We start from the raw sequence: 144,179 nt of genomic DNA, 5'->3' as shown, positions 1-144,179 counted from the left end.
CGAGATATCTGTACAGCACGGGGAGCTGTGCAGACCACACCCGTGCATTGATCTATAACCCCGGACTAGATATCTGTCCAGCCCCGGGGGAAGTGCAGACTACAGTAATGCATTGATCTATAACCCCGAACTAGATATCTGTTCAGCACGGGGAGCTGTGCAGAACACAGCAGTGCATTGACCTATAAACACGGACTAGATATCTGTCCAGCACTGAGAGCTGTGTGCAGACCACAGCAGTGCATTGATCTATAACCCCGATTAGATATTTGTCCAGCACGTAGAGCTGTGCAGACCACAACAGGACATTATCTATGAACCTCAACCAGATAGTCTGACCAGCACAGCGACCTGTGCAGACATCACCCGTGAACTAATCTGTAAACCAGGAGCAGTTACCCTCCCAACATGTAGGACTGTGTACCCCACCCCAGTGCATTGATCTGTAAACCAGGAGCAGTTACCCTCCCAGCATGTAGGACTGTGTACCCCACCCCAGTGCATTGATCTGTAACCCAGGAGCAGTTACCCTTCCAGCATGTAGGACTGTGTACCCCACCCCAGTGCATTGATCTGTAACCCAGGAGCAGTTACCCTCTCCGCATGTAGGACTGTGTACCCCACTCCAGTGCATTGATCAGTAACACTGTGTGAGATCACTGCCCAGTGAGGGGAAACTAGCAGCCCATGCTGGAAGTGACAGGATGTGCAGCTCCCACCCATTTACAGCTCCATATCTCCGTTGTGCCATGACAAGAGGTTGCTGTGGATGTGAACATAACTGCCACAGAGATACAGTGATGGAGGGGGAATCAGTTTGAACAATAACAAATGGGAGGGGTATGGGAAATAGACAGAGAGGGGGAGACTGAGAGACAGTGTTATGGAAGGATGTGTTCCCAGGTTTCAGAATGCAGAAATGAAAACATTTTAACAGCATCCTGTAACATAAGTGTCTCCAGGAATGGTAGGTGAACAGGATATTGGCGGGAGCACAGATGATGCGGAGTATTTGATGAGCATTTGTTCTGCAACTTTGTATCTGGGTGTAGGGTCAGCAGAGTCTTTGACTCATTGAGCTAAATCTAACAATAATTTCTCTCAGTGCCATTTCCATTCACTGTGACAGAGGGATCATCTACACTAGGCCGAGTTAGTTTCCTGGTGCTATCTTATTGAACTCACATCATTAACTACCAACCCCACCCCATGGTGTCGCTCTCATTCAATACCAGCCCGATTCTCCCACCCAATATGGCTGGAGGTACTCACCATCGCCCGGATGCCTCTGGGTATTCCATGATCCATGACACTGGCGCCATCTTTAAGAGGCCATTGGGCACACGGTTGAGCTTTCTCAGTTTGGAGCTGTCCTGCACAGTTTACCCCGAGCATGGCAGATAAGTGGTAATTAAACCACGGTTTGTCGACAGGAGCACGGAGTTCCTGGTGAATGGATTAGTACAGAGGGGGACCATTCTCTTCCCAGAAGAGGCCACACCACCAGACCCACCGAGCATGGTCTGAGCTCCCGCCCCAGCTCAGTGCAGTATCTGCGGTCTGAAGAAATGCCCAGCAATACAGGACAAGCATCAGTAACCTTCCTCGCTGTCAGGATAAGGTTCACTGTATTCTCTCTGCTCCCTCACACACACTGTATATCTGTTATAGCACCGACCCCCCAATAAGGCTCATGGTCCACCACTCTCACTACTGCATGCAGCACCTTCTCTCTCTGTCTCTGTCTCGGTCTCTCTCTGTCTCTGTCTGTCTCTCTTTTTCTCTCTCTCTCTCTCCCTCCACTTTACCACACCGCCTCCCCCCCCCCCCCCCCCCCACATTAATAACACTGCATGGATACAACACTGTAGACTGACTCCCTCCGGACACCTCACCATGACACCCTCCCCACCTATACTAAAACTAACAGCAGGGCCACCCACTCCCACCCTACCTCTCTCCCTCCCTTTCACCCATTCCAAGAGAAACAGCTCGGAATAGGACAGAAAGGGCCAAGCCGGGCGGTAGAGTGCCCGATATCCGTTCCCTCACCCCCCCTCTACCCGCCACGTGGCGCGGGGTGCGAAACTGGTCGGAGTCGGAGAGGACCGGGACGCCTCGTGTGGAGATTCTGAAACATCCACGTCCCACAGACCGAGTAAGGAGCAATGTTCGGTGAAGGGCAATTTTCACTTTAAACCCACTGGCAGCTCCGTTTCCCCCCGGCACAATTTAGAAGCTGTGGCCCTGATACCATCTCTCTTTTGTGTTGATCTGGTACAAATTGAATCCCCACGGTCTCGGTGGGCAGGAGGGTGGGCTCACAACACATCGTCACCACCACCTCCCAGGAAGGGAGCACGCAGACTCCCTCCTACATCTCCCTCTGTAAACAGCTCAGATACTGAAACTAATCTGTGATAGTTCCTGCTCTCCCCACTTGTCCTGACATCTTCAACAATCTGTGCTCATATACACGCAGCGCTCTCTGCTCCTGTACCCCGTTCATAATGGCACAGCCTGCTTTAAACTGTCTTTCATTGTCGTTCCTACCAAAGTGTATCACCTCACACAGCTCTGCACTGATCCCCATCTGCCATAAACCTGAACACTACACCAACATGTCATTGTCTTGTTACAGTTCCACACTGTCCTCCATAAACTTCAGAGTTCTTCCAGGTTCGGTGCCATCTACAAAGATTGAGATTGTCATAGCCTCACAGTCCCCATGAAACAACTGAAATCCTGCCCCCCGCACACGAGTGCGAGCAAGTGAAATACTGCTATATTCCCACAGACAGAGTCGACATGCTGTCAATGAGCTTCAAAAATCCTGACATATACGAGACAGAGTAGATGAAATATTGACAAACCACAGAGCAAAAGAAATCCGGATAGGTCCCACTTATCGAAATTCATCAGGGTATAATATGATGAAGTTGAAAGCGTGTACTGTACCTTTAAGAGAGGGTGAATGCCTTTTTGACCTGAGAACTTACAAGCATCTGTGTATATGAGAGGATGGCAGACCAAAAAACAGAATATTGCTGTAGAGCTGGAGTCGGGTAATAAGCAGTTAAGAGAAAGGGGTTGGGGGGAGGGGGGGGGGGGGGGTCCCAGAGTTGTGCACAGTTGGTGTCAAATGTTCACTTTCAGAGTGAAAAACTAAATTGATGTTTTTATTTAAACAGTGGAATTTGGCAGATCTGTCCCTCATATTTTAACAGATTACGAGGCGAATTGAGCATTTCTTTATGTTTCATTTAAGTTACCAGATGAGCTTCACGCCGTGTCCTCACCGTCCCCGCGTGTGTATCTGTGTGTCTCTGTGTGGGGCAGGTCTGGCAGTCTCTTGGTGCTTAAAGTGATGCAATGCCACCCTCTGCTGGCCTCCACACGCCACTGCATAGGCATTGGCAGACGGTGAAAACCAACAGGGATTCATTCAGAGAGGGGGATGGAGAGGGCAGCTGCTCACAGCACCATTCAAACTGATGTCTTATCCATGGACTGATCTAAATGTCCTTTAAACATCGTAACTGTCCCTGTTTTCACCACTTCCTCTGGAAGTTCATTCCACACACAAGCCAGATTCTGTCTAAAATAATTACCTCTCATGACCTTCGTAAATCTTTTTTCCTTGCACCTTAAAAATCCCTCAGTTTTGAATCCTCAACTCTAGAGAAAAGACATCAGCCCTTCAGCTTCTCTGTAACCCTCATTATTTTATAAACCTCTGTAAAGTTACTGCTTAATCTCATATTCTTCAGTGAAAAAAGTCCCAGCTGACCCAGCCTCTCCTTATAGCTCACTCCCTCCATTCCCAGCAACATCCAGGTTAATCTCATCTCAATACTCTCCAGCTTAATAATATCAACGTCAGTAATATCAAAGTGAATAGGCAAGGTATTTTCTAAGGGTATGGGGAGTCCAAACCTAGAGGACATAGGCTTAAGGTGAGAGGGGAAACATTTAAAAGTGACCTAAAGGACAGCTTTTTCACCCAGAGGGTGGTGTGCCTTTGGAATGAGTGGGCAGGGTGACCAGACTGGACACAGTATTCCAGAAGAGGTCTCACCAATGTCCTGTACAACCACAACATGACATCCCAATTCCGATACTCAAAGGTCTGTCCTATCAAGACATGTGTGTTAAACACCTTCTTAACCACACTATCTGTATGAGATGCAAATTTTAAAGAATTAAACCTAATAACCGAGGTTTCTGTACTGCAGCACTGCCAAAGGCTCTACTTTTAATTGTTTTGGTCCTGCTGTTGTTTGATTTCAAAACCCAATACCTCGCATTAATCAAAACTAAAATCCATCAGCCACCCCTCAGCCCAGTGAGTGATATTATTGTCACCTCACCCTCCCCCTTCAATTTTAAAATGCCCATCCGTCTCCAGGATGCCTGCACACTCCGGCCTTGATTTTCACAAAGACCCTGAGCTTGGTATGCCTTGTATGGTTAGTGGGAGGAGGGACAGATTGCAGACACAGTCAGTGGGGAGGAGAGGCTGGACAGTAATCAGCGGCCATGGTTTTAGGAAAAGGGGAGTCGCACGTGAGAGTTGTGTAAGAGTGATCGGTGTTTTGGGATCAGAAATTAAGCTCTTCCTTCGTCTCTGGTGTTCAGTAATAAATATCTATTTGATTCCCTTCATTGGGCAGAGTGTGTCTGCAGGATTTTTTTCCTTAATATTGCAGTCTACAGATAATAGCAATTAAAGATGTTTATAGCTAATGTCGATGGGACAGCACGTACACTCAATATCCTACAGTTGAGACAAATATTTTGCATTTGTTTAATAATACAAAATGTTGTTTGTATTTCAGTAATGGTAACCTGATAATAATAAATCACACCAAGCTGAAAATGGGCACTAAATATGATTAAAAATCTGGGTATGGTAGTGTGGTGGTAGTGTCGCTGTCTCTGAGCCAGAGCTCTGGATTTAATTCCAATTCCTGAACTTGTGTGGTAGTGTTCCTAGCTCTGGGCTAGAAGGCCTGCATTCAAGTCCTGCCTGTTGCAGAGGTATGTCTGATGAACAAACACACAGGAGAATACTGTTACAGCTTTATGGATATTGCCCAATGATGCTAGTGTCCCTACCTCCGGGCACAAAGGTCCAGGCGTAAAGCCCACCGGTGTGTCTCAGGATACATCTGAACAAACTGATTAAAATGGATCTAGAATTGTGACTTGCTGGAGAAGGAAGAGTTGTCAGTATTGCATTTCAGAATTTAGGCCCAGGATGACTGCAAGTACAGCCATTCGTGTTGATTGGGGTAACATTTTGCAGCAGTAAAGGTTTATAAAATCAAAATGGCCATGGATAGGGTGAGTAGTCAGTATTTTGTCCACAGGTTCGGGGCGTCCAAAACTAGACAGCATTGGTGGAAAGTGAGAGGGGAAAGGTTTTGATGAGGCCTAAAGGGCACCTTTTCACACAGAGGGTGGTGTGCTTCTGGAATGAGCTGCCAGAGGAAGTGGTGGAGGCTGGTACACCTACAGCATCTGGGTACTGAGAGACCTGGCGAGCTTTTCCAGCAATTTCTGTATTTCTTTAAAAAATCATTCAGTTTAACACAGGTATTCTGAATAAATTAAACATTTTTATTTTTTAATGATGCAGGGACATATAAACATATCTTCAAATTGACTGAGAACATTTTATGCGAAGGGTATGGCTCTGTGTATGACAGCAGCAATGATGCACCTACATGGAGCAGGGAATGTGATGGAGACATAGTTTGGACAATGTACAAGGAGACCTCACATGGTCCAGTTTGGGAGAGGATGACATTACTGTGTGATTCAACTCAGAGAGGGAGAAAATGTAATCTGCCTGAGAAGGAATGGCCTATTGCACTCTCTCTTCTTCATTTTTCCTCATCACAGCAATGTGTGCGAGCTAAAAAAAACTCTACAGTTATCGTTACCTTTCTTATTTTTGTGGAATCCCTGCAGTGTTGAAACAGGCCCTTCGACCCAACAAGTCCATACCAACCTTCCCAATCCATTTCCCTATATTTGCCCCTGAAAATTGCGCATAACCTAGAAATCCCTGAACACCACGGACAATTTAGCATGACCAATCCACCGAACCTACATAGTTTGTGGTAGGAAACTGGATCACCCATTAGAAGCTCACACAGACAAGAGGAGAATGTGCAAACTCCACACAAACAGCCACCCAAGGCTGGAATCGACCCCAAGTCCTTGGCGCTGTGAGGTAGCAGTGCTAACCATCGTGCTATCCTTTGGATGATCCCTAACCAAAATTCACTGGAATCTACTCACTGCCTAAAGCAAAGGGAATTCAGCCAAATCCAAACTCTCCCAGGATGAAATCCCATTGCTAGCAGCTTGTGTGAATACAATATCTTCAGAAGCAGAATAACGTTTTGGACAATCTCACAATTTTTCCTTTGTCATGAGTTCCAATAATATTTGGACCAAGTTCTTTCAAGTTAAAATTGCAGAGATTTTGTGTGTGTGTGCCAGCATTTTTAGAAAGGGAAATATTGATTATATAATTGCAATACCCAAACAGTTTGCCATTCATCTTTCCATCATAGTTTGAGTAACATTGCTCTATATCATAAACACGTTTTAGCAGATTAAAGAAACTAGCCTGACTTGTTCCTAAAACTGACCCTGACCCAGTCTGAGACCCATTTGATCAGCCACATCACCAAACTGGTTACATTTAACATTTGTTGTGAGCAGTGGAGAAGTGGGACTAGAAAAGGAAACAGTGACCCCAAAAAGCCAGGGAACTATAGACCGGTGAGCCTGATGTCAGTGGTGGGTAAGTTGTTGGAGGAGATTCTGAGGGATAGCATTTCCATACATTTGGGAAGGCAAGGGCTGATCGGAGTAGACATACGTAGCTTTCTGCATGGGAAGTCATGTCTCATTAATTTGGTTGAGTTTTTTGAAGAGGTGACAAAGAAGAAAAGATGAAGGCAGTTTGGTAGACATTGTCTATATGGACTTCAGTAAGGTGTTCTTTTAAAGAACAAAGACCAAAGAAAATTTACAGCCCAGGAACAGGCCTTTCGCCCGCAAGCCTGAACCAATCCAAATATACTGTCTAAATCTGTCGGTCAATTCCTAAGCATCTGTATCCCTCTGCTCCCCACCTACTCATGCATCTGTCCAGACGCATCTTAAATGAATCGACCGTGCCTGCCTCTACCACCTCTGCTAGCAACGCGTTCCAAATACCCACTACCCTCTGTGTGAAGTACTTACCGCGTGTATCCCCATTAAACTTTCCACCTCTCACTTTGAAAGCACGACCTCTCGTTATTGAATCCTTCTCCCTGGTAAAAAGCTTGTCTCTATGCACCCTGGCTATACCCTTCATTATTTTGCAAACCTTAATCAGTCCCCCCTCAATCTCCTTTTATCTAGTGAAAATAAACCTAACCTACTCAGCCTGTCTTCATAGCCTGTGTTTCATTCTGATTGGTAGACAGATTAGTAAGTTTGTCACATAAGATACAGAAGAAGCTTGTCACAAATGGCTTGAAGGAAGAGGGATATTTTTCAGCCTGCAGGCTTGTGGGCAGCAGTGTGCTGTAAGAATCAGTACTGAGTTCACTGCATTTCATCATTTATGTAAAGGATTTAGATGTGAATATCGGGGCCATAATTAGTAAGTATACAGTTTACATCAGAAAGGGGGTGTAGTAGATTATCTCAGAGTACAACAAGACCGCAATTAGATGGGACAAAGAGGCAAGGAGTAACAGATCAAGTTTAATTTAGATAAATATGAAGATTTGCATTTTGGGAAGGCAAATCAGGGCAGAATTTATATACTTCATGGTCAGGTCCTGGGGCATGTTGTGAAACAAAGGAGCATAGGGCTGCAGGTGCATTGTTCCTGTTCCACAGGATTTTGGTAAGGCCGCACTTGGAGTATTGTGTTCATTTTTGTCAACTTGTTATAAGGAGGATATAATGAAATTAGAAAGAGTGCAGAAGAAATTTACAAGGACATTGCCAGGACCCAATGGTCTGAGTTATAGGGAGAGGTTAGACAAGCTAGGACATTTTCTTTAGAGTGTAGGAGACTGAGGGGGGAGCTTATAGAGCTGTATAAGATCATGTGGGATATGGATAGGGTGAATGCTCTCAGTCTTTTCCAAAGTTTAGAGAATCGAGGACGAGAGGGGATCAGTTTAAGGTTAAAGGGGAAGGAATAAAAGGGAACCTGAGGGGCCACTTATTTATATAAATGGCTGGTACGTGGATGAGGTGCCAGAAGATGTGGCTGAGAGGGGTGTATTAACAACATTTCAAAAGCATTTGGATAAATGTGTGGATAGGAAAGGACTAGAAGGATATGGGCCAACTGCAGGGAAATGGCGTTAGTGTGAATGGACATTTACAAGGTGGAGTCGAACCCCTTTGTTAATTAAAACCAAACACTCAGAAAAGCCCGCCTCACATCGTAATCTGTTAACATATGATTGACACAGATCTCCTACATTCCACTATTTAAACAAAAAATAGCAAGTTAATTTCTTTATTTAATAGTGAACACTAAACAAAAACTATTCGCAAATACAAGCCCCTCTTTTCTTTGCTACTTACTATCTGACTCCAATTCTGTAAAAAATATACTGTTCCAACAACCCACATAATAAACGTACAATCTCAAGACCACACAGTTTCTATTTTCCCCGCTGTGTTCACTCTTTCAGCTGCTGATCTCCCTGGGTCATGTTTTTTTTAATGCAAGTATGTTTTACATGAACATGTGTCTTTGATAGAGAGTGTTTGAGATGGCCAGTTAGCACCCCTGCTCGACAGCAGTTAATCTGTTGTTGGATGGCAGTGGCTCTCCCTCTATTTTCAAAATGCTGGGTTTATTTACTTCCTATGATACAATAATTCTCATAATTTGATTGATTTCCAGGTGTACGAACAACAATATTCAAATTCAATTGGCTTCTGATATTCTGAGCATTATTTAAAGTCTTTGATTGCATTTGTATTGCTGTCAAAACAGAAACCATAACTCAGTCTTCCATTTCCCAGCTAATTGTTACATTTGGAACAGTGTGACCTTTAGCTGGCATCTGTGGCTGTACTTTAGATTCAGCAAAATCCGTCCTATCTTAAAGTGAACAGACATTGATTAGATTCCAAGCAGTAACACACCCCGGGCTATCTGTTATTCTGTATACTAACCTCCTTGAACCCCTCGATTAGATTCCAGGCCGTAACTCACTCTGGGCTATCTGTTATTCTGTATCTTACCCACCCTGAACACCTCGTTTCGATTCCAGGCTGTAACTCACTCCGGGGTATCCGTTATTCTGTATATTATCAACCCTGAACCCCTCGATTACATTCCAGGCTGTAACTCAGTCCGGGGTATCTGTTATTCTGCATCTAAATCACCCTGAACCCCTCAATTAGATTCCAGGCTGTAACACACCCCAGAATATCTGTTATTCTGTATATAAACCACCCTGAACCCCTCGATTGGATAGCAGGCTGTAACTCACTCCGGGGTGTCTGCTGTTCTGTATATAAACCACTCTGAACCCCACGATTAGATTCCACGCTGTAACTCACTGCGGGCTATCTGTTATTCTGTATATAAACCACCCTGAACCCCTCGATTCGATTCCAGGCTGTAACCCACTCCGGGCTATCTGTTATTCTGTATTTTACCCACCCTGAACACCTCGATTCGATTCCAGGCTGTAACTCAATGCCTGCTATCTGTTATTCTGTAAATAAACCACGCTGAACCCCGTGATTAGATTCCAGGCTGTAACTTCCTGTCAGGGTTGAAAGGGAAGGCTGGTAGTTATAGGGAATGCTGGCTGACTAAAGAAATTGAGGGTTTCGTTCAGAAAAGGAAGGAAGCATATGTCAGGTATAGACAGGATAGACCGACTGAATCCTTAGAAGAGAATAAAGGAAGTTGGAGAACACTCAAGAGGGAAATCAGGAAGACAAAACGCAGACATGAGATAGACTATTTGCTTTGGCAAATAGAATTAAGGAGAATCCAACGTGCTTTTACAAATATATTAAGGACAAAGGGTAACTAGGGAGAGAATAGCGCCCCTCAAATATCAGCAAGGCGGCCTTTGTGTGGAGCCACAGAAAATGGGGGAGATATTAATTGAATATTTTGCATCAGTATTTACTGTGGAAAAGGATATGGAAGATATAGACTGCAGGGAAATCGATGGTGACATCTTGCAAAATGTCCAGATATACAGAGGAGGAAGTGCTGGATGTCTTGAAATGGTTAAAGGTGGATAAATCCCCAGGACCTGATCAGGTGTACCTGAGAACTCTGTGGGAAGCTAGAGAAGTGATTGCTGGGCCTCTTGCTGAGATATTTGTATCATCGATAGACACAGGTGAGATGCTGGAAGACTGGAGGTTGGCAAACGTGGTGCCAATGTTTAAAAAGGGCGGTAAAGACAAGCCAGGGAACTATAGAGCGGTGAGCTTGACCTCGGCGGTGGGCAGTTTGTTGGAGGGAATCCTGAGGGACAGGGTGTACATGAAGTTGGAAAGGCAAGGACTGATTCAGGATAGTCAACATGGCTTTGTGCGTGGGAAATCATGTCTCACAAACTTGATTGAGTTTTTTGAAGAAGTAGCAAAAAAGATTGATGAGGACAGAGCAGTAGATGTGATCCATATGAACTTCAGTCAGACGTTCGACAAGGTCCCCCATGGGAGACTGGTTAGCAAGGTTAGATCTCATGGAATACAGGGGAAAGTAGCCATTTGGACACAGAACTGGCTCAAAAGTATAAGACAGAGGGTGGTGTTGGAGGGTAGTTTTTCAGACTGGAGGCCTGTGACCAGTGGAGTGCCACAAGGATCAGTGTTGGGCCCTTTACTTTTTGCCAGTTATATAAATGATTTGGATGCGAGCATAAGAGGTACAGTTAGTAAGTTTGCAGATGACGCCAACATTGCAGGTGTAGTGGACAGCGAAGAGGATATCCTCAGATTACAACAGGATCTGGACCAGATGGGCCAATGGGTTGAGAAGTGGCAGATGGAGTTTAATTCAAATAAACGCAAGGTGCTGCATTTTGGGAAAGCAAATCTTAGCAGGACTTCTACATTTAATGGTAATGTACTAGGGTGTGTTGCTGAACAAAGAGACCTTGGAGCGCAGGTTCATAGTTCCTTGAAAGTGGAGTCGCGGGTAGATAGGATAGTGAAGAAGGCGTTTGGTATGCTTTCCTTTATTGGTCAGAGTACCGAGTACAGGAGTTGGGAGGTCATGTTGCGGCTATACAGGACATGGGTTAGGTCACTCTTGGAATATTGCATGCAATTCCGGTCTCCTTCCTACTGGAAAGATGTTGTGAAACTTGAAAGGGTTCAGAAAAGATTTACAAGGATGTTACCAGGGGGCTTGGAGGATTTGAGCTACAGGGAGAGGCTGAACACTCTGGGGCCGTTTTCCCTGGAGTGTCGGAGGCTGAGGGGTGAACTTATCGAGGTTTACCCTGGGGTAAGGGAGTCCAGGACTAGAGGGCATAGGTTTAGTTTGAGAGGGGAAAGATATGAACGAGATCGAAGGGATAACTTTTTCACGCAGTAGGAGGTACGTGTATGGAGTGAGCTGCCAGAGGAAGTGGTGCAGGCTGGTACAATTGCAATATTTAAGAAGAATTTGGATGAGTATATGAATAGGAAGGGTGTGGAAGGACATGGGCCAGGTGCTGGCAGGTGGAACTAGATTGGATTGGGATATCTGGTCGGCATTGACAGGTTGGACCGAAGGGTCTATTTCCATGCTTTACATCTCTGTGATTCTATGACTCGATAACTCACTCCGGGCTACCTGTTATTCTGCATAAAAAAACCTCCCTGAAACCCTCAATTAGATTCCAGTCCGTAACTCACTCTGGGATATCTGTTATTGCACACATAATCGTTCCGAATCCCATTGATAACATTCCAATCTGTAACTTACTTCCAATTTTAACGGACTCTGTACATTAGCCACTTCAATCGTTTGATTAGATTCCAGTCTGTATCACACTCCTGGGTATCTGTTCGTCTGTATATTAACTATTCAATCCAAACCCTGTTAAAATTGCCCACAGTGTTCAGGGATGTCTATGTGATGTGCATTGGTCAGGGGTAAATGTGGGGAAATGGGTCTGGATGGGTTATTCTTCTGACGGTCAGTGTGGTCTTGTTGGGCTGAAGGGCTTGTTTCCTCACTGTCAGGATTATATAAATCACCCGGAACCCTCTCGATTACATTCCAACGTGTAACTCACTTCCATGTATGTGTGACTGGCATGTTTCAAAAACACCCCAAAACCTTCAATTGTATTCCACTTCGATAAACACGAGGCGCTGCATTTTGGGAAAGCAAATTTGAGCAGGACTAATACCTTAATGGCCAGGTCCGAGAGAGAGTTGCTGAACAAAGAGACTTTGAAGTGCAGGTTCGTAGCTCCTTGAAAGTAGAGTGGCAGGTGGATAAGGTAAGGAAGGCAGCGTTTGGTATGCTTTCCTTTATTGGTCAGAGTTTTGAGAAAAGGCATTGACAGGTCATGTTGTGGCTGGACTGGACGTGGGTTAGGCCACTGTTGGAATATGGCATGCAATTCTGGTCTCCTTCCTATCGGAAGGATGTTGTGAAACTTGGAACGGTTCAGAAAAGATTTACAAGGAAGATGCCAGGGTTAGAGGATTTGAGCTATAGGGAGAGTCTGAATAGGCTGGGGTTGTTTTCCGTGGAGCATCAGAGTCTGAGGGGTGACCTTATCGAGGTTTATAAAATCATGGCTGGCATGGATAGGATAAATAGACAAAGTCTTTTCCTTGGGGTGGGGAGTCCAGAACTAGAGGGCATAGGTTTAGTGTGAGAGGGGAAAGATATGAAAGAGACCGAAGGGGCAACTTGTTCACTCAGAGGGTGGTACATGAATGGAATGAACTGTCAGAGGAAGTGGTGGAGGCTGGTACAATTGCAACATTTAAAATGCAGCTCAATGGGTATATGTGAATGGGAAGGTTTGGAGGGAGATGGGCCAAGTTCTTGAAAAAGAGACGAGAGTAGGTTAAGGTATCTGGTCGGCATGGACGGGTTGGACCAAAGGGTCTGTTTCCATCTGTACATCTGTATGACTGTATGACTCCGCGATTTTGTGATTCACTACTTGTTATCTGTTATTCTGTATGCAAACCACCTCAAACCTCTCGATTAGATTCCACTCTGTCCCTCACTCCTGGGTATCTCTAATGCTGTATGTAAACCCTAAACCCCTCAATTAGATTCCAGTCTGGAACACACTCCTGGGGATCTGTTATTGGATCTGTGAATTGATCCTTGTTGGATGTTAGACTGAAGACAAGATAAACTACATGGTCAAATGTTACAATGGGAGCAGGAACACAGAAAGCTGCTGGTTCATTTCTGTTCTGTTACATATCTCCAAGTTTCAGATTGGGGCTGAATTTCTGTCACAATGGGGAAAGTCTCAAAAGCTGTTTACTGTCCTGCATGAATGCATCATCATAACATGAATTCCCTTGCAAGATAGGAAATGGAGACAGCTCCTAGAAGGTATCTGTATATCTTTGTCTGTGATTCCGTGTGTCTGTGTATGTCTGTTTGTGTGTGATTCTGTGTGCATGTTCAATGTTTTATATATTTTCATACTGTATTGATGTTGCCAGTCACTTTTGCTTTTCCTTATTTATAAACTCAATGCCATCGTTTTATTGATATAAAATGGTGTGTGTGGACAAATCTAAAATGTCTGCCTGATTGATTTGTGTCAGGAATACTTTCAGCAAGGGAGGGGGGGGGCAATGTGTCAAAAGCCATTTTCATTCATTGATGCTAGCAGAGATAGGGAATGGAGACAGCTCTTTGAAGGTGCTTAAAATACAAATCACAGAACCTGTTTACAGTGAATGCGGAGAGACAATGTGACATTCCAATAAGGTCTGCCTTACTTTCCAAGCTCCTAATATATGAGAGAAACATAATAGACAAAACCTGATGGAGCTCAGCCACTGAATTGTAGATTTGCAGCGTTGGATCAGAATCCTGCCTGGCTAGGCCTCATCCCAAATTGAAGGGTTTCTCAAATCCCACACTGAACTTCTGTGGTATCAAATTGTGTGTTGTCTACAAATAAAAGAAAATAATGCACCTGCAGTTGAACAAAACTCTTTCTGGAACTTTGTGCATCTGTTGGTTTAAGTATCTTTCAACAGAATTGAAGATAAATGAGTCAGTGAGAAATAGGCAGCACTGTAACCAGAATGGCAGTGCAGTATAAAAGCTATATTAATACTTTCAGTGAAAGGGGAAAACTAGGAAAGTTGGGAGTCAGTAAAGTTGTGTAGTTTGTGACTGCATTATGTTTATGTGAGTCAAGATTTGAAACCAATTGGCCAATAGTACACATTGTGACTCACTCCCAGTTACAAGTTATTTCACATAAAAAGGTTAACATATCCCTCGATTAGGTTCCAGGCTGTAACTCACTCGGGGCTGTTATTCTGTATATAAACCACTCTGAACTCCTCGATTAGATTCCAGTCTGGAACCCACTCCGGGCTATCTGTTATTTTGTATCTAAAACTCCCTGAACCCCTCGATTAGATTCCAAGTTGTAACTCACTCCAGGGTATCTGTTATTTTGTACACAAACCATCATAAATCCCTCGATTGGTTTCCAATCTGTAACACACTCCAGGCTATCTGTTATTCTGTATATAAACCACCCTGAAGTCCTCGATTAGATTCCAGACTGTAAATCACTCTGGGCTATCTGTTATTCTGTATATAAACCACCCTGAAACTCTCGACTAGATTCCAGGCTGTAACTCACTTTGGGCTATCTGTTATTCTGTATATAAACCACCCTGAACCCTGCAATTAGATTCCAGGCTGTAACTCACTCCGGGGTATCTGTTATTCCTATGTAAACCACCCTGAATCCCTTGATTAGATTCCAGATTGTAACTCACTCCGGGGTATCTGATATTCTGTATATTAACCACCCGAACCCCTCAATTAGATTCCAGTCTGTAACTCACTCCGGGCTATCTGTTATTTTGTATATTAACCACCCTGAACCCATTGATTTGATTTCACTTCCTGACATGTAAAGCTCATGATCCCAACACAATCTAATTTCAATAATGTTCAATGTATCACTGGTCTTCCAATCTGCTGAAACTACCATCATGTTAACTTTCTGATGTTTACGTACATGATTAAATGTAGCAGTGAGTCGCAGGTCGACAGAGTGGTGCTGAACACATTTGGCACATTTGCCTTAATCAGTCAGAGCATTGAGTATAGGAGTTGTGGTGGCATGTTGCATCTGAACAGAATGTTGGTGAGGCCACTTTAAGAATACTACGTACAACTCGGTTTTCTGCAGAAATGACTTACATGTATGTTCCAGGACTGGAGGCTTGAGCTAGAGGGAGAGGCTGATTACGTTGAGGTGTTTCCCCCTGGAGTGTCAGAGGTAGCGGGGTAACATTATAGAGGTTTATAAAATCATCAGGGGCAAGGATATTCTGAACAGCCATGTTCTGTTCCCCAGGTTAGGGGAGTCAAGAATAAGAGGGCATCGGTTGAAGGGGAGAGGGCGAATGATTTAGAAGGGACCTGAAGGTAAGTATTTCACACAGAGAGTGGTGTGTGTCCAGAAAGTGCAGTCAGAGGAAGTGGTCAAGTCGGGTACAATCACAGGAGGAATATTGGCCAAATGCTGGCAAATGGGACTAAATCAGATTTGATATCTGATCGGAGAGAACAGATTGGACTAATGGGTCTGTTTCCGTTCTGCATGACTCTCTGATTCTAAAAGAGGGATGACGAATAATTCTGAAAGGATCTTTCAAGTCGGAATTCTCTTCAGTGGAAAGTTATCGTGACTCTAAGTTCACATTGATTGAAAGCTTCGTTAATTAAATATTTGACAAAGAAGTAAGTCATGCAGTATGGGACGTAGACAGGAAAGTGGGGCTGAGACCACAACCTGATCAGCTACAATTTTAGTACCTGGTGGAGTAGGCTCAAAGTATCTAGTGACCCACTCCTGGTCCTCAGTCCCATGTTCCTGTGTTCCATTCAGCCCCTCAAACCTGCTAGACAGGAGCAGTTGGAGGCTACTCACTCCTATAACCTGTTGCACAGAAACACAGGAGACCATTCAGCCCCTGAAGGCTGTCCCACATGGTTTGAGGTGAATTGGGAAATGTAATTGTAAAACCCAGGCTGGGTACGAAAGAGGCCCCTCATCTCTCTTCACAGAGCTTCCCCTCTCTGCAACTTGTGCTTCATTTGTTGGTCATGTTGTAGACCCAGATTCAGTGCGAATACAGCCCCCATACCTCACTGGGGGATGGCTCACAAAATCCTCTAGGTTCCCTGTCTGCAACATTCAATAACAGAACACTCATAAAAATTACACCCACGAACTTTCCAATAACAGAATGTGAGAACATCAGAAACAGGGGCATGTTGTTCACCCCCATGTCTGCCTTGCCCTTCTTTAAGATCATGACTGATCTGCTCTTCGTCTCAAATGCTCTTTCATATCCAATTCCTCAGAGCCCTCAACTCTCTGACAGGTCACTTTCCATCTACCTCCTCTTCCAATACGTTCAGTCATCGAGCTCCCCAAACACCCTTGAGGAGAGAAATCCTGACATTCAATGTACCTGTTTGAAGAAAACACTTGCTGCTCCAATATCATTGGCCTATTGATATGAACAAAAGAGGTTGTCACAAGGGTTCAGGTAAAAATGACTGGCCCCGATATCAAGGCAGTGGTTGACTTCTGTTGACATAAAGGAGCTTAACAAAACTGAACTTAATGGGTAACAGAATAGACTCTCCAGTGTTTGGAGTCAAACATGGCACAAAGGAAGATGGGTCACCTCTGTGCGAGATCCTCAGTGTAGCTTCCCCTTCACAAACATCTTCACATGCTTCATCAATGTTTCCCCGCCCCCACTCTCCCCACCAGAAGATCAGAAGTGGGGATGGTCGCTGAAGATTCCACAATGTCCCCAGTCAGCTCCTGAACTGGTCTGTGTCCGTGTGTAGCAGGATCCAGACTCCATTGAGACTTATGCTGTTAACGTGTCTGGAACATTCATGTAACAGCACAGCCGGACACTGCACATTGTCAAAGTTAAACAAGAGTTCATTCAGCATTTCATGCTGTTTTCACAGTAATATGAGGAAGTCGTTCAGCCCATTGACACTATTGGAGAAGAAAAGGGATAGCCCATTCAGTGCCTCCAAACTATTACTCATGAAGAGAAGCAGTCTAGTGTGATGGGCCACACCAGAGCCCCTCGAAAATATTTAAAGGCGGTAGCCTAGACTCTAATTTTTTTTAAAAAATTTTAAAGCAAATGTAAAGTGCCTGTTCCAGATGCAATGTAACTGGTCAAACTAGTCTCTGTGAAGCAAAACATCATTTATTTAAACACGAAAGAGAAAATGAAACCAAAGAAAGAGGAATTTAGAATAACATAATTCTATTGGACAAGTTAACAGAATAATAGATCTAGGAACTATTGCTAATGAACTGTTCCAATATAGGGAAATCCCATAAACACAGCCCCTGGCAAAAAGAAATATTTAGACACAGATTGTCACAAGCATTTCTCCAAACCAGGAATTAAAAACAGCATCAAGAGAAATTTCAGAGAGGGAGGCAGCCAGGAAACATTCACTGAAGCTTCCAACTCTGTGGAGACCCCAATAGTTTCTGATGTTGCCGAGAAACCAAAACACAGCGATCCTAATCTGTGAGAGCTGGCCACACCCATTCAGGCTGCATTAAAATAATCACAAGGCCTCCCTAGCTATTACTCAAGTGGTCTTAACTAGCCAGCTTGGTAACGATCGTTCAATCTCTCTCTTAAAATAAACCAGGACAAAATAACCTCTTACAGTTGCAGCACCATCACACTAGTCAGTACAATGAGCTGTCAAACAGGAACCAGGGGTAACCAGTCAGGCCCTTGGCCCTGGCCAATTTGACGAGGTTGAAGCCAATCACTCCCTTGAGACACTTATACAGGAACAGAAGGAGGCCATTCCCACCTCAATGTACTTACACGGGGGCAGAATGAGATAATTTATGCTGATTCCTGATGAATGTCTTATGCCCAAAACGTCGATTCTCCTGCTTCAAGGATGCTGCTTGATCCGCTGTGCTTTTCCAGCAATTGACGATCTACTCTGATCTCCAGCGTCGGCAGTCTTAAGTGCCTCCAGATTGATGCTCTAACATGCTGAACAAAAGGGACAGAGTCTGCACAGAAAGACTGCTCCACGTTGTTCCTCTTGGCTCCGTTGCTGATGATACACATATGGGACTTTAACATGGTTTTCTAGTGGTGAGCAGGGAAGCCATGCGTTTAGTGTGAAGTCTCAAGAAGGCATCTTTCATCTCTGAGAAGACAGCCTGGTGTTCTCTATGTAGGGTGGAAGCTGGTGGGAATGGCTATCTGTTTCAGATGGAAGGTATTTGGCTGCTGCTGTGGATTGTGAGCAACCTGACATTCAGTATGGGTGCACACGTCGACTGCACAATAACGTGAGGAGAGTTAATTTAGGCATATCAACTATTAGGAAACTCACGTTAGACTAATGAATGGACTCTCTAAGTTCAAATAATGGTGATCTTGTTCATGTTGATCTTGTCTAGTGCATGTCCTGTTCAGTGTATCCTGTATGCCTTACTCTATCCAAGTCTATTTCCACCCTATGATCTGTCTGGCCATGCTTACTATGATCTGTCTCCACTGCTCATAAATAAAGTCATGATTTGGAGATGCTGGTGTTGGACTGGGGTGTATAAAGTTAAAAATAACCTGGTGTTGTGTGATTTTTAACATAAATAAAGTGTTTTCCTTTACTGACGTACACGTGACAGTAAATGAAACTAATCAATCCTGGGTAAAGTATGGAATTTCTCTCCCTGTCAATGTCTGTTTTGGAAATGAAAGATCGCTGCCATTTCTCGTGTTTCAGCATCACCATTTCTTCGTCTCTCACAGTTCTACAGATTAAACACTCAGCTTATTCACTCTATGTTTGTGAGAAGATTTGTAGCACAGGTGCTCGTTGCTGTGGTTCTGTTCGCCGAGCTGGAAGTTTTTGTTGCAAACGTTTCGTCCCCTGTGATTGGGAGCCTCCTGTGAAGCGCTTCTGTGGTGTTTTCTCCGGCATTTATAGTGGCCTGTCCCTGCCGCTTCCGGTTGTCAGTTTCAGCGGTCCGCTGTAGTGGCCGATATATTGGGTCCAGGTCGATGTGTTTGTTGACTCTATCCTCATGTTACCATCACCGGTGTCTGTGGTAAGGGAATCATTCCTTACAAAGGACATCAAATCTGTACAGAGTGTCCCAAATGCTCTCTCAGCAAGGTTCTACAAAAGCCGGAAGATGGCTTTACTTATGTACTCGAATCATCTTACAATGAAGGACAGTCTACCATTGACTGCACACATTACGTACACAGGGTTTGATTCGGAACAGTCAGCATAGACTTGTCATTGGGAGATCATGCTTCCCAAATTTCATAGAGACCTTTGATGAAGTTACCAGGACGTTTGATGAGGTTTGATAAGGTTCCATATGGAAGGCTGCTCAGGAAGGTTACATCACGTAGAATGCGTGGGAACTGGCCAGTTGGATACACAGTTGGCTTGATGGTAGGAAGCAGAGGGTTGAGTGGAAGGATGTTTGTCAGACCGGAGGCTTATCCCATTGCTGTTTGTTATCTATGATTTGGTTGAGAATGTACAAGGCATGATTAGTAAGTTTGCAGATGACACTAAAGTAAGTGGGAGCATGATCAGTGAGGAAGTTTATCAGAAATTGCAGCAGGACCTTAATCAGGTGGGAAATGGGCGGAGAAATGGCAAATGGAATTTAATATAGAAGTGTGGGGGCTTGCATTTTGGAAACTCAAATCAAGGTAGGAGTTTCATGGTGAATGGGAGGGTCTTAAGGGGTGCAGTGGGCAGAGAGACCTTGGCGTTCAGGTGCACGGTTCTCTAAGAGTGGAATCACAGGTAGACAAGTTAGTGAAGATGGCGTTTGGCACATTGGCCTTCATCAGGCAGGATGTTGAGTATAGTAGCTGGGAATTTATGCTGCAGTTACACAGTACTTTGGTAAGGCCACACCTGGGGTATTGTGTTCAGTTTTGTCACCTTGTTATGGGGAGGATGTTATTAAATTAGAAAGAGTGCAGAAGAAATTTACAAAGACGTTCCCAGGACCCAATGGTCTGAGTGATAGGGAGAGGTTGGACAAGCTAGGACATTTTCTTTAGCATGTAGGAGACTGAGGGAGTCCTTCTCGAACTGTATAAAATCACGAGGGGTAGGGATAGGGTTAATGCTCTCAGTCTTTTTCCAAGGTGTAGGGAATCGAGGATTAGAGGGGATCAGTTTAAGGATAGAGGGGAAGGAATAAAAGGGAACCTGACAGGCCACTTCTTTACACAGAAGGCTGGTACATGGATGAGCTGCCAGCAGATGTGATTGAGGGGGGGTTCATTAACAACATTTCAAAAGCATTCGGATAAATATGTGGATAGGAATGGACTGGAAGGATATGGGCCTACTGCAGGGAATTGGGGTTAGCGTGGATGGACATTTACAAGGTGGAGGTGAACCATTCTGTTAATTAAAACCAAACACCCAGAAAAGCTCATCTCACCTCGTAATCTGTTAAAATATGAGTGACACAGGTCTCCTACATTCCACTATTTAAACAAATATTAACAAGTTAGTTTCTTAACCTTAATAGTGAACACTAAACAACAACTATTCACAAATACAAGCCCCTGTTTTCTTCAGTTACTTACTATCTGACTCCAACTCTGTAAAAATATGTTCCAACAAGCAACATATTAAACATTATAATCTCAAGACCATACAGTCTCTATCTTCCCCGCTGTGTTCACTCTTTCAGCTGCTGATCTCCCTGGGTAATTTTTTAATTGCAAATAGGTTTGCATGAACATGTGTCTTTGATAGAGAGTGTTTGATATGGCTAGTTAGCACTCATGCTCTTCAGCAGTTGCTCGACTGTTGGATGGTAGTAGCTCTCCCTGCAGTGTTCAAACTGCTGGGTTTATATACTCCCCATGATTTAATAATTCTCATAATTTGCTTGCTGTCCAGGTGTTCAAACAATAATATTCAAATTCTGTTGGCTTCTGTTATCCTGAGCGTTATTTAAACTCTTTAGTTGCATTTGAATAGCTGTCAAAACAGCAACCAAAACACAGGAATCCATTTCTCAGCTATTGGTAACATGTGGAACAGTGTGACCTTAAGCTGGCATCTGTGGCTTTAATTTCTATTCAGCAAAACTCCATCTGTCTTAAAGTGTCCGTACATGTTTTTGTCTTCATGACATCTCCCCGCTTCAGAAAATCAAATGAACCAGCAGAATGAAAAGATGGGTACATTTCATTTCCTCTAATTCCTAATCCTAATTATATGAAATACAAAGGTATTAATCTCAGTTATATCATGCATATTAATTCTGAACACCAATACAACACTGGAATAAGTCAAATCTTATCTACACTGTTTTCCTTTAAATCCGCGAAAACACATCTGCTATCACATTGTAGGAGCCACAGCATGTACATTTTGTGAGTTTAAGATCGGAAAGGTAAGACTCCAATTAAATAATCTCATATTCTGGTCTTTAAATATTCCAAAAACTGCGAGATATTTGTCATTGTCCACAACCATCTCCGATAATTTGTTTGTCACATACACATTAAAATATTGTCAGGCCAGTGTGAAACTTAATCATTCTTGTTCAATAATGGAGATTTTGTATTTGTTTCTGGTGGATATTGAGTTTTTTCGACAAGTAGCCAATTAGCCATTCAGAAATTCCATCATCCTCTTTCTGTATCAATGCATCTCCGAGCCCGAAATCCCGAGCATCAAACACAATTTTCAAAGGTTTCAAAACATTTATTGTAGCTAAAACTTATGTGGTGATTAATCCTGCTTTCAAATTCTCAAATGCCTCCTGGCATTGTTCTGTCCACCACAATTCTGTGTTCTTCTTCAGTAGATCCATCAGTGGTGCCAAGACGCTGCAGAAGTTTGCAACAAACTTTCAATAGAATCCACTCAGTTCCAAAAATCGAAGCACCTCTTTCTTCGAGAATGGTAGTGGAAATTCCTCAAAGCCCTTCGTTTTTGAGTTCCATGGGGTCAACCTTCCATGGCCAATGTAATGCCCCAAGAACATCACCTCTGCCTTCGCAAATTCTGTTTTCTTTAAGTTTATTACCAAGTTTGCTTCTTGTAATCGTTCAACATGCTCTGGAAACTGTAACATGTGAGCTTTCAATCACTTGCTAAAGATCAGATACAGATAAGCTGCACAATTTGTTCATATGGCCACACCTCTGTTCTTGAGTCTTAAATGTGGCTGGTGCATTATTCATCCATATGAAATACTCGATAACGTTTTTTGTCATCTTCGGTATCTTTACCAGATAGTTTAACATTTTTTTTAATTTGAGAGGGGCCACTAAACCTGGCTTTGAAGGGATTTCTTACCACTGGTGGTAATACTAATACGTCATTCCCACGGGAAATCGTCAAAGTTTCAGAGTTTGTATCTGCCACCTGCATCACTCTATGCTGTGCCCTCTTCAGGTGCTGTTTAGCTAACTCACCTACTCCATCTACTCTCTCACTCACCTCAGATACAAGTGTGAGATCTCCGACTTCGGTCCTGTCAATTTATATTTAATTAATTTCAAAGGAGCTCTCACTTCATGTACGGATATTAACTCAATGGAAGTAAAGTGAGTAGATTTATTTGGGGCATCTCCACTGGCAAAAAAATTAATGGGGCACCTTTATCCCAATCATTTGGTTAACCCTGATAGTACGCTGTTAACATAGTCTTCAGCGTCTGATGCTAACTTTCCAAGGCTCCCTGGGATTCAGGATGGGACGCCCTTGATTTGAAGTGCTGTATGCCTAAGCCACCCATGATTTACTTAAACAGCTGAGCGGTAAATTGAGACCTTTGGTCTAATTGAATCTCTCTGGGCAGTCCACAGTGAGTAAAGAAAGCTACCAACTCCTCCACCTCCCTTTTTGCCTTGACACTCCAATAATGGAATTGATTCTGGAAATCTGGTAGATGCATCCATTACGGTCAGCAAATATTGGTTTCCAATTTTACTTCAGCAAGGGGAGCTACACAATTAATCATAACCCACGTGCAAGGTTCTTCGAATGCAGGAATTGGCAAGAAAGGTGCTGGTTTTATTACTGCCTGTAACGTACCTACCATTTGGTATGTATGTCATGTACAACAAAAATTAACAGCGTCCTTGTGCATTCCAGGCCACTAGAAATGCTTCTGTACCTTAGCCTGTGTCTTCTGTACACCTACGTGACCGCCTGCAGTTAGTTTATGAGCTACCAGTAACACTGTACGTTACTGCTAACACAATCTGGTGCACTTCGACCCATTTCCTTTCTACAGAAACCTATCGGGGTCTCCATTTTAATTTTATGATTCTATCTTTAAGTTAATAACGTTCAACAATATATTCTGATTCCTTTTCTGTGTGTGTGCATGTGTATGCGTGTGTGAATGTGTTTGTATATATCTGTTGTAAGTCCATTAGCCTTTCTGGACTAAACACCTCTGCCTGATCCTCTGCCTGTTCAGGTTTTTCCTGCACCGTTCCATCAAACAGGGTGTCAGTTCACTGAGCATCAACCCATTTGTCTTTTTCCTTTGTTTTTTTCCTTCCTGCTGTAATTTATGACAGTGGGATCTTGTTACTATATAGTCTGGAAAAATTCCTGGGTAATTTTCTTTTAACTCACCAATTCCCTAGTCTTCCTTTGGTATCTCCACCACAACGGGTGTCTCTCCCACCTCGTCTCCTGCTAACTCGTTCCCAAGAACAAACTGTATTCCTGGAACTGACACTCTGTTACTCACTGTCACTGTTACTTCCCTAATCTTGATTTGGCATTCCACCCTGATGTTACACAAGGGAATGCTTAATTTCTGTCCCCATTCCACAAATTATCACGCTTTTGATTAACATGCCAGAAAGAGTGAAACAAACTTTCATCTCTTACTATTAGAGGGTGAGAGAAAGTGAGGGCTGCAGATGGTGGAGATGAGAGTTGAAAAGTGTGGGGCTGGAAAAGCACAGCATGTCGGCAGCATCCGAGGGGCAAGAGCGTTGACGTTTCAGGCATAAATGCTTCATCAGAAAAGTGGGAGGTAAGTGAGGGGGAAGGAGGTTAAGAAATAAATGGGAGGGTGGGGTGGAGCTGGGTGGAAGGGAGCTCGGAAGGCGATAGGTAGATGCAAGTGGGGTGTGTTGGTGATAGGTCGGAGAGGAGGGTGATAGGACTCCTATCGGTGGTAGGACAGCTGGAACCCTCAAACTGTATAGCATCAACGTTGACTTCACCAAATTCCAAATTTCCCCTCCACCAACCTCTCCCAGATCCAACCGTTCAACCTAGCACTGTCCTCTTGGACTTCCCTAACTAGCCATTTTCCTTTCCACCTATCGACCCCACCCTCACTTCCGACATATCACTATAACTCCCACCTACATCTTCTTATTGCCTTCCGAGTGACCCTCCCACCAGCTGAGCTACTACCTTCGTATTTATCTTCCAGGCCCCTTGTTCCCTCACCATGTTCCTGATGATGGGTTTCAGCCTGATATTCGATTGTCCTGCTGTTTGGATGCTGCCTGATCTGTTGTGCTTTTCCGGCGCCTCACTTCTCAACTATTAGAGACTGAACGGATCTCGTATCTCACAAAATTATAACTTCTTGTCCTTCTCCCCCTGTTCTTTCTGAGTAAACTTTATCTACAGAAGTGAATTCTTTAGAGAGATCAGGCACTGCCTCCATACCCAGCCCTTGCCTAGGCTGTGCAATTTCCTGCAGCTCCTTGGCTCCACTTGGGGTCTCCTTTACCAGTTTCACTAATGCCACTGGGCTTAGCCTCTTCTACCGCATCTTTCCCCAACGTGTCTTCCTTTAACGCCCAGCATGGTGTGTCCCAGCTTTCTGCAGTGAAAACAACTTTTTTCCCTGCGCCCTTCTTAAACCACCAGCACTGTAATTTTATGTGTTCCACTCCCTTATAGTGAGAGCACCTGAGGCCTTTCACCACCTTTCAACCCCCTTCGGCTTCTTTCTTCACCTGTGGTAAATTATTGTGAGCTACTTTTCGCTTTGTAATGTGTGATCGTCCATTCTCCAAATGTCTATCCCTCACAGGATGAAATTCCTGCCAGAAGCTAAATTTCATCACATGCCACAATGCATATTTACCTGCCATTTCTGCCGTGCTTCTCACTTCTTGAACTTTCTATTCATTCACATAAATTCTTACTATCTCTGGAAGTAAGTCTTTTAACTTCTCCAGCGGATTAATCTCCCTTCAAGCCTCACAGGTCTTATCAATTTTTAAGGCCAGCACCAACCTGTCAAAATAACTGTGGTTAATTCTTTCAAACTGACCTGGTTCCGTCTCTAATTTTCTGAACTTCTGTCTATATGCTTCTAGTACCAATTCATACCAATCAAAATAGCCAATTTGACATCTTGATAATCTCTTGATCCCTCATCTGACAGTGCTGCATATACCTCACCTGCTGTGCCCACCAGCTTAGTCTGAACTAGCATTACCCGCAAGTTCACTGGACACGTCATCTGCCTAGCCATTTTTTCAAATGAAATAAAAAAGATTTTGACATTTTTCTCACCAAATATGGCAAGTTACTGACCTAGTTGTATACATAACTACATTCTCCCTTCATATCCATCCTGTTATTTAACTTTCTTGTCTAATTTCCAACTTATGAGTTTCAAATCCCCTCTCTCTTTCTTTTTCCTCTCTTTCTCTCTCGTCTCTCTCTGTTTCCGTCCCTTTATTTATCTTCTAATTCCAGTTGCCACATTTGCAATTTAAGTTTTTATAACTCTACTGCAGTTGCCTATTTCTCTGATACATCAAAGTGCTTGACCATCTCCATTACAATTTCAACTTCTCTTTTATCCCTGGTTAAACTCAATTCCAACCTATTTGCTCTTCTAAAAAATGTCCTCCTTCTGTCTTTCGAAACTTCCTTGGAAAATTTGGGAACCTCTTTAGTAATGTTAAAAGCCATTTACCTCACTTTTCATTTAACCAACCACAAGTAACAAAATTAAACGAATTATCCCACTGGTTTTATTTGAAGATCAAAGTCACTAATTGCAATGAGTTGGAATTTGCTGGGACCTGTTATATCTCAAATCTATTCAGGTCGGTCCAAGTGCCACACTGCAAGGCCCCAAACTGTTATGACATCAATGTCGAACCCCTCTGTTAATGAAAACCACACACCTAGAAAAGCTCACCTCACATCATAATCTGTCAAAACGTGAGCGACAGAGAACTCCTAAATTCCATGAATAAACAAAAAATAACAATTTATATGTATGCAAGTTAGCTCACTGAGCTTGAAGGTATGTTTTCAGAAGTACCATGACTAGGTGACATCATCAGTGAGAGTATCTGCTGAAGTGCTGGTGGTATGTCCCGCCTCTCTGTTTATAGGTCTTGGTTTCTTAAAGTGGGTGATGTCATTTCCGGTTATTTTAACAAGAGAATGTCGACAGGATCTAAACTGATGCGTTTATTGATGGACTTCTGGTTAGAATGCCATTCCTCTGAGAAGGTCCTTGCGTGTCTGAGTGTGTGTGTGTGTGTGCTTTGTCTCAGTCAAAGTAATGCCCTTCTTTGTCTGTATGTATGGAACATAGTGATAGTGCGTCATGTCTTTTGGTGGCGAGTTGGTGTTCATGTATCCTCGTAACACGGCAACAGGACAGTTTCAATGGTGGAAAAATGATTTTATATACACTGTTTAATCAATGTGTGTGTGTGCAGATAAGTCGCATTTTTCATATGTGCACAACACAATGTAAATGAACAACAGAGACACAGTTAACGAAAAATGATGCTTATGATGTATAAAATTGATAAAACATTAAAAAAATGATTTGATCCTCTCAACTTTCCCTCCTTTTCTGGGATTCCCAACTCTAATCTCTCATTCTTACCAGGATGTGTGCTCCCAATTCTTGATTCTGGTGTCCCAACTTATTTCAGTTAATCCCCTTTCTACTGGGACTTCAATATGTTGGGCTGGTGGGTTTTTTTCCAAAGCTAGTTTCTGTCATATTATTGGAGATAAATATTCTGGCATCAGACTCAGCTTTTGAACATATTACTCTGTTGTACATGCACTGTACAAAGAACCACAGCACACAGGAATTGCCAAAAACATTGGGGTTCGTTCATCTACCTCTTTCGATAATGTAGTTTTCTCATTTTCCACATCTCCATATCTATTTTCTCTCTCTCGTTCTCCTTTTGTATCTAGTTAAGAAATCCACCAATTGTTCTTCGTGTCCCATCTCCCAAAACTCCTTCTTTCAGTTTATATCTAAACCTCTCCTCATAATGTGATGTGGTTATAATTAAGCAATGTAACCTCAAAGACATGCGGGCGTTGCTGGCCAGCGTTAATTGGAAGGGGAGATGAGCAGGAAAGACCATGGAGCATCAATGGGAGGAGGTTCTGGGGATAATTCGGAAGATAATACCAGAAATGCAACCCCAAGAACGTGAAATATACTCATGGCAGAACAAGGCAGCCACGAGTGATAAGGCATCAAACCAAAAGAGAAAATATACAATGTGGTGAAGATGATTAGGAATCCAGAGAATTCATTGGCTCTGCAACTACATAACGCTGGCATAACTTACACTTAATCATGGTCAGGGAAAGAAACAGAGGAAAAACATTTACTTTAAACACAGAGGATGGTATTTCTCAAGGAAAAAGATTCAGGTGAATTAAACATTTGAATTAAGATCAGTTAAATGCTTTTGCGGAATGTGTCAGATTGGAAGCAATACCCGGGGAGACAGACCCTCAGCAGAATGAGAGTATGAAAATGAAAGTATTTCCACATCAGAAACCAGGTTAGGTCGCTGAGTGCAGGGCTGATGGCTGAATGGATCTCAGTGAGATTTGGGGAACAGACAACAGAATTGCATTGCAGGTGTTGCAGCTGGAAACTGCGTATTAATATAGTGCTGTAGACCACAGCAGCAGGAGATGCAGAACACCATTCAACCACAACCTGAAACTTTTTGCCAGGATGGCACCTCAGTCTGTCATTACCATCAACACCATCTATGGCTCAGTGATGAGTGTGGGTGAACATGTCAGAATCAGAATCACATGAACTTTAACCTGATGCGAACTCATTAAAGCTACCAGACTTGACCAACAGATCTGATCGAAGCCCTGCAGTCCTGTCATATTCAGTCATAAATGATGATGGACGATGAAACAAATGACTGGAGGAGAGGGCTCCACAAACATTCCCATCCTAAATAATGGAACAGACCTGCACATCAGTGTAAAAGAGAAGGATGTTTTATCTGCACCATCTTCTGCCAGAAGTGTTAAGTCGATGATACACCTCACCCTCATCATGATGCCCACAGGATCACAGATGCCAGTCTTCCACCAATTTGATTCGCTGCACGTGACAGGAAGAAACAGCTGAACACAGTAGATACGACACTGACAATGGGTCCTGACCCCATTCCTGCAATAGGACTGAAGACTGGTGCTGCATAACAAGCCGTGTCCCTGGGGGAGCATTTTCATTTCAGCTCCAACGCTGACAACTCCCTGGCAATGTGGAAAATTACTCAGCTAAGTCCCGTCCCCTAAGACGGGAATAATAACAATCTGATCTTTTACCACCCCCTCAGTCCCATCACGACAGTCAAATTGGTGGGAGTTCTTTTTGACAGAGCTGTCAAGCAGCACAGAAATAACCTGCTCAGTGTGGCTTTTGACAGGTCCCCATGTGGAGATGGTGCTGTTGTGGAAATGTCACTGGATTACTAATTCAGACCAGGCTAATGATCTGGCAGCGGGTGGAAGTTAAAGACAATTAATAAAATATCGAGATCTAAAATCTGGGATCACTAACAGTGACCTTGAAGCCTATATGGATTGTAAACGGAATTTCCTTCGCCAATGTACTTTTCGGAAGTGAATCTCCCGTGATTTCCTGGGCTGGCCTAGAAGTGACTCCAAAGACCCTGACATGTGATAATCATTTCAATGGTCTCTGAAACGGCCAGCAAGGCACTCATTTGTATCAAACTACTCCGGGGTCTGAAAGGATGAAACCGGACAGAACATCCGGCCTCAGCATCAGTATCGGAAAAGGGAATGGGAACACAATCCTGTCGACCCTGCAGAGACCCCCTTCCTAATATCTGAGAGCTTGTGACAGCATTTACCGAGCTTTCCCACAGACTGCACAGAAACAGTGGGAAGGGAGTGGGTCATACAACACATTGAGCCTCCCCATTCTAGTTCATGGAAAAAATCTCCTCAATGCACTTACCCACATGATGTACATATCTGTTAATGTGAGTAACCTTGGGAAGCTATAAAATAGGAAGTGCAGTAGTACGTTTGGTCCATCGAGTTTGCTACCCAATTCAATGTCATGATGGTTGGCCCTTCATTTCCACACCGTACTCCTGCTCTCCCACCATTCCATTACTGTCTCTAAACCATTATCTATAAATCAGTGTCTTGGTTTCCAGGTGCGAGAAAATTCCCCAGGTTCCCCAGTCAGTGAGCGTAGACATTTATGCTCATCTCAATGCAGAGTGACCTGCCTGTACCTAATGCTGTGGCCCCTTGTTTTAGACGTCCCAGCCAGGGGAATGATTATCTCTGTGTCCAATCTGTCTCACACTGTCAGAGTTTTGTATATTTCACTGAGATCTCCACCCATTTTTCTAAACCCCATAGAATACTGGCCCAGTCACGCCAACCTCTGCTCCCACAACAAGCCCGTCATCCCAGCTATCACTGGTCATCCTTCACTGCTCTTCCTGAATGTCAGGTTTTTCTTTTATTTGGTACGGAGATCAAAACTGCCCACAATACTGCACAATGTTTGAGATGATGTCTCACCAAGGCCATGTACAGCTGCAGTAAGACACACTTTCTCCTGGACTCAAATCCCCCTGAAATGAAGGTCAGCAAACTATTTATCTTCCTCACTGCTTTCTTTCCTGCAATATTGGTGCTTTTTTACAACCTCCTGACCCACTCACAATCCCACATCCGTTAGTGCTGTCAGCAGGCTGGGATATATTGTATCTGTTTCCAGCAACCAAATACTTAAAGGGCATTGTGAACAGCTGGGCCCCAAGCACTGATCCCTGCGACACCTCAGTAAACTTCCTCTGTTAATTTCTATTTATTTACTTCGTGAATCTGGTCCAGTATTTATTGCTTGTCCCTAGTTGCCCTTGAGAAGGTGGTGGTGAGCTGCCTTGTTGAACGCTGCAGTCCACCTGCTGCTGTTGACCTCCAATGCCATTAGGGAGGGAATTCCAGGATTCTGACCCAGTGACTGTGAAGGAGCGGTGATATATTTCCCAGTCAGGATAGTGAATGGCTAGGAGGGGAACTTAAAGATGATGGTATTTACATACATCTGCAGCCCTTGTCCTCCTCGATCAATGTGGTCGTGGGTTGGGAAGATGGTCTCTGAGGATCTTTGGTGAATAATTTTATTGCAGCATGTAGATAGTAGAACACTGCTGCTGCTGCTGCTGCTGAGCGTTGGTGGTGGAGCATTGTGGATGAAGGGACAGTCAGACTGGTTGTTTTGTCCTGGATGGTATAAAGCTTCTTGAGTGTTGTTGGAACTGCACTCATCCAGGCAAATTGGGAATCTTCTATCACACTTCTGACTTAAGCATTGTAGATAATGGACAGACCTATGGAAGTCAGGATGTGAGTTACTCGTCGCAGTATTCCTAGTTTCCGACCTGCTCGTGTAGTTACTGTTTATGTGGCGAGACCAGTGAGTTTCTGAGGAATGATTACCCATCAGGACTTTGATACTGGGGGATTCAGTGATAGTAACACCATTGAATGCCAAGGGGCAGGTTAGATTGTATTTTATTGGTGATGGTCACCGTCTGGAATTTGTGTGGCCTGAATATTACTTGCCACTTGTTAGCCTGGCTACTATCCAGATCTTGACGCATTCGAACATGGACTGCTTCAGTATATGAGGAGCCAAAATTTTGAAGAACATTGTACAATCATTGGCGAACATCCCCACTTCTGAACTTAAATTGGAGGGAAGGTCATTGATGAAGCAGCCCTGAAGAAGTTTTCGGCCACTGCTCGAGGGACCCCTACAGACTTGGAGCTGAGTTGACTGAACTTCATCAACCATGACCATCGTCCTACGTGTCAGACATGATTCTAACCAGCAGGGAGTTTGCCCCTGATACCCATTGATTCCAGTGTTGCTAAAACCCCTTGATAACACACTTGGTCGAAGGAAGCCTTGATTTAAAGGGCTATCGCTCTCACCCCACCTCTGGAATTCAGCTCTTTTGTCCATGTTCGAACCACGGTAATGAGGTCAGGAGCTGAGTGGCCCTGGTGGAGCCAAATCTGGGCGTCATTGACCAGAATATTGCTGAGCAAGTGCTTCTTAAAAGCAATGAGATCTTCCACCACTTTACTGATAATTAAGAGTAGACTGATGGGGTGGTGATTGGCCGGATTGGATTTGTTCTGCTTTTTATATACAGGAGATACTTGGGATAATTTTCCACATAACGAGGGAAGTGTCATTGTGTAACTGTATTGAAACAGTTTGGCTCGGTGAGTGGCAAGTTATGGAGCACAAGTTTTCATTTCTGTTGCCAGAGGAGGTTGGAGTATCCAGTATCTCCAACCATTTCTGGATATCGCATGGACTGAATTGAATTGGTTGATGACTGATAACTGAATCGCTGCGGACAACTGGAGGAGGCTGGGATGGATAATCCACTCAGCACTTCTGACTGAAGATTGTTGCGAATGAATCAGCCTTATCTTATACACTGAAATGCTGGGCTCTTCCATCATGGAGGAATGGGTTATTTGTGGAATCTCTTCCTCCGGTGAATTGTTTAATTGTTCCCAACGTTTCTTGACTAGATGTGGAAGTACTTATACCTTACAGAATCATAACTTACAGACAATGTCAGGCTGTAGCTTGACGAGTCTGTTTATTTCTATTAACTGTTTCCTTCCAGCTGTCCCATTCTAGAAACATGGCCATATATTCGCCCCAAACAATTAAGATTTGATTTTTCAAACTGGGCTTGGAGCTTTACCAAAATTTTTCTAAAAATCAAAACATTTTACATCCATTGCTTCTCTTTCATTTGTCTCCCAGTCTGTTTCTCAAACATAATTCCCGTTTCATAAATCTATGTTAGTGTTGTCTATGACCATTACTTTTTGCCTCAATAATTTCTCCTAAACCATTTACTTCCTATGTTCTATGTTCCATGTACTCTATCATTTTGCCACACAAGTCTCGGTTTTCCTTGTATTGTTTGAAAGTTCTGTGAAGACAGAACTGAAGTAGTGGCTTCATAGTTCTGCCATTTCCCTGTTCCCCATTCTTCATTCTCTGGTTTCCACCTGTAAGGAAACTGCACTTTTTTTCTCATGTTTCTCACATTGACTTGATTTAACAAGTTATTACAGTTCACTCGTATAACCCTTGTGAATATAACTCTTCAGCAACTCATCAATCCCTGCCTTAAACTGCTCAATAATTGACCTTCGACACCATACACCCACAGGAGCATAGACTCTGTGCCAACAGAAGTACAGCACGATCTATATTAGTCCCACCTTCCTACAGCAGGCCCATAGCCTGGAATGTTATGACACTTCCAAGTGCTCGTCCAAGTACTTTTTAATGATTGTGAGGATACCTGTGATAATTCCCCTCTCAGGAATTAATCCCAGAACACAATACCCTCTAGGTGAAAAAAAAGTTTGAATCCTCTCTGAACCTCAAACTTCTAACTTTAAAAGTGTGCTTGATTGTTCTTGACCCTCTGACTAAAAGGAACAGCTGCTGTCTATCCACCCTAAATAGCTGCTGTCTATCCACCCTGTCCGTGTTGCTTATAATCTTATCCTTCTAAATCACCGACCCCTCAGCTTTCTCTGCTACAAAGTAAACAACCAGAGCTTATCCAGCCTCTCTCCATAGCTGATATGCTCCATCCCAGGGAATATCCTGGTGAATCACCTCTGCACCCTCTCCAGTACAATCACAACCTTCCTGAAATGGCTCCCAGAACTACATACAGTACTCAATGTTGGCCGAACGAAAGCCTTGTATTGCTCTTATAATCTACGCCCTGATTAGGAAACGCTACACCTAAGGTCCAATTCTTAACCAGTCCATTAACCTGTCCAGCCACATTCAGGTATGTCTGGAGAAGCACACTCTGAGGTTCCCATTGTGCTGCCATTCATTGAGTCCTCCCCTGTCTGGTTCCTTCTCCCAAAGTACATCACCTCATATTTATCAGGGTTACATTCCATCTGCCATTGATCTGCCCATCTGATCATTCCATCTGCATCTTCCTGTAACTTAAGGTCTTCTTCCTCACTGCGAACCACCCAGCTAATCTTTATATCAAACACACACTTACATATCACACCTCCCCCACTCTCCACATAACCCCCTCCACATTCACATCTATATTTTTTTATGAATACCACAAACAATAAGGGACACAGCACTGATCCCTGTGGTACACCAGGGGACACTGGTCTCCAGTCACACAAACGGCCTTATCCCACCACCCTTAGTAGTCCCCTGCTACTAAGACAGTTTTCCTTGTAACTTGTCAAGTTATCCTTCATATTGTGAGATTTTACATTATTTTTCAGTTTCCCCGGTGGAAATTTGTCAAAGGCCTTCCTACAAAACTAAACAATCAACCTCCTCAAACTAATTCAATCAAATACATTGGATGTGACTTCCTTCTGATAAAGTCATGATAATTATCCCAGATCAAACCTTGCGACGCTGATTGGAGTTCGATTTTCTCCTTCCATATTTTCTCCAGTAGTTTCCTTAACAGTGATCTAAAACTCGCTCGTCTATAGTTCCCCGGTCTATCTCTCCCACCCTTACTGTGAAGTGGAATCATATTAGCAGTTCTCCAGTTCTCTGGACCTCCACTATGGTCAGATTCTAATTAAAATATTCAGTCAGAGTCTTTCCTCCCTTGACCTCAACAGCCTCCTGTGATACAAGTCATTCAGACATGGAGATTGGTCCAAATTTATACAGAACAAAGCCTCAAATCCCTGCTCGTATTTTACATCAATCTGTTCAAGAGCTTCCTAGTCCGTCTTCTTGAATTCTGTACCTGCCTCCTCCTTCTCCCAAGTAAAATAGATGTGAAGGTCTCATGTAACAATCCATCAATGTTCTCCAGCTTGACACACAGATTGCCCCTTTGGTTTCTTATGGACACTAACTGTTTGCTGATTATTCTGTTCTACTTGTCCGTGTAGAATATCTTGGGATTCTTCCTGATCTCACCTCCTTTAATTCTCCATGTCCCTCTGTTATTCAATCCTCGCTAAGTTTCTAAGATTCACTGCAATCACCTCTCATATTTTTAAACTCGAGATCACAGGCTGGGTTTCCACATCAGACAATTTTGCCATTTTAGGGATTAATCTGGATAATACCTATTGCAGTTCTTTTATCGTCAGTGTATTCTTTCTGGGATTGGGACTCTGAACGATACACAATATTCTAAGTTTAGTCTCACCAACACTTGATACAACTGGTTCACTGCATCCTCTATATTCCAATTACATTCACAAGAATGTAAACCTAATTTTTACTTTCCTTTTGCATATGTTCTTCCCAATACCTCTCGCTTTAACTTTTTTTATGAGCTTACACTGTGAGTTCTTAAAAAAGAGCTCCTAAATATCCAACTCCACGTTACCCATTGGTTCTACATTGCCTAAGTCTCCAAGAATCATCTTCAAACCATTCCAAAAAATGTTTGCCACTTCTGGTTTTCCTTTCATCGATACATTACCACACTCCCCAGTTATGTTATTACCTTCTAAATATCTAGTAGCATGTTCTTTGTTATCGAGTCCAACAGACATCCGACTTCGGATGACAAGTTAACTGGTTTGTATTTCACCACTCTCGATCTTCATCCTTTCATAAACTGTTGGATAATATTTATAACCTTTGCCTTATCCAGATTTCGGGAATGTGTCGGAAAATAAAGTGAAAATCCGCAATGCAATCAACATGTCTATTGCTGCTTCCTCTGAAATTCTTGTATGAAGTACATCTAGTCTGTCAGATTTATAAATACTCAGTCCAGCTTTCTTTTCAAAGATGATCCCAGCACTGATAAGAATGATCTTAGACTTTACTTACACAAGTCCCATGGTCACTTGGTATTTCTGGAAGAATTTCTGGACATTCTTCGATGAAGATAGACACAAATAAACTGTTTCTTTTACCTGCGATTTCTCTGTTCTCTGCAATAAATTATCGTGAACGTACAGCAACTGTTCCACATTTGACCTTGTTTTTATTTTTTTTCGTACATTGATAGACTAATTTTAGCAGTCTTCATGTTTTCTTTCGTTTGTACGCTTTTTTCTCTTTTTGATTTTCTTATCAGTTTCTTGGTCATCCTTTGCAAGGTCCCACATTTCTCTGACTCCACATGCTTACTGCAACACTTGGCATTTTTCTAAGCTGCCTCCTTTCATCTAATAGGTAGATGAAGGTGGGGTTGAAAGTGATAGAACATAGAACATAGAAGAATACAGCGCAGTACAGGCCCTTTGGCCCTTGATGTTGCGCCGATCCAAGCCCACCTAACCTATACTAACCCACTATCCTCCATATACCTATCCAATGCCCGATTAAATGCCCATAAAGAGGGAGAGTCCACCACTGCTACTGGCAGGGCATTCCATGAACTTACGACTCGCTGAGTGAAGAACCTACCCCTAACTTCAGTCCTATATCTACCCCCCCCCCCCTTAATTTAAAGCTATGCCCCCTTGTAATACCCGACTCCATACGCGGGAAAAGGTTCACACTGTCAACCCTATCTAACCCCCTAATCACCTTGTACACCTCAATCAAGTCACCCCTAAACCTTCTTGTCTCTAATGAAAACAGCCCCAAGTGTCTCAGTCTTTCCTCATACGATCTTCCTTCCATACCAGGCAACATCCTGGTAAACCTCCTCTGCACCCGTTCCAGTGCCTCCACATCCTTCCTATAGTATGGCGACCAAAACTGCACACAATATTCCAGATGCGGCCGCACCAGAGTCTTATACAACTGCATCATGACCTCAGGACTCCGGAACTCAATTCCTCTACCAATAAAAGCCAGTTCGCCATATGCCTTCCTCACCGCACTATTTACCTGGGTGGCAACTTTCAGAGATCTGTGTACATGGACACCAAGATCCCTCTGCTCATCCACACTACCAAGTATCCGACCATTAGCCCAGTACCCCATCTTTTTGTTATTCTTCCCAAAGTGAATCACCTCACACTTAGCTACATTGAATTCCATTTGCCACCTTTCTGCCCAGCTCTGCAGCTTCTCTATATCCTGCTGTAACCTGCCACATCCTTCCTCACTGTCAACAACTCCTCCGACTTTCGTATCATCCGCAAACTTGCTCGCCCAACCTTCTAACCCCTCTTCCAGGTCATTTATAAAAATGACAAACAGCAATGGTCCCAAAACAGATCCTTGCGGAACACCGCTAGTGACGGCACTCCATGAAGAAACTTTGCAATCATCTACTACCCTCTGTCTTCTTCCATCCAGCCAATTCCAAATCCAAGCCTCCAACTCACCCTCAATGCCATATCTCCGTATTTTCTGCAGTAGACTACCATGGGGAACCTTATCAAACGCCTTACTAAAATCCATATATACCACATCTACCGCTTTCCCCTCATCAACCTCCTTCGTCACCTTTTCAAAGAATTCAATAAGGTTTGTGAGGCACGACCTGCCCTTCACAAAACCATGCTGACTATCCTTGATCACATTATTCCTATCCAGATGTGCATAAATCCTATTCCTTACAATTCTCTCTAAGACTTTGCCCACAACAGAAGTGAGACTCACCGGCCTATAGTTACTAGGGTTATCCCTACTCCCCTTTTTGAACAAGGGAACCACATTTGCTATCCTCCAGTCTTCTGGCACTACTCCTGTAGACAAAGAGGACATAAAAATCAAGGCCAATGGCTCTGCAATCTCCTCCCTTGCTTCCCAGAGAATCCTAGGATAAATGCCATCAGGCCCAGGGGACTTATCTATTTTCACCTTTTCCAGGATTTCCAACACCTCTTCTCTACATACCTCAAAGCCATCCATTCTACTTATTTGTGACTCAGTATTCACATCGACGACAATGCCCTGTTCCTGAGTAAATACTGAAGAAAAGTATTCATTCAGTGTCTCCCCAATCTCATCCGCCTCCACATGCAACTTCCCACTACTATCCTTGACTGGACCTATTCCTACCCTAGTCATTCTTTTATTCCTAACATACCTATAGAAAGCCTTAGGGTTTTTCCTAATCCTACCGACTAAGGACCTTTCATGTCCCCTCCTTGCTGCTCTTAGCTCTCTCTTCAGGTCCTTCCTGGCTACCCTATAACTCTCAATCGCCCAATTGAACCTTCACGCCTCATCTTGAGATAGGCCGCCCTCTTCCATTTAACAAGGGATTCCAATTCCTTATTAAACCACGGCTCCCTCGCACGACCCTTTCCTCCCTGCCTGACAGGTACATAATTATCAAGGACACTCAATAGTTGCTCCTTGAACAAGCTCCACATATCATTTACACTCTTGCCTTGGAGTCTACTTTTCCAAGCCACACATCCTAAGTCATGCCTCACCGCATCATAATTTCCCTGACCCCAGCTATAACTCTTGCCCTGTAGTACACACTTATTCCTCTCCATCACGAGAGTAAAAATCACCGAATTATGGTCACTATCCCCAAAGTGCTCAAATATCTCTAATTCTAACACCGGGCCTGGTTCGTTACCCAGAACCAAATCCAGTATTGCCTCACCTCTTGTTGGCCTGTCTACATATATAGTCGAGGGGAGGGTTGACTAGATTGATAGGAAAGAAGGTGGACACATAGGAACACTCAAAAGGGCGATGCAGACTTGGAAGGTTGGAGTGTTATCAGGTGGGATTAGAGGAAATTGGGAAATGGGGAAATCCACTGTGATCCCCTGTGGTTGGAGGGTCCCAAGGCAGAAGAGGAGGCTTTCTTCCTCCAGGCTTCTGGTGGCTCGGGTTTGGCGATGGAGCAGGCCCAGGACACTCATGTCCTTGGCAGAGTGGGAAGGGGAGTTAAAGTGCTCAGCTACAAGGTGATGGCGTTGTTCAAATGGCTGTCCCAGAGATGTTCTCTGAAATGATCTACAAGTTGATCTCCTGCCTCGCCAATGTAGAGAAGACCAGATTGGATTTAATGGATGCAGCAGATGAGGCGTTCTGTCTCCCTTAATCAACTATCACTTCAACCTCACCTTCATCTACCTATCGCAATACCAGCTATCTCCCCCTGTCGCACCCCCTTCTCATTTATCTCTCAGCCCCCTTGGCCAATAAGCTTCATTCCTGGTGAAGGGCTTATGCCCGAACCATCGATTTATCTGCTCTTAGTATGCTGCCTGACTGTGCTTTTCCAGCACCACAGTCTTCGACGCTGATCTCTAGCATCTGTAGTCCCCCCTTTCTCCTCACACCTTCATGGCTTGCATGACTCAGATTTATAACGGTTAATTCAAATAAAACAAAAAATGTCGTTACTCAAACAGCATAAAAGAAAACCAATACATTGTGTTCATTGTACCCAAAAGGTCCTTTACAGCAAAAGTTTCAATTAGCTCTTCTGATCACTCAACACCAATTCCTAAATAACCTGATCTCGAACTCAGTGCTCGACATAATGTTAATGTAAACCATCTCACACCTGGTCATGAAATCCATTTTCCCCAGCATCAGCATTCAATTGGGTTAACATAGTTTAGATATAATTTAAACAGTACATTATTACTGAAGTACCCACAAATGTGTATATCTTATTTCCTGTTTTATAACATGTCCAGCATTTGTACTGCAGCTTTCACTTTGCTATAATACTCCCATCAATGTTGGCTCCTCCTTGCTGTTTTTTTGCGTTCCACCTTACTAGATTCTGTGGAATCTGAGCGACGTGGGCTCTGGGGAGATTAATGGTAGAGATCATCTCGCCACATCATTTATGATCTTCTCAAACTTTAATTTCTCCAGATCTCCCATTATGCTGATGGAGTAGAGACGGACAATGATCTTCCAACAATGCTCTGTCATCCCCCAGAGAGCTGAGGCAGCTCTAAGCTGGGTGGGAACCTTAAAGCAGGCTGGTAAAGTGTTGCTGCTGCTGTACAGGATCTTAGTGAGATCACATCTGGAGTCGTGTGTACAGATTTAATCTCTTCAATGAAGAAAGGATGTTTTAAATTGGACGCAGTTCAGAGATGGTTCCCTCAACTCATTCCTGCAATGAAGGTGGTAGCTTATAATGAAAGGATGATCAGGTTGACCCAGTAGCCATTGGAATTTACAAAAATTAAAGATGATCTTATTTGAACATACATGACAGAAGGAGTTAACAAGTGAAGCGAATTACACAGATAGTGGAGGAATCCATTCCGTTCTCCAGCCTGTTACACAGGAACAACAGAAGCATATTCAGGTCTTCGAACCTGTTACACCAAAATGGATGAGACTATTCAGCCCCTGGAGCCTGATATACACTTACAGATGGAGGCCAATCAGCCACTCGAGCCTTTGCTGCACCAGCATCCTGTTAAACAGCAACAAGATCAGTCCATTCACCATCCTCAAGTCTGTAACATAGGAACTAGAAGAGGTCACACAGTGACTGGAGATTGTTACAGTGGGGTAATAGGAGACCATTCAGACCCGCTGAGCCTATTGCAAGGGAATTGGATAAGGATAAAAACTATCTGAGACTTCTTTCATGAGAAAGGAAGAGGTAATTTAGACACGTGATTGTTGTATGGGGAAAATAGAAGATCAATCACTCCCTCGGTCCCATCTCTGGGATACATAAGGAGACCGTTCAGTATATCCACCTGTTATGGAGAAGTATGCGAAGACCCATTAGCCCCTCAAAGTCAGGCAGCAACAGTAAGATTCCATAATCTCCCAATCCTCTAAAGCAGCAAAAGGAGGAGGTTTTTCTGGCCTTGGAGATGACAACATGGGAACACCAGAAAGACGTCAGCCCATCGAGTTTGTACACCAGCAGCTTGATGAGTCCATTCAGCCACGCATACCCCTTACACAGCAATTGGAGCAGATCTCTTAAAGTCTTGTGCCCATTAAATAGGAATTCAAAGAAAACGTAAACATTTTCGAAAGGGAAGAACTTGTAATAATGGTAGACAGGAGGGACTAAAGTGTAACAATAAACTATTGTAATTTAAGGCAAATTATTAGAATCCATTGTTCAGGACATTTGCAAAGTTAAACCACAATTCGTCAGAGTCAACATGGTTTTATGAAGGCTAAATCGTGTTTCAATTGTTTGCTTGAGTTATTTGAAGATGTCACAAACAAGGTGGATCGTGGGAATCCTGGAGATGGAACATATCTGGTCTTCCTGAAGGCATCGGATATGTCGCTTCTCCAAAGAGTAAGTGGTAAGGTCAGACAACATGGGTTTAGGAGTAATTAGTTCGCTTGGATGGAGGATTGGTTAACCAACAAAATGTAGTCAAATGGAATAAATGCGTCATTTTCTTTTGGCGAATGCAATTTGTGAGGTGCCATTGATTTCAGTACTCATGCCTCAACCATTTGCGATCGATGGTAGTACTGTGCTCGGTTGATGGGATAGAAAATACGATGCCACATTTTTAGATGACACTAACTTTGGTGGGAAATTACTTCGGAATGATGATGCAAGCGATTTAAAACAATATGGATAGGTTGTGTGAACGGGCCAACATTTGGCAAGGAAAATTAAAGTGAATGAATATGGAGCTATTCAAGTTGGCCAGTGTAATAGAAAGACAAATTATTATCTAAATGGAGAGAAAGTTCAAAGTGCTTAGGTGCAGAGTGACCTGGGTGCCTGCTTGCATATCATAGCAAATCTGCCTGCGGGTAATGCTAGTAATGAGAAATGCAAGCATAATTTCAGTGGTTATTTATGAAAGGATAGAGTAGAAAGGTAGGATGTGTTGGTGTAGCTATGCAAGGCATTAGTGAGGCTTAAACTGGAGTACAGTATGGGTGTCCTGCAGAATGAGCTATTTCCATTGGAGGCAATTCAGAAGAGCTTCATTAGATTGATTCCATATTTGAAGTGTTTGTCTTATGAAGAGAAATTGAACAGATATACAGATGATGAGTTTGGTGATGTCGCTGTGGTAAGCAAGAGATTAAATTATCAAGATAGGGTGGAAAGTCTGCAAATAGATTCAGAGGGGTAAAGATAATAGATAATAGTTTGGCAGGTGGAATTTAACATGATATAACCTGTCATTTCATTTACAGGAATAATGGAAAGCAATATGTTACTGAAATGGAGAGGGATTACAGGACTTAATGATACTGTGTACGGGGGGGGGGTTCACTCAGATCCCTTCAGACATGGGAGGTTTTTTCTCCATCCCTGATCGTCAGCTCCCAGACACTCCAAGTGACCCCATTGCTCTCCGTACACATGGAATACTTTGATGTGGTTGATTGGTGGTGGGGATGGTGTTTTGAAACGTGCATCAAGGGGACGGCCTTTATCCAAGATATATTCATTTCTTTCTACGTGGAGACCCGATGACGATGAAAATGGCTGACTGCTTCTGAACGAAGGGGTCGTGACTGCTGCCAGGATAGTGGGTATTCACCAACATGATGCACTGTGCCTGGGTACACTGTAACATTAATAGAGAGAGAGAGAGAGCTCCTTCAGTTGCTCTGCCTCTCCCCATTGTGATGGGTGCTCTGCAGATGCCATGTACACCATCGGGAATCCCACTATACTGGATACACCCGGCAGCTCCCTGCTGTGGGAGAAACAATGTATTTCCCTCATCCACCTTATATATCCTCCATCACCGAATTGTGACATTGATGTTGAGATACTGGAAAATGATGGATATGTCACCTAGTCCTGCCTGGAAAGTTCTGGATTATAGAAGCTGATTGAAACAGTGACCCTAACAGCAGCTGGCAGCACCATCCCCCCCCCCCCCCACCCCTCCCCTGTGTGAAGCTGCGGGTCGTGTTGAAGGAGGTGACACCACTCTGTGAACAACTCCTTTTTCAGTCAGGGCCTCTCACACTCTGCTCCTGGGTTAGGTGGAGCTTGGGAAGCTGTTCCTGGAAAACCCGGGGTGAATATAGCAGTTCCCTTTCCCAGCACACACTCACTCCATGGTTTCAGAGCTTACCCTCTCTGCAGCCTCTGCTCCATTGCTTGTTCATGTTGCAGACCCAGCTGCTGTAACTACAGTCCCCATGCTCTATTCAGAGTTGGGTCACCAAATCCTCAGGTCTCCCTGAATGTCTGAGGCAGCTCACAGCACAAACTCCAGCAAACCATCCCCTGCCCCTCCACTAAATTTTCAATTACAGGAGCCAGTCAGAAACCCCTCTGCTACAAGTGTTGTGGACCAGTCCAGATCCCCCCAAAATATTTTACGAAGGCCTTTTCGACCCAACCCTTTCCTTATTTTCAATATAGATGTGAAGTGTGCCTTACAGATATGTTGCTACTGGTCAAACCACTCGACATGAAGCAAAATATAATCTATTAAAATGCTTCAGTTAAAATACAATCAAAGAAAAGAAAATTTGGGGATAGCTTATATGTTGGAACACTTACACAAACAATAGATACCGTACCTTCTTCGTTTACACCGCTTGGCACAAAGATATATTCAAATACAGATCCTTACATGCAGTTTTCCAATACAGGAGAAAACAACATCAACAGAAATCTCAGAGAGAAAAGCAGCTGGGGCTCATGTATTGAAACTTCCAACCCTTCTGGGATCCCCAACAGCTTCTGAATGCTGCAGCTAAAAACAAAACGAGGAAACCTGCTCTGGGAGAGCTGGCCACTGCCCTTCCATTCTTACTACCGCTTTAATGAAACTTAAAGGCTTTCTCAGTTATTTACTTAAACTGTTTACCGACAGCAGTTCTGCATCTCTGCCTTTAAAACCTCTATTAAAAAATCCAAGAGAAAATAACCTTTTTACAGTGATAGTATCCTCACGACTCTACCTTTAATAAAATAATCGATCAATATACAACAGTGGATGCATTTTAGACCTCCTAGTCTGCAATGCATATGTATATATATAAAACATTGACTCTGAGCATACAAATGTTCACAACTAGGTTCGATTTCAATCATTTTACTCCTGCCACAGAATGCCTTTGTCTTTCTTCATCCAAGTCTCCACAATGTGTCAAAAGTTAGGGTTTCTTGCCCTGTCAACTGTATAATTTCAAATTGAAGGGCAGCAATAATAAGCTCAATCGAAACAGACTGGTCTTTCTCTGCCTAAACGTCTCCAAAATTTTAAGGGTTCACGATCAGTGGTAAAGATTTGGCTCATGTATGTTATTCGCAATTTAAATGCTGAAACGTTGTAACACCAACACAAAGCTCAAGGTCTCCTTCCCCATTGTGGAATAAATCTATTGATGTTTCCACTGGACACTCCAACCACACGTTACATAATGGAGCACTTCTCATCTCTCCAACAGTCCTTCTGAAAGACATAGTTCCTCATGTCTCACCATAAAAGAATGACATACTTCTGTACCTCTTAATGCTGTAACCTCTTTCCCTGCTACTCCTGGCCTATGCCATTAAAGCTTACTTTCACAGGAATATATTTTAAGATCTCGTACATTCTTCTTCATCCCTCACAGAAACCAAAATTTGATTTCTGAACCAAATCATCATCATCAGCCATTTCTGCTTCTAATCTTGCCATTGTAAATGCTCTTCCACACGAGTTCTCACGACTGCAGGAATTGAATTGTTGAACTTCTCCAAAATAAGAATCTCTCTAACAGTGTCATAGTTTTGCTCTGTTTTTAATACCCTTACCCACTATTCAAAATTACATTGTTTTATCCTTTCAAACTCAACGTGAATTTAACAAGGGACAGTTTTTCAGATTCCTGTAACGCTGTCTGTCAGCCTCTGGCACAAGCTCAGATGGCTTTGTGCACCACATACTAGCCAGATACCTCCTCCGATAGGGATGCAAATGCCTATCAGCTTTATTTGGATCAACTAAATCCACATGGTCACTGGCCACTGCATTGGTTTAGCCACTTTCTCAAATGAAATTCAAAAGGCTTCCCCATCCTTCTCATCAAATTTAGATAATGCCTGGATGTATTTAAACAGAACCTCATTAGGCCATTGGCTATTATAGGGTTGTTCAACCTCACTATCCTCCTCATCCAGCCTACCATCTGCCTTGATCTCCGCCCTCTATTTCAACTTTCCTCTCTAATTCCTAACTTTTGAAGTTGAAACTCTCTGCTTTTCTTCTGTCCTTTTCTCTCTTTCTTCTTCATTTCCTTTTCTTTTATTTCTATTTTTCATCATAATTCAAACTGTTTCAATTCCTTCTCATGTTCAAAGTACCTCATTTGAAATTGAATTCCAGCCATTTCGAAAGAGTCTGTTGGCGTTTCCACCAATTGTAATTGCCGAGCTATAGTTGTAAGTATCTCTCATTTTCTCACAGACAAAAGCAAACCCAACTCCAGCTTGTCTGCCAATTCCTACAGCTTTGCCGTCATTACCTTTTGTAAAACCCCCAACTTTACTTCTTCCACATCCAGAGAACTCTAAGTGACTGAAGAATCTTTATACACAAAACATTGTTTAAACCAACCGAATTCAACACCCGGAGCAAAAGACAGTAACAGCGACCATACACAACCTTTGAACCCAATAGTCTCCCGGTGCATAATCTCCAGTGTCTGCATGAGCTTATTCTGGATTCTCTGGTTTCCTCCCACAATCCAAAGATGTGCATGTCAGGTGAATTGGCCATGCTAAATTGTTCATAGTTTTCAGGGATGTATGTGGGTTAGGATCCTTTGTTGGGGCAAATGTGTACTATTAGGGTATAGGAATGGGTCTGGGTATGTTACTCCTCAGAAGGTCGGTGTGGACTTGTTGGGTCGAATGGCCTGTTTGCACACTGCAGGGATTGTAATTCTAAACCCAATTTGGTATTATAGATTTAGAACTAGACAAGGGTCCCCAGTTTGCTATAGACCAACTAGACTGCCTCAAATTACTTTAAATGGGTAACTTGGATGCCATTCTTTCGTTAATTTAATGGTAGATGTGAGTTGGGTGTTCCAGATGTGATGATTCTAGTCAAACCCACCCACCGTTAAGCAAAACACAATATATTTGAACACTCTAATGAAAATCCATACACAATGAAGAGGAATTTAGAATAATTTAACTATTGGAAACCTTAACCGAATAATGGATACAGTACCTTCTACAGATGAACTGTTCCAATATACTAACATGCCATAAACAGACCCCTTGGCAAAAAGGAACATTCAGACATACATATTTCATACAGTTCTCCAATCCAGGAGGAAACAGCATCAAGTCAGGTTTCAGAGAGAATAGCAGCTGGGGATAAGTTACGAGGCCGTTGTTACTGCTATTTATTATAAACCCTAAAAGCGTCGTAAGTTGTTTACTTGAGCCATTTTCAGTAGGCAGTTTGGCCTTTAAGATCTCTTAATTTAAAAAGAAGAAAATAATCGTTTTTTAAAAAAAAAAGGTGACAGCACTGTCACACAATTTAGATGCCTGGTCCTTTATTTAAGGGACTTCCTCGTGTTACTGATCGCAAGGTCACCGGAGAGGGGCAAATTCAGGTACAGACCAAGTTACAAGGATGTGTCTCATAACTTCTAAAACTCCCCTGTCCATGGACCATCGCATGGGATAGACCACGAAGTGAACAACAGCCTGAAACATACCATTTCACTCTTTCTAAACTACACAATGCCAGCACTTGATAGACTAGGGAGCCAAAAGCTAAGCCCAGGGAAAGATACAGAGGGACAGAAAGATTCACATTAAAGACAGAAACAGACAGTAAATTAACGGAAAAGATATTGTGGAAATATGAGGAAATCAGACAGGGCAGTGGGACGAACTGGAGAAGTGAGATCTTCGAGAGTAAAATGACAAGAATGAGATCATTGAATAAAGGCATTGTCAGATCAGCTGGAATGGTTTGTTACATCAAATTCTCAATCTGCTTCACAGAACACTACAAACAACATAAACTGGGACAAGATGACAGCCCAGCGTGGAGAGCTGTGCAGACCTTGCTAGTGCGGTCACTAAACTGTACTCTCTGCCCAGCATGAGAGTATTTCAAACTTTACTATCATATGCTAACTATACTCGCATCTGATTACTGCCTACAATGGGAAGGTTTGCTGCGTGTGTGTGTTTGTGTGTGTGTGTGTGTATTCATCAGAGAATGAGGGAGTGTGTGAGTGTGTGTGTGTGCATGATTGGTGTGTTTGAATGTGAAACTCATTGTTTGAGAAGGAATGCACATGCAGGAAACTATATTAAATACGAACAACTGGCAGGCTTTTTGTTAATCAACAAAGAGGGAAAGAGAGAAGTTTCATGGACAGATGAGGTAAAATGTTTGGGAATATCAAAATAAAGGCATTGCCAGAAAAAAACAGCAATATACATCGGCGTGTACATGAATGACAGATGGATGTGAGTTTGGTGTGAGTTCGAATCAGATTTGCTTGGGAAGGTTTGAAGTCGGGAGTGTCAGCTGCAGATTATTGGCTTCATTAAGACTGTATTTCATAGCTCAAGGATCAAACAGCAGATGGAATAAACCAGTGAGATATATTCTGAAGTGGTGAGAATTTCAAGTTAGAAATGGTCAGGGCATGGTGTCAGGAATCAGCTCATGGTCAAAGGGATCTCCTACAGTTGTCTCTTGTCTACTTTGGTCGCAGTTATTGGCCAGGGATGGGATGGAAACAGTGGAAGGAAGTGAAGTTTGTAACCAGAACAGTAGAGAGTGACCTCCATACTCTTAATATTTAAATAATAAAGGCATTGATACAATAACTTGTAGTTCGCAGCTGGAGCTGAGTAGATCAACATAGAGACCCATGAGTAACGCTGCCAGAACAGAGAGGGAGACAGCAATTGAACACGTTCATTGATGTAGTTAGTAGTGGTCTGTAGAGTGATATATGGATTGAGAATTTCAACAAGAAAATAATAGTGACAAGAAGTGTGGGCCATATGAAAGAACAGTAATACAGTCATAACTGGTTTATAGAAAACAAAATCTGGACAGTGACACTTACCAGGAACACAAACGATAGCCAGAAAATGATAATAAAAATATTGAATAATGAGAATAGTGTAATAAATCCGCAATGATAATGACCAGCAATAAAATACAGAAAGATGCCAATCATAAATGGATAAACTCCTGTCTATTGTTGGAACATGCCAGTCTAATGTTCCCAGATTCTGATATATTTTTGGAACATTCCAGTCTAATGGTTTCAGATTCTGATCTCTCCTCCCCCTCTCTCTGGATCTGCTGTTCCCTGTCAGTGCTGTCGGTGATGCTCCCGCTCCTGTTATGGGATAACACATTGAATGGCGCCCATTTATCATTCAACGATGGAAACCCTCCACTGGAATAAGTAGAATCCATGGAGATTGGCATTGATCACAGTCACTGTCTAAAGACTGGGAGATTGAGCAAAGGCTATGACAACAGACGAATGGGCACCGCAGACTGGAGACAGACAGACAGGACTGTTCTCTCCCAATTGTGGAACACTTTAGTGGTCCAGGACCTTCATCCTTGGACCTACGGGTGACAAACCTCCAAGGCGGACTTCAGGACAGGCAGCAGTGAAAAATGGCCGCGCAGAAGCTGATAGCTAATTTCGGTACCCAAAGGGAGGGTCTCAACCGGGACCTTGGGTTCATGTCACATTACAGGTGACCACCATTGCACTATACACACCCAGACACTCCTACTCACACACACACAAACACAGTCACACACACACAAACACAGGCACTCTTATACATACACATACACAGGGACACACATGTACACAGACACGCATACAGACACTCACACACACCCTTACTGACACACAAACTCCCACAATCATATAAGCATCCTCTCAGAGACTTAGAGCACTCTACACTCATGCACACACATATACACTCTCTCACTGACACTCAAAATCCCCCACCCCAGACAAGCACACACACTCCCACACTCACACATGCACCCCTTATAGACTTAAGACACTACATCAGTACACACACACATATCCATTCTCTCTCACACTCACCACACCCCAATACAGACCGACACAGACACACACAAACAGACAAAGACCCACATGCACACATATATTTTGTGGGGTGAATTTGTACTTGCAGAGTTTTATTGTACTACACTCAAAAACTGCATGAATTCATGTAAAACTCTGTTATTTCACTTTTCAGATTTGAATCAATCTAAACATAATGGCATAGACAGAGAACACAGGGGGCTAACACCTTCAACATAGTGTCCAGCTAACACTCATTGTTACTGCTAACTTGAGAATGCAACTTTAAAAAAAAGGTTTTGTGATTTACACATGAAAGAAGTGAAACGATCATGGTATTGGAACAGATGAAAGACTCAACAGACAATCAAAGTATTTTTCAATGTATAATTTCAGTTGCATCTCACTGTACATTTTTGCTATAAATTCTGTGCCTTAGAAGTGTGTCCTCCACTATCACCTGATGAAGGACCAGCGCTCCGAAAGCTAGTGTGCTTCTAATTAAACCTGTTGGACTATAAACTGGTGTTGTGTGATTTTTAACTTTGTACACCCCAGTCCAATACCGGCATCTTCAACTCATGACTGAGCAAACAGGCTCAATTAACCAGTTCCACACATCACTTTTCATAACACTATAACAGGGAACATTTACTGGGTTTGGATGGAATGAATGAGGGTTGCTGAGGGATGGACCATAAATTTTTCAATATTTTTAATCTTTTGTTTAGTTGTATATGAGAGTATTAACAGGACACTGCAGGGGTCTATATGGGTTCCACTCTGTTTATGAAAGGTGGCAGTTATAAAATAATAGATCGGTTGCATACAAAGGTCGGGTGGGCAAGTTTCTAGATATCTTAACCCAAAGTATAATACTTATTGACCAGTGTGAGGCTACTCCTGGTTTTCAGTGCCCTGTTATCAAATCCTTTCATAACGTTCAGTCAGAGAATTGAGACTGATGGTCAGCAACAGGCCGAAGCAATTCAGTCCCTATGGGCCTCTTACAGAGGGATACAAGAAGGCCATTGAGCCTATATTAGCCTGTTCATACTTGAAAAGGTGGAAATAATACCAACATTATTTAAGAAAGTAAGGAAAAAAACAGGTAACCAAAGATTGGTGAGCCTGACGTCAATGGTAACTAAATTGTTGGAGGGGATTTTCAGGGAAAGGATGCATTTGGAAAGACAAGGACTGAAGAAGGCTTTGTACATTGGAGATCACGTCTCACTGACTCAGTGCAATTTTTCGAGGAAGTGATGAAGCTGATTAATGAAGGCAGGTCAGTGGATGTTGTTTTATGGAATTCAGTAAGAAAATCAAAATGTTCTACATGGTAGACTGCTTAACAAATTTAGACTGCCTGCCCACCTTGAAGGAGATGTGTCGCTGAAGCTGTATGAGGTGTTACTGAGAGGGCACCTGGAGTACATTGTGTTGTTTGTGTTTCTGTAACTGGGAAGGAATAGACCTCCATCAGATACAGTTTAACGGCTGCTCCTAATCCACAAGTTGCTGTGTCATTTAATGTCTCGCGTCTGTTACATAAGTACACGAGGAGGCCATTCAGCCTTTCCAGTCTATAACAGAGGTCCACGAGGAGCCCATTTAGCCTCTCGACCCTGTTCCAGAGGGGCAGGAAGTGTTTCTTTAACTTTCAAGTCTGTTACGCGTAAGTATTAGTTTAAATTAGTTTTGGAATAGGAAAGACCTGATATAAACATTAAAGTTCTAATTTTGAACAAGAACAATTTTGAAAGTGTTAGGCGAGCCCTGTGACAGCTTGGTTGGAATACCCTATTCACAGGTAAAGGGATGATTGGGAAGTGCAAGGTCATCAAAAGCTCGTTTCAGAGAGTCGAGAGTCAACGTTTTCCCATTAGTGATAGGGGCAAGGCTGGTGAGTGCAGGCAGTGCTGCATGGCTAGATATATTGATGTTCTGGTCAAGGCAAGTAAGGAGGCATATGTCAGGTAAACAGAGCTGAGATCAAGTGAATCCCGAGAGGAATATAAGTGCAGTAAGTGTACAGTCAATGGGGAAATCGGGTTAGAAAAAATGTGGCCATGAGATGACTTTAGAAATAGGGTTAACGAGGCATTGAAGAAATTCTACACATTCATTAATGGCAAAAGATTAACTAGGGAGAGAATGGTGCACCTTAAAGATCAGTAAGGCTACCTATTATGGAAATACAGGAGATTGGAGGGTTACAAAACAAGTATTTCTCCTCAGTACTTAATGTGGAGGCGGTTACAAGAACGAGAGAATGAAGAAATATATCGTGATACCTTGAAACGTGTCTACATTACAAGGAGATGTTGAACATTTTAAAACACATAACGGTGAACAAATCCCTGGGACCTGGTCAGTAGTATCCCAGATATTTGTGGGAAGCTACGAAAGAGATTGCTCAGCATTTTGCTGATATATTTGTAACATTGGTTTCCACAGCTGAGGTGTCAAAAGACTGGAGGGCTGCTAACGTAGTGTCATTATTTAAGAAAGTAAGGAGAAAAAACGGGTAACTATAGATCAGTGAGCCTGACGTAAAGGGTACCTAAATTGTTGGAGGGGATTTTGTGGGAAAGGATGTATATGCATTTGGAAAGACAAGGACAGAAGAGTGCTTTGTACATTGGAGATCACGTCTCACTGACTCGATGGAATTTTTTTAAGGAAGTGATGAAGATGATTGATGAAGGCAGGACAGTGGATGTTGTCTTTATGGAATTCATTAAGAAAACCAAAATGTTCTACATGGTAGATTGGTTAACAAGGTTAGACTGCCTGGAATCCAGGGAGAGCTCGCCATTTAGATCCAACATTTTCTTGAATATTGGAAACTTGGAGACCTGTGACCAGTGGCGTGCCACAAAGATCAATAGTGGGTCCATTGCCTTTTGTCACTTACACAAATCATTTGTATTTGAGTATATGAAGTATGGTCAGTAAGTTTGTAGATAATACCAAATTTGGTGGTGTACTCGACAGTGAAGAATGATCTCTCAGACTATAATGGGACTTTGCTTAGGTGAGCTGAGGAGTGGAAGATGGAGTTTATTTTAGTTAAATATGAAGTGTTGCATTTTGGCATGACAAATCAAGGCCAGAAATGTAGGTAGGACCCTGTCGAAAGCTGCCAATCAAGGAGAACTCCATAGACATTATCGAATCCCTGCACTGAGGAAAGAGCCTATTCGGTCCATCGATGCCAAACCGAACCGCTAAACAGCATCCCATTGGACAAATCCCTGCCCTATCCCTCTGAGTCTGCATTTTCCAGGGCGAATCCATCTCGCCTACACATCCCTGGGTACTTTACGCAATTTAGCATGGCCAATCTACCCTTATCTGTATGTCTTTATACTGTCAGAGCAAAACATAACATCTGGAGGAAACTAATGCAGACACGGGGAGAATGTGCAAACTCCACACAGGCAGTCATTCGAGGATGGAATTAAACGCAGATCGCTGTGCTCTGAAGCAGCAATGCTAGTCACTGAGCTACTGTGTCACCTTGTGGTGCAGGTTCTCCGTTCATTTAAAGTGCTATCACAGGTAGACAGCGCAGTGAAGAAGGCTCTTGGTGACCTTCCCTTTATTGGTCCGTTCTTTGAGTCGAAACGTTTCGATGACATGTTGCATTTGTACAGGACATTGGTTTGGCTACTTTTGTAATATTGCCTTTAATTCTGGTCACCCTGCTGTCGGAATGATGAGTGCAGAAGAGATTTAAAAGAATGTTGCAGGTGTTGGTGGGTTAGAGTTACAGGGAGAGTTTGAATAGGCTGGGATTATTTTCAAGTGTTGAGGCTGAGAGGTGACCTTAAAGACGTTAATAAAATCATGAGGGGCATAGATAAGGCAAACAGTCAATGTCTTTTAGCAAGGATTGGCAAGTCCAAAATTAGTTTAAGATGAGAGGGGAAAGATTTAAATGGGGACATTTTCACACAGAGACTGCTGTATGTATGGATTGAACAGCCAAAAGGGGTAGTGGAGGCAGGTAGAGTTACACCATTTAAAAGGCATTTGGAAAGATTCATGCATGGCAAGTGTTTAGAGGGAGATGGGCCAAGTGCTGGCAAGGGGGAAGAGATTTATTTAGGATATTTGGTCGGTATGGACGATCAGTCCGAAAGGTCTTTTTCCGTGCTGTACATCTCTGAGACTCTATTGCCTCTTGAGTGTATAACACAGGAACAGCAGGAGGCTATTCAAGCTCTGAATTCTGTCAGTCAGCTTGTTTGCTCAATTGCTGAGAGGAAAATGCATTAATATATCATTGCGATTTTGATGATGTTTTGCAGAAACAGGAGAAAGGCTTTTAGTCAAGAGCATCTGTAAGGAATGTGAAGAGGCCATTCAGTCCCTCAAATCCATTCCACAGGAGCAGCAGGTGAGCACAGAGCTATTAAAGTCTGTTGCACATGAACAGGATGAGGACATATATTTTCACAAACCTTGGATCAGGAGGTAGTCACTCAGCTGCTCAAGATTGGGACACAGGAACAGGAGGCAGTCATTCAACTGCTTGATACTGGGATACAGGGATAAGAAGGATTCACTCAGTTTTCGAAACTGGGGCACAGGGAAATCTGGAGGTTAGTGAGGCCCGAGAATCCTGTTACACAAGGACAGCAGGAGGTGACTCACTCCCCACCAGTATGGGACACTAGTAAAGAAGGGGAGTTTGGAACAAACAGAAGTATATGAATAAATTGCATTAGTGGTCAATTCAATCCTGCCTCAACATTCACGAAGACTACGGCTGATCTGATGGTGATTCCCTCATTCTATTTTATGGAGATTGTCCTCTCTGCAGCCTATGCTCCATTTGTTGGTCATGTTGCAGACTCAGATGCTGTAACATCAGTCACCATCACTCACCAGAGGGATGAGTCAGGATTTGAAGAGTCCAATCACAAGAATTAAACACAAAATAAAGGCATTGCCAGATGTTTAATTCTCTCACATTCGCATCCAACTCATATAACCAGCCCATCCATTACATATTCAGGATGGAGCACTGTGTAGGTGCAGCTCGTGTACAGCTCTATGCAACCCAGCAATGTCCAGAGTGAAACTCTGTGCAGCCCACACCAATGCTTGATCTATAATCCTGGGCTAAATGTCCAGCGTGGGGAGCTGTGCAGTCCACACTGGTTCATTCATATATAAACACAGGCTGTTGCATTGTTCGGTAACACTGTGTTAGATAACTCCCAGTGTGGAGAAACATGTAACCAATGCTGAAAGTGACAGGATGTGCAGTTCCCATCCACTTACAGCTCCATATCTCCACCGTGCCTTGACAACGGATGCTGCGAATGTGAAAGTCATGGCGAGGAAGAGATGTAAATGGAAACAATTTAAATACCAGTAGTTCTAATTAAGGCGAGTATCAAACTAATATTTAAAGATGAAAAACTGAGATAATATCCAATGAGGATTTTGTGAATGGTGAAACAAGTAAGAAGGGGTGGGAGTGGTAATGGTACAGTACTTGCACAATAAGCCTTCAAATAATCAATGGGAATGAGAAGAACAAATATGCAGGGAGACTGGCGAGACTTGCAACAGCAATAGGGTTGTCAAAATAGCTGATTTTAATTATCCTAACATAGACTGGAACTTACAGAGGTTAAGAACTTGGATGGAACGTTATTTGTTAAGTGTGTTCGGGAAAGCTTCCACAAGCAGCATGTAGAGGGTCCTACTCGGGAAGGGACAAACTCAACCTACTGTTGGGAAATAGGGCAGGATAGGCGACGGAGGTAAAGTGGGGGAGCATTTTGGGAAAATTGACTAGAGCTGTATTAATTTAAAAATAGTTATGGTAGGGACAAAATTGATCCACAGATTCAAGTTCTAAATTGGGATAAGGCATGCTTTGTTGAAATTAGACAGAGGATTGCAGAGGTTGATAGGAGTAGTTTGTTTCCAGGTAAAAGGATCCCGGGCAAGTGGGCGGGCTTCAAAAGTGAGATAGCTCGAGGTCAAGGTTTATATGTTCCTGTGAGGATGAAGGGAAATTGAGGTTGGAAGAGAGAACCCTGGATGGCAAGAGATATTGAGGCTCTGACCAGCAAAAAAGGAGGCGTGGCTCACGTACAGGCAGCTGTGATCAAGGGAATCCCTGGAGGTACACAGGGGATGCAGGAGTTTACTGAACAAGGAAATCAGCAGAGCTAAAGTGGGGTATGAGACAGCCTTGGCTGAGCAGAATAGGGTGAATCCAAATTCAGTACAGTAAAGAAAAAGAATAACTAGAGAGAGAATACGACGCCTTAAAATCCAAAATAGGCATGAATGTGTAAAACCTCAAGAGATGGCTGAGGTCCTCAATTTTCCTTCTGTGTTTATCATGAAGAAAGACATGAAGACCTGTGACCTTTGGAAGGTTCATTGTCATATCTTTGTACAGTCCATATCATAGTAGAGGTGCTGTTGGACATATTAGAATGCATAAAGTCAGATAAATCTCTTGGTCCTGACCAGATATATCTAAGAGCACTGCAAGAGGCGAGAGTAGACCGTTCGGGGCCAAGGACCTGGAAGTCTGAGCAGTAGAAAATGTTGTGCCCTCATTCAGAAGGGCTGCAAATAAATGCCTGGGAAATATAGACCAGTAAGCTTCACATCTGTTTCCGGAAACCGCTTGAGAATGTTCCGAGATATAAGATATGCATGCATTTGGAAAGACAGAGTTTGACATGGAGCAGTCAACATAGCTTTGTGCGTGGCAGATCATACCTTAAAAATTTTGATAGAGTGTTTTGAGGTAGGTGACCAAGAAGTTTGACGAGGGCGGGGTGGTGGACATAATCTTTATGGATTTCAGTAAGGCCTTTGGTAAGGTTCCACATGGCAGGCCGCTCTGGTATGTTAGATCGCATGGACTCCAAGGTAAACTGGCAAATTGGCAACACAATGGCATGACGTTATGAAGCAAATGGCTATGGTGGAGGTATGCTTGTCTGACTGGAGGCCTGTGACCAATGGAGTGCCTCAGTGTTCGATCCTGGGCCCATTGCTGTTTGTTATCTATATCAATGATTTGGACCAGAGTGCACAACGCAAAGTTAGTAAGTTTGCAGATGACACTAAAGTAGGAGACATCGTTTGCAGTGAGGAACATTATCAGAAAATGCCGCAGTACCTTGACCAGCTGGGGAAGTGGGCTGAGAAATGGCAAATGGAGTTTAATACAGATAAGTGTGACATCTTGCATTTTGTAAAGTCAAATCCATGAAGGCGTTTAATGATGAATGAGAGGGCCTTAAGGAGTGTAGTGGAACAAAATGACGTTGGAGATTAGGTGCACGGTTGTCTAAAATTTGAGTCACAGATACACAGGACAGTGAAAACGGCTGTTGGCACACTGGCCTTCATCAATGCATTGAGTGTAGAAGTTGGGACGTTATGTTGCAGTTGTACAGGATGTTGGTAAGACTGCAGTTGGAGTATTGTGTTCAGTATTGTTCACCTTGCTCTAGAAAGGATATTATTGAACTAGAAAGAATGTAGAATAAATTTACAAATATGTTTCCTTGGCTAAAGGCTCTAAGTTATAGGCAGAGGTTGGACAGGTTAGAACTTATTTCTCTATAACGTTGGAAACCGAGGGTTTTTTTTATAGAAGTGTAGCTGTTATAAAATCATGAGAGGCGTGCATGGGTTGAATACTTCAATTTTTTTCCCAAGGTTGGGGAATCGAGGAGTAGAGGACATCCATTAATGTTTGGAAAGGGAAAAAAATAAAAAGGAACCTGAGGGGCATTTTTTTACACAGTGTGGTACGCATACTGACTGAGTTGTGAGTGGAACTGATTGAGGTGGGTACAATAACAACATTGAAAAGGCATTTGAACAAATACACAGATAGGAAAGGATTAGAAGGATACAGAACAAGGGCAGGGGAATGGGGTGAGTCTGGATGGACATTTTGGTTGGCATGGACCAGCTAGGCCAAATGGTGACCTCCAAGTGAAGCGACGCTGTTGTCTCCTGCTTTCTATTTATATCTTTCTCCTGGATGGGGTTCCTGGGGTTTGTGGTGATGTCATTTCCTGTTCGTTTTCTGAGGGGTTGATAGATGGCATCTAGATCTTTGGGTTTGATTATGGCGTTGTGGTTGGAGTGCCAGGCCTCTAGCAATTCTCTGGCATGTCTTTGCTTAGACTGTCCCAGGATAGACGTATTGCCCCAGTCGAAATGGTATTTTTTTTCACCCGTGTGCAGGGCTACGAGGGAGAGAGGGTCTTGTCTTTTTGTGGCTAGCTGGTCTTCGTGTATCCTGGTGGCTAACTTTCTTCCTGTTTGTCCTATGTAGTGTTTGTGGCAGTCCTTGCATGGAATTTTGTAGATGACGTTGGGTTTGTCCATGCGTTATACTGGGTCTTTTAAGTATGTTAGCTTTTCTTTGAGAGTCTTGGTGGGTTTGTGTGCTACTAGGATTCCGAGGGGACTTAGTAGTCTGTCATTTCTGAAACTTCTTTGATGTATGCTAAGATGGTTAGGGTTTCTGGCTGTGTTATGGTTATCGATATCCAATCAGAAATTGTCATTCTGGTTATTTTACTTGTCTCACCTTATTGTATTGAGCGAAAGACAGCTTCCAAACACTTGTCTCATTATAAAATACAATTTCTAACAGAGAACATTTTTATCTCAAATATACCTTTTTCCTTGTCATTAAAATTTCTCTTGCCCTTTGTCTGTGAATGATTCTGTGTGTAACAGTTACACAATCTCCCCCTCAGTTGGCTGGATGGTTGGTTTGTGATGCAGAGGGAGGCCACCAGCGCAGATTCAATTCCCCACACTGATAGAGGTTACCATGAAGGGTGTGCCCTCTCAACCTCACCCCATCACCCGTGTGGTGACCTTCAATATAAACCACCATGAGTGGTCTCTCTAATGAGAGTTATTTGGGACTCTAATCTATCAATGCTAGCATTTTAATTTTTTAACAAAGGATTTTATTGAAAATATATTTTTATTATTTTATTAAACCAATAACAAAACAACTCTAACAACTGAACAAAATTGCACTCACGTGCATGTACATACAAAATAAGTTAAAGTCGCTAAACGGACAGAAGAAAAACAAAAATAAACAATAAATAATAAATAAATAATAGGGCTCAGCATAACAAAGTGATAGCTCTCGTTCTTCGAGAGCATTAACTGATACACATTCATACGTTCATAATTCTTCACATGTGATTCATTAGACAATGTCGTCATGGCTATATAAAAGCCCTTTTAGAGTGGCAGATAAGCCTATATCGCTGTAATCTAAAAAGGGTTGCCATATTTTATGCAAATCTCTGCTATTTCGGTGCACCATTCTGGTGAGAAAGTCCAAAGGGATATTCACCATGACGAGTTTACAACGACGCAACAGACTCGGGGTTTTTCAGACATCCAACACCACAGAATATTTTTCCTAGCACAGGAAGTATGGGGGAGATACTAAACATGCATTGTGCATCATTATTTACTGTGGAGAAGAATATGGAAGATATGAAAGGAAGGAAATAGATGGAGACATTTTGCAAAATGTCCATATTACAGAGGAGGTAGTTCTGGATGTCTTGAAACGGGTAAAGGTGGATAAATCCCTAGGACATGATCAGGTCTACCCCAGATCTCTGTGGGAAGCTAGAGAAGTGATTGCTGGGCCTCTTGCTGAGATATTTGTTCCATCGATAGTCACAGGTGAGGTTACAACTGGAGGTTGGCTAACATTGCGCCATTGTTTAAGAAGGGTGAATATTTTTCCCCCATGTGCATCTGTGTAAGATAATCTGGGCAGACCCAGGAAAAGATAAACCGGGTTCACCTCCAATTCGGTCCCCAAGACCCACTCTACCACACCTAACACAGAGGTCCTATATATACAAAGCCTGCAGCAGGACCACATGCAGCGAGTAAGAGTGCCTGTAGTCATTCTGCATTTAGGACATGCTGAAGATAATCCCACTTTGAATTTTGAGCGAAAATCGTGGGTCAGATAGAACCTATGAAGAACTTTCAACTATATGGAATGGGTCATATTACAGATCAAAATCCTTTGAGCATTTCCACAAATATCTTCCCATGTCTCCGAAAAGATCTAAACACCAAATCTCTCGCACAGACGTCACGAAGCTGCACGGTCTTGTCTGAGGGGACAATCTCCAATAAATGTTAAAGGGTACTGACAGATAGTGCATTCTTTACAATAATCACCTTCTTCTCTGTATCAGATCTATAAATGTCTGTTAAAATTGTGTTTTTAAATCAAATCTCTAATAAAAAAACAGAATAGGTCTCTACTAGGTAGTCCATACTTACGAGTTATTTGTTAAAATGATATCATTGTTTCTCCCTCAAGTAAAATGTCGTGGCTCAGTGGTTTGCACTGCTGACTCACAGCACCAGGATCGCGTGTTTGGTTCCAGCCTTGGGTGACTGGCTGTGTGGAGTTAGTATATTCTCAACCGTGTCTGTGTGGGTTTCCTCCCCCAGTCCAAAGATGTGCAGGTTAGATGAATTGGCCATTGAAAAATCACACATCGTGTTCAGGGATGTGTAGGTTTGGGCATTAGTCAGAGTAAAAATAGAATGGGAGGGGAATGGGTCTGGATGGCTACTCTTCAGAGGGTCGAGGTGGACTTGCTGGACCCAAGGGCTTGCATCCACACTGTAGGGATTCTACTAATTCTAAATTACTCAAGCAAGGTACCCCCTCGCTGCCCACAGTTTACACCTGGAATCCAGTATCCCCGGCTGACAACGCGGTATACCAATTATAGGGGAAAGAAACATGGTTTTGGCTGTATTGCCCTCGATCTGACGCATTGTCCTTCAAGCTTTAACAATATTGATAATCATTATGACAATTCTCCATTAATGTTGTCATTTTATCTAAGAACAACAGACCAATAAGTGTTCACTTTGTCTGAGAGGGCTCAATGTCTAGCCGTATTCATGCCGAGTTCTCAGCCACCCAGGCACTAACATACGATGAAAAAAAACTTTATTGATTGCTATTAATCGGGGAGATCTAACACCCCCCCCGCATTCCCCTCCGCCCCCCCCCACCCCCCCCCCCCCCCACCCCCCGCCACACACACACACAATCTGTGGAGCATTTGGAATTTTGTTAGCTTGATAAAGAATCGCTTATAGTGCCAAATAAAAGAGCTAATCAAGCCATTATGTTTCCTAAATATCTGTCTGGGAAACATCAAAGGAAGCATTCACACGGGGTATAGCAAATGAAGAAGGACATTCATTTTAACAACAGTTATCCGACCTAGCCGGGATGTTGGAAATGCCTCCCATCTTTGAAGGTCTTGTTTAATTTTGACAAACAAATGGACATAGTTCACATTAAATAAATAATCAAAGACAGATGTAATGAACATACTGAAATAGGGAAACCATCCCCGTGACCCTTTAAAAGGAAAACAGGATTTGGCCTCAGTATCCGGTATTTCCCTAAGACCTCCCACAGGCATGGCCTCCAACTTTGTAAAATTAATATTATTGCCCGGAAAGGCAACAAGCGAATTAATGCATTGCATCACGTGAACTACCGAAATTGTGGGATTTGACAAAAACTTAAGACCCTCATCTACATGCAATGTAATCTCACGTGACTTCTATTCCACTTCTGGGGCAGATGTGTTGGTATCCCTACGGATGGCCTCCGCAGTGGCTCAATCCCCAACGTAAACAACAATGGCGAAAGGTGTCAACCTTGTCGGCTGCCTGGAGAAATATTAATATTACAGATTAGTGAGAACCGCAGCCAGAGGATCACGGTAAAGGACCCTCACCCACTTGATGAAATCTTTGCGTAGACCAAACCGTTCTAATGTACAGAAGAGATCCGACCACTCTCCCAATCAAATGCCTTCTCTCATCTAAAGAAATCAATAATCCCGGGACAGATTGTTGTTGACACTCTTGGATCATATTGAGTAAATTCTTAACATTGTAGGAAGATCTGTGGCCCTTTATAAAGCCTATTTAGTCCTCTTTAGCAACAGAAGGCAGCAAAGTTTCCAGCCTGATTGTACGGGTCTCAGGCAGGATTTTGAAACTAACATTTAAAAGTGAAAATTGAGGGGAAGAAGCACAATCTTCCATGGTCTTCCTTTCTTCAGCATCAGAGAAATGAGCCTCTCTTAAGGATGGAGGGAGGGGTTCCTGACTGTATGAGTGACAGAACATGTTAAATATCAGTCCTGACAATAGGTTTATAAATTATTGATAAAATTCACGATGAAAACCGTCAGGAACGTGCGCCTTTACATTCTGAAGCTGCTTCACACCCTCCTGTGCTGACAATGGTGCATTAAGACACAACACTTCTTCAGGGATTACTCCTGGAAGACCCAGGTTCTTGAAAAATTATTCAATCTTAATACATCTATACTCAAAATGTTCAATCTGAAATAATTCGAAGAAAAATCTCGGACAGGAGGCATTAATAATTTTTGAATTGAAGAAAAGACCCCAGTACCTTCCCTAATTGAGGTAATGACTTGAGCGGACGCTCAACAGACTAAATAAGTACCCGGCTAATCACCGTGTTCAAACAGCCTTTGGTTTTCAAAAGTTGGTTGCTTCTTGGCTGTCTGTGTGAGCATGGAATTCACTGTAGACCGAAGCGTTGTGATCCTCTGCAGCTTATCCCCTGAGGGTCTCGGGGAATGGGTCTGGGTGGGCTGCACTTCAGCGGGTCGGTGTGGACCTGTTGGGCCGACGGGCCTGCTTCTACACTGTACGTAATCTAATCTAAATAAACAATGAACTAACTAGTCTTCAGAATAGAGGGATATCTTGAATCTTTTACATTGCCTTTAATCTTAATCACTAAGAATACTTCTTCATGGTCAGATGCCACCGAATCTAAGATTGTGGCATGGATGGGGAAGATATCAACCCTCGTGTGGCATTTGTGCGGGTTAGCGAGGAAAATAAAATCCCGACTTGTTATGTGGATCTGCCTCCAGACATCCATACTCTAGTTCTGCACACAAATCCATTAATTGCTTACATTATAACGAGGGTATTGGGGCAACTTTGGACATTCTGACCACCGTAGGGTCCATAAGACAGTTAAAATTTTAATGTGCCACGATGCAAGATAACTGAATTGGGAAAATGCATCGACCAGGAATTTAAAAGGGTGCGCCGCGGGGGGGGCGGGGGGCGGGGGGGGGGGGGGGGGGGGGAGGGGGAGGGGGGCAATAAACATTCAAAATACTGTATTATTTACCATGGTTCAAGGCTTTGGGGATTATGAGCCTTCTGTGAGTGTCAAGCACTCACAGAAGGACGATTCTTTTTATCTATTATGGCTTCTCCCCTACTCATCGTATTAAAAGACGAGAAATAAACCCGATCAAACCCGACATGCTGTAATGTCAAATGTTCCTTGTCATCAAGGTGCATCTCCTGCAATAGGACAACATCCAACCTCTCTTTTTAAGACTAGAAAGTATTTTATTCCTCTTTTCTGGCCAATGGCTCTCCTAATGTTCCAGGTACACCATTTAAGCACATCATTATCCAAAACACACTGTAGCATCATTTGAACTCGAGGGAGGAAGAACTTGAATTACTGATCATAAATAAAGAAAGTCTCATAGAGCTTAAAAACTACACAAACTAAGGCGACTACAACTGCCAACTCTCAAAACTTTCGAAAACTAAGCATTTTAAGTAAATGGCTGGGATGGAGTGGATTAGGGAACCACTTTGCCCGTGCTGTGATGCAGAGCCCAACAAAGCAGACCTTCCAGTTCGCCACCATCTTGGATTTCCCCTTAACATTTTATCGATATTATCATTTCATTTTGCATTGTATTCCTGGATGTTCTGGAGCAGTGAGATTTTGTACCACTGTCAGTATTTCCCCAACACTGCACATTCCTGCCATTCCCGATAATCCTGGACTCCGTTATTATTTAAGAAACTTCTGTCTGTGCCTCAAACACATTCAATATCTCTGCCTCCCACGATCTGCAGGGAAGAGAGCTCGAAATGCTCTCACCACCGAGAAAACAAAAAAAAACTTCTGTGTGAGAGATTATATTTGCCTCCTTACTTGAGAAAGGATAAAATTAAGTTGGAAGCAGTTCGGAGATGTTTCACTTCATGTATTCCAGGGATGAGGGTCTTCTATTATGAAGGCTTTAACAGGTTACTCTTGGAATGAGAGATGATCTTATTGAAACATACAAAACCTGGAGGAGAGTGATCAGATAGATACCCACTGGGTGTTTGTATCGTCCAAACTTCATGCTGTTTTTTTACAGAATCTCTACAGTGTGGAAGCAGGATATTCCGTCCATCAAGTCCACATTGACCCTCGGAACAGTATGCCCCCCGTCCCGGACCTGCCCCCCTACTCTTTCCATGACTAAACTATCTAACCTACACATCCCTGGGCACTATGGACAATTTAGCATGGTCAATTCGCTCTAAGATGCACATCTTTGGACTGTGGGAGGAAACCACACAGGCATGGGAAGAATGTTCAAAATCCACACAGAGGGTTGCCCGAGGTTGGAATTTACGCAGCTACTTGGTGATGAGAGGTAGCAGTGCTAACCACAGATCCACCATGCGCATCCGTTAGTGCATTTAGTAACTTGTGGCTGACTAAAGAAATCTGCCTGACTTGTTTCTGTCACTGAACCTGACTCAATCTGTGAACTTTATCATCGGCCATATCACCAACCTGGTTACATTTAAAATTTAGTGTGAGCAGTGGATGAATGGGACGAGAAAAGGAAACAGTGACACCTTCCAACCTCCGTCAGAGCAGGAATTAGGAGAAATTCACAAAGTGGGATTTCAGTCAAATGGGAATTCTCTTTCCCAGAAGGTTGAGATGACTGGATCTTTATATCATACCGAAGCTGGCTTTGTCTGATTGTCCATGGACCATCAGGGATCATGGTGCATGGAAAGAAAAGTGCAGCTGGGATCACAATGAGATGATCCATGACCTTATTTACTGGTGGAGTAGTGTAAAAGGGCCGAATGGCCCACTTGTGTCCCTCAGCGCTATGTTCTGATGTTCCATTCAGCCCTCGGACATGCTAAACAGGGGCAGATCGAGACCACTCCGATGGTTAGGTGTAGTTTTGGAAATGCACTTTGAAAATCCAAGCTGGGTCAGGAGGTGACTACCACTCCCACCCCTCAATCCCTGTTTCCAGGCTTTCCCTCTCAGTAACTTCTGCTCCAGATGTGGGTCATGTTGCAGTCCCTACATACGCTAGGAATACAGCCACATACCCCACCCAGGGTTAAAATATCAAATCCTCTGCTCTCCCTGAATGCAATAGTGTACAACACGATTTCCATCAAAATAACCCGTTTCTTTCCAAATGCATAATATGTGAAATTAATAAACAGGAACAGGAGTAGTTCAATCGGCACCTCAAGCTAACCGTGTCATTTAATAAGAACATGGCTGATCTACTCCAGTGCTCAATCCACTTTCTTCCCGACTCCTTGTATCCCTCCACACCTCTCTGCGTTAGGGAATACCAGACATTCACTACCTTCGGAGAGAAGACATTACTCTGCATCTCAGATTGAAATCGATGTTCCATATTCGGTATCTATATCCTCGAGTTCGATACTTTGCTCAAGAATGGAAACAACTTCTCAACATTTACCTTCTCCAACCCCTTCTGTGTCTTGTACGTTTCAGCATTATGACTCCTCATTCATTTAAACCCCAATGAATAATCGCCTCACTATTTTAGAGATTCTCAATAACTCAACCCTTTCATCTCAGGAAACTGCCTAACGTACCAACCAAGTTACTTGCTGCATCAGCATGCTGACTTTATGTTTCATACACAGGAAGACTCTAATGTATTTTACTATTCCTTTTGTGGACGTCCTCTCCCTTAAATAACAGCCTGCCTTTTGATCCTCAGTGTTATCCTCAAACTCGGATGTATATTGCACTCAGCTCCCTCCTTCAGGCTGTCAGCATAAATTGCAAATAACTGATGCCATCAGACTGCTATTTGTGGTACTCCAGCAGATAAACCTTTATCATAAAGATCCATTAATCCTCACTCTCCGATTTCTGCGTTAACTAATCATGATGCAATTTTAATACAGTATCCAACATCCTGGAGCTTCTGTTTTGTGTAAGAACGTTTAATTTGAAATAACTTGTGGAAAATCTCTGGAAAGCCTCCTGTCTACCAGATCGCCTTTATGAAGTCCGCTTGTTACATTCTCAGATATCTCCAGAAATACTTTGCATGATTTTACAGGGCAAAGTATAATTCCCTTTCACAAACCCACTCTGACACTTCGTGAAGCTTTTCTAAATGTCTATGCTGGCCAAGATTTCCAAATTAAGCTCGTCCCATTTGATTTAATTTGGCAGATAGGCCTCGAAATGTTTCCCTTTCATATGTTTGTACAAATAAGTTTTAAACGTTGTAGCTCTCCTTGCATCTCCCACTCTTCCTCTGGAAGCTCATTCCATACCCACACCACCCTTAGCTGACACTTCATACCTTTTAAATCTACCCTCTTTCACCTTAAACCTATTTCCTCTATGTTTGGATTCCCCTATCCTGTGGAAAAGACCTTGGATATTTACCCTATCCATACCTCTCATGGTTTTATAAGTTTGTATAATGTCACATCTCAACATTCTACACTCCATCTGATACTAACTTCAAGAACAAGCGTTTAAAGATAAGCACTGCACAATTGAAGCAATATTAAAAATGACAGGTAACCAACACTCAGCCCAAACGTCATGCTGTGATTTGTCTTTCTCCATGTTACAATACTAAGGCAGCATGAAACGCTTAGTAGTGCCAATAAGAAGTCAAGCACCTGAATTCCTTAGTCTAAAGGGGGTGATGATCACGACAGTGAAAATGTAGCTGTGGCCAGATTTATATAATAAATCTTGTGCTACTGAGACTTTATAAAGCTCTGGTTAGGCCCAATTTGGAGTAATGTGCCCAGTGTTTTGCCAGGGAATAATTACAATCGGACCAATTGCCACGCTCTCAGTCCCATCACGATAGTCAAATTGGTTGGGGTTATTTTTGATAGAGCTGTCACACAGCACAGGAAATAATCGGTTCAGTGTGGTTTCCGATAGGCCCGCATGTGGAGATGGTGCTGTTGTGGAATTGTCATTGGACTGCTAATCCAGACCCGGATAATTCTCTGGTAACTGGTGCAAGTTAAAAACAATTAATAAAATATCGAGATCTAATACCTGCTGTCAGTAATAGTGACCTTGTGTTCAATGTCGATTATAGACGTTGATCTCCTTCCCCAGAGTACTTTCAGGAAGTGAATCTCCCGTGCTTTCCTGGTCTGGCCTAAAAGTGACTCCAGACACACAGAGATGTGATACACTCTTCAATGGTCTCTGAAACGGGCAAGCAAGGCACTCAATTGTATCAAACTGCTCCGAAGTCTTAAAGGATAAACCCGGAGAGAACAGCCGGCACCAGCCTCGTTATCAGTAAAGGGAACGGGAAACACAACCCTGTCGACCCTGCAGAGACCTCCTTCCTAACAGCTGAGGGCTTGTGACAACATTTACAGAGCTTTCCCACACACTGCACAGAAGCATCGGGAAAGGAATACGTCATACAACTCATTGAGCTTTCCCTATTCTCGTTCCTGGCCGAACATCTCCTCAACCCAGTTTTCCCCATACAATATTCATATCCCTTAACATGTTTAAACATTGTGAAACATAAAATGAGAACTGCTGTAGTCCATTCAGCCCATCAGTTTTGCACCTCCATTCTATGTACAGGCAGTTCACCGATAACACGTGTTGATTAAATACAATTCGGCTGCAATGCAATTCATGAACCATTTTCTATAAAGTGAACTGGCGTTCACTGTGACGCAATTCCTTGTCGGGCACCAGCTGAACAGCAAATCCTGCCTCAGAAACACTCTGTCGACAAAAGGTACACTCAATGTGTTCAGCAAAAACAGGAATGCAATCGAATCTGCAGGCCTTGAAACTGAGCCTGAAACTGGGAATTGTAGTCTATATTTTAAAAGAACTTTATTTCAAACTGTGGGGAGAACCTTGGAGAGAACTGGAATTCGGCATCGGCATCACATGGTCAGTCAGCCCCCACGCGCTTTCTGGTGAAGATTCTGGTGAAAGGTACAGTGCACCAGTGAGTGACTGTCGTGTGAAAGTGTTACATTTACAGCACTGTTCCATTACGACATGTAATTTGAAGATTTATTTAGACTGTCCTATTGTGTGTTAGATCAAATTTAATTGTTGGTTTTTACTGATTTTTTTTTGGAGTTCGCCACTTACCCTCTTTTTCCCGTAGATCCCATTATTAATATTGCACGATTTATACAACACAATGTTGCACAGGAACATAGTTATTGCATTATTGGAGAACAACCTGGAATGATAGCTGATTTTATATCATCACACCATACTCCTGCTCTCTCCCTATCCCTTTAGTTTCCAGAAATCCTTATTCATATTCAGCCCCTTGACTTCCATAGCCTGATGTTGGAGAGAGTACCCCTGGTTGGCCAGTTTCCGAGTGCAGGCATTTATTCTCATCTCAATGCAAAGTGGCCTGGCTGTACCTAATATTGTGGCCCCTTGTTTTAGACGTCCCAGACAGCGGAATTACCATCCCTGCTTCTAATCTGTCTCGCCCTGTCAGAGTGTTATATATTTCACTGAGGTTTCCACTAATTTTCCTAAACCCCTTTGAATACAGGTCCAGTTGCCCCAAACCCTGCTCCCACAACAAGTCTGTCATCCCAGAGATCAGTCTGGTCATCCTTTACTGCTCTCCCACAATGTCAGGTTTGTCATCTATTAGGAAAAGAGACCAAAACTGCACGCAGTACTGATAATGTTCGAGATGGGGTCTCACCAAGGCCCTGTACAGCTGCAGTAAGATACATTTACTCCTGTACTCAAATCCCCCTGAAATGAAGGTGAATACAGCATTTATCTTCCTTCCTGCTTTCTGCTCCTGCAATATTGCATTAAGTGATTGGTGTACATGGAGATCCAGATTCCTTTCAAAGTTACAGTTCCCCACCTGCTGGGCCTACATGCAATGGTCAGCGTGCCAATGCCATTCCCAGTATTGACTTCTGGCTTCAGAGCTCAATGCCACACATGGACTCGAAGGGCTATGCAGAATTAAACAAAAATGCAGCTTAAGTTCATTTATAGTGCAACATTTTTCAACCTCTCCTTTTTCAAATGAGAGGCTGCCAGTCCATTGTTCCCATCAAAGTACACAACATCTCATCTCCCCCATTACTCTCCACCTGCCACGTATTTGCTCAGTCACTCCACTTGTCTCAATCACATTGGAACTTTTTTTGCATCCTCCTCATCCACTCACAAGCTGACATCGTTTAGTGCTTTCAGCAGACTTGGGAATATTGCATTTGCGCCCCTCACCCAAAGATATGATGTGTATTGGGAATAGCTGGAGCCCAAGACACGATCCTTACAATATCCTCCAAGCCTTCCTTTTAAAATAAAGCATTGTTTTATTCCTACTCACTGTTTCCTGCCAGCTATCCCATTCTAAATCAATGACCATATATTAGCCCGAGTCCAATAGGATTCGAATTTGCACAATAGGCTTGGGGCTTTATCAAAACTCTTTCTGAGATTCCGCTCGTATGGCATTGATACCTCCTACATAATTTTACTAAAAGCCACGTTCTGAAATATGATTCCCATTTCATAAATCTCTGTTGACTTTGTCTATGCCCATTAATTTCAGTCCAATACTTTCTCGAACCTGTTTAGTTGCTATTTTCATTCTATTCCCATTTTCTCACAAGATTAAAGTTCCCTAGTATTGCTAGGAAATTTTCTGTTTTGTTTCGTTTTCTTCTGTGAAGGCATACCTAAAATATTTGCTCCATAGTTCTGCTATTTCCCGGTCCTCAATTATCTGGTATCAAACTGTAAGAAATCTGCAACTTTTTTCTCTTAATTTTGCCATTGACATATTTCCAGAAAATATTACAAGTTCTCTCTTATCAACTTTGTTAAGATAATCTTCAGAAACCCATCAATTCCTACCTTAAGCTACTCAATGATTGACTTTCCACAGCCATACAATCACAGAAGCACAGACTCTGTACTACCAGAAATACAGCGCAGTCTACATACGGCCCATTTTCCGACACAAGATCTTCGCCGTGAATCTTAAAGCATTTGAAGTGCACAATCGTGTCGTTTCTAATGGTTTGAGGTTAGCATGACAACTCCACTCTCAAGAAGTGCATTCCAGACCCCAATACGCTCTGGTTGAAAACCAATTCTCAAATCTTCACTAAACCGCAAATCCTTCACTTTTAAAGTGTGGCCCTTTGAGTAACAGCAACAGCTGCTGTCTATCCACCCTGTCCATGTACATCGTAATCCTATCCTTCTGAATCATAGACCTCTCAGCCTTCTCTCCTCCAAACTAAATAACCTGAGTTTATCCAGCCTCTCTCCATAGCTGATATGCTCCATCCCAGGGAACATCTCTGCACCCCCTGCACTACAATCACATCCTTCCTGTAATGTTGTTCCCAGATCTACACACAGTATTCCATCTTGCCCTCACCAAAGTTCCGCATAGTTCTTATAATCTATGCCTTGAATAATAAAGGCTATGTTTACATTCCCCTAGCCTTTCCCAGTCACATTCAGCAATGTCTGGAAAAGCACCCTCTGAGCTTTCTAGTGTGCTGCCATTCATTGAGTACTCCCCTGACTGGTTCCTTCTTCCAAAGTGCATCACCTCATAGTTACCAGGGTTACATTCAATCTGCCATTGATCCACCCATTTGACCATTCCATCAGTTTCTACCTGTAGCATACGGCCTTTCTCCTCACTGCCAACCACCCGGCCAATCTTTGTATCAAATACAAACTTATTTATTAAACACCCCACCCCTCGTCCATATACACAGCTGCATCATTTATGAATACCACAAATAATAAGGATAAAAATCTCTCAACATCAGTTACATCACGTGGTTGTGCACGTTGATGAAGAAGCAGCGTTTCGAAAGCTCGTGCTGCCGAATAAACCTGTTAGACTATGGTCTAGTGTATGCTATTTTTAGATTTGTTCACCGCAGCCCAACACTAGTAACTCCGAATCACAAATAATAAGGGACACAGCACTGATGCCCGTGGTACAGCATTGTTCACGAGCCTCCAGTCACACAAACAGCCTCCTACCACGACCCTCTTTCTCCTACTACTAAAGTTGATTTGGATGCAACTTGGCAAGTCGCTAATGAATCCTAGTGTTCACTGTTTATTCTGTTCCGCTTGACACACTTGTAGGTTATCTGGGATTCTCTGAAATCTTGTCCATAAGACCATAAGACATAGGACTGGAAGTAAGGCCATTCGCCCCATCGAGTCCACTCTGCCATTCAATCATGGCTGATGGGCATTTCAACTCCACTTACCCGCATTCTCCCTGTAGCCCTTAATTCCTTGTGACATCAAGAATTTATCAATTTCTGCCTTGAAGACATTTAGCATCCCAGCCTCCACTGCATTCTGCGGCAATGAATTCCACAGGCCCATCACTCTCTGGCTGAAGAAATGTCTCCGCATTTCTGTTCTGAATTTACCCCCTCTAATTCTAAGGCTGTGTTCACGGGTCCTAGTCTCCTCGCCTAACGGAAACAATTTCCTAGCATCCACCCTCTCCAAGCCATGTACTATCTTGTAAGTTTCTATTTGATATCCCCTTAATCTTCTAAACTCCAATGAATATAATCCAAGTATCCTCAGCCGTTCCTCATATGTTAGACCTACCATTCCAGGGATCATCCGTGTGAATCTCCGCTGGACATGCTCCAGTGCCAGTATGTCCTTCCTGAGGTGCGGGGACCAAAACTGGACACAATACTCCAAATGGAGCCTAACCAGAGCTCTATAATGTCTCAGTAGTACAACAGTGCTTTTATATTCCAACCCTCTTGAGATAGATTAGATTACTTACAGTGTGGAAACAGGCCCTTCGGCCAAACAAGTCCACACCGACCCGCCCAAGCGCAACTCACCCATTCCCCTACATTTACCCCTTTACCTAACACTACGGGCAATTTAGCATGGCCAATTAACCTGACCTGCACATCTTTGGACTGTGGGAGGAAACCCACACAGACACGGGGAGAATGTGCAAACTCCACACAGTCAGTCGCCTGAGTCGGGAATTAAACCCAGATCTCTGGCGCTGTGAGGCAGTAGTGCTAACCACTGTGCCACCGTGCGGCCAATAACTGACAACATTGCATTCGCTTTCTTAATCACGGACACAAACTGCATGTTTACCTTTAGAGAATCCTCAACTAGCACTCCCAGATCCCTCTGTACTTTGGCTTTATGAATTTTCGCGCCGTTTAGAAAGTAGTCCATGCTTTCTTCTTTATTTCTTTTGTCCTGCCTTGTCCCTGTGTTAGTAAGTCCCCTCCACGTGCAGAATTTCCTCCTTATTGCAGTCTTCAATGGTCTGTCCTTATCCTACCATTATTTGCCTTACATGTGGATTAGACAGCCTCATAAACATCCTGTTAATTTCCAACTTATCGTATGTTTTGTGAGTTTTATAAAGTTCACAGTGACCCACCGCTGATTCATTGAAACGCTAGAGAACATAGGCCTTGTTTCCTCGTCACGCAATCTTGCCATCTGAGGGATTTATCTGGATAATGTCCATTACACTTCCTCTGTGGTCAGTATATTCTTTCTTAGGTGTGGTCATCAAAACTGTTCTCATTACTCCAGGTACAGTCTCATCAACACTCTGTGAAACTGCTTCAACATGTCTTTACATCTATATTCTGACTCCCTTCAAGGAAGGCAAATCAAACTTGAACTTACCACTTACATATATTCCTCCAAATACCCTTCACATCATTTCATTTTCGAACACACTGTTAATTAATGTGCATTTATCTACATCAGCTTCCAGACTCTGCAGAATGTATAGGAATATAAAACGCAGTCATCGACAATGCAATCAATACTGCTATTTGTGATTTATTTCTGAAGATTTTGGTATGAAATACATCTGGTTTGTCAAGCTTAGCAATGTTCAATCCAGCTGCATGTACAATATTGCCTTGTTACTGATTTTATATCTTTACTTCCACAAGTCCTATATGATCACTTCATATTTGTGGGTGATTTTCTGGATCTTACTCCATTAAGACAGATGTAAAGTAACTGGTCATTTGCTTTGCCATTTCCCTGTTAACCACCATAAACTCGTCTCTCCCGATTGCAAATTTCCACATTTGACTATGTTTTCTTTTCTTTTGAAATATAGATCATAGATTTTTGCAGTCTTTCTGTTACTGTATATTTGCATGCATGTTCGCTTTTTGATTTCCTGATCAGTTTCATGGCCCTCCTTTTCTGGATTGCAATTTTCCGAGAATTCTTAGGATTCCACAACGTCTGGAATTCTTCTGAAGTCGCTTCCTGTGATTCATATATTCTTTAATTTTTTATGTTAATTATCATTGAGTCACTTAATCACTCTTTGGTGTTTTCACCTGAAATAAGTAGACATATCTTTCAGACTATGCAGTATTTCTATAAATCTCCTGGTCCTGACCAGATATATTCAGGAACACAGCAGGAGGACAGAGAAGTAATAGTGGGGGCCCTGGTTGGTACTTTTGTATCATCAGTAGCCAACGGGTGAGGTCCCAGAGGACTGGAGGGCAGTGAATGCTGTGCCCTTATTCAAGAAGAGCTACAAAGAAAAACTGGGACCTATAGACCAGTAAACCTGACATCTATAGTAGGTCAGTTTCTTGAGAAAATTCTGAGAGAGAAGATATACATGTATTTGGAAATGCAGGGTGTGATTATGAGCAGTCAGCACGTCTTTGTGCATGGGGGATTAGGGCTCAAAAAGTTGTTTTTGTGTACTTTGGTGAAATGACCAGTAACTTTGACAAGGGCATGGTGGTATACGTAGTGTATATGGATTTCATTAAGGCCTTCAGGAAGGATCCACATGGTAGGCTGCTCTGGAATTTAGGTCATATGGAATTGAGGGGGAGCTGGCAAATCAGATCCAAAATTTGCTTGATGGTAGGAAACATAGAGTAATAGTGGAAGGATGCTTGTCGGACTGAAGGCCTGTGATGAGTGGAATGTCTCAGGAGTCGGTTCTGGGACTATTACTGTTTGTTTTATGCATGCATATAGTATATATATATATTTACATATTACACACATCTGTGATTTAGCTGAGAATGTACAGGCATGAATTATAAGTTTCAAGGTGACACTAAAATAAGCGGTATCATGGACAGTGAGGAAGATTATCAGAAATTTCAGAAATTACAGCAGTAGCTTGATCACGTGAGCAAGTGGGCCGAGAATGGCAAATGGAGTTTAATATATATAAGTGTCAGTTTTTGCATTTTAGAAAGTCAAATCAAGGTAGGAGATTCATGATGAATGGCGGGGGTCTTAAGGAGTGTATTAAGACAAAGGGACATTGGAATTCAGGTTCAAGGTTCTCTGAAAGTGGAGTCACAGGTAGATAGGGCAGTGAAAAAGGCATTTGGCACACTGGCCTTCATCAGTCAGAGTAATGAGTATCGAAATTAGGGAGTTATGTAGCAGTCATACAGGATGCTGGTGAGGCAATACTGGTAGTGTTATGTTCAGTGTTGTTAACTTTGCTATAGGAAGGATGTTATGAAACTGGAAATAGTGCAGAAGAAATATACAAGATGATGCCCGGACTCAATGGTCTGAGTTATAGTGAGAGGTTGGGCAAGCTAGGAGTTTTTACTTTCGAGTGTATGAGACTGAGGGGGATCTGATAGAAATATATAAGATCATGGGAAGCATGGATAGAGTGAATGCACTCAGTCTTTTTTTCCACAGGATTGAGCAACCCACGGACCAGCGGGCATCAATTTAAGATCCGAGGGGAAAGAGTAAAAGGGAACCTGAGGGGCAATCTCTTTTACACACAGGGTGGTATGCACATGGAATGAGCTGCCAGCAGAGGTGCTTGAGGCGGGTACATTCACAAAATTTAAAATGCATTTGGACAAATACACAGATAGTAAAGAATAAGAAGGATATGGGGCAAGGGCAGGGAAATGGGGTTAATGTGAATGGACATTTTGTTTGGAATAGACCAGTTTGGGCTGAAGGGCCTTTCTCCGTGCTGTCGGACTCTATGACTCTCACAATCATTGCTTCGCCCATTGAATGTTATATTATACTTCCCCAATTCATTGGAGCGTACTCGAGCCTCTAGCCTCCGGGCTTCCATGATGTTTGACAAGAATGTTCAAACATTCGATATCGTATTCAGACGCCGTGTAAAAATGTAACATATTGATGTCCCTATTCCTCGAAATCTGCTTCAGAGCAAGGTTATTAATTAGTCCTCCTGACCACACAACACCAAATCTGAAATAACCTGCTCTCTAGTTTGGTTCACAACATACTGTTCAACCTACCTAATACACACTTATGGAAGTTATCCTTCACAGCATTAGTAGTCACTTAGTTAATGTAGTTTCGGTGCAACTTGAGACCATCCATTATTACTGCAGCACCCACGATTATTTGTTACTCATTCACAGGATGAGGGCGTCGCTGGATAACTAGTATTTATTGTCCATGCCAGAGGGCAGTTAAGAGTTCGCAGCGTTGTCTTAAGTCTGGAGTCACTTGCAGGCCACACCAGGTAAGGCCAGCAGTATCCTTCCCTGGTGAACCAGATGCGTTTTTCCAACAATAGACAATGGATTCCTGGTCATCATAAACCCTTGATTCGAGATACATATTGAATTCAAATTCCACCATCTGCAATGTCAGGATTTGAATTCATGTCCCCAAAATATTACCTGGGTCTCTGGGTTAAGAGCCCAGCGATAATATCACTGTGTCATTGCTCGCCCTTGCATATACTTGCATACCTAGTTTCCAGAGCATATGATGTAAAGTATTTATGCGACAGATTTGGTTTTGATATAAAACACACTAATGTTTGCTTCACCTTGCTATTTGGAAGACCCACCCAAATCGATTCTGTGGGAAATGATGGAAAGGGTATGTGGCGTTGTTAGCGATAGATTTGGACAAGACGTTCAGGGAGACTCACCTCAACGCTGAGATGATCTGAAGAATTTGTCAGCAGTACAAGACAAGCATCAATATTCTCCCCCCCCACCCCCTCACTTTGCCAGGAGAAGTGTCACCATATTCTCTCTCCTCCCTCGCACTCACTGTATATCTGTTATAACATCTACACCCCAACAAGGCTCACACTCTATCTCCAAATAAGGCTCCAGCACAACCACACTCACTGTTGATTTCAGCACCTTCCCTCCCCTACTTTTTTTGCCACTGACGCAATAGCCCCGCACACTAATACCACCTCATGGATACAACACTGTGGTCAGACTCCCTCCGGACACCTCACCCTTCCCCCTTCCCCTATACCAGCATTAACAGCAGGGACACCCACTCCCACCGTCACTCCGTCCCTCCTCTTCTCCCATTCCAGGAGAAACATCCTGGGATAGAACATAAAATGCCAAATGGGTGTTAGAGTGCCCTATATCCGTTCCCCCACCCTCGACCTCAACATGTGGGGAGGATCCTGGAAAGAGCCAGAGAGGACCAAGACACTTGTGTGGAGATTCTGAAACATCGGCGTCCCACCAAACAAGTAAGCAGCAATGTTCAGTAAAGAGCAATTCTCAATTTAAACTCGCTGGCATTTCCAATCTCATGTCTCTCACTTTTCAGACTTAGTTAAAAGCATTAATGAAAGACTACAAATAAAAATAATGTTTATTCTCTACAGTAAAAATGTTAAAAAGAAAAAAATAAACGATATAAGTTCATTACGAAAAATCTAAACCATGACGTTCATTCAAAATTATGAGCAATCCTCTTAAATACTCGACATCATTTTTCTCACGAAATCTTCTTACGAGTGTTGGTATTCTAGCATCTGCTTCTTTAATTTCAAAGGAATATCGTGCCTGCTATCAGATGCTCATAGTAAATCTCCTCTCTGAACTTTTCGTAAACTGTCAATATATTTCCAAATACCTGGATGTTCCACATCAAGTTCGCATTGTCATCTCCTGTGGGCAGCTTCTGCATTATTGTTTGTTCTATCCTCATTGTTTAAAGTTCTTTCATATAAATTCCACATTCCAACTGGAAAAAGCGGTGAACGCCGACCATTTCCTCTGTGTAGTCTTCTACCTCCATAGTTATCCTCGAACCAGTCCAGCAGCGGCTGCAGTTCATCTGGAAGCGCATCAGTCAGATGTTCAATAGCTTCATGAATGTTTTCAATGTGAATAAATGCAAGGCCAATTATCATTTTAGCTCAGAAAGAAAACTCTGAGTCAATGTTATACTTATTCAAGGATCTTTTCAACATTTTTACTCAAGGGAATAAACATTATTTTTATTTTTATTGCTTTGATTAATGCTTTTATCGAAGCCTGAAAAGGAATAAATATGAGCTGCGCTGAAATAGTTCTGCGCCTAAATGTGTCTGCGGCAAAATGGGCTGCACCAAACAGGCCGCACCAAACAGAATGAAGTACTCAGTAAATTACACAGCACAGGGGGACGCCATATAACCATCCCAGGCTGTTATGCAGAAGCAGCGACGCCCTGGGTAGCTGTCAGGAAATACAGAGTACAGATCATTACTCATTTTGTGTTTGGAAGTCTGTAACGAGTGGAATTCTTCAGTGATCTGTTGAGCTCATCAACAAATTACAATCTATTGGAATGAACCGGATGAAAGAGAAGGAGCTCAGTTTGCTCATGCACCAGGATAGTCATTCAATAAGATGTCAAATGGAGACAGAGCGTCTGCAATGGGATACAGACAGAGGGAGTGCAGAGCGTCTGCAATGGGATAGAGACAGGAGGAGGGCAGTGCGTCTACAATGGGATACAGACAGTGGAGAGAAGACTGTCTACAGTGGGATACAGACGGGGGAGGGAATAGTGTCTGCAATGGGATACTGATGGGTGAGAGCAGAGCGTCTGCAATGGGATACAGACGAGGGAGGGGATTGCGTCTTCAATGGGATACAAACGAGGGAGGGCAGATTATCTGCAATGTAATACGGACAGGGGGAGAGCAGAGTGTCTGCAATGAGATACAGACGGGGAAGGGCAGAGCGAGGACAGTGCGTCTACAATTGGAATACAGACAGGGGAAGGGCAGACCGTCTGCAATTGGATACTGCTTGGTGAGGACAGAGCGTCTGCTATTGGATACAGACGGGGAGGGCAGAATGTCTACAGTGGGATGCAGATGGAAAAGGCAGAGAGTTGCAATGGGATACAGACAGCTGAGGGCAGTGCGTCTGCAATGAGATACAGACAGGGGAAGGCAAAGCGTCTGCAATGGGATACAGACGGGGGAGGGCAGAGCCTTTGCAATGGGATACAGACAGGGGAGGACAGAGTGTCTGCAATGGGATACAGACAGGGGAGGACAGAGTGTCTGCAACGGGATACAGACTGGGGGAGGGCACAACAACAAGCAGATAGAGGATGGCTGTGCGCAAAGCTTCACAGAGAACAAAAAACAGTACAATATATATGTGATGGAAATTTTCTGTTTTGGGGAAAAGACAAAACAGCAGAAATTTATTTAAATCCAAGAAGAATGCAGAACTCAGTGTTACAGAGGGATTTGTGTCTCTTAGTACATGAATCACATCAAATTAATCTGAAGATGTTGCAAGTGATTTGGAAGGTAAATGTAGTGATTCTGTTTCGTGCAAGGGGTGTTGGGTATGATCTTAGCGATGTTTTCTGCATCAGTACAGGGCATTGCTGAGATTACATCTGCTGTATTATGTGTACTTATAATTGCCTAAACTGAAGAAAAAAACAAAATTGCCTTCGAAACTTTTCAAAGATGTTTCTCTTTACTCATTCTTGGGATGAAGGCATTACGTTATGAAGAATTAACAGTTCGGCCTGAAAATGAGGGATGTTTTATTGACCATATAAGATCTTGAGAAGAGTGTCGTTGGTGAATACCGGATGGATATTTCTTCTTGTGTGGGAGAATAAAATTGGGGAAATACTTTAAGAATAAGTCAGGTTCAATGGAAAGGTCATTGAACGGAAAAACTGAAATGTGAATTTTGTTCCTACATGCTGACAAACAGGCTGAGCTTTTCCAGCAATTACTGTATATGTTTAAGAATATTCATTTTAACACAGATATTGTGAAGACATGAAACGCTTACTTTTACATTATGCAAGCACATATTAACACATCTTCAAAACATATGGACCATTTATTGTTAATGAATTGATTCTGCAACAACACGCTGACCTGGAGTGGAGAATGTGATGGAGTCATATAGTTCGGACAATGTTCAAGAAGAGCTCACAGAGTCCAGTGTGGGACTGATAACGTTACTGATTTAATTTACAGATGGAAAATGTAGTCCATCTGTGGAGAAACATTCTATTGCTCCCTTTCTGTTTCCCTGTCGCTCATCAGAGCAACGTGTGGGAGTGAAAAAAAGTCCAGTCAACTTTCCCACTAATGGAGGATTCCTCATGAGGATTCATTTTAATCAGCCAAATTCAACTGTTTCATGAAGAAATCCCATTGTCAGAAGGCTGTGCAAGCAGAATAACTACAGAAGTAATTGTCCGACTCGATCGTGAGGGGAACAACAGGAGATTCTGTGGCTGCAAATGGGAATCCGGAATGGTGTTTAGCCTCCCACATGCCAGGGACCAGAATGTCTCAGAGCGGCTGCAGAACGTTCTCACCGGGGGTGGGAATGGGGGTGGGGGGTGTGCGGGGGGGGGGGGGGGGGGTGGGGAGGAAGCAGCCAGAAGTCATTGGGCACATTGGTACAAAGGACATAGTGACACAGATAGAAATAGTGATGACATCCTGCAGAGTGATTGTAGAGAGCGAGGGAAAAGGATAAAAGACAAGACCATTACAGTGGGAATATCCAGTTTACTTCCCGTGCTCCGTGCTAATGAGGGTAAGAACTGGAGGATATGGCAGATGAACGAGTGGCTCAAGAATTGGTGCAAGGGGCAGATATTTTTGAATTACTGGGATATTTTGTGGGGCAAGGTGACGTGTTCAGGTAGGACGGGTTGTCCCTTAACTGGAAGGGGACCAATATCTTGGCAGGCAGCTTTGAAACTGCTGCAAGGGATGGTTTCAACTAGATTGGCTGGGATTGGGGAGGGGTGGGATCCTCAACGGCAGGGAGGCAAGTGCGAGGCTGGCAGGAGATACAGTATTCAGAAACAGCAAAATGAAGAGACAAGTCAGGCTAGGCAATGACAGGGAGCAAGGGATGCCTGTTCGATTAAATTGCAACTGTTTCAATGCAAGATGGCCGACAGGTAAGGCTAATGAACACAGAACATGGATCGGTACGTGGGACTGGGATATTATAGCCATTACATATACATGGCGAAGGGAGGGACCGCACTGAAAGCTTAATATGCCAGGGTCCAGGTACTTTATGCGGGACAGAGATGGTGGAAAGAGGGGATGGGGAGTTTATTTTTGATTACGGCGAATATCACAGCAGTGATCAGAGATAAAATAACTGATGGATCTTCCTGTGAGCATTTGTCTGGGGAGCTAAGAAATAAGGAGGGAATGGTAATAGTATTTGGATTAGGGGAACAAAAAGATGTAGACAGACTGGGGAGACTTGCAGGGCCAATAGGATTGCATTAGTAGGAGATTTTAATTTTCCTAACATGGACTGGGAATAACATAGAATTAAGGACGGAGATGGGGTGTATCTATTAAGTGTGTTCAGAATCGTTTCCTCAAGCAGTAAGTAGAGGGTGCAACTCGGGAAGGGGCGAAACTTGACCTATCCTAAGATCTAGGGCAGGACCGGTGACGGAGGTGACGGGGGGAGCACTCTGGGAACAGTGACCATAGTCATTTTAATTTTTAATTAGTTATGGAGAAGGACAAAACTGCTCCATATTTTCAAGTTCAAAATTGGGGCAAGGCGAACTTTGATGGAATTAGACAGGAGCTTGTAGGGGTTGGTTGGAGGAGTTTGTTTGCAGGGGAAGGGACCTCCCGCAAGTGCGAGGTCTTTAAAAGTGAAATGTCTACAGTTCAAGGTCTATATGTTCCGTGAGGGTAAAAGGCAAGGTTGTTAGGAAGAGGGAACCTCGGATGTCAGGAGATTTTGAGGCTTTGAACAGCAAAATGGAGGCGTGGCTCAGGTCCAGGCAGCTGGGATCGTGGGAATCCCTGGAGGTGTACAGGGGATACAGTAGTTTACTGAAGAAGGAATTCAGGAGGGCGAAAAGGGGACACAAGATAGCTTTGGCTGAGAAGATTAGGCTGAATGCAAAGAGGTTCTTCAAGTATATTAAAGTAAACAGAATAACTAAATGAGAATATGACCTCTCAAATTCCAAAGTGGACATGCATGTCTAGGACTGTAGGAGATTTGCGAGATTCTCAATGGATATGTCTCCTCTGTCTTTACCGTGGAGAAATACATGAAGACTTGGGAGGTTAACAAAGGTTGTGGTGTTATCTTGGGGTGAGTCAATATCACAGGAGAAGCTGTGTTGGATGCATTAGAATGTATGAAGGTGATAAATCTCCTGGTCCTTATCAGATGATCCAAGAACACTGCAAGAGGCTACAGAAGAAACTGGTTGATATTTTTACATCATCGTTAGCTACAGTTTCGGTTCCAGAATATTGGAGATTAGCAAATGTTGTGCCATTATTCAAGAAGGGAAGCATAGAAAAATCTGGAAACTAAAGGCCAGGAAACCTAACATCTATGGTAGGTAGGTTACTTGAGAAAACTCTGAGGGATGAGATATACATGCATTTGGAAATATAAGTGTTTTTTTTTAGGAATAGCCTTTTGGACAGATTCCCTACACTATGGAAACAGGCCATTTGGCCCAACAAGACCACACCGGCCCTCCATCCAGTACCCCAACCAGTCCCATTCCCCTACCCCGTATTTACCCCTGACGAATGCACATAACACTGTGGGTAACTGAGCATGGCCAATTCAACTGACCTATACATCTTTGGGTTGTGGAAGGAAAATGGAGCACCCAGAGGAAACACACACAAATACAGTGAGAATGTGCAAACTCCACACAGAGAGTCACCTGAAGCTGGAAGCAAACCCGGAACCATGGCACGATGAGGCAGCAATACTGGCTACTGAAACACCATGCCACCCTTGCTTTTTGCAACACAGTTCAATGACACAGGTACAAAATCTATTCTGCCCTTCACCCATGATGCACGTTCCAATATCACATACCATGGATACTTTATTCTCCACTGAAAATTTGATCTTATTATTTTTTATTAGTTTGTTACTATTAATTTTAATAATTATTATTATTAATAGTTGTTTTTAGACTGGAAAGATTGAATGGCTTTGTGAGTGCGAGATAATGCCTCTCAAATTTGTTTGAGTTCTTTGATGAAGTGACCAGGAATGTTGATGAGGATAGGGCGGTGGACATAGCCTGTATGGTTTTCAATAAGACCTTTGTCAAAATTACCATTGATAGGCTGGTCTGGAAGGTTAGAATCGCGTGGAATCCAGAGGGGGCTGGCAAAAGTGGACACACAATTGGCTTCATGGTCGTAAGCAGAGGGTAATAGTGGAAGGATGCTCTCGGACTGGAGGCCTGTGACACATGAAGTGCCTCAGGGGTCGCTGCTGGGCTCATTGCTGTTTGTTATCTATAACAATGATATTCTTGCGAATGTGCAAGGCATGATTAGGAAATTTCAAGATGACACTAAAATAGGTGATATCGTGGACAGTGAGGAAGTTGCAGCAGGACCTTGATCAAACTGGAGAAGTGGGCCGAGGAATATTTTGGCAACGTTAGATCAAGGTAGGAGTTTCGTGGCGATTGGTTGGACTTTAAGGAGTGTAGATGAGTAGAGGAACCATGGAGTTTAGGTCCACTGTTCTCTGAAAGTAAGGTCATAGATAGACATGGTAGTGAAGAAGGCTTTTGCCACACTAGCATGCATCGGTCAGGACATGGAGGAGAGCAATTGGGAAGTTATGTTGCAGTTACACAGGATGTTGGTGGGGCTGCACTTGTAGTGCTGTGTTCAGTTTTAGTCACATTGCGATGGTCAGGATTTTTTAATTTGGAATATGTGCAGATGGAATTTACAAAAAGGTTGCCAGGACTCAACAGTATGAATTATAGGGAGAGGTTGGACAAGCGGGGACGTTTATCTTTACAGAATAGAAGACTGAGAGGGATCTTATCGAAGTTTACATGGATAGTGTGAATGGATGCAGCCTTTTTTTTCCTAGAATTAGGGAAACGAGGAGGAGAGGGCATCATTTTAAGGTGAGAGAGGAATGAATAAAAGGGAAACTGATGGAAACTGTTTTACACAGAGAGTGATACACAAAAGGAATGAGCTGCCAACGGAGGTGGTTGAAGCAGTTGTATTAAAGATATTTAAACGGCATTTGGGCAAATACATGGTCAGGAAAGGACGAGAATGCTATGGGCCAAGTGATGGGAAATAAGGTTAATGTGGTTGGATATTTGGATCAGCATGGACGGGTTTGAGCCGTCCATGCTGTAGGACTTGATGACTCTACAAATAGAACAACATTTGGGACAAGCACTCATTTTTTTCTTTGGTCAGGAGTTCGAAATATATTTGGACAATGTTCTCTCAAATTAACTTTGCGCATATTTTGCTTTTCATTTTGTTATCGACAATACGTGTGTGTGTGCGTGTGTGTGTGTTTCTGTGTCTGTGTGTGTCTGTGTGTGTTGCTCAGTATTTTTTATAGGAAAATATCAATGTACATATTTGCAATATCCTCTCGTCATTCCTCTTTCCATCATAGTTTGAGCAACTTTGTTTTGGTCATAAACGTGTTGTTTTAGCAGATTAAATATATCTGCCTGACTTGTTCCTAACACTGACCCTGACACACTCTGAGAACTATATCATTTGCCATATTGCCAACATAGTTATAATTATTTATTGTGGCCAGTGGAGGAGTGGGGCTAGAAAAGTGAGCAGTAAGCCAAAACAACACAGGGAATTATCGACTCAATCAGCCAACGTCATGTCGAGGAGTTCATTGGAGGGGATTCTGAGGGATACGATTTACATCTATTTAGACTGATTAGGGATAATCAAGATGGAATTCATGCCTAATTAATGTGATTGAGTATTATGAAGAGGTGAAAAAGAAGATTGAATAAGATACTGTGGTATACATTGTTTTCACAGACTTCAGCAAGGCATTTAATACGGTACCTCATCGTAGACAGATTACTAATATTAGGTTATATGTAATCTAGGAAAAACTAACTAATTTGATACAAAATTGCATTGGAGGTAATGGATTTTTTTCCAGAATGAAGACCTGTGGCCAGCAGTGTGCTGAACGAATCAGTGCTGAGCTCACTGCTTTTCATCATCGATAAAAAAAAACGTTGACGTGATTATCGGAGGCATAGTTAGTAAGTTTACAGATAACATCACCAAAGTGGTGCAGTGGACAATGATGAAGATTATCTCAGAATATAAAAGGATATTTGAGATCAATGAGCCAAGGACTGGCAGATGGAGTTTAATTTAGATATTTGTGAGGTTTTGCATTTTGTTAAGTTAAAGCAGGGAATGAAGAAAGAGGCCTACGGGTGAAGATTCATAGTTCCTTGAACGTGGGGTTTAGGTCGATAAAGTGGTGAGGAACGTCGTTGGCATGCTTGCCTTAATCAGTCAGAACATTGAGTTTCGGAGCAGGAGTAACATGTTGCACTTGTACAGGACCTAGGTGAGGCCACTTTCAGAATATTGCATACACGTCAGTTGACTCTGCTAAAGGATGGATGTTGTTCAGCTTGAAAGGGTGCAAAAAAGATTTGCAAGGATTTTCTGGACCCTGAGGGTTTGATCTACAGCGAGATGATGAACAGGTTGAGGCTTTTTCTTCGGACTGTCAGAGGCTGAATGGTGACATGACAGAAGTTTAGAAAAAGTCCTGAGGGGCATGGATAGTCTGAATGGGCAAGATCTTTTCCCAGTGTTGGGGCTTCCAGAAGTGACGGAATAGGGTAAAGGTGGCAGGGCAAAGACTTAGAAGGGACCTGAGGGGAAACTTTTTCATACAGAGGTTGGTGGGCGTAGTGTCAGAGGAAGTGGTGAAAGCGGGTACAATTACACGTTTAAAGTGTATCTGTGTCGGTACATAAATAGGTATGGTTAAGAGTGATGTGGGCAAATGCTGACAAGTGGGACGAGATCTGATTCAGATGCCAGATTGGCGTAGACAATTTGAACAAAAGGAGCTGTTTCCACGCTGTATGACTCACTTATTCTCACAACAGGATGAGGGAAAATTCTTAAAGGGCCATTCGAATGGGAATTCTCTTCCCCAGAAGTTTGTGTTGCCTCTCTGATTACAAGTATTCACAGCTACGTTAGTTAAAGATTTGACAGAGAAGTGGGACACAGACAGGAAAATGAGGCTCAGACCACAATCTGACCAGCCACAATCTTAGTGCCTGGTGGAGAAGGCTCAAATTCTCTAATGACCCCAACTCCTACTCCTCAGTCCCATGTTTCTGCGTTCCATTCAACCCTTCAAACCGGTTAGACAGGAGCAGTTGGAGTCCACTTACTGTTATAGCATGGTGCACAGAAGCAGAGTAGACCATTTCGTCCCTCAAGACTGTCTCACACGGTTTGGGAGATTTGGAAAATGTAATTGGAAGACGCAGGCTAGGTATAAGAGAGGTCGCTTATTTCTCTTTACAGAGCTTCCCCTCTCTGTAACTTGTGCTTCATTCGTTGATCGTGTTGTCGACCCAGATTCACTGTGAATACAGCCCTCAAATCTCACCCAGCGATGGCTCACAAAATCCGTTGGTCTCCCTGATTGCAACATTCCATAAAAGACCTTCCAGGAAAATAAAACCAACTAACTTTCCAATAACTGAATGGGAGAACATCAGAAACAGGGGCAGGTCATTCCCATCCCAAGCCTGCTTTACCTTCACTAAGATCAAAGCTGACCTGCTCCAAGTCTCAAATCTTCCTTAATGACCAAGTCTTCTTGAGCACTTCCATAGAACACAGAACAAATAATAGAGATGCTGGTGTTGGACTGGGGTGTATAAAGTTAAAAATCACACAACACCAGGTTATAGTCCAACAGGTTTAATTGGAAGCACACTAGCTTTCGGAGCGTCACTCCTTCATCAGGTGATAGTGGAGGTCTCAATCCTAAAAAAGAATGTATAGCATAAATTTGCAGTGTGATGTAACTGAAATTATATATTGAAAAAATGATTATTAAGCCTTTCATCTGTTAGAATACCATGATGGTTTCACTTCTTTCATACGTAAATCACAAAGCTTTTTTTCAAGTTGCATTCTCAGGTTAGCTGTAAACAATGGTGGTAGCTGGACAATATGGTGAAGGTGTTGCCCCGCTGTGTTCTCTGTATATGCCATAATGCTTAGATTGATTCTAATCTAAAATGTGAGATAACGGAGTTTTACATGAATTCATGCTGTTTTTGAGCTCAGAGTTCTACATGAATGCGTGCAGTTAGGACCGTCAGTCCTTGACGTTGTGCCATTTATCCTACTCTAAGATCAGACTAACCTACATGCTTCCGTTCACTTTGTTCCATGTGCCTATCCAAGAGTCTCTTAAGTTTCCCTCACGTATTTGACTCTACTACCACCGCTGGCAGTGCATTCGACTCACCCACCACTCTCTGTGTAAAAAATCTACCGCTGATATCATCCCTAAAGCTTTCTCCAATTACCTTAAAATGATGCCACCTAGTCATATATATTTCTGCCCTGGGAAAATGCTTCTGGCTATTCACTCTCTCTATGCCTCTCATCATTTTGTACACCTCCAGTGAGAAAAGCCCTCGGTCCCTCATTGTTTCGTCATAAGACGTTCCTTCCAGTCCAGGCAGCATCTTGTTAAATCTCCTCCTGGCAAATTGCACTTAATGAGTATTAATTATGACCTCTACACTTTTTGGAGTCATTCACGGCACAAGGAAAGATGATTATCATTGGTGGGCATCAATCATCTCAGCCGTGGGACACATCTGCAGGAAATCCTCAGCGTAGCTTCCTCAGCCCAGGCATCTCCAGTTTGTCATCATAGAATCCCTACAGTATGGAAGGAGGCGATTCAGCCCTTTGAGTCCAAACTGAGCAGATTAGATTCCCTACAGTGTGGAAACAGGCACTTCGGCCCATCCAGTCCACACTTACCCTCTGAAGAGGAACCCACCAGGCACATTTCCCTCTGACTAATGCATCTAACATAATGGACAATTTAGCATGTCCAATTCACCTGGCCTGCACATCTTTGGACTGTGGGAGGAAACCAGATCCCCGAAGGAAACTCATGCAGACAAGTGGGGAATGTGCAAACTCCACACAGACAGTTGCCCAAGGCTGGAATCGAACCTGGGACCCTGGTGCTGTGAAGCAGCAGTGTAAGCTACTGAGCCACCATGTCAGTAGAAGAGGGGACATTCACTGAAGTTTACAAAATTTTCAGGGCAAGTTGTCCCTCTTCTGCTCTTGAAACAGCCTGTGACCATGTGCAGCAAGACTTCAACAATATTCAAGATCGTGCTGTTAAAGTCTGGGTGACATTTATGTAACAGCACAGTACATTTCCACAGTAAAAGGAGGAGTTCATTCAGGACCTCAATCTGGTTTCACAAGAATGTGGGGAAGCTATTCATCCCATCAAAACTACTGGACAAGAAGAAGGATAGACCATTCAGTCCCTCCTGCCTGTTGCACAGGAAGTCAGGGAGTCTGCTCTCACCCACATGTAACATACATGGGAACAGAAAGAACCATTTCACACCCGGAGTCACGAACAAAGGAACAGGAGAGGTTATTCAGCTTGTCAAGCCACTAACACAGGAACAGGAAAGTGTCAGAGATGCTCCCACATCACAAACAAATGGATCAGCGGCTGTACAGACAGACCGCTCCAAATTGATCCACATGGCTTAATTACTCAAGGTACATATGTGTTACTTTAACATGGTTTTCTGGCCGTCGGAATGAATCCAACATTTTTTTAGCCATTCTCCAAGTTATCTTACATCTCCAAGAAGGCAGACTCATGGTCTCCGTGGAGGTCAGAAGCCGTTGGGGAATAACTAACTGTTTCCGAATGAAGGTATTTTGGCTGATGACAGGATTGTGTACAAAGTGACATTCAATACAGTTTCACACAGTAACTGTGCATTAAACTGTTCAGAGTTCATTCAGAGCCTGTACCTCTCCGTCAATCGACATGGGGGGGGGGGGGGGGGGCTCTGCTGAGGCATGTAACCTGTCGGGAATCAAACATCTAATGAAAAGTATGACATTTTCACCCTATTCAGCTGTTTGCGACATAATGAGTTTCTGTCCATACCCATCAAGCTTCAACTTCTTATTCTCTCACAGCGCTACAGATTAAACACATAGTTACTGCACTGTCTCCTCATGATAACATCATGCCAGTGTTTAGTCTGGTCAAACTACGTTGCACTCTCTCAGTGACAAAGGGATCATTGTTTATAAAGCAGACCAAATCTTTACAAAATGCATCAAATACTCTCTCGACAAAACATGATCAGTGGGAAAGATATCCTAACTTTGTTACTTCAATCATTTTGCATGTAGACCCACATATCACCTACTTCCTGCCCCCGTATGAATTCTGTCAGTGATTAATACCAAGCACATCCAGGTCCTTTTCAACAAAAGCACTCGCCAAACTCTCTACCATTAAATAAATATAAATGTACATGATGATATTTGTTGTTCACATCTGAATCATTTTTATACTTTGTGAGCAACTATTGCCCAAACACTGATCCTGCTGCCGCCCATCAATCCTTCAGTCCAGTGAAAAACAGTATTCCTCTCGTATCTCCATTACCCAATGTTTAATCCATATGGTATATATTCCAGCCATACCTACCCATGGACTCTAATATTCCCCATTCACCTGTATTCAAACATGTCAAGCGTCTTCTAAAAATACGAATACTCCACTCCCATTGGCTCTCAACTGTCGATGTCACAACGGATAATCTGCATAAACAGGTTTATCAAAGATCATTTCCCTTTCCTGAATCTAGGCCGAATGTACCAAATCATATAATTATTCTCCAAGTATCTAGTTGTCACGTTCCTTATAAAACGTTCCAATATTTTTTTCTCACAGCTGACATCAAGCTATTTAGTTTTGTGTTTTCCCACTCCATCCTGTTTTAAATATTTAGGTTTACAATAATTGTTTTCCAGTCTGAAGCATCCTTTCCATAATCTAACCAGCTTTGAAGAATAATCAGTAATTCTTTCATTAGCTCTGTTCTCATCTCAATCACTCTGGGATGTAGCTCATCCGATGCAGCAATTTATGAAACTTCAATTCAATTAGATTTTCGATAACACACTCTTCATTAATTCTGATTTCCTGCAGTTTCCCATTTTTACCAATCACTCTGTTCCCTAATATATCTGCAAGTTAGTTTCGGTACCTTCGCCTGTGGAGATGGAACCAATGCATTCCTCTCAGCAGGCAGGTGGTTTCTGACCGCTTATGAAATACATTGGAGGATTGCACTTCAGAGATGGTGGATATATTACCCACTGCTGCCTGCAAAGTTCCGGAATCAATCCAGTTTAATTCATCGTGAGTGTCAGCACAGTCCTGTCCTTGGCGTGAGACGACAGGTTATCCTGAAGGAGGGGATACAGCTCAATGACAACCTCAATTTTGAGACAAGCTGGTTTTACACTTTACACCTGCATGGGTGCAGCTTAGACAAATGTTCCTGGATATCCCAGAGAGTATAGTACATTGCCCTGCTCCTCCCAGTTTACACAGCTTCCCTTCTTTGTCGTCACAGCTCCATTTGTTTACCATGGACCCAGACACACTGAAAATGCAGTATTCACAGTGGGTTCCCCAGACCCTCGGGGCTCCCTGAATGAACCCAGTAGCTGACATCACAATCCTGAGAACACCATTCACAAAACCTCCACTGACTTTCTAGATGACAGCAGCAAGTCAATTCCCCACACCCATAGTGCATCCATTCAATGTTGAAAATGCCTCAGTCTCCTCAGTTTCTCTTCCTAGCTGAGAAAGCTGTTCCAACTCCACACAATCGCACAGTAACAGTTTCTCTCTCCAAAGAAGCAGCTCACAATGGAACATCTATATCTCAGCGACTGATGGAGTTGATCACCACACTCAGAGACGAGAGATCGAGGAACATAACTCACGATAAGCAGGGACATCCCGTAATAAATATGATATTCAGGAATATGTGAAAAGGGGAAATGTTAGAATAACTTCCCATTCTGTTTTCGTTCCAGTCCGTCATGAGCAATCCTTTTGCTCGCTTTTCCTCTCTCTCTCTCTCTCTCTCTTTCTCTCTCTCTTGCTGGACATTATCCACTCAACACAAACCACCCGCTCACCCTTCCAACCATCCCGGATATAATAATATTATTTCTCAATTGCATTCAGTTTTGATAGGTTCACTGAAATCGAAACGTTATTTGTGTTTCTTCCGACAGACTGCCATTCCTGCTGAGATTCTCCAACATTCTTTCAGACGGTGGAGAATTTTATTTCAGATCGCCAGCATTCACATTTCCTTGGTTATATCACCTTTAATGTTATTGTTTCACGGGATGCCAGCATCACTGGCAAGAGCAGCATTTGTTGTCCATCCTATCTGCCCTTGACCACGCGGTCATTTGTCAAGGCAATATGGAGGCAACCATATTGTTGTGGATCTGTGGTGACACTTAGTTCAGACAGGGCAAACATGTTAGGCTTCTTAACCAAAGGTTACTAATAAAATAAGAAAAGAAACCCTGATGGTTTATGGTGCCATGAGTGAAATTAGGTTTCATTCCACTTTTTGTCATTGGAATTTAAATTTAGTCGTCAGCAGTGGTAGGATTTCAGACAATGCTTTTAGAGTCATAACCCGTGCCTCTGAATTACACTGTCAGTGACATTATTAAGACTCCCTGTTGTGAAGTAACTGTAGAGACAAGAACAAGTTTGTGGTCAAACTATTTGTAACTGGAAGAGAGGTCAGAAGAGAATTGGAGCCATAAAATATGTCGTTAACGAAGGGGTAGATGATGGCGAAGTCAGCAACAGAACTCAAGCAGAGCTGGAGATTGGGGATATTATGAAAGTGGGTGTCAGCAGGTTTGATGACAGAGAGAATATGGAGACAATATACAGTTCACAGTAAAAAGGAGACTCAAGGTTCCGAAAAGTCTTATTCCTTCTCAGATGGTTATGAGTAAGTAGTTTGGAAATACATGAGAAGGAAGTGGCGTTTGTGTCTGAAAGTTTATGTTTTTGTTAAACATAATCAACCAGAATAGCAATAACATTCAGCATCATTTATAGAATTGACAGAGATAGACTTACCAGGAACACCAATAATAGCGAGGATGGGATAGTACCCAGCTTGAATAATCATCAGTAGGGCTCGTATCCGCAACTCTAACCGTGGCCAATCCTGAGAAAGCAAGTAAAGACCCGAGGATAAACTCCTGTCCATTGTTGGAACATTCCAGTCTAATGTTCTCAGATTCTGACCCATTGTTGGAACATTTCAGTTTATTGTTCTCAGATTCTGATCCATTGTTGGAACATCCCAGTCTATTGTTCTTAAATTCAAATCCATTGTTGGACCATTCTAATGTTCTCAGATTCTGATCTCTCTCTCTTTCTCTGTAGCTGCTGATCCCAATCTTGTTGAGGTTGACTCTGCCTCGAATACTATGGCATAACAAGTTGAAAGAATCCCTAATTATGGAAGAGGGATATCCTCCAGTGACCCAGTTAGGTCCAGGAAGACTGATATTAATCACAGGCACTGAACAAACAGCTCCAGTTAACCCATTTCACGGCAACTCTGATGTATCACAATAATACTTGGTATGGGTGGAATTTTGATATCGCTGATTATTGGTCTAATGGCACATCTCCAGTTGTAAACAACGAGGTGAGGGAAAGAGATAATTCTTTCTCTGCACAAGCTCGATGATTCTACTGTGTTTTAGCAATATAGGAATTGCTGGGCTCTCTCCGCCGTCTATGTCTGGTCAACTGGCCTGCAGCATCTTTTCGTTTTAAATATTTATGTTTAACTTTGACTTTTGTCTGTCCAGCATTTAACGGCTTAGGTGGGATTAGGCATTTTTGAGAGACACCTACAGAGCCATAGCTACAGTCCATTCCTTGTGTTCTTGCAGCCGTGGCCTGGTCCTGTAGAGTGATGGTCAAACTCTTACAGAACCAGGATTCTTAGTTTTATATTTCGCCAGTTATTGCTGGTGTCTCAGCAGGGTTGGAAGGCAGGAAATCTCTTCCGGGTGCTGCGCACTCTCTCTGTGATTTCTCTAGGAACTGTCCTTTGATGTTCTTTCCTCCTGGATTGGAGAACTCCATGTGAGACAATCTGTTTCCTGCATTTGTTTTTTTGCCATTTGTTTGCTTATCGGATGATACCATATTGGAGCAGTTACTGTATAGTAGTTAAATAAAATATTATTCTGCTAAGTTTTCCAACAGAATTAAGTTATTGCAAGTTCGTCTTCCTTTCGTTGTCTTTTATCGACATTGTTCAAATAAATTGTATTTTGCTTAACGTCGAATATTTTGACCAAGCAAATTCTATCTCAAACACAGCACCTCACATTTACCAGCGGAATGGCCCGAGCTGGAGGAGTGATAATCATGCCAGGAATTATATCAGATACTCAATCCACCTCTCAGATCGAGCCCGGACACGTATTAGTCCAGATGAGATACCTGCTCAGCATGAAGCACCGCGTAGACCTGTCTCGTGGACTGCTCAGCAATCAGTCTAGGATCGAACACTGTTTAGAGCTCACCAGTTCACTACTTATGTGTCCAACAGTGCACTGATCTATAAACTTGGACTAAATGATCTGTTCAGCACAGGGCGTTGTGCAGAACACACAAAGGCATTGTTCTATACACACGGACTGGATATCTGTGCAGCATGGGTAGCTGTGCAGTGAATATCAATGAATTTATCTATTAATCTGGAGCAGTTACCTTCCCAGCATACACAGCTGTGCACACCAATGCTGCATTGCTGAGTAACACTGTGGTTGGATTACTGCCCAGTGCGGGGAAACTTGCAGCTCATGCTGGAAGTGACAGGATGTGCATCTCCTCTCCATTTACAACTCCATATCTCCATGTAGCATGACTCAGGAGTGCTGTGGGTGTGAAACTCACTACCAGAAAGAGATGGTGGGGAATCAGTTTAAATACCAACAAATGGGAAGAGATTGGTTAAAAGAGAGGGGGAGATTGAGAGAGAATTTCAGAGAAGGATCTGATGGTACGTTTAAAAATTGTGAAATGAAAACATTTCAATAGCATCTTGCAATATCGGTCACAGTTTCCAGGAATGATGGGGTGAGCGCAATATTGGTGTAAGTTAAGATGATGGAGAGTTTTGGATAAGCATTTGTCCTGCAGTGTTGTAACTGGGAGAAGGATCAACAGAGTCTTCGACTCATTGGGCTGAATCGAACAATAATTTGTCTCGGTGCCATTTTCATTGAATGTGACAGAAGGAATGTCTGCACAAGGCAGAGCTAGTTTCCTGGTGTTATCTTATCGAACTCACCTCATTAACAATAAGTTCCTTAAGAAGGGATTATGCCCGAAACGTCGATTCTCCTGTTCCCTCGATGCTGCCTGACCTGCTGCGCTTTTCCAGCAACACATTTTCAGCTCATTAACATTCCACCCCACTCCATGGTGTCCCTCTCATTCAATACCAGACCGCATCTCCCACCCATCATGGCTGGAGGTACACACCATCTCCCGGATGCCCCTGGATAGTCAGTGATCCCTGGTACTGCTGCTATCATTAAAAGGCCAATGGGCATATGGTTGAGCTTTCTCAGTTTGGAGCTGCCCTGCACAGTTTACCCGAGCATGCCAGATAAGGGGCAATTACACCACGGTTTGTCGACAGGGACACGAGGGCCTGGTGAACAGTCTAGTACATTCTCTTCCCAGAGGGAGCCGAACCACCAGACCCACCGAGCATGGGATGAGCTCCCCACCCAGCTCTGCGGTCCAACGAAAAATCTAGAAATACAGTAAAAGCATCAATAACCTTCCCTGCTCTGTCAGGAGAAGGGTCACCGTATTCTCTCTACTCTCTCACACTCACTGTATATCTGTTAGCGCATTCCCCAGAAAAATGTTTCATCACTCTCACCACTGCAATGCAGCACTCTCTCTCTCTCTCTCACGTACGCAATACCCCCACATGGTTATAAAATGTCCTTAAGAGTGCAATTTCTATAATTCTCTGGATGATGTCGTTTGTACAATGTTCCAGATGATTTTCAAAATAATTCAACTTTAGCAAAATGTTCATCCCCCAGTATGTAACGCATCAGAGGTAGGAGCAGAGTTTTACTTTTTTTTTAACATCACTCAGGATGAAAGTGCATCATGAGGCCATTAAGCCGCTCAAATATGCTCCACTATTCAGACAAAGGGAGCACCTAAACACTTGAAGACTCACTCTCTTCTTGAAGACAGGTGCCACATTGGAGTTTCGCCAGTTTCACTGGAACAGTCCTTTAATCCCGAGAGTTGTGAAATATTTCACACAGTTCCACCAGTCACTCTGTAACCACTTCTATTAAAGCAAGCTATGAATTGCTGATGAGTTGTTTACCCTTGGTCTTTTCTGTTGAGAAAAGCCTTATTCCGTTTGTTAGAAACAGTGCAAAACTTTCATCTGACTACAATTTTGTTTATAATATTGAAACTCTTTGTGCCTTCCCCTGTGAGGAACGATGTAAAATGCTGTTTTAAATTCTCTGCCTGTTCCCTGAAACCAGTTGCCCAGTCACATCCTCCCGATGACCCACACATTCTTTCCTGCCTTCCTTCCAAGGGTCACACACACATTATGAACGTTTTTTTTTTCGACATGGGAAAACTCTTGCGGTTAGTTTCTTTTCATATTTCTTGCCAGTTTTGAAATGTTTTTCTTTGTATTTTGTTTTGTGCATCATTGGGGGGGGGGGGGGGGAGGTCATCTTCACATCTTCATGACATCTTCGTTTTGACCAGAATCAATCATTACTGAGAGTTATTACTCAGCACCTGCTTAAATGTTCCCCCTACCCCATACACACACATCTGCTGACCTTCACCTGTGTCTATTTTCACACTCGATATTTGACCAGATATATGACATAAATCTGCATTTGAAATGCCTGGCTGTTTTCAATCATAAAGGGGTATCCTACATATGTGGCTGAACACATGATCAGCTGAGGGTGACTCCATTCTCCCAGTTTCCCTGGCTCTGTCGTTTCTGTTCAATCATGCCACATTCCATTGGGAATCTTCCTACATGTCATACTTTTCTCTCAAACGAGAACTCCCCTCACTCTGATGGACTGACCCTTCAGCTGTGACTGTCCCGTCTCCCTCACTTCTGCCCTCACTCCACCCCTCCATCCCAGAACAATGATAGATCTCTCCTTGCCCTCACTTCCTACTGCACTAGAATCGGCATTCACAGAATCATCCTCCCCCACTTCCACCACCTCCAGCAGGACAGCACCATCAAACACATCTTCCCCTCCCGTCTACTGTCAGTATTTCACAGGGACTATTCCCTCTGTGACACTCTCCATCATCCTGAACACTTCCCCACACCCCCATGGCACCTTCCCATGGAAATGCAGAAGCTGCAACATTTGCCTATTCACCTCTTCACTCCTCACGGTCCACCGCCCTAAACACACCTTCCCGGTAAACCAGCATTTCACTTGTACACTTTCAATCCAGGCTCCTGTCATTGCTGCTGACAATGCAGTCTCCTTTACACCAGTGAACCAATCTGGGCTTGCTTTTGAAGAACATCTCCACTCTGTCTGTAGAAATGACCCTGGCCTTCTGATTGTTCCCCATTTCAATAACCGATATTGCTCTCACGATTATGAGAATTCTTTGAGGAGTTAATGCCGGGTTGGACCAGAGAGCGTTATCTATCTGAACTTCCAGAAGGCCTCTGATATGGTACCGCACAGGAGGCTGCAGAGTAAGATAAGGACCCATGGTGTCAGAGGCCCGGTACTAGTGTGGATAAAAGGTTGGCTCTCAGGCAGGATGCAGAGTGAGGATAAAAATGTCCCTCTCAGGACGGCAGCCGGTGACTACCAGTGTTCCACAAGAGCCAATGTTGGGACCATAACATTTCACTTTATAGGTTAATGATCTGAGTGGCGGGGCAGAAGGCATTCTGACTACGTTTGCAGATGATGCAAATATAGGTGGAGGGGCATGTAGTATTGAGGAGGCAGGGAGACTGCAGAAAGATTTCGACAGTTTAGGAGAGTGGGAAAAGGAGTAGCAGATGGAATACAATGTGGAAAATTGTGAGGTCATGCACTTTGGTATGAAGAATACAGGCATGGACTATTTACTAAATGGGAAAAAAAAATCAGAAATCTGAGTAACAAAGGGACTTGGATTCCAAGCGCAGGATTCGCCTTCGATAAACTTGCTACTTGAGTCAGTTAAGAAGGTAGATACAATGTTGTCATTCATCTCGAGAGCAGTAGGATATAATGGTGGGGATTCTGAGGCTTTCTCAGGCTCTGGTCAGACCATACTTCCAGTATTTTGTGCCTCATACCTCAGGAAGGATGTATTAGCCTTGGTGTGTGTCAAGAGAAGGTTCAGCAGAAATGAAAAACTTAACACATTAGGAACGTTGGAGGACTCTGGGTTTATACTCGATGGAGAATAGAAGCATGAGGGGGGATCCAATTGAAACTTATAGCATACTGAATGATCTGGATACAGACAAAATTGGGAGGCAGTTTGCACTGGCAGGAGGGCGCAGGCTTAGAGCAAAGGGAAAATTCATTAGAAAGGAGATAAGATGAAATGCCTTCAACCAGAGAGTGGTGAAATTGTGGAATTCCTTACCACAGAAGGCTGTGGAAACCAGATCATTTGGCACCAACGATATCGCCAGGAAAGGGACTGAGGATCTGAAAAGTGACTACAGAGCGTTAGTTTGGAAGCTGAAGAGCAGGACGAGTAGAGTAGTGATCTCAGGTTTGCTACCAGTGCCACGAGCTAGTGAGATGAGGAACAGTTAGTGAATGCAGCGTTACACGTGGCTGCGAGGCTGGTGCAGGAAAGAGAGCTTCAGACACCTAGACCATCGGGATATCTTCTGGGTAAGGTGGGACCTGTACATGAAGGACGGGTTGCACCTAAACTGGAGGGCCCCAAATGTCCTGTTTGGGAGGTTTCCTTGTGTGATTCTGGCGGGTTAAAACTAGTTTGGCAGGGAGGGGTAGGAATCAGACCACATGTCTGAGAGGGCGTTAGTTGCAGACGGGACAGTGTCAGGGTATATTGAACCTATCAGGAAGGTTTCTCACGCGATGAAACAAAGGGATCAGGTAAAGCGTGCCTGCTTTAATGCAAGGAATGTCTGAAATAAGAGTGGTGAACATAGAGCATGGATCAGTACTTGGGGCTATGATGTCGTGGCCATAACGGAGACGTATGTTTTCACAGGGACAGGGATGGTTGCTTGATGTTCCAGGGTTCAGAACGTTCAAGAATCGTTAGGGGCAGCGCGGTGGCACACTGGTTAGCACTGCTGCCTCACAGCGCCAGACAACCGGGTTCAATTCCCATCTCAGGGAACTGTCTGTGTGTATTTTACCATTTTCCACATGGGTTTCCTCTGGGTGCTCCTGTTTCCTCCCATAATCCAAAAATGTGCAGATTGGGTGAAGATGTCGTGTTAGATGAAGGGGTAAATGCAGGGGTGGGTTGCTGTATGGAAGGTTGGTGTGGACTTGTTGGGCCGAAGGCCTGTTTCCACACTGTAAGTAGTCTAATCTAAAAAAGAACAGGATGGGTGGAAAATGAGGAGACGGTGAAGCATTGCTTATCAGAGAGTTTGTCACAGCTACAGAAATGAAGGTTGTTGAGGAAGATTTGTCTACTGAGTCAGTACGGGTGGAAGCTTGGAACAGCAAGGGAACAGTCACCGCATTTGGGGATATTCCACAGACCACCTAATAACAGTAGAGAGACTGAAGATCTCATAGGCGGGCAGAGTCTGGAAAAATGCAAAAGAAGCAGGATTATTGTTATAGGTGATTTCAACTGGAACCTTCTAAGGTGCAGATGGTGTGGATAAAGCTGTTTTTGTCAGGTATTTTAAAGAGGGTTTCCTTGCTCAGTATGTAGACAGACTGACGAGGGGAGAGGCCATTTTGAATTTGGTGCTCAGCAATGAGCCAGGACAGGTGTCCGAACTCAGGGTGGGAGAGTACTTTGGTGAAAATGATCATAAATGCCTCACATGTAGCATAGTCTGCGAGAGTGAAAGGAGCAGTTTCCGAGGGAAGATATTTAATTAGGGAAAAGGAAATTATGATGCTATCAGACAGGAGTTGGGAAGTACAAAATGAGAGCAATTGTTCCACAGAAAGGGCACAGCAGACATGTGAAGACTGTTTAAGGAGTAGTTGTTGCGAGTGATACACAATTGCGTTCCTCTGAGACAGGTAAGAAGGGGTAAGATTAAGGAACCTTGGATGACGAGAACAGAGGAACGTCTCGACAAAAAATGCAGGCAGCTTACGTAAGATGGGGGAAGCAGGATCTAGCACAGCTTTAGAGGATTACAGGCTTGCTAGAAAGGCACTGAGAAATGGACTAAGGCGAGCCATGATGGGGCACGAAAAAGGCTGGCAAGAAGGATTACGGTGAATCCAAAGGCATTTTTCTCATACATGAGGAATAAGAGAATAATCAGGGAGTTAGTTAGGCCAATCAGGGATAGCGTAGGGAACGTATTCGTGGAGTCTGAGCAGATCGGGGAAGCCCTAAATGAGATTTTTGCTTCGGTTTTCACCAAGCAAAGGGAACTTGTTACAAAGGAAAACTTAGAGGAGCTGGGCCAGATCAGTCTTGACCAGGTCAAGATTGATGAAGTTGATGTGCTAGAAAGTTTGGAAAACATTATGATGGATACGTCCCCAGGGCCACATTTATCCTAGTCTGCTACGGGAAGTGAGAAAGGCGTTTGCTAAGCTGCTTTTGAGGATATTTGCCTCCTCACTCTCCACAGGAGTCGTACCAGAGGATTGGAAGGAGGCAAATGTTGTTCCTTATTTCAAGAAGGGTAATAGGGAAATCCCTGGCAATTGCAGACCAGTCAGTCTTATGTCTGTGGTCATCAAAGTTTGGAAAAAAATTCTGAGTGATAGGATTTATGACTATTTGGCAAAGCATTGTGTGATTAAAGCAGCCAGCATGGTTTTGTGAGGGGCAGGTCATGCCTCACAAATCTTACTGATTTCTTTGAGGAGGTATCAAGACAGGTCGACGACGGTCGAGCAGTGGATGCGGTGCATGTGAACGTTAGCAAGGCATTTGATAGGGTTCCCCATGGAAGGCTCATTCATAAAGTCAGGAAGTATGGGATACAGGGAGATTTCGCTATCTGGATTCAGAATTGGCTGGCTGGCAGAAGGCAGTAGTTGTAGACGGAAAGTATTCTAGGAGGACAGAGTTGAGAGGGATCCCACAGGGCTATGTCCTTGGGCCTCTGCTTTTTGCAGTTTTTATAAATGACTTGGATGAGGAGGTTATGGGGTGGGTTAGTAAATTTGTTGATGACACAAAGGTTGGAGGTGTCGTCGATAGAATAGAGGGCTTGTGTAGGCTGCAGCGCGACATAGACAGGATGCAGAGATGGGCTGAGAAATGGCAGATGGAGTTCGAACTGGGTAAATGCGAAGTGATGCATTTTGGAAGGTCAAATTCCAATCCTGAATATAGCATTAAATACAGGATCCTTGGCAGTGTGGAGGAACAGAGGGATCTGGGTGCGCAAGTTCATAGATCCCTCAAAGTTGCCACCCAAGTGGATAGGGTGTCAAGAAAGCATATGGCGTTTTGGCTTTCATTAACAGGGGGATTGAGTTTAAAAGCCGCGAAGTTTTGCTGCAGCTCTACAAGTCTCTGGTGAGACCACACTTGGAATATTGTGTCCAGTTGTGGAAACCCTACTATGGGAAAGATACATAGGCTTTGGAGAGTGTGCAAAGAAGGTTTACAAGGATGCTGCCCTGGACTGGAGGGCTTGCTTTATGAGGAAAGGTTGAACAAGCTTGGACCGGTCTTTCTGGAGACAAGGAGGAGAGAGGGAGATCTGATCCAGGTGTACAAAATAATGAGAGGAATAGATAGAGTTAGTACACGGAGACTTTTCCCCACGGGAGGATTGACTACTACATAGTTTGAAGATATTAGGAGGAAGGTAAAAGGGAGGCGTCAGAGGTAGGTTCTTTACGCAGAGAGTTGTGAATGCATGGAATGCATTGCCAGCTCTGTGTGTGGAAGCAGAGTCATTGGGGACATTTAAGCGACTGCTGGACATGCACATGGATAGCAGTGAGTTGAGGAGTGCATAGGTTAAATTACTACATTTTACATTAGGATTAAACCTCAGGACAACATCGTGGCCTAAAGGGCCTTTTCTGTGCTGTACTGTTCTATGTTCTATTTAGTATATTTAAAACAGACTCAGATATGTTTTGATTGACAAGGGGATCAAAGGTTACTGAGAGGAAGCAGGAAAATGGGGCTGAAAATCTGTCAGTCATGATCGAATGGCGGAGCAGACTTGATGGTCCGAATGGCTTCATTTCTGCTCGTATAGAGTTGTGGCCTTATAATATTTCGGTCCTGGATGGCACGGTGTGTCAATGGTTTGCACTGCTGCCTCACAGCATCAGGGAACTGGGTTCGATTTCCTCTGGGTGTTCTAGTTTCCTGCCACAGTTTAAAGTTGTGTAGGTTAGGTGAACTGGCCATGCTGAATTGCCGATTGTGTGCAGGGATGCTGATGTTAGGTGCAATAGTCAATGGTCGATGTGTAGTATTAGGGTTGAGAATGGGATTGGTTCGTATACTCTTTGGATGGTCAGTATAAACCTGTTGGGCTGAAGGGCCTGTTTCCACACTGTAGGGATTCTCAGAAAATGCAGGTTGCTGCAATGTTCCAATGGAGCACAACCCAAGCACGAGTAACACCTCACTTTACACTTTGGTACGTTACAGTCTGTACGAGTTAATATTCAATTCCATAAATTCACAGCCTGATTCCATTATGGCTGTTCTCCATTTTCTGTCCACTCTCCCTCCTGGGCTCCCTAAGTTCGTGGCTTGTTTATGTTGCATTCAACAGAGAAAATCAGTTTCTAATATTTACACATTAATTTACACCCATTATATATCGGTGTCTCTTTCACCACAATTTCAAGCCCGTTTGTCTTTCACACTGGGCCTCCAAACACTCTTTCCCACCTCTGCCAAGATACTAAAACGCTCACTTTCCAATCCTTTACACATCTGAAGAATAATTACACTGGACTTGAAAGATTAACATTCTTTCTCTGACCCACTGATTTCCTTCAAAAATGAAAAGTTACAGAATACATTTTCAATATAGTAAAGATCATTGGATACAGGAAATCTGAAACAAAAACAAAAATTCTTGGACTTACAGGGTGCTCTGAGGAACAGTCACAGAACCCGTAAGATTAACTCTGCTTTCACTCCACAGATGCTGTCAGACTTGTCAGTGACTTCAGCAATTTCTGTTTTTGAACAAGTTTCAAACATGTGTGTCAAAGCTGCTCACACGCCCTTTCCAACATGGAGCGCCATACACTGGGAAGTGAATGGTAACGCAAGGTATACAAATTAATTTGTTCTGAAACTACATAAGGCTGTCATCACCGACACTGCAGAGCTCTTAACCATGGTCATGGAGAGAAACAGAGAAACACATTCGCTTTAAACAGAAGATGGCATTACCTGAGGGGAAGAGATTCAGGTTAAAACGTTAAATGCTTTTGAGGAATGCGACAAATTGGAGGCATGGCATCATAAAGATACCCAAATAGGATGAGAATTTTTATAAAAAGGAAGCGTTCCTACATCAGAAACTGGGATAGGGCTCTGCGTACAGGGGAGAAGGGTGACTGTGTCCCCGTGCAAATTGAGGACAGGCAGCAGAATTGTATTGCAGATATTGCAGCTCAAACTGGGCATTCATGTGATGCTGCAAATCATAGCAGCTGTAGTAGCAGCAGCAGCAGCAGAATTATATTCAACCACAATATAATCTCTCAGTCTGCCATTACCATAAAGCCGATCTCCGGTTCAGTGATGAGTGTGGATGAACATGCCACAGTCAGAACCATGTGTATCTAAACGTGATGACAACCCATTCAAGCTACCGCACTTACTGCTTACATTAATAAACAGCAGAACTAACATCTAATAGAGAGGGCGTCATGACCCCAAGACTGTGACCATTTCTTTTAAAACCAGCTATGAATTACTGTTGGCCTGTCTACTCTTAGCCTTATCTGTTAGATTAGTCCTTGTTCCTATTGTTCGAGACATTTCAAGAACTTCCCTCCTATTACCATTTTGTTTACATCGTTGAAATACTTACTGTGCCTTACCCTGTGAGGAAAGATGTAAAACATGGGTGTAAATTATCTGTCTGCTCCCTGTAGCCAATTCTTCAGTCACACCCTCCAATTATCCTCAGTATACTTTCCTACTTAATTTCACCTAAGGTTGCACACTCTTCTTGAACTTTTTTTATATGCGCTGAAAAGCTCATGCTGCTTGTTTTTGTATTTCTTGCCAATTTACTGCATCATGTCTTTTCTAGATTCATACAGTCATATCGTGCACAACAGGCCCTTTGGTCCAGCTTGTCCATGCTGACCGGGTTTTCCAAACTAAACTAGTCCCATCTGATTGCATTTTGTCCATATGCCTCTAAGCTTTTCCCATTCATATGTTTGTCCTAATGAGTTTTAAATGTTGTAGCTGTACTTGCACCTCCCAGTCTTCCTCTGACAGCTCATTCCATATACACATATCACCATCTGTGTGAAAACATTGACCCTTTGTCCATTTCAAATCTTTCCTCTTTCACCTTAAACCTATGCCTTCTATGGTTGAACTCCCCCATCCCGTGGAAAAGACCTTGGCTGGTCACTCAATTCAAACCTCTCATGATTTTATAAACTTCTGCAATGTCATCCCTCAACCTCCTACACGCTATCTGACACTAACTTCACGAACAATCATTTAAAGATAAGCACTGCAAATTTGAAACAGTGTTCAAATGACAGGTAAATAACACTCAGCCCAAGCTTCCTACTGTGATTTGTTTTTCTTCATGTTGCAATACTAAGGCAGCAGGAAACTCTTACGAGTACCAATAAGAGGTCAAACACCTGAATTGCTTTGTCCAAATCGTCATGATCTCTACAGTGAAAGCGCATCTCTGGCCTGAACCATTCAAGATGGGGAATTCTTGGACCACACAGTCAGCGTTGGCCTTTAGCAGAGTGAGGTGAAGGCTGAGTATACGTTTTGACATTTGGATCACAGTGTGAATTCAGTGCAAAGGGGGAGAGGTGTTTTCAATAAGGTTTACTCCAAGAAGGAAATTTTCCAGAATGAGATGTGAGTGGGAGTTGTAAAACAGCATGAATGGAGAGGCCGAAACAAACTGAGACCAGAGGCAAAGTGGCAGCACAAAACGCAGCTTGATGCTACACCAGTGTAGGTGGACTTGATTAAAGAGTTTCAGATGAAGTGGGTAGGGACGATAATGTGAGAGAATGTACTCTGTAATTTGAGAGAAAGAACCTGGAATCAGGAAGGGCAGACGAGCAGGGAAGAGGATGGAGCAGCAATGGCAGTGTTTTCTGCGGGGTAAATCAGGAAGCACAGCTGAAATTCATGCATAACATTAGCTTATGGTCCCTGAAATAAACATTATAAATCTGGCCCTCCACTAATGCTCATCAATAGTATTCTTGAGAGCTTTTGTCAATCATGTGTGGTTCACCTGCTTATCGAGTTCTTCTTTTTGAACAGAAACAATAATTACTGGGCGGTTTGGGATATCTGCTTACGTATACTCACTGGCCTTCCTCTGGGTCTATTTTCACATTCCGCTTCAGACCAGATGTGAGACAGAAATCCTTAATTTAGATGCCTGGTTCTTTTCAATCATTCAGGGGGAGCTTCTGCCTGTGGCTGAACACATGATCAGGGGAGGCTGACTCCATTCTCCAAGTTTCTCCATCTCTGTTATTTCTGTTTGATGATGCCACATTCCTGTGAGCTGCGTCTAACGTGACCTCATTTTCCTTCAAACCAGAAATCCCCTAACTCTGGTGGACAGGGCCTTCAGCTGTCACTGTCCCATCCCCCCAGGGTGTTGCCCTCAATCCATCCCCTCTATCCCAGAACAATGATTGATTCCTCCTTGTCCACACTTCTCCCTGCACGAGAATCCACATTCCCATAATGATCTTACGCCATTTCCAACATTTCCAACAGGACAGCACTATCAAACACATCGTCCCCCCCCCCCCCCCCCCCCCGCCCACTGTCTGTATTTCGCAGGAACCGTTTCCTCTCTGTCCCTTCCGTCACCCAGAACACTTCCCACTCCCCCATGGCACCTTCCCATACAATTGCAGAAGCTGCAACACTTGCTCATTCACCTCTTCCCTCCTCACTGTCTAAGGAACCAAACATACCTTCCAGGTGAAGCAGCATTTCACTTGTAAACGTTCAATCTGGTCTCCTATCATTGCTGCTCACAATGCAGTCTCTCTATATTGGCGAGACCAAACAGAGATTGCTTTGAGGAACACTCCCACTCTGTCTTTGGAAATAATCCTGACCTTCTCATTGATTCCCATTTCAATAACCTACCTTGCTCTCATGCTAACATTTCGGTCCTAGGCTGCTGCAATGTTCCAAGGAAGCACAATCCAAGCTCGAGTAACAACTCACTTTACACTTTCGTACGTTTCCTCCTGTAGGAGTTAATGTACAATTTCACAACTTCACAGTCTGACCCCATTATAAGTGTTCTGCAGTTTCCGTACATTCTCCCTCCTGGCCTTCCTATGACCTTGTGTAGTTGTATCTTCTTTATCGTTCACTCAATAGAGAGAACCCCTTTTCCCCATTCACATTTTAATTATTAGGCTACTTCACGTGTTCTTCTCGTTCACCACTACTAAAAGCATGTTTATGTTTTGCCACACCCTCTTTTACCCGTCAACCCACTCCGCACATCTGTCAAGGGATTATAAAGCTCATTTTCCAATCCTTTTCAGTTCTGCAGAAGTGTCATACTGGACTTGAAATGCTAACTCTGTTTCTCTGTCTCTGCAGATGTTACCAGACCTGTTGAGTTTCTCTAGAAATGAATAGGCTCAGAACAAATGTTCAATTAAACAACAACTATGGATACTGGAAATGAAAATGCAAAAATTGCTGGAAAAAAATGGGAGCTTTGTAGAAGGGCCACTGGCCTTGTAAGATTAACTCTGCTTTCACTGCACGAGATGCTGCCAGACCTGCTGAGTTTCGTCAGCAATTTCTGTTTTTGAACAAGTTCCACAGACGTGTGTTAAAGCTGCTCAAACGCCCTGTCGAACACAGAACGCCGTGCACTGGGAAGTGACCGATAATGCAAGGAGCACAAATTTCTTGATCTGAAACTGCATAAGGCTGGCATCACTGACACTGCAGAGCTCTTAATCATGGTCAGGGAGAGAAACAGAGGGGAACACATTCACATCAAACACAGAAGATGGCATTGGGTGAATTGAAAAGGTTCAGATGCGTCTTTGAAGGGGTTTGAGTAAAGTAACAAATTGGAGGCGTGACACCAGTGAGAGCAAAATGAGAATAGGAAAATGGAAGTGTTACCACATCAGAAACCAGTTTAAGACACTGAGTACATGGCTGATGGATGAATGGGTCTTGGTGTGAACTGGGGATTGTCAATAGAATTGAATTGAACATATTGGAGCTCAAAGTGGGCATTCATGTGGTGCGGTAGAATCACAGCAACAGCAGAATTGTATTCAACTACAATCTGTAACATTTTCCCCAGGATAATCCCTCAAACTACCATTACCATCAAGCTGATCTATGGGTCAGCGACGAGTGCGGGTGAACATGATAGGGTCGGAACCATGTGTACCGAAACCTGATGACAATCCATTAAAGCTACCGCACTTGACTGGTTACATTCGAAACAGCAGTACTAACATCTGATACAGAGGGCAAACTGATCCCAAGACTAACAGATCAGATCGAAGTTCTGCAGTGCTGCCACATCCAGACATAAATGTCGATGGACTATTTCACAACTCACTGGAGGAGAAGACTCCAAAAATATCGCCATCCGAAATAACGGTACAGCCCTGTACAGTAGTGTAAAAGACATGGTTGTATTATCTGCACCGTCCTTAGCCAGAAGTGTTGAGTTGATGATCCACCTCACCCTCGCCATGCTGCCCGCAGAATCACAGATCTCAGTATTTAAGCGATCTGATTTGCTGTATGTGACATGAAGAAACACCTGAACACAGTAAATACGACAAAGGCAATGGGCCCTGACACCATTCCTGCAATGGGACTGAACACTTGTGCTGCACAACAAGCTGTGTCCCTGGGGAAGCTGCTTTATTCCAGCTCCAACTCTGAAATCTCCCAGGCAATGTGGAGATTTACTCGGCTATGTCCAATCCCATAACAAGGGAATAACTACAGTCTAACCATTTATGACGCCCTGAGTCCGGTCGCGATAGTCACTTTGGTGGGAGTTCTTTTTGACAGAGCTGTCAACCAACACAGAAATAACCAGCTTAGTGTGGTTTCCAATAGGTCCCCATGTGGAGATGGTGTTGTTGTGGAAAAGTCACTGGATTACTAATCCAGTCCAGGCTAATGCTGTGGCAGCTGGTGGACGTTATAATTAGTAAAATATCTAGATGTAAAACCTGGAGTCATTAACAGTGACCTTGAAGCCAATGTCGATTGTAAACACCAATTTCCTTCCTCAATGTACTTTCAGGAAGTGAATCTCCCGTACTTTCCTGGTCTGGCCTAAACGTGACTCCAGACACACAGACATGTGATAAACTCTTCAATGGTCTCGGAAACGGACAGGCAAGATACTCTATTGTATCAAACTGTTCCGGGGTCTTAAATGATAAAATCATACTGATCACCCGGCAACAACCTCAGTATTGGAACGGGAAATACTACCGTGTTGACCCTGCTGAGATTTCCTTCCTTACATCTGAGAGCAGGTGACAGGATTTACAGAGCTTTCTCACAGACTGCACAGAAACTTCAGGAAAGGAGTAGGTCATTCAACACACTGAGCATCCCCCATTCTAGTTCATGGTGAAAATCTCCTCAATTCAGTTTTCCCCACACAGTGTTAAAACATCGGAACATGTAAAATAGGAACTACTGTATTCGCTTTGGTCCATCAATTTTGATCCTCTATTTAATATACAGGCAGTTATCCAGTAAAGGTGTGTTTATTAAACGCAATTTCGCTGCAACACAATTAGTGAATTGTGCCCCTTTTTTTATAAAGCGAGCTCCCGTTCACTGTTATGGGAGACCGTCTCTGGCACCAGCTGAACAGCAAATCCCAGCCTCAGGATCCCTCTGTCTGCCAAATACACCCTCAGTGTATTCAGCTAAAGCAGGAATGTAATCCGCTCTGCAAGCCTTGAAACTGAGCCTGAATGTGGGATTTGAAGTCTAATTTAGAAGGAACTTAATTTCAAACCGGAAGGGGAAGATCCTGGAGAGAACTGGAATTCCGCATCATGTCGTCAATTAGTCGCATGCTTTCTGGTGAAGATCTTGGTGAAAGGTGCAGCGTTGTAGTCAGTGACTGTAATGTTAAAGTGTGACATTTACTGTACTAATCCATTACGATATACGGTTTAAAGATTTATGCAGCCTCGGTTTGGATGGAATGGATGAGGGTTGCTGAGGGATAGACTATAAATCTTTTAATCTTTTTAATCTGTCTTCTCTGTTTGTGGGAGTATTGTCGGAACAATGCACCGTTGTATATGTTTCACCCTGTTTATAAAAGGAGGCAGGAATAAAATAACAGATGGGCTGCATAAAATGTGTAGTGGAGACGTTTCTAGATACCTTTGTGTAATGCTGCTCCAACTTTGAAATTCCCTGTTATCATGTCCTTTCTTAACCTTGTGACATCATTCAGAGCATTCAAACTGCTGTTCAGAAGCAGGGAGAAAGAGGAGGTAGTCACTCAACTGCTCGATTCTTGGACACAGGGAAAGGAAACAGTCTTTCAACTGTTCGAGATTGGACACAGGAACAGGAGGTAGTCACTCAACTGCTCGATACTGGGACACAGGAACAGGAGGCAGTCACTCAACTGCTCGATACTGGGACACAGGAACAGGAGGCAGTCACTCAACTGCTTGAGACTGGGATACAGGGAAATCTGGAGGCAAGTGAGGCCCCAGATTTCTGTTCCCCAGGAACAGGAGGAGGTGACTCACTACCCACCAGTCTGGGACACTGGGAGAAAAGGGAAATCGGCTTGTTCCTAACAGAAATATCTGAATAAGTTGCATGAGCGTGCCATTCAATCCTGCTCCAACATTCTTCAAAACCACAACTGATCTGATTGCAATGGCGTCATTCCATTTTACAGAGATTCGCCTCTCCGCAGCCTCTGCTCAATTTGTTGGTCATGTTGCAGATCCAGATACTGTAACTACAGTCACCATGTTTCATCCAGCGTTGGGTCACCAAAGCCTCTGGTCTTCCTGAAGTTCCAAGCAGTTTAAAACATAGCCTTCAGGAAACCAACCCCAGCACTTCCACGAACGTACAAAAACTAGAGTTAAGTCAAATGTCAGTGAAATGCAAGTGAGAAGCCTGGTCTGAATCATTAACAGTTGTGGGGATTCTTCATGATACTGAGCACATGAGCAGCAGAGAATGATTAACACAGGCGTTCAATGGATCGGCACAGAGCAAGTTACAAAGATGTGCCTCAAAACTGCTAAAACCCCACTCTCCAACATGGAGCACAGGGCAGGACACTGGGACACACACAGAGACAACACATGCACACAGACCTGCACGGACACACAGGCACATTAGGTGCTCCTCAAAAATATTTGAAGGCGTTGGCCTAGACTCTATTAATAATTAAGTGTTGTGATACATGTACTTGGCAAAAATGAAAGATCAGACCGATTCTCAGATGCAGTTCTCCTATCGAGGAGGGAAAACAAATCAAGTGAAAATTTAGAGAGAGTTGCAGTCAGGAGACTTCCACTGAAGCTTCCAACTCTGTGGAGACCCCAATAGTTTCTGATGTTACTGAGAAACCAAAACTGTCCAGTCACATTCAGGGATGTGTGGAGAAACACCCTCTGACCTCCCTTGTGATCTGCTATTCATTGAATTCTCCCCTGTCTGGTTCCTTCTTACAAAGTGCATCACCTCATATTTATCAGGGTTCTATTCCATCTGCCATTGATCTGACCATCTGACCATTCCACCTGTATCTTCCCGTAACATAAGGCCTTCCTCCTCACTGTCAACCACCTGGCCAATCTTTGTGTCAAACACAAAATTACTTATTATGCTCAGCCCCCACACACCCCACCCCCACTACCGCCTCCACATTCACATTTACATCATTTATGAATACCACAAATAATTAGATACACTGCACTGCTCGCTGTGGTACACCACAAGACACTGGTCTATCTCTACCAACTTTCCAGTAACTTGGGGCCATATAGCTGTTCTCCAGTCCTCTAGCACCTCCCTTGTGTGGTCAGATTCAACTAAAACATTTAGGTTAGGACATTTCCTCTCTTGGCTCCAACAGTATCGTGCGATACAACTCATCTGGACTTTAAATTATCCAAAACCATCAATCCCAACTTGCATCTTATATCAATTTGTTCGAGAGCTTCCCAGTCCATCTTCTTGAATTCTGTACCTGCATCTTCCTTATCCCAACTAAAACAGATGTGAAGCTCTCGTGTTACAGTCTATCAATGTTCCCCAGTTTCACATTCTGATTACCCCCTTGGTTTCGAAATGGATCCTAATTTTACCCTGGTTATTCACAATGGAGGAGACCTGAACCATGCTGGAACTGATCTCAGCTACGCTGCAGAAGCATGACCAGGAGATCCAGTGTCTCGGGCCACATGTCGTGGAGGTGGAAGAGTGGACTGCGGCTTTGGAAACCATGGCAGAATCCTCAGCGGGTCGGGTCCAAGCCCTAGAATGGTAGGTACAGACCTTAGTAGAGCAGGTCGAGGACCTCCAAAATTGGAGCCATCAGAAGAACATCAGCTTGGTCGGGCTGCCGGAACGGGAACAAGAAAGCCAGCTCGTCAGCTTCGGAACAAGCTTGGCTCACACAATTTTTGAAACTGTAAGTCAGGGCAGGCTGGGTGCGGGTCGAGTGGGCCCACCGGGTCGCAGTGTGCAGGCACGGATCGGACCAGCATCCCTGCCCGGTCCTTGTGCAATTCCAGTACGACAGAGAAAAACAGGTGCTGGAAGCTTCTTGAGCCTTGGGGCACGTCGTACAATTAAGGGGAGACTTTAACTGACATATGGTCCCGAGGTGGATAGGATGTCGAGGGGTATCGGAGGCATTTCCCCGCCACCCAGGCAGCTGGTGGACCTGAACAGGTAGCTGGGTTGGTGGATATGTGAGATGTCTTCACCTGAAGGAAGGGACTTCCCCTTTTTATCTAACCCACATAAATGCTATACTAGGATTGACATGTTGTTTGCCCCATTGGTCTTTTTTAAATTCGGTGCTGGCCTTTAGAATTGGGAACCATTTCTGATCATGTGGCAGGGTACATGGAGGACAAGGATGGTGGCGATGGGCCAGACTCACGGCACTGGCACGTGGATCCTTTCCTCCTGATGGACAGCAATTTCATTGAGTATTTTGCGGGGGAATTTAATTTTTTTGGAACAAGAACTTGTGCACGACCAGTAATCCGACGGTGCTCTGGGAGACTGCCAAAGCTTATGCAAGGGATTTGATTATTTCCTACTCGGTGACTCAGAAGCGGCAGAAGGGAGAACAGCAGCGTATGCTTGAGTCTCGGCCGTCGAGAGCTGAGACACCATATTTTGTCAGACCATCTATAACTTAATTGCAGCAGATTACAGCCCTCCGGACTGCTCTGAATGCTGCACTCACCCACAGAGCAAAGACAGAGTTTCCTTTGCGAAACAGAAGGTATTCCAGCATGGTGATAACCAGGTAGATATTAGGCGTACTTGGCCAGAAGGAAGATTGCTGCTATTATCACCCGCGATCCCAAAAAGATTTATGCAGCGTTCAGGAAGTTCTACTCTGGGTTGTTCCAGTCAGCGGGCTGGGAGGACTGATTGGCGACGATGGAGTCCTTTATTAAGAAATTGGACCTCCCATGTGTAAGTTCAGAGCAGGCGTCTCTTTTGACTGCCGTTCTGATAATCAGAGAGACAGGAGACACTGAGGCAGCTCCAGAGTGGTAAAGCCCCCGGCCCAGATGGACTTTCAGAGTGAGGTTTACAAGGAGTTCATAGACATGCTGGCTGGTTGGATATGTACAATTATTCGTACAGTCAGGACTGCCTCCCATCCTCTCTGAGAGAAGGAAATATTCATCTTATTCTCAAGAGAGGAAATGTCCCAGAGGATTGCACTATGTATGTGCCTATTTCATTATTAAACGTGGACTTTAAAATTTTGTCGAAAACGCTGGCTTTGAAGGTCCATTGTGAAAGAGGACCATTTTTATTAGGGGCCGTAGGTCCTCTGATAATATTGGAAGAGGGCTAAGTATGGTTCCAGTGTGCCAGCAAGGTTCGATTCCAGGCTCGGGGGTCTTCCTGGATGCAGAGAAAGCACTTGACCGGATTGAGTGCGCCTTTTATGTCCTTGAATGGTTTGGTCTTGGAGGGGTCTTCGCCAGGTGGGTGGCAGTGTTATATAGTGACCCAAAAGCAGCGAATTTCACCAATGGTATAAGATCTGACAATTTTAGTATTGACAGTGGCAGCCAACAAAGTTGCCCTCTTTCATTGTTACCATTTACATTAATGATTGAGCCGTTGGCATCTGGAGGGACGCCGATATCACTGGCAAGGAGGTAGGACCAGGAAGGCATAAGATCACCCTTCAAGCAGATGGCGTTCCTCTCTTTCTAAGTAACCCAATGATATCTGCGTCCTGTTTAATACGAATGATTAATTCATTTGGATCTTTCTCAGGGAATAAAATCAATTTTATGAAATCAGAGGTCATCCCTGTTGGGGGTCTCATTAGGGTACCCGACCTTGGGGTGGAATCTGATTCCCTTCCAGATGGACACAATGAGGTTTAGGTATTTTTAACATCCAAGCCTTCGATTAATTATATAAAGCTAACTTCGTGCAGTTGCTAGAGAAGATAAGACAGAATCTTTCAATATCCAGTTTGGGTTAGCTCTGGTTAAAATTAATGTCCTTCCTTGTTTATGATAACCCATGACAATGCTCCCTTTGACGCTGCCCAGGCAGGCAGTACGGAGGCTTAACAGTTGGCTTTGATTTTTCATCTTGCGTCACAGATGGCCTCCTATTAAGCTAGACAAATTGCAGCTTTCACAGTGAATGGGGGCGTGCTGGTTTTCCATACTTTAAGAAATACCGCTAAGTTCCTTGCTATCCGATGTGGCTGATTGGGCTTGCCAGGACCCATGGTCAATTTGGCTTGAAATCGAGGCCTTCCAGCAAAATTGTCCCCTCATTAATCTGTTGTTCATGGACAAGATGAGGATTGTTATAGTGAATTGCAGAAACCGATTGTCCTTAACACAGTGAAAGCATGGAGAATGATGGGACAAGTTGAGGGCACTTTACAAAACAATAACTTCGGCTTTCACTCTCATTGTAGGATTGGTAGGATTCCAGCCGGGATTGATGGATTCTGGCTTTAGGCTCTGGGAGTCCGGATGAGTTTCCTGTTTGGGAGAATTTTTTGACGAGGAGGTCATGATGAATTTTGAGGAACTGAGCCAGGAATATGAGGTATTTCGGAGGGACCTCTTTTGTTACTTTCAGCTTCAGGACTTCATCCAGAAAAAAAGACTATATTAATGGTTCATCTCTGTAAGTCAGATATGGAGATGAGAGTGCTTCAGAGTATGGGCACTCTCTCGTTCAGCACCTTCTGTCATTTATTCGGAGGTAGAGTCTCGAAGGACATTGACCCTGTTACACAAGAACAGGAAGAGACTATTCAGCCCCTGGAGCAAAACATACAGTTACGGGAGGAGGCCAGTCAGCTCCTCAAGTCGATAACACTGGGCCCAGAGTAGGCCATGCAGCACAGTACCCTGTTATGCAGCAATAGGATCAGTCTATTCAGCCTCCTCAAGTCTGTAACATAGAAACTGGAAGACGTCACATAGAGACTGGAGATTGGTGCACTGGGATACCAGGAGGATATTCAGTCCCTTCGAGCCTGTTGCACGGGAATTAGAGAAGAATGCAAACGATAAGATTTCTTATGGGAAAGGAGGAAGAAGCTTACCTCACATGTCTCTTATGTGGGAACAGAAGAAGGCCAATCATTCCTTCAGTCCTGTATCAGGGATTCAGGAGAGACCGTTCAGTATCTCCAGCCTGTGATGGAAGAATATGAGAAGGTTTTTTCAGCCCCTCAAACTGTTACACAGCAACAGGAAGATTGCATAAGCCCTCACGACTCTTACGCATCAACAGGAGGACAGGCAGACCATCGGGATGGTGATGTGGAACACCAGAAAGACATCAGCCCATCGATTTTGTGCACAAGGAAGAGAATGATGCCATTCAGCAACTCAGACCTCTGATTATCCTCATGTGGGACAATCTCGAACGATCCTAAAACCATAGTTTTACGATGAGATGGGGGAGAATTTAAACAGGGGTGAGGAGAACGTACTTCTGTCACAGGGTTGGAAATATGTGTAATTCACTGCCGCAGAGTGCAGTAGGTGCTGGGAGATTGAGTAACTGAAGGAATATGGAGAGCGGACAGGAACGTGGAACTGAGGACGCAATGACATCAGCCATGATTGTATTCAATGGCAGAACAGGCCTGAGGGGCTGAATTGTTCCTGGTTCCTATTCAGCCCTTTGAATGTGTTACACATAAATGGGGAAGGACTGGTTATTAGACAGGAAACAGGCATTCGGGAAGAATCAGCCTTAGTCAGTTTGACCAAACGTCACCAGTGGAGTCACAGAGTGACCAGTGCTGGGTCCACAGCTCTTTACAATCTGTATCAATGATCAGGAGGTATGGAACAAATGTACTGCAACTAAGTTTGCCGATTAAACTAAGATAAACAGGAAAATAAATTATCAAGGGAAGGTGGAGAATCTGTAATTTGATATGGATAGGTGAAAGTGAGGACTGCAGATGCTGAAGATCAGAGCTGAAAAATATGTTGCTGGAAAAGCGCAGCAGGTCAGGCAGCATCCAAAGATCAGGAGAATCTACGTTTCGGCCATGAAGAAGGGCTGATGCCCGAAACGTCCATTCTCCTGATCTTTAAATGCTGCCTGACCTGCTGCGCTTTTCCAGCAACACATTTTTCAGCTATGGACAGGTGAAGTCAATGGATAAAAGTTTAGCAAATGGGATTTAAGGTAATATATAGGCTATCGTTTTTTAGGAAGAATGGTAGGTAGTATGTTACTGAAATGGAGAACGATTACAGGACTTAGTGATGCAGTATGTACTGGAGGGTTCATTCTGACCCGATCAGACACGGGAAGAGTTGCTCCATCTCCCTGATGTTCGCAGGGACCCCATTGCTCTCAACCACCATATATATCCTCCGACTCCAAATGGTGACGTTGACGTCAACATACAGGGAGATGATGGAGCTGTCACCCACACCTGCCTGGAAAGTTCAAGATCATAGAAGCTGAATGAAACAATGACCCTAACAACCACTAGCAGCACCGTCCTCCCCCTGGTGTTTAAGGAAATGATATCGCTCTGTGACCAGCTCCTTGTTCAATCAGGGTCCCCTCACACTCTGCTCCTGAGTTAAATGTAACTTGGGAAGCTGTTCCTGGAAAACCCAAAGTGGATACAGCAGATCCCTTTCCCCACACACACTCACTCCGTGGTTCAGATCTTCCACTCTGTACAGCCTCTGCTCCATTTGGTGTTTGTCTTACAGACACAGATGCAGTAACTACAGTCCCTATGCTCCATCCCGAGGTGGGTCACCAAATCCTCAGGTCTCCCTGAATGTCTGAGGCAGCTCACAGCACAACCTCCAGCAAACCATCCAGAGCACTCCACTAACTTTTCAATAACAGAAGTCAGTCAGAAGCCCCTCAGCTACAAGTTAGATGCCTGCTCTTTTACAATAATACTCGAGAGGTTTCCTCGTGTTCCTAACTACACAATCATCTGAGAGGGATAAGCACAGGGGTTCAGTGGACACGCACAGACCAAGGTTCAAAGACATGTCTAAAGCTGCTGGAACCCATGTCCAACATGGAACACCACATGAGACACACCGGGAAGTGAACAGTAGCCCAGCACACACAAAACCCTGTCCATGGATCGCCACATGAGACACACCGGGAAGTGCACAGCAGCCCAGCACACACATACCCCTGTCCATGGATCGCCACATGGGGCACACCGGGAAGTGTGCAACAGTCAAACACAAACACCCCTGTCCATGGAGTACCACATGAGACACACCAGGAAGTAAGCAACTTTCAAACACACACACCCGTGTCCATGGAGTACCACATGGGACACAGCAGGAAGTGAACAGAATCTTGACACACACCATTTCATTGTTTCTGAGCTTTACAATGCCAGCTCTCGATATACTAGGGAGCCAAATGGGACCCACGGACGGGATGTACATAAGAGCACGAGGCATACATTTTGAACATTTTTTCTGAGCTTTATAATGATTCCCCCGAGATTCCAGGGATATGAGCACCAACGGCCAGGTTAAGGTACAGAAGGACGGATATTCATTTAATAATTGGATGATTACTTGATCGACAAGTTCAATAAACGTGGCTTTTCTCAGACAAATGGCATTAACTGGATGAGTAATACTTTCGTAGGTCCAATAACAAAAATAAGAATATAAAGTAAATGTGCTGACAAATCAGCTGAAATCCACGTCACAGAATCAGGCACCATAATCCAGATGATATATCTGTGCAGCATGTAGCAGTGTTCAGACCAGGCTAGTATGCTGCTCAATACAACCCAGCAATCTGTGCAGACCACACCAGTCCATGAACTACCTCTCCAGCACTGGGAGCTATGCAGTGAACAGCAGTAAATTGCTGTGTAAACCAGGAGTAGGTAACCTCCCCGCTTGTACAGCAGTGTACACCATCCCACGGCATTGATCTGTAACCCAGGGACTTTTATCCTCCCAGCATGGAGAGCAGTGTACGCCAGCCCAGTGCATTGAACTGTAAACCAGGAGCAGTTACCCTCCCAGCATGTAGAGCAGTGTACGCCACCCCAGAGCATGGATCTGTAAACCAGGAGCAGTTACCCTCCCAGCATGTAGATCAGTGTACGCAAGTCCAGTGCATTGAACTGTCAACCAGGTGCAGTTACCATCCCAGCATGTAGAGCTGTGTACACTGGCCCAGTGCATTGTTCTGTAACACTGTGTTAGATCACTGCCCAGCGTGGGGAAACTTGTAGCCCATGCTGGAACTGACAGGATGTGCAGCTCTTATCCATTTACAGCTCCATATCTCCATTTTGTCAATAGATGCAGGATATCTCAAGAGGAAGGAGGAAGATGACTTAAGGTTAAGTAGGCAAGGATCAGACAGGGCTCTAGAGGGTTACAAGGTAGTCAGGAAGAAAGTGAAGAATAATCTCAGGAGAGCAAGAAGCGGGCATGAAAAAGACTTGGTGAATAGGATTAAGGTAAAACTTAAGACGTTCTACACTTGTGTAAGGAACAAGATGATGGTCTGAGTGAGGGTAGGGCTCATCAGGATAGTGGAGGAAACTTGTGCCAGGAGTCGGAGAAGATAGGGGAACCTAGAACATAGAACATTACAGCGCAGTACATGCCCTTGGGCCTTCGATGTTGCGCCGACCTGTCATACCAATCTGAAGCGCATCTAACCTATACTATTCCATGTCCGTCCATCTGCTTGTCCAATGACGACTTAAATGTACTTAAAGTTGGCGAATCTACTACTGTTTCAGGCAAAGAATTCCATACCCTTGCTACTCTCTGAGTAAAGAAACTACCTCTGACATCTGTCCTATATCTATCACCCCTCAATTTAAAGCTATGCCTCCTCGTGCTCGCCGTCACCATAATTGGAAAAAGGTTCTACCTGTCCACTCTATCTAACCCTCTGATTATCTTATATGTCTCTATTAGTCACCTCTCAACCTTCTTCTCTCCAACGAAAACAGCCTCAAGTCCCTCAGCCTTTCCTCATAAGACCTTCCCTCCATACCAGGCAACATCCTAGTAAATCTTCTCTGCACACTTTCCAAAGCTTCCACATCCTTCTTATAATGCGGTGACAAGAACTGTACATAATACTCCAAGTGCGGCCGCACCAGAGTTTTGTACAGCTGCAGCATAACCTCATGGCTCCGGCACTCGTTCCCCCTCTCAATAAAAGCTAGAAAACTGTAAGCCTTCTTAACAACCCAGTCAACCTGGGTGGAAACGTTCAAGGATCTGTGCACCTGGACACCGAGATCTCTCTGCTCACCTACACTACCAATAATCTTACCATTAGCCCAGTACTTTGCATTCCGGTTACTCCAACCAAAGTGAATCACCTCACACTCGTTCGCATGAAACTCCATTTGCCACCTCTCAGCCAAGCTCTGCAGATTATCTATGTCTCTCTGTAACCTACAGCATCGTTCATCACTATCCATAACTCCACCGAACTTAGTATCATCTGAAAATTTACTAATCTACCTTCCATGCCCTCATCCAGGTCGTTTATAAAAATGACGAACAGCAGTGAACACAACACCGACCCTTGCGGTACACCACTGGTAACTGGACTCCAGGATGATCATTTCCCATCAGCCACCACACTCTGTCTTCTTTCAGCAGGTCAATTACTGATCCAAACTGCTATATCTTCCACAATCCCATTCCTCTGCATTTTGTACAATAACCTACTGTGGGGAACCTTATCGAACGCCTTGCTGAAATCCATATACATCACATCAAACGGTTTACTCTCATCTACCTGTTTGCTCACCTTCTCAAAGAACTTAATAAGCTTTGTGAGGCAGGACTACCCTTCACAAAACCGTGCTGACTATCCCTAAAATAATTATTATTTTCTAGATGATTATAAATCCTATCTCCTATAACGTTTTCCAACACTTTACCAACAATGGAGTAAGGCTCACTGGTCTATAATTACCAGGATTGTCTCTACTCCCCTTCTTGAACTGGGGAACTACATTTGCTGTCCTCCAGTCTTCTGACACTATTCCTGTAGACAATAACAATTTCAAGATCAATGCCAAAGGCTTGGAAAACTCCTCCCTGGCTTCCCAGAGGATCCTAGTTTAAATCCCATCCGGCCCAGGGGATTTATCTATTTTCACACTCTGCAGGGTTTCTAATACCTCTTCCTTGTGAACTGCAATCCCACCCAGTCTATTGGCCTCTATCTCAGTAATCTCCTCGAAAGCATTGTCGTTTTCAAGAGTGAATACTGTTGAAAATATTCATTTAATTCTTCCTCTATCTCCTCTGACTCCACACACAACTTCCCACTACTATCCTTGATTGGCCCTAATCTTACTCTCGTTATTCTTTTATTCCTTAAATTCCTATAGAAATCCTTAGGGTTTACCCTGATCCTATCCGCCAACAACTTCTCATGTCTCCTCCTGGCGCTTCTGAGCTCTCTCTTTATGTCTTTCCTGGCTACCTTGTAACCCTCAAACGCCCAACTGAGCCTTCACATCTCATCCTAACATAAGCCGCCTTCTTCTTCTTGACCAGAGTTTCCACTTCATTCATTCCACTTCAACTACGGCTCCCGCGCTCTACAGATTCCTCCCTGCCTGACAGGTACATACTTATCTAGGACACACAGCAGCTTTTCCTTGAATAGGCTCCACATTTCTAAAGTGCCCATCCCCTGCAGTTTCCTTCCCCATCATATGCTTCCTAAATCTTGCCTAATGGCATGATTATTGTGTTTCCCCCAGCTGTAACTCTTGCCCAGTGGTATACACCTACCCCTTTCTATCACTAACGTAAACATAACAGAATTGTGATCGCTATTAAAAAACTGCTCACCTATTTCCAAGTCTAACACCTGACTGGGCTCATTATCCAGTATCAAAACTAATGTGGCTTCGCCCCTTGTTGGCCTGTCTATATACCGTGTCAGGAAGCCCTTTTGCACACACTGGACAAAAACTGACCCATCGATAGAACTCGTACTATAGTGTTCCCGCTCAATATTTCGAAAGTTGAAGTCCCCCATGACAACTAACCTGCCTCTGTCACTCCTATAGAGAATCATCTTTGCTATCCTTTCCTTTACATCTCTGGAACTATTCAGAGGCCTTTAGAAAACTCCCAACAGGGTGACCTCTCCTTTCTTGTTTCTAACTTCAGCCCATACAACCTCAGTTGACGAGTCCACAAACATCCTTTCTGCAACTGTAATACTGTCATTGAGCAACAATTCCACACTTCCCCCTCTTTTACCAACTTCTCTGTTCTTCCTGAAACATCTAAATCGTAGAACCTGCAACAACCATGCCTGTCCCTGCTCTTAACCATTTCTCCGAAATGGCCACAACATTGAAGTCGCAGGTACAAATCCATGCTGCAAGTTCACCTACCTTAATCCGGGTGCTCCTGGCGTTGAAGTAGACACACTTCAAACCAACCTCTTGCTGGCCGGTGCCATCTTGCGTCCGTGAAAATTGATTTTGGACCTCCCTACTCTCAACCTTTTCTATACTCGAACTACAATTTTGGTTCCCATTCCCCTACTGGATTAGTTTAAGCCCACCCCCAATAGCCTTAGCGAATTTCCCACCCCAGGATATTGGTACCCCTCCAGTTCAGATGAAGCCCACCCTGCTTGTAGACGTCCCACATAGCCCAGAAAGAGCCCCATTATTCTAGAATCCAAAACCCTCCCTCGTGCACCATGCTGTAGCCACGTGTTCACCTTCTCTCTCTCCCTATCCCTTGCCTCACTAGCACGTGGCACGGGCAACAAACCACAGCCCACAACACTGTTTATCCAAGCTCTAAGTTTCCATCCTAGCTCCCTGAATTTCTGCCTAAAATCCCCATCTCTCTTCCTACCTATGTCATTGGTGCCTATGTGGACCACGACTTGGGGCTGCTCCTCCTCCCCCTTAAGGATCCCCAAAACACGATCAGAGACATCACGGACTCTGGCACCTGGGAGGCAACACACCAACCGTGAGTGTCTCTCCTCCCCACAGAACCTCCTATCTGTCCCCCTAACTATGGAGTCCCCAATGACTACTGTTCTGCTCCTCTTCCCCTTTCCCATCTGAGCAGCAGGAACAGACTCTGTGCCAGAGCCCTCTACCCCAATGCTTTCCCATGGTAAGTCCTGCCCCACCAGTATCTATAATGGTATACTTATTGTTGAGGGGAATGGCCACAGGGGATCCCTGCACTGCCTGCCGGTTCCCTTTCCGTCCCCGACTATAAACCATATGCATTTATCTTGTACCTTAGGAGTGACTACTTCCCTGTAACTCCTCTTAATAACCCTCTCTTCCTCCCGAATGATCCGAAGTTCATCCAACTCAAGCTCCAGTTCCCTAACGCAGTTTTCGAGCAGCTGGAGTTGGGCGAACTTCCCGCAGATGTAGTCAGCAGGGATACTGGTGGTGACCCTTACCTCCCACATTCTGCAGGAGAAACATTCAACTGCCCTAACTTACATTCCCACTATTCTAAATTCCCAAAGAGACTGTTGAAAAAAATAAGGAATAAAAAAACTCGTTACCTTATCTTACCCCCAATCTGGCGCACAATCGGGCAACACAACCACACAAATATATGACTTCCCAGAAGTCCTTCGCTCTTCCCTCTACCTCTCGGCAAATGGAGGCCCAACTTCCGAGGTAAGTCCCTTTTAATGCCGGGAAACTCACCCTTCCCGGCAGCCCTTGCTTCACCTCTCCTTCTCTCCTCGCCACTCTGGCAAAATTCATTAATGACCTCTGGGAGCTCCTAATGAATGCCTTGCTTCAGTATTCAGTACTGAGAGGGACCTTCATGTTTTTGGGTATAGTGTGAAACAGGCAGATATGCTAGAACAGGAGGATGTGCTGAAAATTTTGAGAATCACAAGGATAGACAAATCTTCTTGGCCAGCTGGGAAATAAACCTAGGATACTATAGGAAGCGAGAGTAGGGATTGCTGTGTGTTTTGCAATGATCTTTGTGTCATCACCGTCCACTGGATTCGTGCCAGATGATAGGAGGTTGGCAAATGTTATTCCCTTGTTCATGAAAGGGAATAGAGATGATCCTGTGAATTAGAGGCTAATCATTCTTACGCCAGTGATGGGCAAAGTATTGGAGAGGATTTGAGAGACACGAGTTATGATTACTTGGAAAACCATAATTTGATTAGAGGCAGTCAGCATGCCTTTGTAAGGAGCAGGTCATGCCTCATGAGTCTTATTGAACTTTTTGAGGATGTGAAAAAAAAAACACATTGATGAAGGTAGAACAGTGGACGTGGTGTATTTGGATTTTAGCAAGTCATTTGATAAAGTTACCAATTGTAGGTTCATTCAGAAAGTAAGGAGGCATGGGATACAGGGAAATCTGGCTGTCTGGATACAGAATTGGCTGGCCCATAAAAGACAGAGTGTAGTGGTAAATAGAAAGTACTCAGCCTGGAGCTCGTTGACCAGTGGTGTTATGCATGGATTGGTTCTGGGAACTCTGCTGTTTGTGAATTTATAAGAGAGTTGAATGGGGAACTGGGAGGGTGGGTTAGTAAGCTTGCGCACGGAGGTTGGTGGAGCTGTGGATAGTGTGGAAAGTTGTTGCCCGTCGTAACAAGACATTGAGAGAACTGAGCTGATAAGTGGCAGATCGAGTTAAATCTGGAAATTTGTGAAGTCATTCACTTGGGAAGGAAAACTTTGCATGCAGAGTACAGGGTTAAAGGCAGGATACTTGGCAGTGTAGTGGAATAGATGGATCTTGGGGTCCATGTCCACAGATCCACAAAGTTGCCACGCAAATTGATGTGGTTGTTGAGAAGGCACAAGGTGTGTTGGCTTTCACAAGCCGGGGAACTGAGTTTCATAGCTGTGATGTTATGCTGCAGCTCTATGAAGTTGACTGCTGTTCTGCATTGAGAGCTTGTAAGCAACTGTCATATGACTAGGTATCAGTCTCAGAATGTACTTGGAAAATTGAAAATATATAATGTTTGGCTGTTAAAAAGATACCTTGAGTTTCGGTTGTTCTCTGGACAACTTTTCATATTTAACGAATCTGTTTAAATTATGCCTCAGGATAATAAATTCAAGAGATTTTGAATTTACTGTTTTTCCAACATTTAACCAGAGATGATTTGATGTTGAGGGGATAAAGAGGTAGGCATTATGAAACTTAGACAGAGAGTAAACTGCCATCGACAGAGACTGCCATGCAAAACATTCTCTATTAAAATTATTTTTTTTTGCATGCAACACCCTTGCAGTAAAAGACAGAAGACGACCCAGTGAGATCCATAGTTGAAAGGAGGAGGACACTGGAGATGACAGCCGCTGTCTGGTTTCGAAATTAAATGATGTAATTTTAATTTAGTTATTTTTTAAAAGGAACAGTATATTGTTATAGAGGTGGAGGCAGATAAAAAATAGTTCAGAGAAAGGGAGCTTAGAGCTGTGAATAGTTGTTGTTCAATGTTCACTTTCAGAGTCAAGAAATAAATTGATATTATTTTTCTTTAAATAGTGAAATTTTCGAGTTCTCTGTCACTCGTGCTTTAACAGGTTATAAGGCAAGGTAAGCTTTTCTGGGTGTTTGGTTTAATTAACAAACGGGTTCATTGCTGTGTGTAACAGCACACTTGGAACATTGTGGTCAGTTCTGGTCACCTTGTTATAGGAAAGATGTACAAGCTATAGTGAAGGTGCAGAGATATCCTCACGGATCAACAGAAATATTGACACACATCACACGAGTGAATGAAATATTGAGTAAGTCACCACGCTAAAAGTAAATACTGGCAGATTCTCCATGTCTGTATAAACGTCAGTGTGTCAGTGTTTGTGGTGTGCCTGAGCTGATGCCTGTATATCTGTGTGTGCACGTGCATCAGTGTATCGGCATTTGTCTCTGTGTGTCTGCTTTAGTATCTGTGTTTCTGCACCAGTCACTATGTGTACCTGTGTATCTATATTCATGTCTGTGTGTATCTGCGTGTCTATGTATGGTATCCGTGTGCCGTGCGCGCATCTGCCAGCCTCTGTGGTTTTTAAAGTGATGCAATGTTCCCCTCTGATCGCCTTCACACTCTATTGCATTGGTGGCAGTGGAGGTAGAAAACCAGAAGGGATTCAGTCTCGAAGGTGGGGAGAGGGAGATAGATCATAGCACCATCCAAACTGACAGCACCATCTGCACATGCACACACACACACACACAATTGGGTGTCGGGAGGATCATAATTGTACTGAGGACTCTCAGAGTGGCGAATACTTCTGAGGAGTAATATCTGTGCTGGCTCTGCAATGTGGAAGCGATTTGTCTTTGAAGATTATTCGTTACACAAAGTGTTCACCTTAAAGAGTATTTCCACTGCAACTGTATCCAAGCAATTCTGACCAAACCATTTGTAAGGTGATGCGATGAATTTATTATATGTTCTTTAAATTGAAATATTTTATAATTCACCCCTACAAGGTGTAAGTGAGAAAGGATTGAAAAGACCTGAAACCGACCCAGTGGTGGTGGTAATATATCTAGGTATCAGACAAAACTGTTCTGTGCCTACAGCAATACTTGTAAAACCAAAGAGTCGTGCAATGTTAGAGATTCGCAGTATTTGATGTCCTCTGATAAAGAGAAAATAACTGACACTTGTGCAGTGACATGGGGAGACCAGCAGAGGATGGCATTTTATGACTATAACCTTAACAGGGACAGACGTAGAGGTGGAGAAGGGGAGGAGCGGTTTATCTCAATTTTAATGGATTTACCCCCAAACCCACAGAGCCATCATTTCACAGAGCTGCACACAAACATACATAGACACATTAAACACACAACACATATACATATAGATATGGACACTTACACACAAACACATGCAAACGCTTGCACACAGACACAGTGGTTTCATTAATGATTCAGAGATGCCGGTGTTGGACTGGGATGTACAAAGTTAAAAATCACACAACACCAGGTTATAGTCCAACAGGTTTAATTGGAAGCACACTAGCTTTCGGAGCGATGCTCCTTCATCAGTTGATTGACCAGACAATCACCTGATGAAGGAGCATCGCTCCGAAACCTAGTGTGCTTCCAATTAAACCTGTTGGACTATAACCTGGTGTTGTGTGATTTTTAACTTGGTTTCTTTAAGATAGAGATAAGTACGTTTTTCATGAATAAAAGAATCAATGGTCAGTTGGTGAAGGCAGGAGAATATGGCTGAGAAACATTTTAACCGTGATCAAACAGCTCAGCAGATCCAAGGGATTAAATGGCCTAATTCTGTTCCAATTTCCTATTTTGTGAAGGGATTCATTTTGGAAGTCGAATTTGAATGCAGATTACTGGGTCAAATGTAGGATTCACAGCAGTGTGGAGGAACAAACGAATCTTGGGGTACATGTCTGTAGGTGTCTCAGTTGCCACCTAAGTTGATAGGGTTGTTAAGAAGGCGTATGTTGTGCTGGCTTTCATTAGCAGCAGGACTGAGTTTAAGAGCCGGGAGATTATGCTGCAGGTCTATAAAGCCCTGGTGAGACCACATTTGAAATGTTCTGATCGCCTCATTATTGAAAGGATGTGGAAGCTGTAGAGCGGGTGCAGAGGAGATTTAGCAGGATGCTGCCTGGACTAGAGGGCTTGTCTTATGAAGAAAGATTGAGGGATCTATGGCTTTTCTCATTGGAGTAAAGAAGGATGAGAGGTAAATTGATAGAACTGAACAAGATGGTGAGAGTTACAGACAGAGTAAATAGCCAGAGACTTCTTCCCATGGTGGAAATGATTGTCACGAGGTGAGCATAATTTTAAGGTGTTTGGAGAAAGGTTTTGGCAGATGTCAAAAGGAAGTGAGACACCAGCCCCCCTCCCCCTCCCCACAAACCGGGTCCCTGTTACAGTGAGACAGCTGTGCTGAGCACTGAGACACCAGACCCCCTCCCCCTTCCCCCAAACCGGGTCCCTGGTACTGTGAGACTGCCGTGCTAACCACTGAGACACCATGCCCCCTCCCCCTCCCCCAAAACCGGGTCCCTGGTACTGTGTGACAGCCGTGCTCACCACTGAGACACCAGCCCCCCTCCCCCTCCAAACCGGGCCCCTGGTACTGTGAGACAGCCGTGCTAACCACTGAGATACCATGCACACCGCCCATTCAAACCAGACCCTGTAACTGAGATACCTTTGCTCACCACTGAGACACCATGCCCCCCCCCCTCCCCCACCCCCAAACCGGGTTCCTGGTACTGTGAGACAGCCGTGCTAACCACTGAGACACCAGCCCCTCTCACCCCCAAACCGGGTCCCCGGTACTGTGACACAGCTGTGCTAACATCTGAGACACCATGCCCCCTTCCCCCACCCCTTAAACCGGGTCCCGGGTACTGTGAGACAGCCGTGCTAACCACTGAGACACCATGCCCCATTTCCGATCTCCCCGAAACCGTGTCCCTGGTACTGTGAGACTGTCGTACTAACCACTGAGACACCATGCCCCCCTCCCCATCCCCCACAAACCGGGTCCCTGGTACTGTGAGACAGCCGTGCTAACCACTGAGACACCATGGCCCCCTTCCCTCTCCCCCTCCCCAGCCCCAAACCGGGTCCCAGGTACTGTGACACAGCCGTGCTAACGCCATGCTGCCTGTACTAGAGGGCTTGTCTTATGAAGAAAGGTTGAGGGAGCTATGGCTTTTCTCATTGGAGTAAAGAAGGATGAGAGATAACCTGATAGAGCTGAACAAGAGTTACAGACAGAGTAAATAGCCGGAGACTTCTTCCCAGGGTGGAAATGATTGTCATGAGGTGAGCATAATTTTAAGGTGTTTGGAGAAAGGTTTTGGAAGACGTCAAAGGCAATGAGACACCAGCCCCCCTCCCTCTCCCCCCAAACCGGGTCTCTGGTACTGTGAGACAGCCGTACTAACCACTGAGACACCAGCCCCCCTCCCCTTCCCCAGAACCGGGTCCTCAGTACTGTGAGACAGCCGTGCTCACCACTGAGACACCATGCCCCCCTCCCCTCCCCCGAAACTGGGTCCCTGGTACTGTGAGACAGCAGTGCTAACCACTGAGACACCATGACCCTCCCCCTCAAACCAGAACTCTGGTACTTTGAGACAGCCGTGCTCACCACTGAGACACCATTCACCCCTCCCCCTCCCCCCAAACCGGGTCCCTGGTACTGTGAGACAGCCGTGCTCACCACTGAGACACCATGCACCCCTCCCCCTACCCCAAAACCGGCTCTCTGGTACTGTGAGACAGCCGTGCGAACCACTGAGACACCATGCCCCCTCTCCCTCAAACCGGGGCCCTGGTACTGTGAGACAGCCATGCTAACCACTGAGACACCATGTCCCCTCCCCCTCAAACCGGGACCCTGGTACTGTGAGACAGCTGTGCTCACCACTGAGACACCATGCCCCACTCCCCCACCCCAACCGGAACCCTGGTACTGTGAGACAGCCGTACTAACCACTGAGACACCATGCCACCCTCCCCCACCACAAAACCGGGACCCTGGTACTGTGACACAGCCGTACTAACCACTGAGACACCATGCCCCCTTCCCCCACCCCTCAAACCGTGTCCCCGGTACTGTGAGACAGCCGTGCTCACCACTGAGACCCAATGCACCCCTTCCCCTCCCCCAAAGCCGGGTCACTGGTACTGTGACACAGCCGTGCTAACCACTAAGACATCATGCCCCCTTCTCCCTTCCCCCCAAACCAGGTCCCAGGTACTGTGACACAGCCGTGCTAACCACTGAGACACAATGCCCCCATCCCCCACCCCTCAAACCGTGTCCCCAGTACTGTGAGACAGCCGTGCTAAACACTGAGACACCATGCACCCCTCCCCATCCCCCCGAAACCGGGTCCCTGGTACTGTGAGACAGCCGTGCTCACCACTGAGACACGATGCCCCCTTCCCCCTCCCCCCAAAACCAGGTCCCAGGAACTGTGACACAGCCGTGCTGCCCACTGAGACACCATGCACCCCTCCCCCTCCCCCCAAACCGTGTCCCTGGTACTGTGCGACAGCCTTGCTAACCACTGAGACACCATGCCCGCGCCCCCTCAAACCGGGTCCCTGGTACTGTGAGACAGCTGTGCTAACCACTGAGACACCATGCCCCCCTCCCCCTTCCCCCAAACCGGGTTCCAGGTACTGTGACACAGCCGTGCTAACCACTGAGACACCATGTCCCCTCCCCCTACCCTCCAAACCGGGTCCCAGGTACTGTGACACAGCCGTGCTAACCACTGAGACACCATGCCCCCTTCCCCCTCCCCCCAAACCAGGTCCCAGGAACTGTGACACAGCGGTGCTAACCACAGAGACACCATGCCCCCTTCCCCCACCCCTCAAACCGGGTCCCTGGTACTGTGAGACAGTCGTGCTAACCACTGAGACACCATGCACACTCCCCCCCGTCCCCCAATCCGAATCCCTGATACTGTGAAACAACCATGCTAATCACTGAGACACCATTCTCCTGTCCCCGCCCCCTCCCCCAAAACGGAGTCACTGTGCTCTGTAATACTGGGGAAAATGTAAATAAAAGTGATGAGCTTAGAGGTATTATGTTGTGGCCATAACAGAGACGTGGATTTCTCAGGGGCACGAATGGTTACTGGATATTCCAGGGTTTAGAACATTTAAAAAGAATAGGGAGGAGGTAAAATGAGGAGGGGGTGTAGCACTGCTAATCAGAGAGGGTATCACAGCTACAGAAGTTACCATTATCGAGGGAAGTCTGCCTACTGAGTCAGTATGGGTGGAAATTAGGAACAGTAAGGCAGCAATCACCTCATTAGGGGTTAAATACAGGCCCCCCAAATAGAAGCAGGGAGATTGAAGAAAGCATAAGTCGGCAGATTTTGGAAAAGTGTGAATGCAGTAGGGTAGTTGTAATGGGTGACTAACTTTTCCAATATTGATTGGAAGCTCCTTCCAGCAGATGATTTGGAAGGAGCTGTTTTGTAAGGTGTGTTCAGGAGGGTTTCCTAATTAAGTACGTTGACAGGCCGACGAAGGGAAAGGACATTTTGGATTTGGTGCTCGGAAATGAGCTGGGGCAGGTGTCAAATCTTGCGGTGGGAGAGCATTTTGGTGAGAGTGACCACAACTGCCTCATATTCTACATAGCTATGGAGAAGGAGAGAAGCAAGCACAATGGGAGGATATTTAGTTGGGGGAAAGGAAACTATGATACTATCAGACGTGCACTGCGAAGCATGGACTCGGAGCAATTGTTCCATGGAAAGGGCAGTATAGACATGTGGAGACGGTTTAAGGAACAGTTGTTGCGAGTGATGCACAAATGTGTTCCTTTGAGACAGGCAAAAAGGGGGAACATAGAGGAACCTTGGATGTCGAGAGCGGGGAAGCTTCTCGTCAAAAGAAAGAAGGCAGTTTACGTAAGGTGGAGGAAGCAAGGGTCTTACTCAGCTCGAGAGGATGACAGGCAGGCGAGGAAGGAGCTCAAAAATGGTCTGAGTAGAGCCAGGAGGAGGCAGGAAAAAGGCTTGGCAGGAAGGATTAGGGATAATCTAAAGGCATTTTGCACATATGTGAGGAATAAGAGAATGATCAAAGAAAGAGTAGGGCTGATCAGGGATAGCATAGGGAACTTGTGTGTAGAGTCTGAGGAGATAGGGGAAGCCCTAAATGAGTTTTTTGCTTCTGTCTTTACGAAAGAAAAGGACCTTGTAGTGAATGAAACCATTGAGGAGCAGGTAATCATGTTACAACAGATAGATTGAGGAAGCTGATGTGTTGAAAATTTTGACAAACATGAATATTAACAAGTCGCCAGGGCCAGACCAGATTTGTCTTCGGCTGCTTTGGGAAGCGAGAAATGTGATTGCTTCGCCGCTTGTGAAGATCTTTACATCGTCGCTCTCCACCGGATTCGCATCAGAAGTCTGGAGGGAGCAAATGTAATTCTTCTCTTCAAAAAAGGAAATAGGGAAATCCCCGGCAATTACAGACCAGTCGGTCTCACGTCTGTCATCTGCAAGATTAGAAAGTTTTCTGAGGGATAGGATTTATGACCATCTGGAAGAGCATGGGTTGATTAAATGCAATGATTCGGAGATACCGGTGTTGGACTGGGGTGTACAAAGTTAAAAATCACACAACACCAGGTTATAGTCCAACAAGTTTAATTGGAAGCACACTAGCTTTCGGAGCGATGCTTCTTCATCAGGTGATTGTCACGTCGCTCCGAAAGCTAGTGTGCTTCCAATTAAACCTGTTGGACTATAACCTGGTGTTGTGTGATTTTTAACTTTGATTAAATGCAGTCAGCACGGCTTTGTGAGCGGCAGGTCATGCCTCACAAATCTTATTGAGTTCTTTGAGGATGTTACTAGACAAGTTGATGAGGGTCGAGCATTGGATGTTGTGTATCTGGACTTCAGTTAGGCATTTGATAAGGTTCCCCATGGTAGACTCGTTCAGAAGGTCAGGAGGAATGGGATACAGGGAAATTTAGCTGTCTGGATACAGAATTGGCTGGTCGACAGAAGACAGCCAGTGGTAGTGGAAGAAAAATTTTCTGCCTGGAAGTCTATGGTGAATGATGTTCCACAGGGCTCTGTTCTTGGGCCTCTACTCTTTGTAATCTTTATTAATGACTTGGATGAGGAGATTGAAGGATGGGTTAGCAAGTTTGCAGAGGAGACAAAGGTTGGAGGTATAATTGACAATATACAGGACTGTTGTAGGCTGCAGCATGACATTACCAGAATGCAGAGATGGGCTGAGAGGTGGTAGATGGAATTCAAACTGGATAAATGCGAGGTGATGCATTTTGGAAGAACGAACTTGAAAGTTGATTATAGGATTAAAGGCAGGATCCTTGGCAGTGTGGAGGAACAGCGGGATCTTGGTGTGCAGGTACATAGATCCCTTAAAGTGTCCACCCAGGTGGACAGGGTTGTTAAGAAAGCATATGGTGTTTTGGCTTTCATTAAGGGGGGATTGCGTTTAAGAGCCATGAGATCTTGTTGCAGCTCTATAAAACTTTGGTTGGACCGCACTTGGAATACTGTGTCCAGTTCTGGTCGCCCTACTATAGGAAAGATGTGGATGCTTTGGAGAGGGTTCAGAGGAGGTTTACCAGGATGCTGCCTGGACTGGAGGGCTTATCTTACGAAGAGAGGTTGACTGAGCTCGGACTTCTTTCGTTGAAAAAAAGAAGGAAGAGAGGGGACCTAATTGAAGTGTACAAGATAATGAGAGGCATAGATAGAGTTGATAGCCAGAAACCTTTTCCCAGGGCAGCAATTGTTAACACGAGCGGTCATAGTTTTAAGCTGTTTTGCGGAAAGTATAGAGCAGATGACAGAGGCGGGTTCTTTACAGAGAGTTGAGAGAGCATGGAATGCGTTGCCAGCAGCAGTTGTGGAAGCGAGGTCATTGGGTATATTTAAGAGACTGCTGGACATGCGTATGGTCACAGAAATTTGAGAGTTCGTACATTAGGTTTACCTCACATTATCTTATGCTTTAACTTCCCAAAGACTACGTTTCATATATAAGCAACAAGAGGGTAACTCGAGAACTGTTTGGCCCACACAGGACAAAGGAAGAAGAGATATGCATGGACTCAGAGAAAATGGGTGAGATTCTTAGCGAGTATTTTGCATCTGTATTCACCAAGGAGAGAGACATGATGGATGTGAGGTTAGGGATAGATCTTTGCGTACTCTGGGTCAAGGCGACATAAAGAGGGAGGACGTTTTGGATATTCTAAAAGGTAGAAATGCAGACAAGATCCCAGGTCTGGATGAGATCTACCACAGGTTACTGAGGGATGTGAGTGAGGAAATAACTGGGGCTTTAACAAATATCTTTGCAGGAGCCTTGTACATGGGTAAGGTCCCGGAGGATTGGAGCATTACAAATGTTGTTTAAGAAGGATAGCGGGAATTATCCAGGTATTTATAGACCGGCGAGCGTCAGATCAGTGGTAGGGAAACTTCTGGAGAAGATACTGAGGGATTTGAGTAAGGTGTTTTATTAGGTTCTCCTGGGTAGGCTGATGGAGAAGGTGATGCCGCATGGCGTCCAGGATGTTTTATCTCGATGGATAGAGAACTGGCTGGCCAACATGAGACAGAGAGTAGTAGTGGAAGGGGATTTCTCAAAATTGAGACCTATGACCAGTGGTATGCAACTGTGATCTGTGCTGGGACCACTGTTGTTTGTGATATTTGTCAATGATTTGGAGGAAGGTATCGGTTGCCTGATTAGCAAGTTTGCAGATGACACCAAGATTGATGGAGTAGCAGATAGTGAAGGGGCATGTCAGAGAATGCAGCAGAATATAGATAGATTGGAGAGATGGGCACAGAAATGGCAGATGGAGTTCAGACTGGGCAAATGCGAGGCGATGCATTTTGGAAGATCCAGTTCAAGAGCAACAATACAGTAAACGGAAAAGTCTTGGGGAAAATTGACATACAGTGAAACCTGGGTCCATTGTTTCCTGTAGGTGGCAGGTCAGTAAACTGGTCAAGGCAACATAAGGTATGCTTCCCTTCATTGGATCAGCTGTTAAGTCCAAACGTTGGCAGGTCATGTTACAGTAGCATAGGACTTTGTTTTCACCGCATTTGAAATACTGCATATATTTCTGGTCACCACGTTATCAAAAGGATGTGGATGCTTTGAATAGAGTGCAGAGTAGGTTCACCAGGATGTTGCCTGGTATGGAGGATGCTGGTTATGAAGAAAGATTGAGTAGATTAGGATTACTTTAATTATAAAGACAAAGGTTGAGGGGGACCTGATTGAGGTCTACAAATCAAGAGAGATATAGACAGGGTGGATGGCAAGAAGCTTTTTTCCCAGATTTTGGAACTCAATTACTAGGCGTCATGAGTTCAAAGTGAGAGGGAAGGATTTAGGGTGGATATATGTGGGAAGTTCTTTACACATATGGTGGTGGCAGCCTGGAACGTGTTACCAGCAGAGGAGATCGGGGCAGATACAATGGCGTTATCTAAGATGTCTCTGACAGATACATGAATGGGCAGGCAGCAGAGGGATACATTCTCTTAGAAATTAGGTGGCACGTTTAGAAAATAGGAGGATCTGGATCAGCACAGGCTAGGAGGGTCAAAGGGTCTGTTCCTGTGCTGGAATGTTCTTTGTTCTTTGTCAATCATTCTAAAAATAGCAAGATTTCAACTATTGTATGCTACAATTTAATGATATAAACCATTTATTTGACAGTACATATCAAATTATTGTCATTTCTAAATTACAGTCACAGAGTCAAAGAGATGTACAGCATGGAAACAGTTCCTTCACTCCAACCCGTCCATGCCGACAAGATAACACAAACCAATCTAGTCCCACCTGCCAGCACTCAGCCCATATCCTTCTAAATCCTTTCTATTCATAAACCTATCCAGACACCATCTAAATGTTGCAATTGTACTAACTTCCATCACTTCCTCTGACCTTGTCTATCTCCCCATTCATGGCCCTCATGATTTTATAAGCCTCTTTAAGGTCACCCCTCAGTCTCCAAAGATCCAGGGAAAATAGCCATAGCCCATTCAACCACCAGCTATAGCTCAAACCCAATATTCCAAAAGTCGCCGAACCAATGTCCTGTGCACCTGCAACATCACCTCGCAACTCCTGTACTCAATGCTCTGACCAGTTAAGGAAAGCATACGAAACGCCTTCTTCACTAACCTACCTACCTGTTCCTCTACTTTCAAGGAGCAATGAACCTGCACTCCAAGGTCTCTTTGTTCAGCAACACTCCATTGGACCTCACAATTAAGAGTATTAGTCCACAAAGTTTGTGCGAAGATTTGTAGCTCGGGTGCTCGTTGTTGTGGTTCTGTTCGCCGAGCTGGAAGTTTTTGTTGCAAACGTTTCGTCCCCTGGCTAGGCGACATCATCAGTGCTTGGGAGCCTCCTGCGAAGCGCTTCTTTGATGTTTCCTCCGGTGTTTATAGTAGTCTGTCCCTGCCGCTTCCGGTTGTCAGTTTCAGCTGTTTGCTGTAGTGGTTGGTATATTGGGTCCAGGTCGATGTGTTTGTTGATGGAGTTTGTGGATGCATGCCATGCCTCTAGGACTTCCTTGGCTGTTCTCTGTCTGGTTTGCCCAATGATAGTAGTGTTGTCCCAGTCGAATTCATGTTGCTTGTTGTCTGCGTGTGTGGCTACTAAGGATAGCTGGTCGTGGCGTTTCGTGGCTAGTTGATGTTCATGTATGCGGATTGTTAGCTGTCTTCCTGTTTGTCCTATATAGTGTTTTGTGCAGTCCTTGCATGGTATTTTGTACACTACATTAGTTTTGCTCATGTTGGGTATCGGGTCCTTCATTCTGGTGAGTTGTTGTCTGAGCGTGGCTATTGGTTTGTGTGCCGTTATGAGTCCGAGGGGTCGCAGTAGTCTGGTTGTCAGTTCCGAGGTGCTCCTAATGTATGGTAGTGTGGCTAGTCCTTTTGGTTGTGGTATGTTCTCGTGTCGTGGTCTTTCTCTTAGGCATCTGTTGATGAAGTTGCGCGGGTATCCGTTTTTGGTGAATACCTTGTATAGGTGTTCCTCTTCTTCTTTTTGCAGTTCTGGTGTACTGCAGTGTATTGTGGCCCTTTTGAATAGTGTCCTGATGCAGCTTCGTTTGTGTATGTTGGGGCGGTTACTTTCATAGTTTAGTTGGTCTGTGTGTGTGGCTTTCCTGTATACCCTTGTAGTGAATTCTCCGTTCGGTGTTCTCTGTACCATCACGTCTAGGAATGGGAGTTGGCTATCCTTTTCTTCTTCTCTCGTGAATCGGATTCCTGTGAGTGTGGCGTTGATGATACGGTGTGTTTTTTCTATTTCCGAGTTTTTAATGATTACAAACGTGTCATCGACGTATCTGACCGAGAGTTTGGGTTGAATTTGTGGTAGGACTGTTTGCTGTAACCTTTGCATAACTGCCTCTGCTGTCAGTCCCGAGATTCGAGATCCCATGGGTGTTCCATTGATTTGTTCGTATATCTGGTTGTTGAATGTGAAGTGTGTTGTGACAGTCCTACCACAAATTCAACCCAAACTCTGGGTCAGATACGTCGATGACCCGTTTGTAATCATTAAAAACGCGGAAATAGAAAAAACACACCGGATCATCAACGCCACACTCACAGGAATCCGATTCACGAGAGAAGAAGAAAAGGATAGCCAACTCCCATTCCTAGACGTGATGGTACAGAGAACACCGAACGGAGAATTCACTACAAGGGTATACAGGAAAGCCACACACACAGACCAGGTCCTAAACTATGAAAGTAACCACCCCAACACACACAAACGAAACTGCATCAGGACACTATTCAAAAGGGCCACAACACACTGCAGTCCACCAGAACTGCAAAAAGAAGAAGAGGAACACCTATACAAGGTATTCGCCAAAAACGGATACCCGCGCAACTTCATCAACAGATGCCTAAAATAAAGACCATCGAACGCGGACATACCACAACCAAAAGGATTAGCCACACTACCATACATCAGGAGCACCTCGGAACTGACAGCCAGACTACTGCGACCCCTAGGACTCATAACAGCACACAAACCAACAGCCACGCTCAGACAACAACTCACCAGAACGAAGGACCCGATACCCAACATGAGCAAAACTAATGTAATGTACAAAATACCATGCAAGGACTGCACAAAACACTATATAGGACAAACAGGAAGACAGCTAACAATCCGCATACATGAACATCAACTAGCCACAAAACGCCACGACCAGCTATCCTTAGTAGCCACACACGCAGACAACAAGCAACATGAATTCGACTGGGACAACACTACTATCATAGGGCAAACCCGACAGAGAATAGCCAGGGAAGTCCTAGAGGCATGGCATTCATCCACAAACTCCATCAGCAAACACATCGACCTGGACCCAGTATACCAACCACTACAGCGGACAGCTGAAACTGACAACCGGAAGCGGCAGGGACAGACCACTATAAACACCGGAGGTAACATCAAAGAAGCGCTTCGCAGGAGGTTCCCAAGCACTGATGATGTCGCCGAGCCAGGTGACGAAACGTTTGCAACAAAACCTTCCAGCTCAGCAAACAGAACCACAGCAGTATTAGTCCTGCTAAGATTTGCTTTCCCAAAATGCAGCATCTCACATTTACCTAAATTAAATTCCATCTGCCACTCCTCAGCCAATTGGCCCATATGATCAAGATCCTCTTGTAATCTGAGATAACCTTCTTCGCCGTCCAGTACACCTCCAATTTTGGTGTTATCAGCAAATTTGCTAACTATACCTCTTATACACACATGCAAATCATTTATATAAATGACGAAAAGTAGTGGACCCAGCACCGATCCTTGTGACACTCCACTGCTCACATGCCTCCAATCTGAAAAACAACACTCCACCACCAGCCTCTGTCTTCTACCTTTAGCTAGTTCTGTATCCAACTGGCTAGTTCTCCCTGTACTACAATGAAATCTAACCTTGCTAAACTGTCTCCCATGGGGAACCTTATCGAATGTCTTACTGAAGTCCATATAGATCACGTCCACCGCTCTGCTCTCATCAATCCTCTTTGTTACTTCTGCAAAAAATTCAATCAAGTTAGTGAGACATCATTTTCCATACACAAAGCCAAGTTGACTATCCCTAATCAGTCTTTGCCTTTCCAAATACATGTTCCTCCTGTCCCTCAGGATTCCCTGCGACAACATGCCTTCCACTGACATCAGTCTCACTGCTCTATAGTTCCCTGGCTTGTCCTTACCACTTTTCTTGAATAGCGGCACCACGTTAGCCAACCTCCAGTCTTCTGGCACCTCACTGTGGCTATCAATGGTACAAGTATCTCAGCAAGACGCCCAGCAATCAGTTCTCTAGCTTCCCACAGAGTTCTAGGCAACACGTGATCGATCAGGTCCTGGGGATTTATCCACTTTTATGCATTTCAAGACATCAGCCTCTGTAATATGAACATTTTTAAGATGTCACCATCTATTTCTCTGTATATCTACATCGCCCATGTCCTTCTCCCGAGTAAACACTGATACAAAATACTCGTTTAGTATCTCCCCTAACTCCTGCAGCTCCACACAAAGGCTGTCTTGCTGAACTTTGAGAGCTCTATTCTCTCCCTATTTACCCTTTTGTCCTCAATGTATTTGTAAAATCCTTTTGGATTTTCCCTAAATCTATTTGCCAAAACTATCTCATGTCCCCTTTTTGATTTCCTGACTTCCCTCTCTAGTATACTCCTCCTGCCTTTATACTTTTCTAAGGATTCACTCGACCTATCTTGCCTGTACCTGTCATATGCTTCCTCTTTTTTCTTAACCAGACCCTCAATTTCTTTAGTCATTCAGCATCCTCTATACCTACCAGCCTTTCCTTTCATCTTAACAGGAATATATTGTCTCTGGACTCTCGTTATCTCATTTCTGAAGGCTTTCCAGTTTCCAGCCATCCCTTTCCTGCGAAAATCTGCTGCCATCAGCTTTTGAAAGTTATTGTCTAATACCATCAAAATTGGCATTTCTCCAATTTAGAACATGAACATTTACATCTAGTCTATCCTTTTCCATCATTATTTTAAAACTAATAGAATTGTTGGCAAATAGCTGAAGCTCACATATTTCAAGTGAGAAATTAATTCGATTGATTACATTTAAATGTGCAAGAGTTGTAAGTCTATTTGATTTTTCAATCATTTGTTCAATCTGAATATGTAATCAGTTAGAGGTCAGCCACTTTGTAAATGATAGAGCGACAATGTATGTATTTGAATACTGAGATTCAATGTGTAATTGTGATCACCAAAATAGCCAGACATGCTCGTTTTCGATACAAAACAAAATGTGATTCCTTACTTTTGTATAATAAAAGGTTTTCCGTGTTTATATTTTAATTCCATCAATATAGAATCAACTTAATTGTTTTCAGAGATGATGCGGTTATTGTTCAGTTGAATAATTGTAGCTCATACCTTATTACTGCCCAATTCACAAACATGGCAAACTCCTGATCATTGTTCAGATCAGTAAACACATGAATTTGCATCATGACCAACATTAAAAGTGGATTCCAAAAGGCCTGAATTCGGGTACAGTGCTACTGGACCTCACAGCTGCCTGTGGTACTGAGTGAGACACTGGCCTGCTCCTGAATCTGACCAGACAGTTTCCAACCTGGGTCAGGGCAGTCATTCAAACATTCCCTGACAGAGATTCATTTGGGATCCGCCTTGAGCAGGAAGAAACTAGCCAACAGGCTATCACTGCTCTCAGTGTAGATACAAATGCTGTCTAAATTAGATACCAATGACTGACCAGGAACCATGCCTTATAAATTCATCATCAGTCAGAGCCTGACCCAGGGAGCAGATGTATGGACATGGAGTGTCATAATCACATCGCACACGTTACTTATGGTGATGATATCTGGCATGACCTCCAGATTCCATACATCTGTCCCCTGGACCAGACACTGGGTGAAAACGTTCACAATTGACAGTCTATTGCAGCATCTTGTGTCTCACAGTGAGCCCTCTGAAACTATATCCACTAAAGGTACCTTCACATTAACCAGGATCAAAACAAAAGTGTACATGCCTTTGGATGCTCAGATACTAATTATAGGTCATCCAACAGAATGTATCTGAAGAAACCAGGAGCAAATGGCAAGCCAAGAATCGTTTTAATAACTGAACTTGGTGGATGTTGTCTGGTCTTGGAAATCTCACATATTGTGCTGACATTCAGGTGAATGTAACAAAGCACATCAAAACGGGAAGTCTTGATCTAACGCCCCACCCCAGGTTCCTGACCTCACACACCTCACTCCCTCACCCGCCTCACTCCCTCACCCGCCTCACTTCCTCCCACATTCACCAACCGACGAGAATCCACAAACTGAATGAAACTTGGAACATAGAACAGTACAGCACAGTGCAGGTACTTCAGCTCTCAATGTTTTTAGCCTTTTATCCTACTCTAAGATCAGACTAACCTACATAACCTTCGACGTACTAACTTCCATGTGCCTATCCAAGAGTCTTCTTAAATATCTCTAATGTATCTGACTCTACTATCACCACTGGCTGTGCATTCTGCCCCCACCACTCTCTGTGTAAAGAACCTATCTCTGACAGCCCCTGAAACCTTTCTCCCCTAACCAATCATCTTAAAATTACGCCCCTTGTTGATAGCCACTTCTGCCATGGCAAAAGACTTTGGCTATCCAATCTATCTATGTCTCTCAACATCTTGTACACCTCTATCAAGTCACCTCTCATCCTTCTTCGCTCTAGGGAGAAAAGCCCCAGCTCCCTCAAACTTTCTCCCTAAGACGTGTCCTCCAGTCCTGGCAGCATCCTGGTAAATCTCCTCTACACACTGTCTGAGGCTTCCACATGTTTCCTATACTGAGGCAACCAGATCTGAATACAATACTCCTAGTGTGGTTGAACTGCAGCTTTATTGACCGAAGCATTAACCTCCTCGCTCTTAAAAACAATCCCCCATATTGAAAGCCAACACACCATACACCTCCTTAACAACCTTATCAACGTCGGTGGCAACACTGAGGAAACTATGGACATTGACCCCAAGATCCCTCTGTTGCTTCACACTGCCAAAAATTCTGCCTTTAACCCTGTATCCTGTATGCAAATACAACCTTTCCAAATTAAATCAATTCACACTTTTAACGGTTAAAGTCTATGTGCCACTTAGCAGCCCAGCTCTTTATCCTGTCAATGTCCTGTTGCAAACTACAACAACCCACCACACTATCCAGAACTCCATCAACCTTCATGTCATCGGCAAACTTTCTAACCCACCATTCCAGTTCCTCATCAAAGTCATTTATAAAAATCACAAAGTGCACAGGCCCCAGAACCGATCCCTGTGGAACGCCACTGCTCACTGAGCTCCAGGCTGAATACTTTTCATCTGCTACCACCCTCTGTCTTCTATGGGCCAGCCACACCCGTATCCAGAGAGCCAAATTTCCCTGCGTCCCATGCCTCCTTACCTTCTGAATGAGCCCACAACGGGGAATCTTATCAAACGCCTTCTAAAATTCGTGTTCACCGAATCTACTGGTTATCTTCATCAACATGTTTTTTCACATCTTCAAAGAATTCAATAAGGTTTGTGAGGCATGACCTGCTCTTTAAAAAGTCATGCTGACTACCTCTGATCATACTATGTTTTTTTTAAGTAATTGTAAATCATGTCTCTCAGAATCGTCTCCAATACTTTGCCCTCCACTGGGTGTAAGACTGACTGTTCTATCATTCCCAGGGTTATCCCTGTTCCCTTCCCTGAACAAAGGGATAACATTTTCCACCCCCCAAACATCTGGCACTACTCCAGTGAACAGTGAAGACGCATATATTATTACCAAAGTCACACCAATCTCTTCCATCACTTCCTGGCCTAACCTTGTGTATACCCCATCTGGTCCAGGAGATTTATCCATCCTTATGTTTGAACTTCAATCAGTCTGTATTTCCCCTCAACCTGTCTACACGCTGTCCAACCAATTGATTGACTGATTTCCTTTTCAGTACTATATACAGTGCTGTCTTGCTGTGCAAGTATGGTTCCCAATGTCCTGCAAATCACGGAATAAAAAAAGGAATGCACCAATGCCTTCCTGATAAAGAACTCATGTCCGAACTATCGACTCTCCTGCTCCTCGGATGCTGCCTGACATGCTGTGCTTTTCTAATGCCACACTTTCCGACTCTGATCTCCATCAACTGCAGTCCTCACTTTCTCCATTACTGAGGGCTGACCCCTCTGCACACTGAGGGGGGAATTAACCATCAGAAACTCATTGTATGTGGAGCTGACTGCTCAGTTCTGGAAAGTTGCACTTGATGAATACATTCGTTTTTTAAAAAGAAATTACAATTCAACAAATATTCATTCAGTCCCAGAGTTACAATTTTGGTTCATGGTTTGGGCAGCCTGATAACAAATAGTGAATGATTGAGGAACTCCGATACACAGAGTATTCCAGGTGTTATATTCCAGCTTACATTCATGCTGGGAGTATTATCGGACAGACTGTTGTGACAATGGTATGAGTCGACATGTGGAGGTGGAATATTTTTGCCATCACACAGACGTGTTTGAGGGAGGTCAGGGCTAACAACTCAGTATTCTGTTGTACTGGAACTATAGTCAGGACAGGAGAGGGTGTTAAAGAGGAGGTGGTGTTGCATTATTAATTAAAGAACAGTTACTGCAGTAAGGAGGGACGATATCTTGGACGTGTCTTCAAATGAGGCATTATGGGTCGAGGTGAGGTTCCAAACGATGACAGGAACACTACTGGGGATAGTTTATAGAGCCCCAGAAAGATGAAAATGCAGGAGCAAATAAAAAACCAATTCACTGAGGTGTGTAAAAACCAATTCACTGAGGTGTGAAGGAAACCAGGCTGGCGATGTTACAGAGATAGGAAAGCAAGGCTAGAGATTTTACTGAGAAAGGAAAGCAAGGCCGGCGATGTTACCGACACAGAGGATAGCAAGGCCAGAGATATTACAGAGAGATAGGAAAACAAAATTGGAGATGTTACAGAGAGAGGAAAGCAAGGATGGAGATGTTACAGAGAGAGTGGATAGCAAGGCTGGAGATGTTACAGAGAGAGGAAAGCAAGGCAGGAGATGTTACCGAGATAGGAAAGCAAGGCTGGATATGTTACAGAGAGAGGAAAGAAAGGCTGGAGATGTTACAGAGAGAGGAAAGCAAGGCTGGAGATGTGACAGAGAGAGGAAAGCAAGGCTGGAGATGTTACAGAGAGAGAGGATAGCAAGGCCAGAGATGTTACAGAGAGAGAGGAAAACAATGTTGGAGATGTTACAGGGAGAGGAAAGCAAGGCTGGAGATGTTACAGCGATAGGAAAGCAAGGCTGGAGATGTTACAGAGAGAGAGGAAAGCAAGTTTAGAGATGTTATAGTGATAGGAAAGCAAGCCTGGAGATGTTACAGTGATAGAAAAGCAAGGCTGGACATGTTGCAGAGATGCGAAAACAAGGCTGGCGATGTTACAGTGATAGGAAACAAGGCTGGAGATGTTACAGAGATGTGAAAGCAAGCCTGGAGATGTTACAGAGAGAGGAAAGCAAGGCTGGAGATGTTACAGAGGTGCGAAAGCATGACTGGAGGTGGTCGAGAGATAGCGCGGCCTATGCATGCTAGAACATGTTATTGAGATATTTTATAATTCATTCACAGGATATGGGGAGAGGTGTAGCAACTGGATATTAGAGAGATAGGGAGGGGTGCAGGGGCTGGCGGAATTTACAGTGAGAGGTGTGGCTGGAGTATGAGATAAAGATTGTGGAGATACGGAGGGTTACTGAGATACGAATGGATGTAGCGGCTGGAGAAGATGACAGGGAAAGATACAGAGATACATGTACATAGTTACAAAAACGGAATTATGCAATGTCTTAATAGAGAAAATATTGTAGAAATCTGTGGAATAGACAAGACACTTGGAGGAACTGAAGGAGTGAGACCTGGACTGTCCAATCATGAGTCATAGAGTGAGTGTCATACAGTACAGAAAAGGCCATTCGATTGATACTGACAAAAATTAAAAGCACTGCAGACACTGGAAATCCCTTCTTCCTAATGTCTGGGGACTAGGGCGTGATGTGGGAAAGGCATTCAACAGACTCCTCAAGCAACAATGTGACATAACGAAACCTCATGGTGTCAGATCAAACACTGAAATGGAAACCACCTGATGACTCCACTGCCTGAGCTGGTGGATCAGTGTCACTCTACATTGAACAACACTTGAAGGACGCACTGAGAGAGTGAATGAGCTGGGGAATCTATACTGGGTGGGCCATTTCAAACCCCACCACCAAGAGGGGCTCAGCAGCAGCATTGCTGATCGAGATGGTCGGGTCCAAAAGGACATAGCTGCTGGACTGGGGCTGCACCGAATCGGGAGGGAACGACTGACAGGCAGAAACATACTTGACCTCATCCGCACCAAACCACCGGCTGCAGACACATTGATCGAGGACCATATTAGGAATGGTGACAGGGCATACAGTATTTCTCCAGAGAAAGTCCCACTTCTACATTGTCAATAGTGTGTGTGCGTGTGTGTGTACACACATGCATGCGCACACATGTGAGAAATACTATCACCAGGCTAAATGGTAAAGATTTCAAAGAGATCGAGAACACAGCCCTGGCCTGTGTGAGGTGATTCTGGTCATTACCAACAGCAGCAGAATTGTACTCTAGCACAATTTTCACTGTTACTGCCTGGCATATGCTCCACTTTACCCTGACCATCAGGCCAGGGGTTAAACCCTTGTTCTATGAGGAACACAGGAGGACCGGTCAAGAGCAGCACCAGGTGTCCCTCACAATGAAGTGACGTTACCAAACAGGACCACTTCCTTACCAAATAGTGTAAACAGCCGGTGACAGACAGATCTAACCAACAAATCATACATAATTTCTGCAGTCCTGATGCATGCAATAAGCGTGATTTGTGTGGTCATTCACACAACTCACTGGAAGAGTAGGATCCACAAATATCACCCTCCTCAACGATGAAAGGGCACAGTACAACAATAGAAAAGCTAAGGCTGAAACATTCACAAAAATGTTCAGACCAAAGTGTCGATGGGATGATCTATTTTAGTCTTCTCCAGATGGCAGTCATCAGCTAAGTCTATTCACTGTGTGTGGTAAATCCAAACGGCTGAAGGGATGGGGAATGCAAAGGCTTTGGGCCCTGAGAACATTCCATTCGAGCTTTTCCTGCTGGGATACAACACTGGCACCTGCCTGACAATGTGGGAAACTATCAGGGTGTGTCCTGTACAAACACAGACAAAACATCAGACAATTAATGACTGCCCCATTGTTCTAATTCCCAACATTAATAAAGTGATGGAAGATGTCATCTACAGTGGGATTAAGCAGCACTGCCTCAACACCAACCTGCTCGCTGAAGCTCAGTTTGGGCTCTTATCCCTTGGGCACATTGAAGCCTTGGTTTAACGATGTACAACAGTCATCATGCCTCAAGCAAGGCGGAGGTTGAGTAAGACAGCCCTTTTCAGTGCTGGAACTGAACCCACACTGTTGACATTAATCTGCATTACAAACTAGCCGTCCAACTGATTGAGCTAACCAAGTCCTCGCTCAGCTCCTTGGGGAAGATACTGCAACATTATTCTGTTCAGATATGTTGTTAGACACCTTTGGAGCAGAAGGAACTAGAAGCAAACTTCCTAGCTCAGACAGAGGAACCGCATCAGTGATCTGTAAGAGTTCTTTCTGCCCTTGGCCCAATAATTTTCAGCTGCTTCATAAATGACCACCCCTACTCAAGTAAAGTCACAACTGGGGATGTTTGCCAATGATTGGACAATGTTCAACACCATTCGTGATTTACTCAGGTACTGGAGCAGTCCTTGAACAAATGGAACAGGTCCTGGAACTATGCAGGTGTGTGCTGAACAGTGACAAGTACCATTTTCATTACACACATGCCAGACAACGATTACCTCTGACAATAGAAAAGTGTGCCATATCATTTAATGTTCAATGCCACCACCATCACTGAACACCCACCTAGCAATATCCCGGGGATTACCATTAACCAGAACTGGACAGACCATATAATTTCATTACCCAGTCCTGTGAAGGGCTTATGCTAAAACGTCGACTCTCCTGTACCTCAGGTGCTGTCTGACCTGTTGTGCTTTTCCAGCGCCACACTTTGACACATATTAATTCATTGGCTACAAGAATATGTCAGGGGCAAGAAATCCTACAGGAATGACTCACCTCAAAATTTCGGAAAACCTGTCTCCCATCAAAAAGACTCATGTTGAATGTGTGTGTGTGATTAAATACCTCTATTTGCCTGTGTGAGTACAGCTTCGCCCCTCATCCACTGACACTCAGAAGCAGCAATACCTGCCATCTACACGGTGCTCTGCAGAAATTTGCCAAGACTCCTTACAACGTACCTCTGACTCCCCGACCATCAAGAAGGACAAGGGAAGCAGATACATGGAACCATCATGTCCGGGTTCCAATCCAAGCCATTTACCGAGCTGATTGGGAAGTATATTGCCGTTCTTTCGGTGTCACTGTTTCAACTTCCTCCCTAATGGTATTGTAAGTCTACCTATAGCACATGGGCTGCAGCAGGTCAATGTGACAGCTCACGCCCACCTTCTCAAGGGCAACAAGGGACAGGCAATAAATACTTGCCTTATCATATTTCATGAATAAATTAGCATGAAAAATATTATCCAGATCTGCCCTATTCTGGACTCTGTACTTTGCGTTTTGTGAGCTCTGGCTGGTTGGGTCCAGGCAGTAACCTATTTGTTGTAAACAGCTGAAGGGATATGCTGTTTGAAACAATCGGACAGTCTCTCAGAGGCATGGCCTCCATACCGAGCATCACACAGACACTGACAGTCACATCACACTTTACTGAGCTCTGAGACAGATAGAGGCAATTGAAAATATACTCATATCTGACTAACATGTTTAATCACACAGTGATATTTTTGCCACGAAAATGTTTATGAGTGAATATTGCAGGGGGAAAGTGAGGCCTGCAGATGCTGGAGATCAGAGACAAAAAGTGTGTTTCTGAAAAAAAGCACAGCTGTTCAGGCAGCATCTGAGGAGCAAGAGAATCGACTATTAGTTCAAAATATTAATACAAGAGAAAATAATTGTATATTTTCAAAGTCCTTGTACTTAATAACAATTTGGTCTTGGGTGTGGGAATGAGATTTATAATTTCAATGCTCCTTACTGTGAGTTGTGCACTATTTTCAACATAATGTGGTTATAAAAGTGAATGGAATAATTGGGT

The sequence above is a fragment of the Chiloscyllium plagiosum genome, unplaced genomic scaffold (assembly GCF_037043375.1).
Source record: "Chiloscyllium plagiosum isolate Xiang-an unplaced genomic scaffold, Cpla_swu_hap1 HiC_scaffold_14, whole genome shotgun sequence".
Taxonomy (NCBI): Eukaryota; Metazoa; Chordata; class Chondrichthyes; order Orectolobiformes; family Hemiscylliidae; genus Chiloscyllium; species Chiloscyllium plagiosum.
Note: the sequence above shows the minus strand (reverse complement) of the source record.